Source organism: Heterodontus francisci, chromosome 40, assembly GCF_036365525.1.
Source record: "Heterodontus francisci isolate sHetFra1 chromosome 40, sHetFra1.hap1, whole genome shotgun sequence".
Taxonomy (NCBI): Eukaryota; Metazoa; Chordata; class Chondrichthyes; order Heterodontiformes; family Heterodontidae; genus Heterodontus; species Heterodontus francisci.
In genome coordinates, this window is record NC_090410.1 from 4,551,008 (window position 1) to 4,695,186 (window position 144,179).

The window sequence follows — 144,179 nt, forward strand, 5'->3', positions numbered from 1 at the left end:
TGTCCTTGTTCTTCTCGGTGGTAGAGGTTGCAAGTTTGGAAGGTACTGTTGAAGAAGCCTTGGCGAGTTGCTGCACTGCATCTTGTAGATGGTACACACTGCTGCACTGTTGGTGGAGGGAATGAATGTTGAAGGTGGTGGATGGGGTGCCAATCAAGCAGGCTGCTTTGTCCTGGATGGTGTCGAGCTTCTTGAGTGTTGTTGGAGCTGCACCCATCCAGGCAAGTGGAAAGTATTCCATCACACTCCTGACTTGTGCCTTGTAGATGGTGGACAGGCTTTGAGGGGTCAGGAGGTGAGTTACTTGCCACAGAATTCCCAGCCTCTGACCTGCTCTTGTAACCATAATATTTATATGGCTGGTCCAGTTAAGTATCTGGTCAATGGTGACCCCCAGGATGTTGATAATGGGGGATTCAGCGATGGTAATGCCATTGAACGTCAAGGGGAGATGGTTAGAATCTCTCTTGTTGAAGATGGTCATTGCCTGGCACTTGTGTGAAGTGACTGTTACTTGCCACTTAGCAGCCAAGCCTGAATGTTGTCCAGGTCATGCTACATGTGGGCACGGACTGCTTCAGTGTCTGAGGAACTGCAAATTATACTGAACACTGAGCAATCATCAGCTAACATCCCCACTTCTGACCTTATGAAGAGAAGATGGTTGGGCCTAGGACACTACCCTGAGGAACTCCTGCAGTGATGTCCTGGGGCTGCTTGATGCCTTACCCAGTCAAATGCTGCCTTGATGTCAAGGGCAGTCACTCTCACCTCACCTCAGGAATTCAGCTCTTTTGTCCAAGCTTGGACAAAGGTTGTAATGAGGTCTAGAGCTGAATGACCCTGGCGGAACCCAAACTAGGCATTGGTGAGCAGGTTATTGCTGAGTAAGTGCTGCTTGATAGCACTGTTGACGTCACCTTCCATCACTTTGCTGATGGAGAGGTGGCTGATGGGTTGGTATTTGATCAGATTGAATTTGTCCTGCTTTTTGTGGACAGGACATAACTCGGCAATTTTCCATATTGTCAGGTTGACAGTTCTAGCTGTACGGACCAGTTTGGCCAGAGGTGAAGCTAGTTCTGCAGCACAAGTCTTCAGTACTACAGCCGAGATGTTGTCAAGCCCATAGCCTTAACTGTATCCAGTGTGTTCAGCCAATTCTTGATATCATGTGGAGTGAATGGAATTGGCTGAGACTGGCATTTGTCTCCATAAGGACTGTGTGGCCATCACTCCTACCAAGACAGATGTACCTGCGACTGGTAGATTGGTGAGGATTTTTCCCTCATGTTGGTTTGTTCACCACATCCCGTAGACCAAGTCTGACACATATGCCCTTCAAGACTCGGCCAGCTCGGTCAGTAATGGTGCTGCCAAGCCACTCTTGGTGATGGGCATTGACGTCCCCCACCAGAGCACATTCTGTGCATTTGCTACCCTCAGTGCTTCTTCCAAGTGGTGTTCAGTATGGAGGAGCACTGATTCATCAGCTGAGGGAGAGCAGTAGGTTGTAATCAGCAGGAGGTTTCCCTGCCCAGGCTTGACCTGATGCCATGAGACTGCATGGGATCCGGAGTCAATGTTTTGAGGACTCCCAGGGCAACTCCCTCCTGACTGTGCCACCACCTGCTGGTGGGACAGGACATACTCAGGGATGATGATGGAAGACTCTGGGACATTGGGTGTAAGGTATGATTATTTCAGGCTGTTGCTTGACTAGTCTGTGGGACAGCTCTCCCAATTTTGACACAAGCCCCCTGATGTTAGTGAGGAGGACTTTGCTGGATCGAATGCACAAGGTGTGGCTTTGTCATTTCCAGTGCCTAGGTCGATGCTGGGTGGTCTGTCCGGCTTTGTTATTATTTGACTTTTCTGGAGTAGTTTGATACATCTGAGTGGCTTGCCAGGCCATTTCAGAGGGTCATTAAGAGTCCACACCAATGCTGTGCGTCTGGAATTACTTGTAGGCCAGACCAGGTAAGGATGGCAGATTTCCTTCCCTAAAGGACATTAATACACCAGATGAGTTTTTATGACAATCCGGTAGTTTCATGGTCACCATTACTGAGGCTAGCTTTTTCATTCCTGATCTATTAATTAATTGAATTTAAATTCCCCCAGCGGCTGTGGGGGGAGGGGGTGGGGGGGTGGGATTTTGACTTGGGTTTCTGGAGCATTAGTCCAGGCCTCTGGATTACTAGTCCAGTATCATTACCACTACGCTACTGTCCACATTGAAGCAGGGAATGTTGAGCGGGAAAGGCTCAGCTTCCGTCCTCGGATTAAGGCGAGTTTGCTGATCTCAGTCAAGCTGGTGTTCAGGGTCTAAGTGCCCAAGTGCGAATCCTCAGCCAGGGCTTCTCCTCACTATCGAAGTGTGGGTGTGTGTGAGGATATTGGGTGTGGACAGCAATGGGTTTATTAGGGTGGAGAAGTAAAATGTACAGAAAGGTTTTTCCAAGAGTGAATCTCAATATGGCGAGAGAAAGAGAGACTCAGCGATTGAACTGTTTAAATTCATGTAGGATTTAGATAGAAACTGTTTCCAATGACTGAAGGGTCAGTAACCAAACACAGAATTAAGGTGATTGGCAAAAGAACCAGAGGTGATATGGTGGAATCCATTTTTACTCACCGAGTGGTTAGGACTTTGAATGCACTGTCTGATAGGGTGGTGGATACAGATTCAATGCTTCAACATCTTTGTGATTCTGAATGTGATCTACATTTATCTGATCTGGGTTTCTCCTTCTTCAATACAGCCCCTTCAGTTACTGTAGATAACAAATCATCAGCAAGGTTGATGGGAATTTGCTCAGGTTATTCTCCATGTGGCAGCTGTGGAACAAGGTGAGCAATCAATGCAGTAAAACAATGAAGAGCATGTTTTTATATTCATGCCCCTTGCTCCCCTCCCTCAGGGGCCTAGCCTGCTCTCTGTAGCTCCTTCAATTGTGTGATGAAACATGGTGCACTTGGGCTGGATTTAATAGACCCTGCGGAGACAGGATAGGAGGTGGAGGGGGCCCATAGAATAGCTTTGGGAGGCAGGGGGGTGGAGGGTAAGTCGCCTTCACGTCACACAATGACAAAGTCGAGGGCAGGAAAGGCCAAAAACAGCCATCCAGCCCAGAGGCCAATTGAGGCCCTTAAGTGGCCAATCAGTAGCCAGCTGTGGGAGTGGTTGCGGGGGGGGAACCCCCCCTCCACCCCCGGCATGGGGAGTTTGCCCAAAGAAACAAGGCGACCTCCCTACGGGCTTGTGGCGGGGACGGGGGAGGTGGAGGGGCACCTCCTCCATGGGCAATTTGTGGCCGACAGAGGGCCCCCACTGGCTAACACCCACCTCCTGTAACAACCACACCCCACACTCATTGCGCTCTCTCCCTTGCCCCCACCATTGGCGGAGTCTCCCTGACTGGCACTGCCAACCCTGCCTCACTTACCTCTTGTCCCAGGCTCCAGCGCTCGGCCTGCTCCCAGGCCTCTTTTAGTTCCGGCAGTGCACACCATTGAGCTGCTGGTCCTCTGATTGGCTGGCAGCTTTTGGAGGCAGGATCCCCATCTTTAAAGGGACAAGGTTCCCAGCACTGGGTATTGTGTGATTGCATTTAAGAGTGATGTCCCTTTAAGATCTTAGTATGCTAATGAGCTAAGTACCAGATGCAGTCATGTGACTCAAAGCCAGTCACTCTGAAACTGTAACACCTAGAGGAAGGTTCTGTAAATAGTTAGCTCTGTACTGTACATAATAGTTAGCTGTTAATAAACCTGTTTGAGATCTTCAATAAGCTGGACTCCACGCCTCTCATTTCTGTTGCATCAGACAACATAAAGAGAATTCATTTACACCAGGCACTTAAATGCCTGATCATCATTGAATTGCATAGGGGCAGTTCCGAAAGGCCGAAGTGGGGTTCCCCTTGCCTTTTCGGCCCGCCAGCGCAACTAAATCTAGCGCCTTGTCTGCAACAACACTCGAGAAGCTCGGCATCATCCAGGACAAAGCAGCCAACCTGATCGGCACCCCATCCATCACCTTACACTTTCGCTCCCTCCACCACTGGCGCACAGTGGCAGCGGTGTGTACCACCTACAAGCTGCACTGCAGCCAAGGTTCCACTGACAGCACCTTCAAAACCTGTAATGTCGACTGTTATGACCTCAGTGAGACTGTTAACATTAAAAATATGCGATATAAACCCCCAGAACAATGTAAAGAATTACACAAGATTTCGCGTTTTAAGACTTTTATTATAACAACTAAACTAAAAGAAATACCCATTGACTAAATAATACTTTGTAAGAAGCTGATACCGCAAATTGCAACAAAAAAGGTGTTTTGCTACTTATTAAAAATACTTGAAAACCTCACACCACACTTTTCATGACACAGTCCTTTTTGATGGTGGAATCTTTGTGGTTAAAAGTCCCCAAACTCCTCCCAGTTACAATGGGTTGGATCTCCCAGATCTTTTCAAAATTAATGTCCTCTTCACTCACTTCTCTGAGCACCTCCAACCTGGACATCTGCAAATAAGGTGATTGCTCATGATCCTGTTGTCTTTTCCTTCTTCGCAAGCTCCAACTTCCAAAACAAGTACAAGTCTGCGCAGCCTTTTGCTGTATCAGACTTCCGAGAGCAACTGTTCCCTCTCTCCTTCTCGAGACTGCCACGGCTGGTTGTCCTCCTTTCCCACAACCTGTTTTGAGGCTGACCCCACTGGTTTTCTGTACAGCATGTCTGCCTTCAGAAAATCTGTTAAATTTATCTGGAATCAAACATCACTAGCTTATTGTCCTTTTCCAATATGCAACGTCCAGAAATCTAGTTTCATAGAGCATCCTGGGCTCTCCTTTGTTTCCAGGTGTTAACAGCTGTCTGGTACATTTGCATCCTCAGAATCACTGACTCCTTGTTTATGATCTGAAAGTCTGGGAGGGTGAAACCATTGTTCTTCAGGTGTTTCCCATGCAGTCTCTGTTTTTCCAAAAAGATTCTTTGATCTGTGTTCTCTGTTGTCCTGGTAACCAAAATTTCTGTCTTGTCCTTAAGCAGAGTAGATGTGAGGTACCTGACTTCTTGGACTCCATCTTAAACTTGTTAAAAATCACAGTTTTTAAAACATAATCATATTACAAAGTCCAGCGTTCATAACACTACCACCTAGAAGGACAAGAGCAGCAGGTGCATGGTCTAGACTTGAGCATTAGGTTTAGACTCATGTACTAGGTCTGGACTTGAGCTTTGTGTCCAGACTTGTGTTTGTGTCTAGACTTGCACATTAGTGTTCGTCTCACAGGTGAAGTCATCCAAAGTTAGGGAGCCCAGCATGAGTTAACTCCTTCAGGAGAGGAGGGAATGAAATGAGTAGCCTAATTCTGACTGTCAGTACTTTCTAATCACAGCAGCATCAGGGCAGTCTGAGGTCAGCTCAAACCTTTAAACAATGGAAGAGCCTTAACAGTAATTAAAATTGGTCTTTTGTTAATCATTTTCACAGCTTGGGATTCGAGCTCATCCACTTCTTGTGGAGAAATAAAATTGGTCCAGTGAGGTTTTGATTTTGCGAAAGTGTTGGGCACAATGAATCCTCCGGAAAAACCAATTGTTGATGTCTCGCACCAACAACAAGCTTCATTTTGATTCGTTCCTGCTCCAAGTTAACAGCAATGGGGAATGGCTCCCCAACTAGAATGCAAGCCAATGGTCAGCGAGAAGAAGACTTCAGCCACTGGGACATTGAGAATGATTCAAGACCCATGCCAAACTGACGTGTTCAATGTTTTCCATCGTGGGTCAGAGAAATCTTATCTGGGATCAGCTGAAATCTTCCTGTCAATCCTGCAGGAACAGCACTTCCTGAGCGGAAAGTGTTTCAGTCATTGCTGCATCAGTTTAGTGAGATTCCTAGTTTAATTGCTTCCAAGTTGCACCGTTAGATTTAAAAAAGAATTAAATTAAGCGGTAAAGGTATGCATGTTTAAAATCGTGAAGAGTTTTGATTGAGTAAATCAGAAACTGTTTTTACTGGCAGCAGGGTTGGTAACAGGAGAATTGCCAAAAGAATGGGAATTAGGAATGCAGTGCCTGAAAGGCCAGTGGGAACAGATTCAACAACGTTCCAAAGGGAATTGGATAAATTCTTGAGGGTGGGAAATTTTCAGAGCTATGGGGAAAGAACAAGAGAGTGGGACTAATTGGATATCAGAGGCTGAATGTCATCACCCAGAATCATAGGCTGTTCCATCACAGGAACATATCTTTCAGTTAATCAACTCTGTACTGGTGCTTTCCTGTCCATATGAAACCTGTGCTTTTTCCTGCTTGCTGCCTAAACTCTTTAATATTCCCTTAATTCAAGCCATTACCGAATTCCCTTTTCAAAATAATTTTGCTCTCACCTATTGATGACTACTCCTGGCAGAGGAGAAAATGGCACATCATGTGATAATCAGGAATTGGGAGATGTATCAGCACAAAAGGAGCCTCGCAGTTTCTCTATTATCATCTAGATTCGTTCACGTCATTTGATAATTCAAGATGGTCACACTGGGCGAGAAATTTTGTCTGGTAATTTCTTCAAAAAAGAGGGGGGAAAATATGATGTCTACTGCAGATCTAATTCCTTTTCTTAAAACAATCAACAGGAGGAATTTCAGACAGTGGTGGAATGGGGAGGCACTAAACATTCACATCTGAGATTCTGATTCTAATGCATGACAAGCCAGGTCATTTAGATATGCGAGCACTAAATGGTTTTCTCTTGTGTGTTCATTCAAGGTTGAGGATTTGTAAGTTGTGATGCTTAATTGGTTTGAGTTTTATAATGTGACCCAGGACAATTGGCTGATTCTGTGTCTGAAGTCGATTGACTGCTGGGCCAGTTGGGTCAGCACGTGTGAACTTTAACAATTGCTGTGAAAAGCACCTGTGCCAAAGCACTGCTTTCAAAAATCATTGCATGAGCACTACACGGGGGAATCCTGTTGCACAGACTGGAATTGGGTAGACTAGCTCTCCAGACCTGTGCATAACAAGAAAAACTATTATGGTGCTGACTGTGTCAGGAATAAACCAGGACTGTGAAGGTTACCAAAGGAAGATAAGAAATATGAGCTGGGGGAGGCCATTCAGCCCTTGAGCCTGCTCTGCAGTTCAATGAGATCATGGCTGATCCTCTACCTCAACTCCACTTTTCTGCCCAATTCCCATAGCCACCGATTCCTTTAACATCCAAAAATCTATCGATCTCAGTCTTAAATATACTCTACAACTGAGCTTGCACAGGCTTCTAGGGTAGAGAATCCCAAAGTGAAGAAATTTCTCCTCATCTCAGTCCTAAATGGCCAACCTCACTCTCAGGATAAGTGAGGTTCAGTTGTGTTAACAATTTACCTGCATCTGATATTTAAGTATTGTTCTAATAAAGATTCCTAATAAAAACATTTTAAAGTCAAAAATATGCTTTTATTTTTGCCTCCACAGGCCGACAGCAGTAGCTCATTGTGTTAGTATAATTTGGGGTGTTTTGAGTGACATGGTCATGCTGGATGTAAACATACAGAGCTGTCATTTCCAAGACAGGAGAGCAAAGGAGTAACACTGAGCAATGTAGCAGTTGTGGGCTCCGACTGGGGATATGAATCCTCACTTTCAGATTTCAGCTGCAGGAATGGGTGGAGAAGGATCTGTATGCCAAACAAAGCACTTGAGAATGAAGAAGAAACAGTTATCCGTGCACAATATGACCTTGCACTACTCTGTAACAGGCCAGAATAGTCCCGTGATTGAGTTAGTTCATCTCATTTGGGGGAACTAATGGCTCATTAATATGGAACTCAGAGTCCCTGGACTAGAGCATTGGAGGAAAGTTGGCCAGGATTCACGTTGCTGATCCACTGAGCCCCTCGCTTGTTCACAGCATGTGTGGATTTTAAGTAATGAGAGGGTGAAACACCCTGCAAGGTCGAATATCCTGCCAGCGCTGACTCCTCCTCCAGCTCATAAAATGAAGAACATGTGTGGAAGGGAAATAAATTTGGAAGCAAATGCTGGAAGAGGCTTCTTCAGGCAAAGGGCCACAGCTGTCTGGGATATTCTGCTCGGTGAACGAGTGACGATATGGGGTGTATTTCTGTGTGGTTTCTCTTGATTGCCTGACAACGTTAGAGAGTGGGAGCAGCTTTGAGGAAATTCCCGGCACAAGATGTAACCTTCGGGTCTTCCTCGGGCACGCCATTTTGCTTTAACCATCCGAAATGGTTGTTTGGTCCTTATTAGGGAAAGTCCACAACAACAACTTGAATTTATATAGCACCTTACATGTGGTACATAAGAACATAAGCAATAGGAGCAGGACTTGGCCATTTGGTCCTTTCAGCCTGTTCCGCCATTAATTAAGAGAATGGATGATCTGATTGCGGCCTTAATTCCACTTTCCTGCCTGCCCCCCATAACCTCCTATTCCCTTGTAGATCAAAAATGTGTCCAGCTCAGCCTTGAATCTATCCAAGGACGCAAGGCGTTTCACAGAAGCATTAACAGACTAAAACTAACACCGAGCCACATCAGGAGATATTAAGACAGGTGATCAAAAGCTTGTCAAAGAGATAGGTTTTAAGGAGTGTCTTAAAGGAGGAGAGGTAGAGAGGTGAAGTGGTTGAGGGAGGGAATTCTAGAGCTGAGGGCCCAGGCAGCTGAAGGTACTGCCGCCATTGGTGGAACAATTAAAATCAGGGATTCGCAAGAGGCCAGAATTGAAGAAACGCAGAGATCATCACCACCTTCTCAAGGACAATTAGTGATGGGCAACAAATGCTGGCCTTGCCAGCAATGCTCACATCCCATAAAAGAGAAAACAACCTCGGGTTTTAGGGGTGGAGGAGGCTACAGAGACAGTGAGGGGCAGGCCATGGAGATACTTGGGGGGAAAAAATGAAAGTTTTAAAATTGAGGTACTGCTTAACTGTGAGCACAGGGGTGATGGGTGAGTGAAACTTGGTGCGACTTAGGACACAGGCAGCAGAGTTTTGTATGGCCTCAAGTTTATGACGGGTTGAATATGGGAGGCCAGCTAGGAAAGCATTGGAATATTTATTTATTTATTTATTTAGAGATACAGCACTGAAACAGGCCCTTCGGCCCACCGAGTCAGTGCTGACCCCATCAACCACCCATTTATACTAATCCCATATTCCTACCACATCCCCACCTGTCCCTATATTTCCCTACCACCTACCTATACTAGGGGCAATTTATAATGGCCAATTTACCTGCCAACCTGCAAGTCTTTTGGCTGTGGGAGGAAACCAGAGCACCCGGAGAAAACCCACGCAGACACAGGGAGAACTTACAAACTCCACACAGGCAGTACCCGGAATCGAACCCGGGTCGCTGGAGTTGTGAGGCTGCGGTGCTAACCACTGTGTCGACTGTCAAAACTGGAGGTAACAAAGGCATGAATGAATGTTTCAACAGCAGATGGGCTGAGGCAGAAGTGGAGACGGGTAGTGCTACACAGGTGGGATTAGGCAGTCTTACTGATGATGCAAATATGTGGTCAGAAATTCAACTTCAGCTGTGGGTCAGATTTGACAAGAAGGTTGCAACCAGTCAGATTCAGCCTCAGGCAGTTGTCAGGGAGATGGATGGTGTTGGTGGCTAGGGAATGGAGTTTGTTATGGGGAGTGAAGACAGTGTTGGTCTTCCTGATATTTAATTGGAGGAAATCTCTGTTGATGGCAGAATTTTCTTTAAGACAGTAGATTAGGGGTGGGTGGGGAATGATGCCTCATTCAATGATGTCACATTGCCTCAGTGTAACACAGATAATTTGATGAACTAGTTGGGTTTACCTGTCTGTCTTTTTTCTGTGTGTGTGTCCATGTGTCATGTGTGTATTTACAAGATCCCAAGACAATGTGTTGAAGATGAACCGGTTTCCCCATTTGATTTGTTCTTTCCACTCTTATGACCTTCCCATTATAGCATCCAGCTATTTCTTAAATGTCCAGCTTTACCTGTGATATAATCACAACAATTCTGTCAGAATTTCTGGGAAAGGATTTACGAAGGGTTAAATCTGCCCACATCAATGATGGTAATAAGTAAATTGTTCTAAGAAAGAACTTAGTTGAAATGTCAGGAAATGTGAAAATCCCTCTCCTAACAACTGCCCCAGTGTGTTTCGTGCTGGATTAATGGACCTTGAGCTCATGAAAGCACTCAGCAGTTTCCTGATTTAATCAGCCCCCTGTTTCCTCATACCAGCATTTCACAAGCCAAAGCTTGTAGCCCTATTAGTTGATAGGTTAAAGTAACCAATCAATCTGATTATTGAGTAGGGTGAAAACTATTTACTACTGGGAACTTGAATTCTTAGAACCAATTTAGTCAATCAGAAGCAGATAGTCTTATTACTGAGGACCGACAGTGCTCGGCGTTCTGCTCTCCATTTTGTAAAATATTCTTTGTTTGAAGTATTTTATAAGAACATAAGAAATAGGAGCAGGAGTAGGCCATTCGGCCCCTCAAGCCTGCCCTGCCATTCAATAAGATCATGGCTGGTCTGCCCCGGACCTCAACTCCTCTTTCGTGCCAGCTCCTCAAAGCCCTCAACTTCCTGATCTTTCAAAAATCTATCTACCTCCTCTTTAAATACTTTCAGTGATCTAGCCTCTGCAACTCTCTGGGGTAGAGAATTCCAGACACTCACTACCCTCTGAGAGAAGAAATTCCTTTGCATCTCAGTTTTAAATGTGTGCCCCCTTATTCTGTAACTATGTCCCCTAGTTTGAGATTCCCCCACTAGTGGAAACATATTCTCCACATCTACCCTGTCAAGCCCCCTCAGAATCTTGTACATTTCAATAAGATCACCCCTCAATCTTCTAAACTCTAATGAATAAAGGCCTAACCTGTTTAGCCATTCTTGATAAGTCAACCCCTTCATCTCAGGAATCAGCCTAGTGAATCTCTTTTGAACTGTCTCCAATGCCAGTATATCCTTTCTTAAATACAGGGACCAAAACTATGCAGTACTCCAGGTGTGGCCTCACCAACACCCTGTACAGTTGTAACAAGACTTCCCTATTTTTAAACTCCAACCCCCTAGCAATAAAGGCCAAAGTTCCATTTGCCTTCTTAATTACTTGCTGCACCTGCATGCTAACTTTTTGTGTTTCATGCACAGGAACACCCAGAGCTCTCTGTGCTGCACCTTTTTGGAGTCTCTCTCCGTTTAAATAACAGTCTGCCTTTTGATTCTTCCTACCAAAGTGCATGACCTCACACTTTCCTATATTAAACTCCATCTGCCAAGTTTTTTCCCACTCACTCAACCTATCTATATCCCCTTGCAGATTCCTTCTGTCCTCATCACAACATGCCCTCCCACCTATTTTTGTATCGTCAGCAAATTTGGATATATTACACTCTGCCCCCTCCTCCAAGTCATTAATATAGATAGTAAATAATTGAGGCCCCAGGACTGATCCTTGTGACACTACACTAGTTACGTCTTTCCAACCTGAAAAACACCCATTAATCCCAATTCTCTGTCTTCTGTGTGTTAACCAATCCTCAATCCATGCTAATACATTACCCCCAATACAGTGAGATCCTATCTTGTGCAATAATCTTTTATGTGGCACTTTATCCAATGCCTTCTGGAAAACCCAATACGCTACATCCACCTGTTCCCCTTTATCAACTCTGCTTGTTATATCCTCAAAGAACTCTAGCAAATTTGTCAGACATGATTTCCCTTTCACAAAACCATGTTGACTCTGTTTGATTGCGTTAAGCTTTTCTAAATGTCCTGCTATTTCTTACTTAATAATGGACTCTAGCCAATGACAGATGTTAAGCTAACTGGCCTATAGTTTCCTGCTTTTTGTCTCCCTCCCTTCTTGAACAGGGGTGTCACATTAGCGGTTTTCCAATCCGCTGGGACCCTCTCGGAATCCAATGAGTTCTGGAATATTTTGACCAATGCCTCCACTATCTCTGCAACCACTTCCTTTAAATCCCTTGGATGTAGGCCATCAGATCTTGGTGACTTGTCTGCCTTTAGTCCCATTAGTTTGTCAAATACTTTGTCCCTCGTGATAGAGATTGTTACAAGATCTTTCCTCCCATTAGCTCCTTGCTTATCTGATATCTGTGGGGATGTTTAAAGTATGCTCCACCGTGAAGACTGATGCAAAATATTGGTTTAAATTACGTGCCATTTCCCTGTTCCCCGTTATCAATTCTCTTGTCGCATCCTCCAAGGGTCCCACACTCACTTTAGCTACTCTCTTTCTTTATACATACCTGTAGAAGCTCTTGCTCTTTGACTTACATTTATATAGCGCCTTTCACGACCTCAGGATGTTCCAAAGCACTTTGCAGGCAATAAAGGACTTTTGAAGTCTAGTCACTGTTGTAATGTAGAAAAAGCCGCAGCCAATTTGGGCACAGCAAGATCCCACAAACCACAATATTGAAATACTGGATTATCAGATTTTTTTTTTGTGATGTTGGTTGAGGGGACAAATATTGGTCAGGACACTGGGGAGAACTCCCCTGTTCTTCAGATTAGGGTCATGGGATTTTTACATGCGCCTGAGAGGGCAGACGGGGCCTTGGTTTAACGTCTCATCTGAAAGACGGATTACTTACATCATCACAGCTCTAAATAAAGCTCTATGTTGCAATATTGTAGGATTTGACCCATATTGTAGTCTTTCACTCTAATATCTACAGCTTCTCATTTCAAACCCAAAGTGAAAAGCAGTAGCAACTATAAATCAAGGGATTGGCAAAATCAGCAATGTTCCATTGCTTCTACCAATTATTGGATAAACAGCTAACCCAATCAGAGAGTCTGTATAACTCCCAAGAAGCAGGGTCACTGAAGCGTTTGTCTGACAACATCTTTCTTCTCACTGCCTGCAGACTTTTCTTTGTGCTCTGGCTGTTGGCAAAACCAAACTTCTCAGTAACTTTCCAACCCTCTCTCTCTCTGATGCAAATCTATTCTCACAGTCTCTCAAGGTTAAACTGGGCAGCTGTCATCTTAGACATTCCACAATCAATCATTGCCTGAAAGTTGCCACCCAGGTTAATAGGGCTGTTAAGAAGGCATATGGTGTGTTAGCTTTTATTAGTAGGGGGATCGAGTTTCGGAGCCACGAGGTCATGCTGCAGCTGTACAAAACTCTGGTGCAGCCGCACCTGGAGTATTGCGTGCAGTTCTGGTCACTGCATTATAGGAAGGATGTGGAAGCTTTGGAAATGGTGCAGAGGAGATTTACTAGGATGTTGCCTGGTATGGAGGGAAGGTCTTACGAGGAAAGGCTGAGGGACTTGAGGTTGTTTTCGTTGGAGAGAAGGAGGAGGAGAGGTGACTTAATAGAGACATATAAGATAATCAGAGGGTTAGATAGGGTGGATAGTGAGAGTCTTTTTCCTCGGATGGTGATAGCAAACACGAGGGGACATAGCTTTAAGTTGAGGGGTGATAGATATAGGACAGATGTCAGAGGTAGTTTCTTTACTCAGAGAGTAGTAGGGGCGTGGAACGCCCTGCCTGCAACAGTAGTAGACTCGCCAACTTTAAGGGCATTTAAGTGGTCATTGGATAGACATATGGATGAAAATGGAGTAGTGTAGGTCAGATGGTTTCACAGGTTGGCGCAACATCGAGGGCCGAAGGGCCTGTACTGTGCTGTAATGTTCTATGTTCTATGTTCTATATTGCTTTAAGAGGTTTGAACTGGGATTTTCCACCAGCTCCTTCGGCATCAATCCAACACGTCAAAGAGTGACTCAATTGGCCTCTGGGCAACACCTTCACCGCAACTGGCAGCAGGAAAATGCAGGCACTAACAAATGAAAATGTTCAAAGAAAATGAAAAACACACAATTTTGTTTAAAACACCTGTGATTTTTCACCCCAGGTTTTACTCACAGCTGTGTCCGGCAGGTTAATCTTCAATTCCTGAAGATGCCACACTCAGCAGGTCAGGCAGAATCTGTGGAGCGAGAAACAGAGTTAATGTTTCAGCTCAATGACCTTTCATCGGAACTGGACAAAGTTAGAGATGTAACAGGTTTTAAGCAAGTACAGAGGCAGGGGAGAGGGGAGGAAAGAATAAAAGGGAAGGTCTGTGATAGGGTGGAAGGCAGTAGAGATTAAATAACAAAAGGGATGATGGCACAAGGGAAAAGGGAGTGGTGATGAGAGAAGTAAAACAAAACATGGGACTAGAGGAGGTGAGAATGGGAAGCGGAGATTCATCACCAATAGCTTCTATCTGAAAAATGGGAGCAGTGGTTACGATCTGAAATTGTTGAACTTCGTTTTGAGTCCAGAAGGTTGTAAAGTGCCCAATCTGAAGATGAAATGCTGTTCCTCGTGCTTACATTTCGCTTCATTGGAACGGGATAGGATGCTGAGGATGGAGTGGGAGTGAGGCAGCGAATTAATAGACAGACGACTGGAAACTCAGGGTCACACTTACGGGCGGCATGGAGGTGTTCTGCAAAATGGTCACCCAATTAGCATTTGGTCTCCCTAATGTAGAGCAGACGACACGCAGTATACTAAATTGAAAGAAGTACAAGCAAATCAACGTATGTCATCGTATGACAACGTATGTCAGCCAAGAGCGACGTCTCAACTCATTCCATCTTCGCTGCCTCACGAGAGTCCTTGGCATCAGGTGGCAGGACCGTATCTCCAACGCAGAAGTCCTCAAGGCAGCCAACATTGCCAGCATATACACCCTACCGAGCCAGCGGCGCTTGAGATGGCTTGGCCATGTGAGCCGCATGGAAGATGGCAGGATCCCCAAGGACACATGGTACAGCGAGCTTGTCTCTGGTATCAGACCCACCGGCCGTCCACGTCTCCGCTTTAAGGACGTCTGCAAATGCAACATCAAGTCCTGTGACATTGACCACAAGTCGTGGGCGTCAGTTGCCAGTGATCGCCAGAGCTGGCGGACAACCATAAAGGCGGGGCTAAAGAGTGGCGAGTCGAAGAGACTTAGCTGTTGGCAGGAAAAAAGACAGAAGCGCAAGGAGAGAACCAACTGTGTAACAGCCCCGACAACCAATTTTATCCGCAGTGCCTGTGGAAGAGTCTGTCACTCTGGAATTGGCCTTTATAGCCACTTCAGGCACTGCTCCACAAACCACAGACCACCTCCAGGCGCTTACCCATTGTCTCTCGAGACAAGGAGGCCAAAGAGATAAGCAAACTGCTGTTTCACCTGGAAGAACTATTTTGGGCCCTGGATGGTGAGAAGCGATGAGGTGAAAGGGCAGGTGTTGCATCTCCTGTGCTTGAATAGGAAGTTGTTGTGGGAAAGGAAGGGGGTATTGGGGTGATTGAGGAGGGTACCAGGGTATCGCAGAGGGAATGGTCCCTTCAGAATGCTGAGAGGGGAGGGAAGTGGGTGAGAGCAGGAAATGCAGAAACTGGAACGGTCACAATCGAGAGCTCTGTCAACCATGGGTGAGGGAATCCTCAGTTGAGGGAAAATGAAGACATATTGGAAGCACTGCTATGGCAGGTTGCATCATCAGAACAGATGTGATGGAGAAACTGGAAGGATGGAATACAATCCTGACAGGAAGGGGAGTGTGAGGAAGTGTAATCAAGGTAGCTGTTGGACTTTGGGTTTGTTGCAGAAATTATAGTCGAGTTAATCTTCCTGTTACTTATGGTGGTGTGTGTGGCCCTCTACTGGAGCACAGATGAATATTATCACTCGCATTTACTTTCCACCTGCATTGATCAGAAGAAGCACGAAGAAATAGGAGGCCATTCAGCCCCTTGAGGCTGTTCTGCCATTCAATGAGATCGTGGCTCATTGTTAGGATGTGTATCCTAACTCCATCCATCTGCCTTGGCTCCATATTCCTTAAAACCCTTGGCTAACAAAAGGCTATCGGTTCGAGATTTAAAATGATTAATTGACCTTCAGCATCTACTGCTTTTTGTGGGAGAGAGTTCCACACTTCTACTACCCTTCATGTGAAGAAATGTTTCCTAACTTCTCCCCTGAATTGGCCAGATTTTAAGGTTCTGTCCCCTTGTCCTAGACTCCACAATGGTTAAAGTTTTACTCCATCTCCTCTTGCCAGTTGTGGCTCATTGGGTAGCACTCTTATCGCTAAGTCATAAGGTTCTGCGTTCAAGTTCCACTTCAGGGTTTGAGCACAAAAATTTAGGCTGATACTCCCAGTGCAATCCTGAGGGAGTGCTGCACTGTTACAGGTGCTGCCTTTTGGCTGAGATGTTAAACCGAGGCCCCATCTTCTTGCTCGGGTGGATGTAAAAGATCCCATGGTGCTATTTTGAAGAAGAACAGGGGAGTTTCCCAAGTTTGGATGAAAGGTGACAGACCTGAAACATTAACTCTGCTTCTTATTGGTGAGGCCACACCTGGAGTACTGTGTACAGTTTTGGTTCCCGTATTTAAAGAAGGATATACTAGCATTGGAGGCAGTTCAGAAAAGGTTCACTAGGCTGATTCCTGGGATGAAGGGGTTGTCTTATCAAGAACGGCTAAACAGGTTAGGCCTTTATTTATTGGAGTTTAGAAGAATGAGAGGTGATCTTATAGAATCATATAAGATTCTAAGGGGGCTTTGACAGGGTAGATGTTGAGAATATGTTTCCACTGGTGGGGAATCTCGAATTAGGGGACATAGTTACAGAATAAGGGAGCACACATTTAAAACTGAGATGCGAAGGAATTTCTTCTCTCAGAAGGTGCTGAATCTCTGGAATTCTCTACCTCAGAGAGTTGTGGAGACTAGGTCACTAAATGTATTTAAGGAGGAGGTAGATAGATTTTTGAAATCTCGGAGAGTTGAGGGTTATGCGGAGCAGGCCCGGAAGAGGAGTTGAGGCCTGGAACAGATCAGCCGAATGGCCTACTCCTGCTCCTATTTCTTATGTTCTTATGTTCTCTCTCCACAGATGCTGACAGAACTGCTGAGTATTTCCAGCACTTTCTGTTTTTATTTCAAGTTTCCCAAGTGTCCTGGCCAATCCATCAATCAACATCACAAAAACAGATTATCTGGCCGTTATCACATTACTTTTTATGGGAGCTTGCTGTGTGCAAACTGGCTATCTTTTTAAGGTCTAGAATGGATGACTTCACATTTAACTGTGTTGAAATCTATCTGGATCATCCAGTTAATGGCCCTTTTACAATACTGCTTGCTGCTGACATCCTTTCTTCATCGAAACCCAAGTGTTGACATTCAGTGCAGGTGTGGAACATTGAACAATCTGCCCAGGTTTACTTATGGCATAAAATCAAAATATAACTCTAGTTAAGTTGGCTCCTGAATGTACATTTAAAATATTTTAATTCACAAGGGAAAAATTATGCAAGCAAATGACAGTTTACTGCTGATTATCACTGTACAAATGCAAGTGTCAGCCGTGGCTCTGGTGCAGCACTTCAGCCTCTCAGTCAGAAGGTTATGGGTTTCAGCTCCATTCTGGAGATTGAGCACATCATCCAGGCTGCAACTTCAATGCAGTTCTCAGGGAATGCTGCACTGTCAGAGGTACCTCTTAAAGAAGGAGAGGTGGGGAGGCAGAAAGGTTTCGGGAGAGAATTCCAGAGCTTAGGGCCTGAAGACAACAATGGATATCTAGGATGCACGAGAGGTCAGGACTGGAGGAATGTGGAGATCTTGGAGGGTTACAGGGCTGGAGGAGCTTACAGAGGGAGGGGTGAGAGCCATAGAGAAATTTAATCACAAGGATGAGAATTTTAAATCTGAGGTGTTGCTGGACAGGGAGGATACATAGGTCAGTGAAAAAAAAGGGAAACTTTCAGATTGTAGGGCGTCTTTCACTGAATTTTTTGGTCTTCAAGCAGCAGTTGAGTTTTGTCCTGATGTGGGCTCCTGTGGACAGACCATAAGCCTCAGAGCCCCCTGTGATGGAAGTGTTCAGGGCAAACCACAATTTAAAAAACCTATGTCTCAGGGCTTTCTTTGCAACTGCACATTTTTGACAAGGGGAAAATATTTAATATGTCATTTGATCAAGCCTCTGGGAATACATCCAACTAGAGTGATACAGCACAGGAGGCCATTCGGCCCGTCGTGCCAGTGCCAGCTCTTTGGAAAGTTGTCGGGTTGCCACGATTGGGAATAATATGGATGAAAGGAGAAAGTTTGGGATTATCCAACACTCACTCTGCCACTCATTCCCCAAAATCCTGGAAATGACCCTTTTCAGGTATTTATCCAATTTGCTTTTGGAAACTCCTATTGAATCTGCTTCCAGCTCCCTCTCAGGGAGTTGGTTACCCTATTTGATCAACATTTAAAATGAGTTCAATGTTTTTCTTCTGTTAAACTGAGGTATGCTGAGAAAGCTACGTCATCAGGGCCTGGCTGGCCTCCAACGTCACGTGGCCTAAGGAAGCACATGACCGGTCCCCGCCCCTGGCGTGACGTCATCACGTCGTGAGCGCAGGTTCTGCCGACGTCACCGGCGGAGTGCGCGGATTCAAACCAGGGAGGAGCGGGCGGCCGGCGTCATGGTGGAGAAGGAAGAAGCGGTGATCAGTGAGGAGGAGGCGGCCCAGTATGATCGGCAGATCCGGCTGTGGGGGCTGGAGGCTCAGAAACGGTAACTTCAGACCGGGGGGGGGCTGGTTCGTGTAACTCAGGCAATACCGGACAGGCCGCGTACTCTGCTGATGGCCTGAGGCAATTAAAGGGGCAGGCACAGGGAGCGTTTGTTAGTTTGCCGATTTATTTATTGAAATTAAAGGGGTGGGCAGGGGAGCTGTTTGTTAGTTTGACGATTCATATATTACATTAAAGGGTGGGCACAAGGATTTTTTATTAAGTTGCCAGTTTGTTTTGAAATTAAAGGGGCAGGCTCAGGGACCTTTTTGGCCAATTTATATATTGAAATTAAAGGGAGGGGCACAGGGATGTTTTATTTTGCCTGCACCCCCTTTCCATAATCGAATAATATTGTTTCTCAGCAGTTTTTTTGAACAAAATAACATTATCCCTTCCTAAGCACATGTTTGTGGGATCTTGCTGTGTGCAAGATGGCTTTCTCCTTTCCCTATATGTCAAAAGTACTACATTGGCTATAAAATGCTTAAGGACATCCTGAGGATGTGACTGGCACAGTAAAAATGCAAGTCTTTCTTGTTAAAGATCATGTATGTGTGCACACGCATGCACACACCCCCACCAACTTTTTTCCATTATAAATCCCCCAGGCCTTTGTTTATAATTTATAAACTCTCCTCCCCTTCTTTGAAATAGTGGTGTGGGATCTTTTATGCACACCTGAGAGGGAAGATAGGGCCCGGGTTAAATGTCTCATCTGCAAAATGGTACCTCTGATAATGCAGTAGTATTGTACAGTTGGGATATCAGCCTCGATCTCGTGTTCAAGTCTCTTGAATGGGGCTTGACCTGCAACCTGTTGACTTGAAGGTGAATCTGCTACCATTGGGTTAAAAACGAGCAAAAGCATTTTTTACGCAGTGAGTTGTTGTGATCTGGAATGTACAGCCTGAACGGGCAGTGGAAGCAGATTCAATAGTAACTTTCTCAAGGGAATTGGATAAATACTTGAAGGGGTAAAATTTGCACGGCTATGGGGAAAGAGGAGTGGGATTAAATGGTTAGCTCTTTCACAGAGCTGGCACAGGCACAATGAGCGAATGGCCTGCTGTGCTGTATCTTTCTATAATTTAATGATAATGCAATTTGCAACTAGGGTAATATTTTAGAGCAGATTACATGAATCTGGTGAAGTTTATCCTGTGATTTGCTCCGTTTTAATCTGCTACGTATCTCGCACTTAGTGTTTTTATTTCTGATTTCAGTATATTTGACTGCTTATTGTTTAGAGTTAAGAAGTTAGGAGTAAAAAGTAAAGTAAAGAGGGTTCCGAAGAAGGGTCACTGACCCGAAACGTTAACTCTGCTTTTTTCACAGATGCTGCCAGACCTGCTGAGTGGTTCCAGCATTTCTTGTTTTTATTTCAGATTTCCAGCATCCGCAGTATTTTGCTTTTATTAAAGTAAAGAGGGTGTTGTTTCATCCAGAGTTAGAAAAGCTTGCCAGGATGAGCTATGAGTTTCCTTGCATCCCTCTTCATCTCCCCTTATATGAACTTTCTATTCCTTTCACACTCATGGTTTTCTAGCTTCCCCTTAACTGCATCGATGCTGTTTGCCTCAACTACTCCTTGTGGTAGTGAGTTCCACATTCTCGCCACTCTCTGGGTAGTTTCTCCTGAATTCCCTATTGGGTATGTTAGTGACTATCTTGTATTTATGACCCCTAGTTCTGATCGCACCTGCAAGTGGAAACATCTTCTGTACATATACCCTATCAAACACTCTCATAATTTTAAAGACCTCTCTTGGGTCATTCCTTTGCTTTTCGAGTGAAAAGGAGAGCTCAATCTGTTCAATCTTTCCTGAAGGGAGGTGGTGGTTTAGTGGTAATGTCACTGGACTAGTAACTTGGAGACTCAGGCTACTGCTCTGGGGATATGGGTTCAGATCCCACCAATGCAGATGGTGAAATTTGAATTCAGCTAACTGGGAATTTAAAAAAAAAAAAGCTGGTCTAATGGTGACTGTGCAACCAATGCCCATTGTTGTAAAAACCCATCTGGTTCACTAATGTCCTTTATTTCCTTAACATAGTGAAAATCTGCCGTCCTTACATGTGACTGCAGACCCCCAGCAATGTGGTTGACTTTTTTTTTTAATGCTCTGAAATGGCTGAGCAAGCCTCTCAGTTCAAGGGCAATTAGGGATGGGCAATAAATGCTCGCCTAGCCAGCGACGCCCACATCCCACAAATTAATTTCAAAAAAAGTTAGCTGTAAATTCTCAGTTCTGGTATCATTCTAGCACCTTCTCCAGTGCCTCAATATCTTCTACCAGAGACCAGAACAGTACACAGTATGGTATGGTGTGGTGTAAGCATTTTGATGGATCTGATGAACAAGCACAGAAATGAGGTGATGTATGAAAAGGATCTTCACTGTTGATATGAGAGATACTTTGTTCTTGTGCTGTTGCAGCTGGTGCTCCTATAAGTAGTGAATGAACTGTTGATGTTTTGCAGGTTGCGTGGCTCCCGTGTGCTGCTGGTAGGGATGAAGGGTCTAGGAGCTGAAGTGGCCAAAAATCTTACTCTGGCAGGTGTCAAAGCACTAACTCTACTGGATCACCAGCAGGTATTACAGTGACCTTCTGAGGGGTTAATGTTTGGTGCTCTTTTGGTTTTTTAGTTTCTTGTCTAGTAGAAGACACTGATTTTAAAACATTTTATTTTTTGACTGCACTCTTAATTCCCAAATTAATTCTTTGAGCAGGGTTTAATAACTTGATTCCAGCTTCCCTGGACTCTTACTGCTGCGGAAGTTTGCAGTAACATTGAGTATTTCTCAACAATTCGGTTACGTACTTATAATGTGTAGCTTTAGTTCTGATTTGTTTTTGTTCGTAATAATTCCAACAACAATTTGCATTTATATAGCACCTTTAACATAGTGGGTCACTCTTGCAAGTTTTACTATTAGAAACAGATTTTAACAGCCAGAAAACAACATCTTTGTGCACAAAAGTTATAACAGTGTTAGCCTTTGTAACTAGAGGGCTCGAATATAATGGGTAGGAGGGTTTCCTGCAGCTCTAACAGCAATTGGTGCTGAATCAATGAAAGTTCTGATGAAAGGTTACAGACCTGAAACATTAAATCTGTTTCTCTCGCCACAGATGCTGCCAGATGTACTGAGCATTTGCAGCATTTTGTGCTTTTATTTCACATTTTCCAGCATCTGCAGTATTTTGCTATTGTACTCCTGTTCTTGTGTTAAGTGTAGATTTCCGAGTAGTTTGGCTCAGACTCTGAAACATGGTGATAGGTTCAAGTGCATTTCAGCAGCCCCGCTCACCAAACATTAAGCCCAGAATAAAAACGTACAATCGTCCAATACAGTTTACTTGAGTTTAATGAATTCTTGCAATTCTGACTCTTTAAAAAAAAATTTTTTTTTCATTAAACCTGGACGCGACGTAAGGCTACGCCAGAGGATGCAAGATCTCAGTTCCTCATTCCCAACGGCTCTTTGGGAAGAAATCGAGCTGAAGCGTCTCTGGAGCGCGCACAGAACCTAAACCCAATGGTAGAAGTGAAGGTCGTCACTGAGAATATCAAAGACAAGTCGCAGGAGTTTTTCGCCCAGTATGATGCAGTGAGTATCCTTTTAATCTCTTGTGTGTGTGAGGGCCATTTTTCCTCCATCTGTCCTCTTGTTGAATTCTTTAATTCTACCTTGTAAAGCAGTTTGCGTATATGGTTGGAACATTAGCTGCAAAGCCAACAGGCATCCCAGATTTAGTACCATCTTGGCATTGTATACCTTTAAAAGAGGTAATTTCAACTTCCCTTCTCTGCTTCAGAACTTATCCTTTAACCCTTCTTTCCTGAACCCATTAAGATTTTGTTAGAATAGAGCTGCCTGATGCAGGCCCCACTCTCTTGACTTACCCAACTAACTTTACTCCATGTACAAACCTCCTGGCGAGTGGTGGCATGAAATTTATCTGCAGGAACATTGTGCCTGGTCCTCACTGGATGGTCACATGTATTCATCCTGCAGGTATGACTGTTACGGTCAAGTGAGGAGGGGTTGAAGGGCTTCCCTCTTTTCCCTCTCCTTGTTTGACCATAACAGGTTTAATTCTTAAAGTGGATGTACTGGCCAATTCAGTAGGTGTTTGATTACTTACTTGCTATGATCATAACAAGAACCAATCGGACAGGTTTTTTGAGTTAACATAGTAAGGGTTTAACTTTATTGTACCTAAACTGAACTATTAAAATAATCAACATGCCAACTTTCACTCACACACATACACTAGAGGTTTACACACACACAAATAGGTTACAGAGAAGGGAAAAGTAGATTGGTTGAGTTAGAGGCCATAAAAAAATAAATGTATACAGTCTGTAGTGTTTGGTGATTCAGCTGGCTTCTAGCTGAATTCAGTGGTCTTGAGGCTTTTAGTTTGAAGAGATAGATGACTGGTTCGGTGGACCTCATGTAGATAGCGATGCGGATGATTTCCTCCAACAGGGTTTCTGATTGTAGGTGGTCAGTCAACAAGCAGGATTTGAAAGCTTTCAAACTGAAATAGAGAGAGGGACCCCACTTAGGGTCTGCACATGTCAGAGTCCAGTTGCTTCTCCTCTGCTGCAGAGAAAACACCAGTTTAAAACCACAGATGGGGAGGGGCTTGTCACAGTCAGTCAGTCATTCATACAGCAGCTAGCAGTATTTCTTTGCTTGCTGAAAGAACAGGTAGTTCCTTTAAACCTCCTGGCTCTTGGTTCTTGCAGAAATTTAATCTTCCTCCTCACAGTCCTTTGCACTGGAGGACACAGTGTTGCAACTTGGTAATCATCTTAAGCGGCCAACAGTCATCCTTTTTTAAATGTTATTAAATTGGTTCAAAAAAAAATTAATTCAGATCTCCAGTCAGTGGACCAAAGAAAATTGTCATTCAACAAAACACATTGGCGTAACACTGTGTGACAGTTAGGACTGGTGGTGGCAGCGGGGGTGCTGGTGGGAGGAAACTAGCTGACTTCCTCCTACCTAGAGCAGAGGAAATGGGACTAACTGAATAGCTCTTTCCAAGAGAGTCGACTGCTGTGCTGTACCATTCTAGGCCAGGAGCTCTGAGGCCAGTTGTAGAGCTTGACTACAGCTCTCAACGACATCAACAAATTCAGCATGGACTAGGGAGTAAAGATTGGAACCGTTCTGATCCGTATGACTCCATTAACCAGCTGAGCAATCATGTGTGCATAGAAGAAAATAATTGGATTTAATCATGTGAAGACCAGTATATGTACTCTGTGTTTTGTCGCTCTTTAGTTGCTCCTGTGTGTTTTTCTTCCGTATAGCATGCAAAACTGTAATAGTGTTGCAAATGAAAAGTGCTGAATGATTATTCCCAATGTTCGTATCTTGTGTACTGCCTGTGAGGTTTAGCACACCAGCATGAGGAACCCAGGTGATTTTGAGTATCTGGTGTGCTTGAAGTACTTGTCTGTCAGATGGTTTCTTTATTTGGAGCAATATGTCTCTGAAATAACACTGCTCTTTCCTATGCTCTCATGCAAGACTCTGCAAAGTCAAATTTTTTTTAACCTGCTGGCTGTGGCTGGAATAGTGTAATGGAAACCCCACATGCCAACACTGGACATTATTACAAATAACTTTTAAAAGGCAGAACGGAGCAGCTAAAGATGGCCACGCATGAATTTGCACATGAAAAGCCAAAGGTCAACTGGAGACCGAGGTGATTACCCAGTCTAGCTACAACAATAGGGTACTCTCTCTGACTAAATTACCTAGAATGGTTTTGTCAATGTTGATCATCAAAAGCCATGGACACCCATTGGCTTTGGAAAAAAAGCCAACCCCCCCCCCCCCCCCCCCCAACAAGTAAGTCTGAGCAGTCTTGTGTGTCATTCTAGAAGGTGCTGTTTCAAACAGAGGTAGTCACATGACATGACTGCCTCTAAAACTCTGAGTTTGTGAATTGTGCCTCAAAGACAGTAACTGAACTCAAAGGAAGGAACATCTCTCTCCCTCCCTCTCCAGCAAAGTCCCAGGGATGCCTCGGCTGCAGCTAAACCTCAATTCTGCATATCCTCACAGCCAGCAACAAAGAGGACGGATAAAGTCTCTCTTCGGTCTTCCGGAACCAGAGAAGCAAGCCTGAATTGTACATGTGGCCCAGTGAGGACTTCAAGACTTTAACGTCAACTAAAGACACTGAGCCTCAGTATTTAAATTACATTTTTATTAAGGACTCTACTTCAACCTCCCAACCCCATTTTTCCTCTGTAATCTATTTGTTTGTGTTTTTGTGTGTGTGCCTCTTGTGTGAACGCGAGCATGGATGCATTGCGTATTTTAGTAATTTTAACCGGTTTAGAGTGATCAGGTTAATAAACTTGCATCTTTTTTGTTTAAACTCAAGTAAATTTGTCTGCTTCATTTGCAAGTATATATTAGAGTAACAGGAGCAAGTGCTTACTGAGTTGATAAGTTAAATCACTGTGTTAAAAGAATAAACCCTGTTTAAAACCAGAGGTCAAACCAGAGAAGGGACGAAAGGGGAGCCTGAGACCCCTTCCTCACCTGGTTGTAACAATAGGATGAGGGGTATGCAGGAACAAGAGGAGGCTATTCAGCCCCTCAAACCTGTTCAGGCACTTATTGAGATCATGGATTGTATTCCCTGGAAGTTAGAAGGTTAAGGGATAATTTGATCAAAATTTTCAAGATGTTAATGGGAACTTGTAAGGTAGATATAGAGAAACTATTTCCTCTGATTGGGGAGTCTAAGAGTGGAAACATAGCCTAAAAATTAGGAAACACTTCACACAAAAGGTGATAGAAGTTTGAAACTCTTTCACAAATGGCAGTCGATGCTAGATCAATTGTAAATTTTAAATGAGATTTTTGATAGCCAGAGATATTAGGAGATGTGGAGCAAAAGCAGATGGGTGCTCAAAATGCATTAATCTCAGTCTTGCATAAACTAAGCTCTGGAATTCCCTCCCTCCCTCCCTTATATCTGTCGTGCCTGCTTGCTCTGTCGCACCCTCGCCCTCCCTTTCTATCTTCCTCTTCCTCCTTTTAAGACTCCTTAAAACCTACCTCTGGCCAAGCTTTTGGCTGCCTGCTCTGATCTCTCCTTAGGAGGGAGGTGGTAGCATGGTGATAATGTCACTGAACTAGCAATCCATAGGCCCAGGCTAATGTCCCAGGGACAAGGACTCACATCCCACCATGGGGCAGCTGGTGGAATTTAAATTCAATTAATTAACAAAACAAATTTGGAATTGAAAACTAGTCTCAGTAATGGTGCCATGAAACCATCATCAATTTGTTTTTTTTTAAAAAAAAACCTATCTTGTTCACTAATGTTCTTTTAGGAAAAGAAATTTGCCATCCTTATCTGATCTGGCCAATGTGACTCCAGACCCACAGCAATATGATTGACTTTTAACTTCCCTCTGAAATGGCCCAGAAAGCCACTCAGTTGTTGAGGGTAATTAGGAATGGGCAACAAATGCTGGCCTTGCCAGTGATGTCCACATCCCAAGAAAAGAATAAGAAAAAAAAATTATGACTGGATATCAAATTTTCTTTCTTCACTCCTGTGCAGAGCCTATGTTGAAGGCATTGTATAAATGCAAGTTATGTGAAAGGCAAGCTGAAAATCTAATGGTTGGATGTATCTGTAAAGAATAAAGACAGGTCGGTGACACTTGGGATTTATAGCCCTTTGTCAGAACTAGCTGAATCACATTTCAGGTGTCCAATTCGTAACTGTTTCATCTGTACAGGTTCTGGCTGACTTGCTTTTATATTATTTGCAGTTTGTTTTTATTTCATTCACTGTTGTGTAAAGTGATTTTTGATGTGATGAGAGGGATTTTAAATTCAAGCCTTGCCTTTCAGTGTGAAATTTTCATGCATTCTGAAAATTACATGTCAGTATACTAGTTTTACCCCTCTCAACTTGGGTCTTGAGCAGTTTGAACTGGATTAGACCAGGTTGATTGATCTGCGTGAGGAATTCATCGCACAAAATGCATATCTCTCAATCATGAAGCATGTTTGTTAAGTGTATAGTAGCAAAACATTAAGTCTGCTTGGTGCCGGCATTGTTTACATGGTGTCGTACCCTGAATGGATTTTTACTGCTGTCGAGCTGTTAATGGAGGGCTCGAGTCCTGCCACTAGATGGTGAAATTGCATCATGACGATCTAGTGACATTAAATGGTAGAAATTGTGTACTACAGGTGACTTGCACACAACACTGGACCTTTAGATTGCTGTTGTTATCTAGTACAAATCATTAGTGTAGATTGTAAACGCTCATGCTGGGATGTAACGTGTGTGTTTCTGTCTGATTTATTTCATAGAAATAAATTTTAAATTAATCACAGAATCACAATTGTTACAGCGCAGAAAGAGGCCATTCGGCTTATTGTATCTGCACCAGCTCTCCGAATGAGCAGTTCACCTAATGCCACTCCCCCGCCTTCTCCCCGTAACCCTGCACATTCTTCCTTTTCATATAAATGTCTAATTCCCTTTTGAATGCCTCGATTGAACCTGCCTGCACCAGGCTCTCTGGCAGTGTATTCCAGACCGTAACCACTCGCTGTGTGAAAACATTTTTCCTCGTGTTCCTTTAGCTTCTTTTACCAATTCCTTTAAATCTGTGCCCTCTCGTTCTTGATCCTTTCATGAGTGGGAACAGTTTATCCTTATCTACTCTGTCCAGACCCCTCATGATTTTGAATACCTCTATCAAATCTCCTCTCAGCCTTCTCTTCTCCAAGGAAAACAGTCCCAACTTCTCCAATCTGTCTTCATAACTGAAGTTCCTCATCCCTGGAATCATTCTCGTGAATCTTTTCTGCACCCTCTCTAATTCCATTCTTGAATCATATTTGAGTCTGTGGATAGGTTTGTGAAAGTCTACGTAAAGCACAGAGGTATTGGCCATTAGCAGGTCACACTTTTCTGGTCACATTGAGGCATTCAGTTGAAGGATAAATCCAACTTATAGTAATATTCCATTAAAGGCGTATATAGCACACTTTTCATTGCATCTAAGTTTCAGTAATTGGGTTACAGATTCTAAATGGGGCACAATCACATAATTTTTTTAATAACCTGTGATACTGAGCAGTCTGCTATAAACATGCATGCTAGTTGGATTAGCAGTGATCGATGGAACTCAGACACTTTCACTCTGTGCCCTGGGTCTTGTTTTCGGTGGTCTGCTCTGCAACACATGTTTCTTTTGTCTAACGCTCTTGTCGGATTTTATGACCCAAATAGTTGATGCAACTTTCATCCTACCGCACATTGCAGAATGCAAAATCTGACTGCACTCCTGAAAATTCCAGTTATGGGATGTTTGAGTGCAGTGCGATTCTCTGCTATTGCAAACCTGTGCTCACGTCAGAGTTTTGGGCATGGTGTTTATAGAGATGTCAACATATTGGTTGTGAAATTGATAATGTGCAGATTAAAGAAGTCTTTTAGTTGCTGAAATCTGAAAGAATGGTAAAAAATAAAGTGCTCTCTATTTAGACTCATTCAAGCTTGCCATAATGTCACATGTACATTGTTGAAGGTGAGTGACGTTTCTAATTGTTAAACAGCTGGTATTAAGAAACAGTGATTCAGAAAGCATTACCGCTGATCTAAGTAGACAGACTTAATTAACGCATGACCTTTATGATGCTCAATTGAATGTGTCTTGTTTTCGTCTGAATCAGAAATTAGTTGTAGATCTCCTTGGCCTTCCTGCTAAATTCTAATCGTACTTGTGCCTCAACCAGTTTCTGCTGCTTTTGAAGGAAAGCATCAAATAATGTAACACAATAATTATTCATTTTGGCATTTTGTCACCAAGACAGGAGAGTTCACTGGGAATGGCGCATTTCTGTGAATCAGTGGCAGCGTTAACTACTGCCATTTCAGATATGCTATTAAACCCCGCAGAACCTCATTACTTTATCATTGTTATTTTAACTAAAGTACCTCAGTTCATTGTAATGGTGAATTCTAAGGGCCTGGCTTTGCTGCTGAAGATCTGCAAACACTTGCACTGTGGGTTGTTTTGCATTTCACAGTGCTGCAGGTTCCAGAATGTTGGCAGCCTTCCCGTTGTGTGTTCTTTTGAGATTTCCGGCCATTGTGTAAACAGTGCAGTAAGAGAAACAAGCCATCTGGTCCCAGAAGTGATCGGAGACTGTCAAATTTTCATTAGCAAGATTTTTTTTTAAAGTTAACTCTTTAAACGTTGCTTTTTTTATATATATGTTCTGTAGCTTTCAAAGAGCACTAATCTTTTGTTGTCTCAAGTCACCTTGATATCTACTCATGGGTATCAATTCAAGTGGAAGGCAGAAACCAATTTGTTCCAGCCCTCTTTAGTGTGCAGCAGAGGTCATTGCACCTTTGTGAGGGAAGAATAGATAAACATTTGAAAGAGGAAAGTACATAGCTATGTGGGGAGAGTAGGGCAGTGGGAATAGTTTTGGATTGCTTCAGCAAGCAGATGACATGTTCGCAATAGATTGAATGGTCTCCTTCTGTGCTGTAAATGATTAGGGTTCTGATTGAATTTAGGAGATTGGCTTGCGGGGCCGATATGGGGCACAGTGCATTAATGGCAGCCGTACAGAGTTTGCAAAATGGTATTAGATCCAGAATCCTGCACGTTTTGCAAGACCGCAGCACACCTCAAAGTGATATCATTGCAACCCATAAACATTACTCTTCTGTCATTGGAATGTTTTGGATAATGAGAAATATTGTCAAATTGCGCCGTTAAGAGTCGAACTTTTCATTTTACAAATGAAACTAAATCTGCTCTTGATTAAATATATGTAATTACGTCTTTATATGCATTAATCTCTTCAGCCATATGTTTTATTAATGGATCATGGGTCTAAACCCAGAGTGTCAAAACCGCTGGCCTGTCCTGTGAACCTTGGCTATATGGCCAGTGCCAAAGTCACTCTAAGCTTGTAAAAACTGCACATCCAGTAACGCGACTGTTTACTGTTTTATTATTGTTTGGCAGTCAGTGTGTTATCATCAGCAATGTGTGACTGATTCCTTTGATCAAATTACATGACGAGGTTTTTTCTTTTTAAAAAAAACCTCAAGCAATTTCAAGGCGACAATCTTGTGTTTCAGTTAACTACTTAAAGCATGGTTTCACTCTTGGGGCTTGACATTATCTAATCACCTTGATGAGAATGCTGCTTTGTAATTGCTCACAGTCCTGAAACACATTCTGTCTGAAACAGCGGCTTTGTGATCTTTTTCTCTTTTATAAGACAACTTTTTGGTCCTGAGTCAGCTATAAGGAGTGCTTCAGTATCCCCTGGGTTAGGGGCGGGAAAATTAGCCAGCGTTCCTGCTCATTCATTGGGCTAAGGCATTGGTGATGCCCTCTGAGGTGAGATGCATTGCTAACACTTATTCCAGACTTGCACACAAACGACGACTGGTTCCGTAAGGTGTCTGTAAGAGTGCCTGCCTCTGGAACTATGTCCCAACAGGTTCTTGTCTTCACTGGCCCTTCCCATCACGTAGGATGTTCTAGCTGATCTTACCACAGTTACTATTGTATCCTGATGTGGGAGGTTAAAGTCACTTTTCTCCAAAGAAAAGTGAAAAATAATGCAAGGGACTAACTGCTCTATTTTTATAGGTAGCCTTTCAATTGCAGTGTGGAGTCTGTGGTAACCCAGCTTTCTATTTAATATTTCCTCACTGCCCATTAATGGAGAGCGAGGGGAGGGTAGGGGAAAAGGCTTAACCTCAAGCCAAAAGACTTGCAGGTTGATAGGTAAATTGGCCATTATAAATTGTCACTAGTATAGGTAGGTGGTAGGGAAATATAGGGACAGGTGGGGATGTTTGGTAGGAATATGGGATTAGTGTAGGATTAGTATAAATGGGTGGTTGATGTTCGGCACAGACTCGGTGGGCCGAAGGGCCTGTTTCAGTGCTGTATCTCTAATCTAATCTAATCTAAACATTGTAGCCAGGCAAGCCTGAAATAGGGGGCCTAAGGTACATGGAGCAGCTACAAGTCTGAGAAAGACATGCGAGCGAGAAGCTCTGACAGGAGTGCTGTCTGTATCCTTAGACCTGTGTTGCTTTTTGTAACATTGCAGTTATGTAATTAGTCTATTCACATCTGCCTTTGAGAGGTGCAATTGTGTAATGTGGTGATCGCTTTGCATTGTTAGTCTGCTGAGAGTCATTCAGGTAGTTATTTGACAGTAAAAGCTGCATTTTAATGATACTTCAGTAGTTAAGGCAAGTGGAGCAGTGTAAATTTGGGTTTCTATTAGCCTTGCAGTAAAGTAGGGTTGTTCTGTGCATATTCTGCCTGTCTCTCCCAAGGCTCAATAAGTGATTTACAAGTGTGCTTTAAAACTGCAAGTTGTTTAACTCCGGTTGCAGGAAGCTATGGTCCATGTGCTGTCTCTTGATCTTTATGCTGCTAAGCACAGCTCTGATATTGCAGTAGGAGAATTATAGACCCATCAAAACCTGGGTCTGCAATTCTGCCCTGGGGACAAGAGTCGGATGGGTTAGTCACGATACAAGTCAAGGCATTCAGACTATCAGTCTCCTAGAAGCCAACCTAAAGGAGCATTAGTAGCAATGCAGCTTCTGAGAGATTTTGGGGAGGAGGGAGGGGGAATGTCTCCTCCGAAAGAAATCTGATTCCTGCGTCCTTTCAGAGCTAACCTGCTCCACATTTTGAAGGATCGGTGAATGTTGAGTGTGTTTTGCACGTTTAAAGGATGGGGCCACAAAGGTCAGCGACAGCTATCTGTAGTTTGGAGACACTGTGAAAAGGGACAGCTTGCAGTTTCCTGTTTATTTAGACTTTATAAAGTTAACAATACTGGGAAAAAGTGGCGTGAAGTTGCACCAGCTCAGGAACTAGATTGGTCGGGAGTGGGGAGGAGATGATATGTGGTTTGTAAGTAGGCTTGGGAACTGGGCTGAGGGGTAAGTTGGGGTATCATCCTTGGCACGCCCTAGTAAGGGGAGGTCCTTGAAATTGAAGACTACAAGTCTATAAATTCTGTGATTCTTTCTAACTTTGTTTAGTGTAACCAGTTTTTACCACTGGACACGCTTGATATTTTGCTTATGTATTTTGTATGCAAGATCCTCCAATGAATTGAAATTTCCTGATTTTAATCTTGAGGGTTGATCATCTTGATGATTTATTAAAAACCAGAATAAGTTCCAAGCCATTTATTTTTCTCCTAGATGAACATTTTTTCTTCAGATGGGGTTAGAATTGGGAGGCATCGAACCAGCTGTATCAAACTGATCGGCAGACTATGGTGGAAGTTCTACGTTCTAATAGTTTCTTTGGCTTCTCTTTTCCCTCCTTCCACAGCCTAATGGTTGGGTACAGTCCCACCTCGGATCCTAGCATGATGCAACCCATCGTGCCTGTGCCAATTCTTTGGTAGAGCTTTCCAACTAGTCTCACTCCTCCCAACTCTTTCCCATAGCCCTACAAATATTTCCTCTTTAAGTATTTAATTCCGTTTTGAAAGTTACTACTGAATCTGCTTCCAGCGCCCTTTCAGGCAGCGAATTGTAGATCACAATAACTCGCTGTGTGTATAAAAAAAAAAAAAACCCCCAAAAAAACCTGGTTCTTTTGCCAATAAACTTAAATCTTTGTCCTTTGTTTACTACCCCTTCTGCTCTGAGGAGCACAAACCCAGCTTCTCCAGTCTCTCCACATAACTGAAGTCCCTCATCCCTGGTACTATTCTAGTAAATCTCTTCTGCACTCGAAGGCCTTGACATCCTGTACCAGAACTGACTAACTGTCCAGACTAGGAAAAAAAATGTTGATGATGTTAACTGTAAGGGTGTCACAGCTGAGCACGATTCTGTTCTCTCCCAACATCCATTCGTTATTGCAATTGCCATTAGCAGAACCATGCTTTTTTTGCCCTTCCTTGGCATGGCAGCCATTTTGCGTAAGACCTCGCAACAGCAGAGAGAAAAATAGCCAGTTAATCTGTGTTTGGTGTTGGTGAGGGACTAATGTTGGTTAGAATGCCTGAAATACTCCTGACTTGTCTCAGACTCCTGTAATGGGGCTTCCTTCAGACTCAGAGGTACCATTAATACGAAATGTATTGGACAGCAAGGGAAAGTTCCTGTGCTAATCAGCACTCCAGAGAGGGGGGAAAACTCTCTCTCCCTCTCTCTGCCCCCTCCCCCACTCTCCCTCCTCTCTTTTCCCCCCCTACCTCTGTGGAAAGCTTTTACTTGATCAAGCTTGAAGTCAGCAAGTCCCAGGTCTTGTGAAGAATGGATGCAGGTCATAGAATTGTTTTCCCAAGGATATATCAAATAATTTACTGTTTTCAGTCCTTGTATTGTGGCATTCCACTGCCTGAAATGACTGTGTCTGCTTCCACATGTTTCTGTCTGGCAGGAAATTTTTTGTACCCATAACAGGAACTTTGAAATCCATTTACTAACGATCCACTGGGCTTTTGCTTGAGGAAAGGAGAAAGAACTGCAAGACGGAGGCATCTCTCCTTGAAGAACAATACAGCTGAGGTGCTGGGCATAAATACTCGACTAAGTGACAGGATTATTAACTGTCTGGGTGCATTGTCTTAGTGTGAATGGAGGGTCACAGTCCCATAACCTCACAAGTTGTGGAGCATGCAGATAAGATTTCAGTGGATCAAAGAAGAAAAATAACAGGTTTACGCTGCTGAGCCAGTGCATTCATTCAGATCAAAAATAACACAGCAGCTCACAAATTGCTGAGCTAGCTCAATTGAGCTGATTTAGGCTCAGTGCCTAGATTCGAGAAGGGAGAAAACGGGTAGTGGTTCCACTCCTGGTTGCTGGCCAGTGATCTCTCTCTTTAATTTGTGCTTGGGGTTTGGGCATTGCTGACATTTATTGCCCATCCCAAATTACCCTGTGATGGTGCGTCTTCGTAAACTGCAGTTCTTATGGTAGTGGTGTTGGGTAGAGGATTTTAACCCAGGGACCAGGAAAAAGTAGTGATATAAGTCGCAGTCAGAATGGTGCGAGACCTGAAGATGATGACATTTCCACAATTTTGCTGTTGTCCTCCTCCATGGTAGAGGTCAGGGGCCTGGGCTGTGCTGTTGGCTTAAGCTTGGCGAGTTGTTCCAGTGCATGCTGTAGATAGTTCATGCTCCAGCCACTGTGCGCTAGTGGTTAAGGGGATATTTATTGAATTCAGTAGTGGGTTGGTATCTCGTCACACTCCTGACTTGAACTTTATAAATGTTGGAGAGCTATCCAGAGGGAAGCTACCTTTTACACGGTACCCAGCTTCTGCCCTGCTGCTGTAGCCACTGTGTTGATCTGGCGAGTCTAGTTAAGCTTCTGCTGATTGGTGACCCCCAGGATGTTGATGGTGGAGGTGATGGTGATGCCATTGAAGTTCAGGGCAGGGTGTTTGAGTTTCTCTTGTTGGACATTGTCCATTTCTGGCAGTTGGGTGGCATGAATGTGACTTGTCCAAGTCTGGGGCCTGTTGTAGGTGGAAGACTCTTTAAAAAGGGGGTCTTGCTTCCCTCTAAGGTCCTGACCCCGTACTGAGTGTCAATTGCATGAAACAGACTTTGGATACAATTTCCACTTTATGTGGAACACCTTTATTAACTCACCTTGCAATATTATATACTTAGACCACCAGGTGCTTAGTAGAGCTGCGTACAGGAGCTCGTTCCCGGATGGTCAGGTCCGCTGAACAACTTCCTGTGACTGACCAAGTCATGTTTCCTGGCTCCAGCAACAATGTCCTTGTGAGCTGTGGCTTTATACCCCTTTCTGACCATGGCCCCTTGATGTATAAGGTAATGTTTTGAATTCAGTCATCCGATTGGGTTTCAGTGCCTTAACAATCCCACCCTGGCTATGCAAGACCACCTGCATGTGGTCAGATCCTGCTCTCAGCAAGGGGTGTTCTTGGATGCATACCACCCATGGATGTGATATCTTCATCTTGATAAGGCAAGAAGGAAACCTTTCACATCTATTTCACAAAGGCCATTATCCATGAATGTGGTCGTAGACAGGCTGTTTGATGTTGTAACAGCCCAGGCTACCACATCAGTAGCATGTCCTGACTTACCTGTGTTTTTATGTGGGGGGGTCCTTGTTCAGTTACATAGACTTTTTTAAAAAAAAAATAAAAGACAAATATGAACCCCCGCAATGATGTCTTCAGTCAGAATTCTACTCCCTCTTTCCCGATGTCCTTCGCTTCCACGTTTTTACCACAGGGTGAGCTCCACATGCTGGTCCACACCACAGTAGGCTACATTTTACTTATGAACAGAAATGCAGGAGATATTAGCAAATGCCTCACAGCATAACAAAAATACAATAGTTATCCGAATGTCTTACATAGGTTAGTGCGGGTTGCTTCATTATCGGTGGAGTTGTACCCTGTAAAATAGTTAGTCAATAGCTGTACCTTTGGTAGAAGTTATTTATGAAGCAGCTGAAGATGGTTGAGATGTAGGCAGTGTTCTGAAGAACTCCAAAAGCAGCGTCCTGGAGCCGAAGTGATTGTCCTCCGACAACTATGACAATCTTCCTGTGTGTCTGTTATGACTCTGCCCCCTGGGGTGTTTCCCTTTGACCCTCCGATTAACCTTACCAGAACTTGCTTAGCTCTTGCTCCTCCTGGTCACACCCTGCTCTGCTGCACGCCTTTTATCCCCCTCTGACCTCGCTCCTTTCGGAGTGGAACAAACTTGATTGCTCTTTGAAAGAGTCAATGTGTGCTGTACACTTTTATTCTGTGTTTTGGCAAAAGTCGTTGTATTAATGGGATTGTTCACCTGTTCTGTCCAGGTGTTTGTTGGAATCCACCAGATTCCAGTATTTATAATAAATCTTGTTCCAGGCTTCATTGCTACTGTGTTTTCACAAGGACCTTGTGCAGTCCTCTGTGAATGTAGTCTGAATATGACGGGTCTGATCCTTATCTGCAGTGTCATGAAATTTGAACTCGAGCCACAGATTAATCAATTGACTGTTGAATTCATAAGGAGTTGGATGGTTTCCGATGTACTATTCTGTTGGTGTGCACCATCTGTTTCCTCAATGGTCTCCCATGTGCTCATTTCTCGCAGTAAGTTGCAGACCTCTGCTGATATTGTTTTTCCCTCTCCGTTAAACACAGTTGAACTAAAAATAAAATGTGTCCCCAGAATTTGGTCAACAGCAAACTGGCATGCAGATCACACTACCCCCCCCACCCCCGTCCCCAACCTGCCAAGAATGAGGCATATTGATTTGGTCATATGAACACTGATTTTAAACTGTTGCTGGAGCGAGGAAATGACTTGTTAAACAGCCATGACTGGAAAGAACATTTGCATACTAACAGACAGTACTTGGAGGGACAAAGGGGCTGTACCCTGCTCCGATTTAACCCACAATGGACTTTGAGCACCAGGTATTGTGTGCAAGAAGAGACATTCCAGGGTTAGCTAAGACAAGAGAATCCACAAACCGACGTGGTCAGACCAGTTAGTCACATGACTAACCTGCTTGGCAACCTGGGTTTTTTCTGAATTGTACAAAGAGTTTGAACTCTCAAAGACTGTTTGCTCCTGGAGTGAGAAGACCTCACCTGTCTGCTTCCATCTCTCTCTCTCAAAGCTCTGGACCCACTGCGGACACATGAACTTCAAGAGAGAAAAGTGTCTTATATCGAACAAGGTTTAAGATGAATACTGGGCCCCAACGAAAAGCAAGACCTAGCTACAATCAAGGACTTTACAGTGAGCTCAAAGAACAGTAACCAAAACCATCTTCAGATATTGCCTCAAACTTTTCAACTTTCTTTATTTTTTTTTGTCTCTATATATCTGCATGTGTGTATCGCGTATACATACTAGCGTGGGTGGGTTGTGTATCCATAGGCATTAACCGAATTAGAGTTTAAGTTTAATAAATTTCAACCGTTTTTCTTTAAACCTAAGAAAACCTGTTTGGCTAGTTTCTTTACCTTATAATTGGAAGTTAGTGAACAAAGATTCACCAAGGGGGAGCTAAAAAAAAAACGGTGTTTTTAAAAAATTAAACCCTGTTTAGGTAAGACCAGGTGAAAGCTGAGAGGGAACCGTAGACCTCTTTCTCACCTGGTCGTAACACCATCACACACCAGTTTTGTGAATTCCAAAATTAAGGATGTACACAAATGTAAAACAAAAATGTAATTTACTTTATTTCCAACAGGGTCTCAAAGTTCCTTTTGTTGAGATTTTTAATTTTGGCATAACAGTTAGAGAAAGAAACTCTGGGCAAATGAATGAAATATGGAAAGGAAGAAAAAGTGATTGTAGTTTTTGTACAGTTAGGAAAGCAGGACAAAATCAACCAACTGAAAAGGGGTCAAAATGTCAAGATAAGAATGTTAAAGATGCTTTGGAAAGTCCCTGAATTCTTCTCTTATTTTCACAGCATGCATTCATGTACGTAATGAGTTTCATGCTGTGTGTGTATATCAGGGAGGAAAGAATGATAAATAATATACATTTCAATCAAGGCCACTAGGTTGTGAATAGAATTGGAAAATATATTCACAAACACTGGTTGAAAATCCCAGAATTTCATGCAGTAAAAACCAAGTTTGACTTGGTTACAATGAACCAATGACAATTTCTGTTCTCTGTTGCCCTTCTCCTTCCCTCCGCACTGCCCTGCAAGGAATGGCTTTCTGGTTGACTGATTCTTAGATCTCAAGCAATATTTAGCACTGTGAAGCTTCCTTTGTTTCTGAAGGTCCTGCATAGCTCAGCTTGGAAATCCCCTTTTGAAATAGATGGAGCCCATACTAGAACAGATGTTGGACAAATAAACTTGTTAAATTTAAGACAGTTAGTCTTCCAGGTGTTAATGTCATGCAGGTGTTGATATGACTGGGATATGTGCTGTATTCTGTAAACCTTGACCGGCAAGAGTGGACTGTCTGGGACAAGAAGAACACTGGTCCTTCACATACTGAAATACATTTTTCAATTGCTCAGTTATACTACTTCAAAATCCACTGCTCTCCACGTCAGTGACCAAGCTAGACATGCATTGTGTAAGAAGATGTACCTTCCAAAGCCATCTGTCTTCCTCTCCCCTTTCCCCTCCCCCCACTTAGTAAATTTTGTAATATTTATTTTGGAAGGATCCCTCTAAACCAGATTGCTTGTGATTGCAAGCATTACTACTTTTTCAACTACATTAAGCTTGTGACAATATGAAGCATCCTTTCCTGATGTGTATTTTTCTGGTCTAGAAATGTGTTCACTTGGTACTGAATATGTTGCTGAATGTTGAAATGAATGTTGTTGGGTTTTTTCTATTACCTTTCTTTTGGGATGGGTTCCTAACTGTTGCTGGTGATATTTCTACATTCTCCACCATTTTATCTAAAGTGAGCTCAGTACATCTTGTAAAGTAGGAATTTTGAGTCTGGCCTTATTTGTGCAGTTGCCTCAGTTGTAAATGTGTGAGGACGTGTGATGTGATGTAAGAGCCAGGAAGGAAACCATGCTAAGCATCCAGTTCATTGTAAGGAAGAAGTAGAGGAGAGAGAAGATGATTATCAATAATTAATCCTGTTGAAGGGCAGAGGGCTGAGGTTTTTTCTCTTTACAGACAGGCTGACCTCTGCATTTCCAGTATTCTGCTTTTAATAAATCTTTAATTTCCTCTTTAACTCGGAAACTAAAATATTCACATTTTGTGATCCTAAATTAGTGCAGTGAGGGCTGAAAAATCTTTCGAAGAAGCTTGGATTTCTTTATAATGGAAAGCTCAGCTCAGGAACTGTTTTTTTGACTCCTACATCATGACTTGGGGTCATGGGCTGCCATTTGTAGAGGATGATCTTTACTTGCTGTAATTTGCTTTAAAAAAAATATTTTGCATTGTTTGCCCTTTCACTCCCATCCGCATAAATTCCCAATTTTATTCTGTAGGCACTAAACTAGGTCCAATGACTTATCAGTAAGGATTAATATATTTTAAGGGTTCTTCAATGCTAATTAGTGATTGTAATTTATTCACTCTTACAGGTCTGCCTGACTTGCTGCCCGCTTGATGTGATGGTCCGAATTGATCAGTTCTGTCGAACACGCAACATAAAATTTTTTGCTGGTGATGTCTTCGGTTACCACGGTTATATGTTTTCCAATTTAGGAGAGCATGAATTTGTTGAGTAAGTTTAAATGATTCAGTTGCTTTTTCCACAAACATACCTCGATATAGTCTCCACTGGTTTTCTTGGGTGCAATGGTAAAGTATTTGTTCCCCTCACCCCATTCCCCACTGAAAACATTATTTGTAGCTAAAATCACAATGACGCCCTGCATGACTGTTGTGCATTATCGTCAACCGCCTCCTCGTCCTCTCTGCCGCTTTTGACGTGGTGGACCATATCATCCTCCAGAGCCCCTCCTCCATCATCCAGCTCACTGAGATTGTCCTCACTTTGTTCCACTCTTATCTTGATCGTAGCCAGAGTGTGTCCAACAGTGGCTTCTCTTCATACCACACCACCACAACCCCCGCTGGACCAGAGCGCCCCCCCCCCCCCAGGATGAGTTTCAGTTGAGCTTTGCTCTTGAAATGTCTTTCATCAAAGACTACTCACCAAGGGAACTGCTGGCAAATCTGAGACATAACCCCTATTTCCTGGGCAATATCCAATTGGTTTTGTACAATGAAGCAATGAGTGTCTTGTGAGAGATGTAAATATGTTAGTGCATTAAAGCATTGAAAATGTAACCAGCAGCTGATTTTCATCTCCATTTAAATATTCTTCAGAGAGAAGCAAAAGGTGGTAAAGGTTGGACCGGGTGAAGAAGATGGGCCAAAAGCTAAAAAAGTGAAGATTGATCCAAATGAAACGACTTTGATCAAAAAGGTATGTAAATCAGTAGTATCTTGTTACTAAAACAATGGTGCAATTTAGACCCTTTAGAAATAAGGGTAAGATGGATATTTAGCCAGATTTGGAAGGAATAGAGTCAAGATGCTTCTGATTATTTTGTTTGCTGTATTGATTTGTGTTGAAGTCTGGAGACATATCCATCACTTCAGGTATCACGCACACAAAAATTCTGTTCTGCACTCTTTTTTTAAAGTATATTTAAGAAAGAAGTTCCTGCTTACGGGGGAAAGTTTTTCTGGAGTTGGATTTCTTTTTTTTTAAAAAAACAGAAAATCAGTCATTTCCATTGGTTTCTACTGGCCTCTAGATCTCAGGATCAACTGAAGAATAATTAACTTTGAATTGACCTCAAGGCACAGCAGTTTGACGATTGCAGTTTATGGACTCACAGGTTGCACACAGCTGTACTTTGCTGGCAGAATAGTTTGTTGTGCTCTTGTCCTGAAATACAGTATCCTCTCTCATGCCGTGAGCAAAGCCACTGAGAGATCAGCTCGAGTACATAAATTGGTTAAAAAATTTTCTTGTAACATGGGTGAAATACAAACCAATTTCTCCATTGTCTATTTTGCCCTAACATACGCATGACAGTTTGACACAGGCAGTAGTTGGCTCAAATTTTGTAATATAAAAGCAGTGTAAATCTTTGAAAGCAGCTTGAGATGATTAATAAGCATCTCTCATCGCTCTTTAATCTGTTACAACCTTGTTACGACATGCCACATGCAGCAATACTTGGCTGATTCTGGCCTTCCCCAATTTGCTGATCTCTGGATCAGTATCCAGGACAGGAAAGGCTGCTGATACGCATTATTTCCTTTGAAGGGACTTACTGTGACGAGAACTGTTGCTGGTCTAATCTGATAGAGGCTCCCTGCTAAGTATTGTGGACTGAAATGTTAAGTGTCCGTGGGAGAGAATTACAATATCTCCTGCAAGGTGTTTGTGATCTATCTTCCTAATTACCAGAAATATTGTACATTTTATAGTGATGTTCACCTCCCACTCCCAGACTCTCAAATATACGCATGTCGTTACCGTCAACTTTAATATCATAAAGTGTTCAGAAAAGTTTACTAAAACTCAGTTGGACACATCAGACCCTTATACTGAACATTCAGATTTAAGAGCAGTGCAGATAGATTTGTCTGTCCTGAAAATCATTGATTTTCATTTAAAATGACAATGTAAATGCAAATCCTTTTCTTACCGTTGGAGCACCAAATCTGTACAATTGTGTTCCTTTTTTTTGTCTGTTTTTCAAATTTCTTTTAAACCAAGGTGCTATTTTGCTATCCACAGAATAATTTACTTGCATATCTTTTTAATAGACCACACTGTTGTTGTATTTTGGCATTGTTGAATCAGAATCACCCAGAGTATGCAGTTTACTGTAGTTGCTCCAGTTAATTTTCACTAATTTAACTTTAAAAAGTTGCTCTTGTATATAGTTTCATACAGAGAAGTAAGGTAATGGCCCCTTTTTGCCTCACTGTCAACATTATTAAGATGGATGAAAGAATGTAATCGCTTTCTATGAATGATCACTGAAATTTGTGCACACAGTACTGCCATTCCAGCTGGGATTTAGCGACTGATGTAGCATTTACTGATTACAAATGTTAAAATGCTAAACAATATTTTAAAAAAGGAAAGAATTTTGGGCACATTTTCCTCTGGTAGCTCTTAAATTTATTCTGTCACGTATACAGAGTATGTTGTTCTCATTATACAGCCTTGACATTTTTTTGTGAAATGTTTATCAACAGTTATGGCAAATTATCAGATCCACTCTTTGCATAAGAGGACTGTGTAGCTTCACTACTGATCACGATCATCAGTACACTCCAGTTCTCAAATTTATGAACCCTTCTTTGATTATAGCAGTGGTGCCATATCTTTATAGGTGTAAAGATGGTCAGAATCACTGCTGTTTGTATGCATTTAGGTTTTCAGAAAAGTACTCGTCTAACACAATTGTTTCAGAAGCACTTTCTGGTGAAGAGAGAATTGAGGGTTGGAGTTGAACCAGGCCAACAGAGGGCAGCTTTGTTTTAAAATCCTGTCTGTTAGCCTGCGGAAGCTGGATTTTTACAATGCAATTATTATAGATAGTATTCTGAACATGACCCTTAAAAGTTGAAAATTTTAATGCCTATTTAATAAGTGCTTCCTGTAATCTATCAATGCACGGTGCTTAGATTTGCATTTGACTGGCAAAGTTGAGAGCAGGAACAGCAGTGATAAAGAGTGATTGTGTTCAACTTAATTAGTTGTCTGAAGATGTTGCTTCTGATCTCTGTGCAAAAGTTGTGTTTGTGACTTTGTTTCTGGCTGTTGGCTGCCCTCTCCTTAGAAACAAAATTAAAACAGAGCTTGACTAAATTGTTGGCTGGAGGCTACCATTTACATTTGGCAATCTAAGGCACTTCAGCAGTATAAAGAGCTTGATGGGGGTACTCCCTCTGTGATGGCTGTATGGCGATTTCTGATTCTTTGTCTCTTTAGCTTGGTGTTTTTAGAAATTTCAGGTAAAAGGGCAGTGTTGTCTCTTAAAGTAATTGCTGGCTGTTAATTAGGGCTGATAAGATAAGTACTAGACAGCAGTATTATAGGCATTGTAAAGGACTGGTGTGCAATGGCCTTCCACAGTAACAAGCACTTGGGGAAAATCCCATCTCTTGTGTGTTCTGAGATTAATGGGATCTAGGAGACCTGGCATCTTTTGTCAGGGAATGCTGAATGCACTCTGGAATTCCCCTACTATTCCAGTGCTGACCACCCCCATTCGCTTATAATTAACACCAGCTGAATGCAGATTTGTTACAGTTGCTGTGCAAGTTACAGATGCCTAAGTCTTTCAAGCAGTTAGAATTCTCAAATTTTGGCAAACAATTGTCAGGAGTCTTAAAATTTCAAATCTTTTGCCATCCATAATTGTGCCCAAAATCTTTTCAGCCTTGTGCAGATTCACTGGAGTTCCTCCCCAAGTCTACAACAAATGTTAATTGATTTTGTTTGCTTTTTATGCTCCCTCAACTGTGAACATCACATCACGCAATTGCGTCATGGCATGTTGATTGCCAAACCTCTCTCAGCCTCCTTTTCTGAATTCAGTATTTCAATATTTAATCATAATGCCCGAAGGAAATTGACCTTTTTAAAAAGTATCTGCGTGAGATATACTGCACTTGTATAATATTGCTTCACATCAAGATGGTGCTGCAAAACTGCTGCAGTGCGTAAGCAGTTGAATGCCAACCTATAGATCATACATTTGACTGATGGAGCTAGCTCATTGTACTCACTTTGACTCATCATAGTCAATTAACTAATGCTCGGTGAGCTCCGTATGAAAGCGAAGCAAGGATCCCTTTCTCTCAGAAGCTGGTGAATAGGAGGCAGATGTTGGTGATTTAATTGTCTCTGCATTATGCATCCTTAGCTCTCTGGTGTCTAGTTCCTCTGTAGACAAGGTTTCTCTTATCAAAGCTTGGCTTTAAGAATTACTGAATTTTATGACAAAGCGGAAGGCCATTCAGCCCATCATGTCTGCCAGGTCTCTGAAAAGGCTGCCCACTTGAACCTGATAGACTTTTGTTTTATGTAATATTTACTGCCTTCCTTTTTGAAAGTTATTATGGATTCTGCTTCCATCACGCTTTCTGATGGGGTATTCCCTGGCCTACCCTTCTGCATAAGAAAAATGTGTCTAATCTTTTTATTTCTCTTTCCCCGCCAGGAGATGCACTGTGACATCAGCTTCCCATATCAATAAAACCAACCACACACTTTTTTTTTTTTCCCCCCCTCCCCCCAAATAGGGTTTGAGTTTTGCTGTTCTTGCAATAAATTAGATCCATCCTGGCTAATGGCCCCAGGGCTTGGACAATTGGATATGTACTTGAAGAGAATTTGCAGGGCTGCTGAGTGGAACTAATTGGATAACTCTTTCAAAGAGCTTCTGCAGGCTTTCCCTCTGTGCTGTTTGAGTCGAAGACTAGAAAACTGACCCTCATTTGAATTAGTTTGGAATAGAGTGAGTTGTGAAATACCACGAGTTGGTTCAGACTGCTTCTCTACACGTTTTCCAATTCCTGCAGCTTGAGACTTTTCTTTTAAAACCAGTGTGAATTCACTTTGTTTTACAAAAGCACAACTCTCTCTCAAAAATCCTTTCAATGTTTGACCTGCCGGTCCTGACCTGCAGCTCCACTTAACCTCAAAGGCTTGATGATGCCATGCTTTGTCTGAACAAATGTCTTCAGTTCAACACCCTGGAATGAGTCCTCAACAAATCTATTTTACTCTTTTTTTTAAAAAAAAAACGCTCTAGCTTTCCTGAAGGTATTGACTCCTTGCAGGTCACAAGCCCAAGGTCAATAAGGCCACTGGTGACTGAATCAAGACAAATTCTGCTTTTATTGTGCGAGATTTCCAAATTTGTACTGGTGTTTTGAGGATCGCTTTCTGCAGTTTTTTTTGCCTTCTAGAATGGAATGTCAGTGCTTCTGTAATGTACAAAGTGAGCTAACTGGTTAACGGTGATTGAATAAAACAAATGTCATATTGCATTGGCTTCCTGAACTTTCCTGCCACGTTTTGGGAATTGCATTCTATGCTTCCATCAATGCAAAATCAGTCAATGCCTCCTTGAGTAATTAAAATAAAAGTGGGTATTTGACCACAGTGCACATCACAGTCGAACCTGATCCTATGCTCATCTGCAGAACTTGAAGCTAGAAATCTGGCTGTTTCTTCCCTGTCTCCTCAAAGAAAGCGGCATTAAAATCAGTTGTGCTGTCCTCGTACTGGCCTGGCTGAAAGAGCTAAAACAGCACATCAGATTGTAAATCCACCATGAGGCATTCCTAGTCTGTGTGCCTAATCTACTCACTGGACGAACCAGGAGCTGAATTTCACTATTTTAACATTGTCTGCACCATCGTGTAGTGTGAACATGAGTATGTCAATGAAGTGTAATAGTGACGGAATCACATGCTATGTCCACTTGAACTAGTGGTTATGTTACTGAATTAGTAATCCAGAGGTCTGTAAAATAATTCCAAGAGTGTGAGGTTGAAAATTTTAATTCAGTTTTAAAATCTGGATAGTAAAAGATGGTATCTGTCAAACTGTGACCATGAAGCTATTATATTTAATGTCTCATCCAAAAGGAGGCAGTGTGGCACTTCCTCAGTACTACACTGGAGCATTGGTCTAGGTTGCAAGAGTATTTTGCACTCAACACTAGATGAAGTACTGGTGTTACAGGTCTGTTGCTGAATGTGGTAATTTAGGATGTGTGTTTAGAGTGCACAAGAAGTCGATGTTCTCATTGATTTTTCCAATGGTGTATTACTCCCAATATTTTCAGCAAGCTGTGGCAATATTATAGAGTTTACAGCACAGAAACAGGCCCAGTGCGCCTGCGTGACCATCAAGCACCCGTCCAAAACTAATCCCACTTCCCCAAACTTGGCCCGTAGCCTTGTATGTTATGGCGTTTCAAGTGTTCATCTAAATACTACTTAAATGTTGTGAGGGTTCCTGCCTCTACCACCCCTCAGGCAGTGTGTTTCAGGTTCCAACCACCCTCTGGGTGAAAAAGTTATTCCTCAACTCCCCTCTAAACCTCCTGCCACTTACCTTAAATTTATGCCCCCTGGTTATTGACACCTCCACTAAGGGAAAAAGTTTCTTCCTATCTATCCTATCAGTGCCCCTCATAATTTTGTATACCTCAATCAGATCCTCCCTCAGCCTTCTCTACTCCAAGAAAAGTACCCCCAGCCTATCCTCTTCATAGCTGAAATGCTCCAGCCCAGGCAACATGCTGGTGAATCTCCTCTGCACCCTCTCCATTGCAGTCACATCCTTCCTATAGTGTGGTGACCAGAACTGTACACAGTACTCCAGCAGTGGCCTAACTAGCGTTTTATACAGTTCCATCATAACCTCCCTGCTCTTCTATACTGTGCCTCGCTAATAAAGGCAAGTATCCCATATGCCTTCCTAACCACCTTATCTAGCTATGCTGCTGCCTTCAGTGATCTATGGACAAGTACACCAAGTTCCCTCTGTACTCCCTTGGGTTCTACCGTCCATTGTATATTCCCTTGCCTTGTTAGTCCTCCCAAAATGCATCGCCTCACACTTCTCAAGATTAAATTCTGTTTGCCACTGCTTCTCCTATCTTACCAGCCCATCTATATTGTGCTGTAATCTAAGGCTTTCCTCCTCACTATTTACGACACCACCATGTTTATGTTTAGAGATACAGCACTGAAACAGGCCCTTCGGCCCACCGAGTCTGTGCCGACCATCAACCACCCATTTATACTAATCCTACACTAATCCCATATTCCTACCACATCCCCACCTGTCCCTATATATTCCCCTACCACCTACCTATACTAGGGGCAATTTATAATGGCCAATTAACCTATCAACCTGCAAGTCTTTGGCATGTGGGAGGAAACCGGAGCACCCGGAGGAAACCCACGCAGACACAGGGAGAACTTGCAAACTCCGCACAGGCAGTACCCAGAATCGAACCTGGGTCTCTGGAGCTGTGAGGCTGCGGTGCTAACCACTGCGCCACTGTGCCGCCCTTTTTTATCCAATTTTATCATTCTCCGTTTATTCTGCTGTAACTTGAGGTAGTATTGGGTTTTGTTCTGCATCTGTTTGCTTCCTGACTGGGGAGTATATTAATCTACTGGCTGAAAGCAATCAGACCTAGTTGGTGCTGCTTGGTGTAAGGAACTGGGTACTTTTCAGATAAATTCATAGTCCTCAGTGAAAGAATGTCTGGAAATAAACAAAGGGGCAAGACAAAAGGATCATAAAGTTCATGCACTTCCACCCCGCCCCCTTCCCCCACAGAACCCCTGCTAGCTCGGTTGTAGTTTCAATATAATAGTGCAGCAAAATCATCTGCTTAGAAGAGCCCACACAGAAAATTACTTCAGTTAACTTAAACTAAGGTACTGTTGATGCTGCGGGTCTCTGACCTGCTGAACACAGCAAATAAAGCTGACCTTTCACTTACATCAGGGTCTGACCGAAGTATTTTAGAACGCATAAGCTACTGAAAAGGCTTCCACGATCTATCTTTCCATGAAGAAGATGATTGTGAATGATCATGAATTTTACCTGTTAATCTACCCTCCACACTCCAAACAAGTCAGTCCAGTAAGACTTGAGGGTGGTTAGCTTTACCCCAGCCGCTGACCAATGTAGTACTAAACCAGACAGACCATAATGTACTGGATCCCAGCCCTAATTTGTGCTTCATCAGGTCTCCAGAAGGTGAAACAGCTAAATCTACTGTTGCTGGGAAATGTTGTATGTAAAATTTTGTTGTGCAGCCAAATTTTCAATGCGTAGTACCTTTAAAGAAAATCTTTATGTAGTTGCTGTTCTGTGCAGCTTAGCGGAAATATTGCTGCTGGTATTAGGTGGAAAGTAAGTTAGCTTCCAGTACTTTGTCCTGATTGCCCAGTGATGCGTACTGGAAAATGTGTATATAACCAGGCTCAGCTGTGATGCTCTTCACAGTGGAATAGTCTGCTATTAAGCTAATAGTGAATGGTCACTTGGTCAAGAGAAATGAAGAGGAAAAAATGGTGGAGTGGGAGGAACTTGAAAATAACTAATCTTGCATCTTAAATGGCACAGCCAGACTGGTTGCCTTCCTTCACAAATCTTTTCACTGAATCACAGAATAATACAGTGCAGAAGAGGCCCTTCGGCCCATCGAGTCTGCACCGATGCATTAAAGACACCTGACCTGTCTACCTAATCCCATTTGCCAGCACTTGGCCCATAGCCTTGAAAGTTATGATATGCCAAGTGCTCATCCAAGTACTTTTTAAAGGATGTGAGGCAACCCGCCTCTACCACCCTCCCAGGCAGGGCATTCCAGACCGTCACCACCCTCTGGGTAAAAAAAGTTCTTCCTCAAATCCCCCTTAAACCTCCTGCCCCTCACCTTAAACTTGTGTCCCCTCGTAACTGACCCTTCAACTAAGGGGAACAGTTGCTCCCTATCCACCCTGTCCATGCCCCTCATAATCTTGTACACCTCAATCAGGTCACCCCTCAGTCTTCTCTGCTCCAGTGAAAACAAACCAAGCCTATCCAACCTCTCTTCATAGCTTAAATGTTCCATCCCAGGCAACATCCTGGTGAATTGCCTCTGCACCCCCTCCAGTGCAATCACATCCTTCCTATAATGTGGCGACCAGAATTGCACGCAGTTCTCCAGCTGTGGCCTTACCAAAGTTCTGTACAACTCCAACATGACCTCCCTGCTTTTGTAATCTATGCTTCGATTGATAGAGGCAAGTGTCCCATATGCCTTTTTCACCACCCTATTAACCTGCCCTTCTGCCTTCAGAGATCTATGGACAAACACGCCAAGGTCCCTTTGTTCCTTGGAACTTCCCAGTATCAGGCCATTCATTGAATACTTCTGTGTCACATTACTCCTTCCAAAATGTATCACCTCACCAAATTCAGGGTTAAATTCCATCTGCCACTTTTCTGCCCATTTGACCATCCCGTCTATATCTTCCTGTAACCCAAGACACTCAACCTCACTGTTAACCACTTGGCCAATCTTTGTGTCATCCACGAACTTACTGATCCTACCCCCCACATAGTCATCTATGTCGTTTATATAAATGACAATCAATAGGGGACCCAGCACAGATCCCTGTGGTACGCCACTGGACACTGGCTTCCAGTCACTAAAACAGCCGTCTGTCGTCACTCTGTCTCCTACAGCTAAGCCAATTTTGAATCCACCTCATCAAATTGAATATTAAAACCTGCAGTAGGAAAATTTATTGAAGAAATGAAGTGGGGATCAGCAGAAATATTTGGTTAATATGTATTAAGAATGTCATGGCCCCTTTATGCAAATTGCGTGCAGGGACATAACAATCAAATGAAAAAATGCCATTCCACCTATTGATGCCCATACTCGTCGTTTTTTCTGCAAGTTAATCAGTCTACTGCCTTTTCCCATTTTAGTGTTGTTTCATAATTTGGTGTGTTTCCAATAAATTTCACAAGCCAGTTGATTTGTGTAAGGGAGGATAATGAAGATGTTAAAAAAGACTCTGCAAAAAAAAAAAAGTGGCTAGCACCGCAGCCTCACAGCTCCAGGGACCCGTGTTCGATTCTGGGTACTGCCTGTGTGGAGTTTGCAAGTTCTCCCTGTGACCGCGTGGGTTTTCGCCAGGTGCCCTGGTTTCCTCCCACAGCCAAAGACTTGCAGGTGATAGGTAAATTGGCCATTGTAAATTGCCCCTAGTGTAGGTAGGTGGTAGGGAATATGGGGTTACTGTAGGGTTAGTATAAATGGGTGGTTGTTGGTTGGCACAGACTCAGTGGGCCGAAGGGCCTGTTTCAGTGCTGTATCTCTGAATAAATAAATAAATAAAAGCTGCTGATTGTTGATTTTTTTAAAATTTGTTCACAGTTCTCTGAACTCTAGTTTTTGCAGTGTTATTGTCTGATCTGATCTGATTTGCCTTTTAGAGTAAGGTCATGAGGATCAGCAAGCTAACAAGTCTTGTGTGGTTTAGATTATTTTTATAATTCTATAATCTAGCATTTACAGACTAGTCAAAGCAGTGCTGCAACATAGAGTGGAATATCTTGTGGTATTGGTGTAAAGACCATTATTAAGTGTGTCCACAAGTGGCTTCATTTTCCAGGAAATGTGGTTTTTGTGGATCCTTCTCCTTTCAGAGAAGGCTGTGCTGCTTATCTAAAGATCTAGAGAACTATATCCTCTGTCCCCAGCAATCTTCGTTTCATGTCACTTCATGTGTTCTTGAGTAAGCCTCGTCAACTTTGTTTACTTGATATATTTCTAAATTAGTCTGTTAACTGTGTTGAAGTAATGGTGTCTATAAATAGAACTCCCCAGTAGGACTGTGGGTAACTTCAGTACTGAGCGTGGTACTGAATAGTATGGATTGGGGGGGAGGGGGCCAGTTCAAGTGCTGCCATTGGCTGTAACCTTCCTGTGATAAGGAGCAAGGGAATCTGCTCTGGCTGTTGCCTCAGTTCACTATATTGGTGATCTCTGCTGGATGAAGTGGACATTTCAAAAGGATCAGGCTTGACTGCCAGCGTCATTCCACAGTTGAGGAAAGACTTGCATTTGGGTGGTTATGGTTTTGGAAGAAAGCCCACTTAGCTGATTTGCTGGGGGAATTCTGGTTCATTCAGAACCATGCCACATCAGCACTCCAACACTTTTGTAAAAAGGGAGTAAAAAGAGTGTGGATTGGAGAAGAAATTTTAAATAACATCTATATAAATGTACATTAATTGTAGAATCCTGGTGCTTTATCTGGAGATTGTGGGGTGGGGTGCGGTGTTAAATCTGTGGCTGTGGAATTCATTTTGCTTAAATGCCACCTCGCCTGCAGGGATCTGAGACAGACTGGTAACACATTGCTGCTGATGTTACAAACTGACCTGGTGGAAGGGAACGTGACATGAGATGTTTATAAGCTGCTGTCTCTGATGTTGTGGTGCATTACAGCCATTTGGACCACTTAATTGAATTAAATAGCCTTGTGAATACTATTATTAGCCCCTTCGTTTTATCATATTTTTCTTTCAGGAAAAGAACAGCAAGCAATTTGTTATTAAATAGATTGAGATAAAACAAAAGCTGATTCTACTGCTTCAAGTACTGGACACTGACAGTTTAATAAGTAGGAACTTAAGACAAAACATCCAAATACTTTGAAACTAAACTGTGGATATCTGACCCCTTGTGAAATCTTGAATTTGCAAAATGGAAATGAGCACTTGGGATACAGATGCAAATCTTATCCCTGTTTAGCACGGTTGCTGCCAGTTTGATAAGAGTGTCTATACAGAATAGATACATTCCCATGAGAAGGAAAAATTCCAAGGGGGGGACCCGCCATCTGTGGTTAACCAGAACAGTTAAAGATAGTATCAAACTTAAAGAAAAAGCATATAATTGCGCAAAGATGGGAGGCAGGTCAGAAGATTGGACAGAATATAAAAAAAAAAGCAAAGAATGATTAAAAGATTGATAAGGAAGGTAAAGTTAGAGTACGAGAGAAAGCTAGCTAGAAATATAAAGACAGATAGTAAGCGTTTCTATAGATATTTAAAGAGTTAACAAAGTGAGCATTGGTCCTATAGAAAGTGAGTCTGGGGAATTAATAATGGATAATAAGGAGACGGCAGATGAATTGAACAGGTATTTTGCATCGGTCTTCACTATTGAGGATACAAGTAACATCCCAGAATTAGCTGTAAGTCAGGAAATGGAAGGGAGGGAGGAACTCAAGAAAATTGCAATCACCAGGGAAATGGTACTGAACAAATTGTTGGAGCTGCGAGCTGACAAGTCCCCGGGCCCTGATGGACTTCATCCTAGGGTCTGAAAAGAAGTGGCTAGTGAGATAGTTGATGTGTTAGTTTTAATTTTCCAAAATTCCCCAGATTTAGGGAAGGTTCCGCTAGACTGGAAAATAGCAAATGTCCCTTTTTTATTCAAAAAGGGAAGGAGATAGAAAGCAGGAAACTACAGGCCATTTAGCTTAACGTCTGTCTTAGGGAAAATGTTGGAAGCTGTTATTAAAGACGTTATAGCAGGGCACCTAGAAAAATTCAAGGTAATCAGGCAGAGTCAACATGGTTTTGTGAAATGGAAAATCATGTTTCACCAATTTATTGGAGTTCTTTGAGGGAGTTACATGTGCTGTGGATGAAGGGGAACTGGTGGATATATCGTACTTAGATTTCCAGAAGGCTTTTGATAAGATGCCACATCAAAGGTTATTGCAAAAAATAAAAGCTCCTGGTGTAGGGGGTAACATATTGGCATGGATAGAAGATTGGCTAGCTAACAAGAAACAGAGTAGGCATAAATGTGTCACTTTCTAGTTGGCAAAATGTAACGAGTGGTGTGCCACAGGGATCTGTGCTGGGGCCTCAACTTTTTACAATTTATATAAATGACTTCGATGAATGGAACGAAGGTATGGTTGCTAAATTTGCTGATGACACAAAGATAGGTAGGAAAGTAAGTAGTGAAGAGGACATGAGGCTATAAAGCGATATAGATAGGTTAAATGAGTGGGCAAAAATCTGGCAAATGGAGTATAATGTGGGAAAATGCAAAGTTGTCAATTTTGGCAGGAAGAATAACAAAGAAGCATATTATCTAAATGGTGAGAGATTGCGGAGCTCTGAGATGCAGAAGTATCTGGGTGTCCTAGTGCAGGAATCGCAAAACACTAGTATGCAGGTACAGCGCGTAATTAGGAAAGCTAATAGAACATTATCGTTTATTGCGAAGGGAATTGAATACAGAAGTAGGGAGCTTATGCTTCAGCTATATAGGGCATTCATGAGACCACATCTTCAGTACTGTGTACAGTCTTGGTCTCTTTATTTAAGGAAGGATGTAAATGCATTGCAAGCAGTTCAGAGAAGGTTTAGCAGACTGATACCTGGAATGGACGGGCTATCTTATGAGGAAAGATTGGACAGGCTTGGCATGTAACTGCTGGAATTTAGAAAAGTAAGAGGTGACTTGATTGAAACATATAAGCTGCTGAGGGGTCTTGACAGGGTGGATGTGGAAAGGATGTTTCCCCTTGTGGGAGAATCTAGAACTAGGGGTCATTGTTTAAAAATAAGGGGTTGGTCATTTAAGACCGAGATGAGGATACATTTTTTCTGAGGGTCCTGAGACTTTGGAACACTCTTCCTCAAAAGGCGTTGGAGCACAGTCTTTGAATATGTTTAAGGCAGAGGTAGATAGATTCTTGATAAGCAAGGGGGTGGAAGGTTATCGGGGGTAGGTGGTAATGTGGAGAAATCAGTTCAGCCATGAACTTATTGAATGGCGGAGGAGGCTGAGTGGCCTACTCCTGCTTTGAATTCATATGTTCGTACCAGTGTCTGTTGAAAGGCTTGAAATAGATTAATTTTACTGCAGTGTAAGTAAATTCACACATTAAATATTGCAGATGTGAATTGGCTCCAAATGACTACCACAGGTTGGCTACTAAGCACTATTCTAGCTTTTTCCAACTCCAGTTGAGCTTTTCACATGTGCACAAGCTGGAAATGGGCAAGTGAACTCTGATCAGTCCGGTCTGCACATCTTCTGTGGTGGAGGAAGGTGAGGACTACTGTGGAAAATAATAGGTTCAAATGTAGATGGTATGGTTTTGCAGTGACCAGTTTGAATGCCACTAGACTGGGTCTCGATTAAAGTGGTGTCTTGTTTGATGTGGCCATTTCAAATTGCCGACTGCCTACAAGGACTTTCTTGAAATCGGCAGCAAAGAGAGTTATGCAGGGCATTTGGCATGTGGAACATCAGCAGTAATGTTGCCCTAGTGAAAATATGCTGGTTAATCCTAGATGTCGTCTTTTTTTCTACTTCACTTAATACAATGATACAGCGCAGAAGGAGGCCATTTGATCCATCATACCTGTGCCAGCTCTTTGGTAGAGCTATCCAATTAGTTCCACTCTCCTCTTTCTCCATAGCCCTGCAGCAGCTTCCCTTTCAAATATTTATCCGTTTCCCTTTTGAAAGCTACTATTGAATCTGTTCCCTTCACCGTTTCAGATCACAAGAACACCAGAAATAGCAGAAGTAGACCATATGGCCCATCGAGCCTGCTCTGCCATTCAGTACAATCATGGCTGATCTTGGGCTTCAGTTCCACTTTCCTGCCCGCTCCCCATATCGCTTGATTCCCTGCAAGACCAAAACAAGAGATCACAACTCGCTGAAAAGAATTATGCTCTTCTCCCCTTTGGTGTTGCCAAATATCTTAAGTCTGTTCATGACCCACCTGACAGAGTAAATAAGGGGAAACTGTTTTCACTATCAAAATCCCTTCTGATTTTGAACACCACTTCTATTAAATCTGCCTGACCACCTCTGCTCTAAGGAAGACAATCTTAGCTTCTCCACAACAGCAAAACTTGCAATTATATAGCATCATTAATGTAGCAAAATTTCCCAAGGCTCTTCATGAGTGTAATCAAACAAAATTTGACATGGAACTACTTGAGTTATTATGGTAGATGACCAAACCCTTGGTCAAAGAGATTGGTTTTAAGGACCATTTTAAAGGAGAAGGGTGGAGAGATTTAGGGAGGGAATTCCAGATTAGTGCCCAGGCAGTTGAAGACGCAGTCATTTAATGATGCAGTGATTACAATCAGGAATGTTTGAGGCCAGAATTGGAGGAGCGCAGATATCTCGGCGAGTTCTGCAGTCTCTCCACATAACTGACGTTCCTCCTCCCTGGTATCATTCTGTTACATCTCCTTTCCAAGCCTCTCCTCTTCCACAAACTGTTGATTTTTGCTGGGATACAGCAAAAGCTGGCAGCCCTCTGTTAGCTTGACCAAACAACTGCCCTCGCGTTCCCTCCCTCCTCCCTTGTTCCTTTTGCATTATCCCCTTCATAGTTGAGCATCAGCAGTGAGACTTGTTTCAGCACCAGACTAGTTAGAGTACTTTCATTTTTTTTAAGTTAAAATGTGCAGTCTCACTGGGAAAAGAATTCTGTTTGAATTGATTCAGTACTGTCCACTTTTGCTGATTCTGCCACTAGTCGGTGCTGTTGTTTTGGAGCCTGATTTGCTGTTTTTCTGTGTATTAATCAAATCAAGATCTCGCCTGAATCAAATGCTTCACCATTTTTGCAAATGACACAATAGATGTCTTGAATACTTGTAGATTTATTTTTTATTTTGTGGTAATTCATTTGTTTGATTTGAGGCAGATCTAATAAATTCCACTTCATAGAGCACAAGAACTAGGAGTAAGCCATACAGCTCCTCCAGCCTGCACCGTCATTCAAACAGATTATGCCTGATGTTTGACTTCAACTCCACTTTTCTGCCCAATCCCCATATCTCTTGATTCCCCTAAAGTCCAAAGATCTATCGATCTCTGTCTTGAATAGAATCTACAACTAAGCATCCACAGCTCTCTGGGGTAAAGAATTCCAAAGATTTGCAACCTCTGAGTGAAGAAATTGCTCCTCATCTCCGTCTCAAGGGTTTCACCCATTATCCTAAGATTTTGCCCTGATGTCTACCCTGTCGAGCCTCCTCAGAATCTTGTATTGTTTCAACTTCATTGCATAGTGCACGTAAAAGGGAAGGATTTGTGTTTGTATAGTGCTTTTCACAACCTCAGAACATTGCAAAGTGCTTCACAGCCAATGAAATACTTTTGAAGTGTAGTCACTATTGTAGGAAACGTTACATACCTAGATACTGTTCCACAATACATCTAATTACTGCAGAAAAACCGAAAGTTCTGGAAATACTCAGCGGGTCAGGCAGCATTTGTGGAGAGCGAAACAGTTAACGTTTTAGGTAAATAACCTATGTTTCTTTCTCCACAGATGCTGCCAGACCTGCTGAGTATTTCCAGCACTTTTGGTTTTTTACTTCTGGTTTCCAGCATCTGCAGTATTTTCCTTTTGTAATTACTGCAGGACTAAGTGAAATGCAGTGTCTGTGATACCCTTGAGGCAACCTTCTGTCTTGAAAGACAAAAGTGTAAGATCCAAAACAAGTCTGTTACTTAAACTGCATGCAATATAGCGAGTGACTAAAGAGTCCAATTCTCGACTGACAGTGCTAGCCACGGGTGGTACAAGTGTAAATCTCAGGGCCACATGATGAAGTCAACACAGAATTAATTGTTTTTCCTTTTTCCTGTTTTCTCTTTCCTCTCTCTCTCTCTCTCTCTCTCTCTGTCAACTACTTCTCTTCAGCCTCTTTGGTTCCCTAATGCAGTGAAGCCCTCCAGTGTGACCTGTTAGCCGCATCATCTTTAGTTTGTGGTATTGATATTAAAAATTTAAGTCTCTCTCTCTTGCAATCATCTTTGAACATGAGCGAGCTCGGCCCAGTGACCTTGAAGCATCTGCAAATTCTTGTGCAAAAGATCCTTTGGGTTACGCCCATGTTCCTGTTCACCCATCATCCGTGTGCCCGCTGACCTATATTGGTTTCCAGTCTGGCAACGCCTCGACTTTAAAATGCTCATCCTTGTTTTCAATTCTGTGCATGGCCTCACCTTTCCAGCCCTACACCCTCCAAGATACCTGCACTGCTCCAATTCTGCCCTCTTGTGTATCCCTGATTTAAATAGTTCTGCCATTGGTGCTGTTCCTTTAGTTGCCTGGGCCCCAAGGTCTGGAATTTCCTCCCTAAACCCCTCCAACTCTTTTAAAACGCTACCTCTGTCCCAGTTTCTCCTTATGTGGCTTGATGTGAAATTTTGTTTGATTGCTCTTGTTAATTACCTTGGGATGTTTTACTATGCTAAAGGTGCTATATAAATGCAAATTGTTGTTGACCTAGATAGCCAAGTTACTGGAGGCATCTGTGTTTGAGAAATGTTATTGAACTTAGCAACTTAGTTTCCTCAAGTACTTTGGGGCCAGGAATGTTGTTCCCACTTGATATTTAGAATATGGTGGAGGCAGTAAGTGTGGGAATAATTGACTCTTCCTTCAGGCATGCTGTGGATGGTTCAGGTCTCAGTCATTCAGCAGTGTGCTCAGAGCACATGTTTGGCATGCCTGTACCTTGCTGCTCGATGCTAATTGCCTGTTGTTCCACACACGTGCTTAGTCAATTAATTGAATGTGTTTGCTACCTTTCTGGTACAAGAGCTCATCAACTCGAGAATATTAGGTCTTTAATATTAGATTTATTCAATATCCTTTGTTGGAACATTGTGTCAGTGGTGATGATTGAGTTCTGAGATGTAAATAAGTATCAGGTCTGTCACCTTCTGAGACCAAAAGCAGGTTAATATTCTCAGGTAGGAGGCTGCAGTAGAATTCAATAACATTGTGATTTTGTACACCTGTCAGTGTTTTATTGGTTTAAAAATTGTGCATACTTAATGTGGCTCTGCTGTAGTGTGTACCCGAAGACCTTTTCTGAATGTGCTTTCTACTAGTGTTGCACAGATACAATAGATTTCCATATTTTAAGTTCCATATAAACTTGTGCATAATTACATTTTAGAGTCAGAGATACAGCACTGAAACAGGCCCTGAGAAATGAGATTCATTGGAGCATCAGTGTGCATCGACTATAGTTTGTCTCGAGTGAGTTTCCTTGACAGTGATTCACCTATGATATGTATGATATTTGAGGTAACTTTCACATGGCAATTGGTATTAAATAATTTTTAAAGCCGTGTTCAGGAGAAAATAACTCTAATTCAAACAGAGTGCTAAAGGCATACAGAGTTAAATAATAGATATGCAGCAATGGTTACAACATATCATCTGATTGAGGGATTAAGACGTTGACCTAAATAGCAAACAGCAAAGCTCATAACAGCCATATGAGCTCAGATTAGGTTACAGGCTTGTAGACACTCCCTGGTGTTCTGTTTAACACAGATCCTGACTTTAAATTTGGGAGAGGGAATTCTGTCCCGAGTCTGTTCTACTAGTAGTGACTGTTACTACAGGTGTTACTTACCTGTGTACTCCATATCTTTAGTAGGCTACCATTTTCACAGATTAACAATCATTAACATAAATTTCAACTGTAGGTGATCCACTGAATGTACTTTTCCCAACTTCTAAGTTGTACAGAAAATAAAGAATCTCATTGAGGGGTTCAGGTAATCTAAAAATGAGAGAAGCTAGGATTCAGATAAGATTAGAGCCCTGAAATTAATCATATGCATTTCATTTTACTTGGTATTTTTTCTTTTGCTAGTAGTATTGTGGGAGATGCCGATAGCTAGTGATCTAGAATTAATTACCTAATTGAATAGAGGTCAGATAACTAATCTATTCAGTGTGTGCGGATTGGTGGAGAAGTTGAGTTTAGGAGGTCAGACTGCAGTCTTTCTGGGGATGTCCGGTGAGGTGTTTTTTTTTTTTGCTGTCTCCCCCTCTTGACCCTTGCGGAGGTCTGGTTCCATGGGTACTGACCATCCTTTTATTTCATCTTTCATGAGATGTGAACATCGTTGACGAGGCCAGCATTTATTGCCTATCCCTAATTGCCCTCGAGAAGGTGGTGGTGAGCCGCAGTCTTGAACCGTTGCAGTCCATGTGATGTAGATGCATCCGCAGTGCTGTTAGGAAGGGAGTGACAGGAATTTGACCCAGCGACAGTGAAGGAACGGCGATATAGTTCCAGGTCAGGATAGTGTGTGACTTGATGACCTTGCAGGTGATAGTGTTCCTATGCGCCTGCTGCCCTTGTCCTTCTGGGTGGCAGAGGTCACAGGTTTGGAAGGTGCTGTTGATCCAGTCATGTGTAGACCTAGATGCTATTGGCAACCAGAAATAGGAACTCGGATACTCCCTCCTCCATCTCTATCTCTACCTCCCTCCAGCACCACCAATTAAAGCCTGAGTCGGGTATAAAATTAAAACCCGACCCGATCACAGCCAACCCGAACCCAAGTCCTTTAATTTCTTTCCACACCTGACCCAATCCGAATATCCTTCATCCGTTCCGGCAGCAGGCTATTCCTGCAGATAAGTTGTGGGGAATCGTGGGTAAGCCTGATCCCGTGACTTCCTGGAAGCAGCACTGTCCTGTCCAGCCCGACCCAACCCGAGCCCAAATGCTGGACTCGGAATATAGACCCGACCCAACATGTGTTCGGGTCGGGTAGCCAGGCTTTACCACCAATTGCAACAGCCTTATTGTCACTCATCTATTGAGATTTGCTAACTGAACAGAAACCTAGGATGTTCCTGCTCTGTGGTTCAGTAACCCACTGTCTCCTGCAACTGAACTTTCGAACCTTTTTTCCTTTTGTGATATTCACACATTGAGATTACCGGATGATGTCGTGGCTGGCTGAGATATTACATTGTGACTTCTGGGATGATGGGAGGTATAGATTTAACCCTGGATGAGAATGTTGCCTCTTGGATTGTGGGGTGTTGGTTTCAGTGCACCTCTCACTGATGAGATGCAAGTGTCTCCTGAAGTGTAAGAGTTTGCATTGCATCTTGTCAGTTCTTGGTGGGTACAAGTGCACATTACAAAAACTGCTCATAATTCATTACAATTTAGTAACATATAAATAGATTAGATTAAAAGATTGCAAAATTTTAGTACAGTAAAGGTCTAAATTTCTTCTGCTTAACTGCTTCTAGAGAATGAAGAGCTGAACTATCTAAATGATCATGACAGTAAGAATTTCAAAACTAGTTGCATTTAGATAGCGCCTTCATTAATGAAACATCTCAAGGTGCTTCACAGGAACATTATCAAACAATAATAAAAGCATAATACTGCAGATGGAAATCTGAAATAAAAACAAAATGCTGGAAATACTTAAGAGAAGCAGAGTTAACGTTTCAGATCTGTGTAAAGGTCAGAGACCTGAAACGTTAACTCTGTTTCTGCCTCCACAAATGCTGCCAGACCTGCTATGTTCAGCGCTTTGTTTTTTTATTTAATTATTAAACAATGTTTGACACCAAGTCGCATGAAGGTAAAATGCTTGGTTAAGGACAGTCTTAAAGGAAACGAGAGGCAGTGAGGCTTAGGGCCTATGGAGCTGATGGCGCAGCCGCCAGTGGTGGCGCGATTAAATCGGGGATGTGCAAGAGGCCAGAATTCGAGGAATGCAGAGATCTTGGAGGGTTCTGGGGCTGAAGGCAGTTACAGAGGTGGGGGTGAGAGGCCATGAAGGGATTTGAAAACAAGGATGCGAAATTTAAAACTGGCTCCTAGTCCGGCAACGCCTCAATGTAGGTCCCTTTTTCCAGGTACAGAAGGGAGTCGATGAAATTTTCTCTCCCTGTACTGGCAGTGCAAGTGTTTCCTCTTTGCCTCATCATTGTTATCGTCATACTGATTCTCTATTTTCATTTCTAATGTTTGAGTCTAAAATTTGACAGTAATGCTGTGTAAGGCATGTTAGGCTTTTCATCACCAAGCAGGTGATCTGAATAGTCATTTGGTAGTACAGAACTTGAGTATTGCTGAAAACAGAGACATTTTGTTGAAGCTTTTTGTCTTTCATTCATCAGGACAATTCGCAAGAATACCAATGTTGAGAAGAGAGTGCTGATTGGTTGGCAAGTGGACTCTGGTAGAGGTGTTGCCATGGAGAATGCACCAGTTTATGGTGACTGACAGTTAGCCGCCAAGCTTTGTTTGGAATTTAAACCAGGCAGCTTGACTCTGGTCAAGGCATTGCCCTGAGGAATGAATCAGCCAACGGGTGTCACTTATTTTGTTTAGCTGAAACAGGCACAATGTGTGTGCATGTTTTTTCTATCTGCAAAGAACAGGGCTGTGTATTATGTGTAGCTTCCAGTATGTGCAAATGTGCCACACTGCGAGCCCAACTGACAATCTTAAATTGGTTATCAGCGTAATTCTTAGCACACTGAGGATTATTTAGCAAATGTTGACCAATCACGGGAACACATTTAATGTTGGACACTGTTTTGAGTTTTGCAAGCACGGGCTGGTTGGTCATTTTCGGCCCTGAAAAGTGCCCACTCTACCTCCTATTACCCTGAAAAGGGTAATTATCCCAAAAATATGAGTAACAGGTGAAGCTCGCTGTTTCACGCTGCTACTATGCAGTAGCAACATGTGTGGTGGTCGCCACAAACAGGATGCTGCTGTTAAGCCAAAAAGACGTTCTGTCTATCACACGAATGAGTAATGTGATATATGAATTTCAATGCCAGTGTGAAGTTAGATATATAGGCCGTATGTCCCAAAGACTGGCGGATCATATCAAACAACATGTCCCTTCTGGCAACAAAAAAATGTACAGGCTGTACCCAACCAGCCTATGCTTGCAAAACTCAAAACACAGTGTCCAACACCGATGTGATTCTACGATTGGACAATATTTGCTAACTAATCCTCCGTGTGCTAAGAATTACGCTGACAATTTAAAATTGTCAGCTGGGCTCGCAGTGTGGTGCATTTGCGCCTACTGGAAGCTACATATATTATTACACAGGGCCCTGTTCTTTGCAGACAGAAAGAACATGTACACACATTGTGCCTGTTCCAGCTAAAGAAAATATGTGACAGCCATTCGCTGGTTCATTCCTCAGGGCAATGTCTTGACCAATCGGAGACAAGCTGCCTGGTTTAAATTTCAAGCAAAGCTTGTTAGTTAACTGGTGCATCCTCTGTGGCAATGCCTCTACCAATCAGAGCCCCCTTGCCAACCAATCAGCACACTCTTCTCATAGTATAAATTTTGTTGCTTTCCCTTACTCTTGCGAATTGTCCTGATGAGTGCAAAATGAAAAGCTTCGACAAATGTCTCTGCTTTCGGCAATACTCAAATCTTGATCTAATTGGCATTCTCATGGACTGTTAAAACCTTGTCTGAAAAGTCAAAAGAAAGCTGCTCCAGAATTTTATCTTTACGACCTAATCATGCTCATCATTGCAACTAAGAACAAACACCAGCAAAACAATAAAGATTTGAGCTTTGCCATCAAATAATCATTCAAATGGAAGAGCACAAATTATAAACTTTTATACTAAAGAAGCCTGTCTTCCAACCCTTTTCCCATGGAAAACTCTGCTGCTTGTAACCTTTTCCACACTAACTCCTACTCTTCTCTTCTGTCACCCCTTCCACCCCTGCTTTGGATCCCGGTAATCAAAAATTAAAAAATTCTCGTTCCTGTCTTTAAAACCCTTTTCCCCCTCTCCATTTCCATGACCTCCCTAAGCCATGTAAGCTCAAGCTCTCTGTCCCTCTGACTTTGGCCTCTCATGGGTCTCCCCTCCCTTCACTCTACCACTGGAAGTCATGCCTTAAGCCACCAAGTCTGGAATATTCTTCCATCTTCCCTTCACCATCTCCTTAAAAGACCTCTGTAAAACCCATCTCTGCTCACCGTTCCAAATCTTTGCTCAGCACCCATGATTCACTGGAGGTGTCTTGGGACATTTTTATGTAAATACAAGTTGATTTGTTTTAGTGGCTGTGTGAATGTGGATAAGGGAAGGAAAATGTTGTGTTTACCATTTTGAGTTGTACTGAAGTTAGAGCATTAAACCTATCTTCAAGAAGCCGAGTGATGTAGCATGTCCAGCTTTTATGTTTTTTAAAAATCTTTTAAGAGCGTTAAGATTTTCACTGCAAGAACACTGCTATTATCTTCCAATTAATTCCCCTTCCTGAATTGTTAAATCTCCTGAATAACCTAAACAGATCAGATAATCGTGTTTATGATAACTTGAGATGTTGGATAGGCTTTCCCTTTTCAGCTTCTCATTACTGAAGGCCCCAGCCAGAAATAATGTAACATACCCAATCCGATGACACAAATGTGGCAATTATTGTAAATGTTGACACAAGCTCTGGTAATTAGGCTGGAATAAGAATACTCTAGTACTTTCAAAGGGGCTTAACCAACGGTCTATCAAGTGGCTCATATTAAAGGTGGAATGTAGCCATATGGACTACTTCTGATGCACTGATTTTTTTTTTCTTGGTGTGATAGCTAATCTCCTTCTGCATTTGGTTTCAATATCCCTGAGCTAGAAAGGGCAAATGAATGAGTGTTCTCACTTGTGTTTGGATATCGAATGAAGATTTGATCAGACGAGACTCAAAACAACACAAATAAAGCAACTCACCATGGTCAAATTAAATACTGCATTGATTTCATGATATTACATTAAAGGTGCTGTATAAATATAAGTTGTTAATTTATCCACACAAGTTAAGGCATGAGGATATGGCAGATGAGCTAAATAGATACTTTGCATCAATTTTCACTTCTGGAGGTGCTTGACACGAGCATTATGGTACCAGCTTTGAGCTCATGCTGCATTCAGCTTCACTGTTCTGCCCCACCCTTCCCAAGCCCTTGACTTCCAGGATGACTTTCTTGAAAGAGAATCGAAATGTTTGGGGCGCCCCAATTGTGTGTATCTCGCCCTGCCGACCATGTACCGTCTTATTCTGCAAGCAGAGAAATAGTGCAAAGAGATATTGAAGCATGTTGAGAAATGACTGTCCTACAGCAACATAGGTAAATTGCATGCTTGCTTGAACTTTAGGATTGGATATTTCTACTGTGAATCCCCTTTTAAGAATTGTTGCTGTGAATGCAGGTTTGATAGTTGTAAGTAGACTGTATATCCTAAGTATTTTCATTGGTACATATTATTCTTTTGGCTTCTTCCTTGCATTATCTCACTTTTCCAAGCACAGTTTGTAAATCCTCACCTCACTTTCCTCTCCCTGGATGGCTGTGCAGTTCAACAGTAAACAGCCCCAATGTGTTTCACCAGTACTGTTAATGAATACAGCACGGGCGTTAATGACTTAGCATTCTACTGAAATCTGAGAGATCAGAAATTAAGGAACTTTCACTCTCTGCCTGAGAAATCTCAATGTTCAGTTACTTCTTAGCTAGTGCACCGACTGTTCGATGCCAGTGTGTGTTGGGTATACAGCAGTAGTGAAAGGCTACTAGGTATGAAGGGGAACTGATAGATTGAGAGAAACTATTTCTGCTGGTTGGGGAGTCTAGGACTAGGGACATAACCTGAAAATTAGAGCCAAACCTTTCAGGAGTGAAGTTAGGAAAGCATTTCTACAAGCAAAAAGTAGTAGTTTGGAACTCCCGCAAACAGCAATTGATGCTGGATCAATTGTTAATTTTAAATCTGAGATTGATATCTTTGGTTAACAAAAATCCAAGTGATACAGAGCAAAGGTGTATATATAGAATGAGGTCCCAGATTAACCATAATCTCATTGAATGGTGGAACAGGCTCAAGGGGCGAAATGGCCTTCTCTTGTTCCTGTTACTTTTCTGACGTTTTGCAACCTGCTCAGCAAGAGCCCTCCTAGTGTTTTATTGCAGTTACTGCAGGTAAGGAATTGTTTGAGAAAATTCTATTTGCCAGTGTTCAATTGAGTGATTTTTTTTTACATTCCTGTTTTTTCTTGAACCAGACAGTGAGTTTTTGCCCCCTTAAGGAAGCACTGGAAGTGGATTGGAGCAACGAAAAGGCAAAGATGTGTCTGAAACGCACCCCAAGTGATTATTTTCTTCTGCAAGGTAAAGGAACAACCTGTGTGCCTTGTACATGGGCAAAGCACAGTTATGCTGGGGTTTTGTACCACAAGTGCTTTGAGTTGAAACTGAATACTGTAGTTTGGAATGCCGTACCTAACTTTCTTCTCTCCCTGTGCCTTTTATATTGTGGCCCCAGATCCATCGTGCTCCAGCTGTAGTTTATCTTTATTGTTCGTTTCTGGGATGCGGACGACCCTGACAAAGCTGCTGTTGTTGCCCTAGTCATTTTTTTTAAACGACAGAGTGGTTTGCTAGGCTGCTTCAGAAGTCATTGAGTCAACCACTAAACATTGGGTTGAATTCACTGTAGGATGCATTGATATCCAGTGACTCCCTTGCTTGGAGTGTCTACGTGAGACACTAGGAGGGCAACATTTCGACATTGTTTATCTTGACTCACGTGAATAAAACTTGGGAAAATATTGATGGTATCCACCACTTGTTTAATCATGTCCCAGAAAGAGTCAGTGACTTCAAGCCAGGATGGGGAGAAAACTTATTGTAGATTTTCAATGCTGATTTTAAAAGGTTAATACCTCTACCTCACTTAAAACGTAGAAGATTATCCAGTTCCATTAACTGCTGGATAATTCAATCCAGAGTAAGCAGGAAAAGGAGCTGCAGATAGTTACATAGTTGGTAATTCTGCAATTGGTCGCATTACTGCCTATTGATAACATGGGGTTTTTTTTGGCCTCGTCTCAAGACAATAGATGCTACGTGACTGATGTCGTGTGATTGTAATATAGTTAACTAGTTAAATGACTAATGTAATTCAAATTATATTGTGTTCTATCTACCACATTGTCTCTCTGTCTGTCTCTCTGTCTGTCTCTCTGTCTGTCTCTCTGTCTGTCTCTCTGTCTGTCTCTCTGTCTGTCTCTCTGTCTGTCTCTCTGTCTGTCTCTCTGTCTGTCTCTCTGTGTCTCACTCTCCTTATTCTTTCTGATTTTCTGTCTTTCTATCTAATATTCCGGTTTGTGGAGTCCGGAACGAACAAAGACACAACCACTGTTAATGGCCTGAAATTCTGCATTAATTTTAAAATGAAATTGTCACCTTATTTCTTGAAGAATGAGCTTTGCATTGGTTAAATGTAGGACTTGGGACAGAGATCAAGAGAACCTTATTTTCTTTTTGCATAAAGGGTTGGTAGGCCATGGAATGTATTGTTGTCGTTGATGATTGAATCAGAAACCATTTAAGCAGAGCTTTAGAGAATGTTTAATAGGTTAGATAGGTGGTTGGGTGGGGGAGGGAGGGAATTAAAGGATATGGGAACATTGGATTAGGACTATTCATATGGAAGGAACTTCAACATGGACTTGGGCCAGGTAACTTACTTTCTTGTAGCTCGATGTTAAGGCTGTAGGTATACTGCTGTGCTGATGGAAGGCTGGCAGTCAGCAGCTTACAGCTGGTAGCACTCCATTTATACTACAAGTTGTGAATTTGCATTAATTCCACTGAGTGCAGGTGCGCAGAACTCTTTGCTGCGATATCTAATGGACCTTCCTGAACCTACAACAGAAGTTGTACTTCATGTGAAATGGAACCCAGGTGGCATGAGCGTGACTTCCTGCGGAGACCCTCATCAATGAGTCAAATTAGGATCAGTCTGGGGTGGCACAGTCACTTTTGCATTGTATGGACATCATGTGAACAGCTAGAAAGAAAGGTGAGAAAATACCATCAAATCCACTCCATCCAACCAGAGGTGCCACCTGGCACAGACGTGATATGCTGTCTTTTAGTAGAGGTTTTAAAAAATAAAAACTGGCAAGATTCCTCTGACTCAATGAAACAAAGCTGATGGAGTCTATGGTTACCCGTAACTCAGCTCAACCACAGCTAACTATTAACTTTCCCCTTATAACCCAAAGTATCCTCTTAAGAACTTGTCACATTACCTGTTAAAGCTCTGTGGTAACTTCATACTGTGTGTCTCTGAAGCTTATCCACAGGGTGTTGGTTTTCAGAAGAAATATTTCCTGACATGTAAATGAATTGACTAAAAGTTTAGCTGTGTGGGGAGGTGTTAAATAGAACATAGAACAGTACAGGCCCTTTGGCCCACGATGTTGTGCCGAACCTTTAACCTACTCTAAGATCAAACTAACTACCTACCCTTCATTCTACTATCATCCATGTACTTATCCAAGAGTCGCTTAAATACCCCTAATGTATCTGCTTCTACTACCACCGCTGGCAGCGCATTCCACGCACCCACCACTCTCTGTGTAAAGAACCTACCTCTGACATCTCCCCGAAACCTTCCTCCAATCACCTTAAAATTATGCCCCCTAGTGATAGCCCTTTCCACCCTGGGAAAAAGTCTCTGGCTATCCACTCTATCTATGCCTCTCATCATCTTGTACCCCTCTATCAAGTCACCTCTCATCCTTCTTCGCTCCAATGAGAAAAACCCTAGCTCCCTCAACCTTTCTTCGTAGGACATGCCCTCCAGTCCAGGCAGCATCCTGGTAAATCTCCTCTGCACCCTCTCTAAAGCTTCCACATCCTTTGTATAATGAGGCGATCAGAACTTTGATGATGCGCTCCCCCCGCCCCCTGCGCAGAGACTTACCTGCTCCCCTCTCCCCACCAGTGTCCGTCTCGGATCTGCAGATGGAGATCCGAAGGGGCGGAAGTGCCAGCCACCGGCACCAATATCGAAGCGGAACGGACGGCAGAAGCGGGTAAGTAAGTAATTCCTTCATTTGCATTTTAAGTATGTAAATTTGGCTCTCGTCGCTGAGCAGCTGGGGAACCGCTGCGAGGCCTTGCTGCTGCTGGCAATTTCAGGCCAGGCCTTCCCTGCTTCAAGGTCTGTGCTGGGCCTCTGCCAGAGGCATTTTCCAGTTCACCCTGCTACGACCCCTGACATCGGGCTGTAAAATCCAGCCCAAAGGGTTTACTGACAACATAGATCTTGCAGCACCCTTTTGGCCCATATTCCTGGAACCATAAAGACCTTGGATTTATACATCTCACTGCTCTGGGGCATTCCAAAGCAAGTCACAGCCCTGGAAGTACTTTTGTAATGTTGGGAATCTCCCCTGAAGAGCTGCGCATACTGGCAGGCAACATTTTATAATCAAATGACTGCAGAATGTGTGTACTGGTCTCCTGCAGTTATGTTTCTGTATGATATTGGTGACATTAAACTGAATATGCAAGTGACAGCACTGGTGAAATAAATCTGTTGGACAAAAAAACTGTCAAGCGGGCATAATTTAGCAGGGTCTGAGATGTTGCCTGTGCAATCGTATAAAACTAGATTGTTCGTTTAGAATGTGGAGAGAAGTTAAAAGAATTTTTTTGCAAAAGGTTGGAACATGAAATGCTTTGTCACAGGAAGTGGTTCAGGTTGAGACAAACCAATGAGTCTTTAATGGAAAATTATCTAAATATTTGAAGCAGAAGAAGACACAGGGTTATGGGGAGAGAGTGGTATTGCTTCTGGATTACTTTAGCAAAAAGCCAGCACAGACATAATGGGATGAATGGCTACATTCTATGCTGTAAACTTACTGGTTCTGTAGTGAGGTGCCTTCCTTCATCTCTCTTCCCCTAATTTCTTATCAAATATTCGTATCAAAAGTATTTTTTTGCAACAACATTTTGTTCAAAATGTGTTATTTTATTTTCAGTTCTAACTCTAAGAATCAGTCATAAATAACTGAAGCCCAGTTTCCTGCTGCAGCGTTTAGTATTTCCATTGTCCATGCTGCTTGGTTACTCAGCTGCACAGAGGCTGCAGACAGCATTCCTGCTATCCCACCTGCTTCAGCACAACATCATTGCTTCCTCTCATACAAATACTTCTAAATGCCTTCCAAATCAATTCACCAAAACACCACCTGTGCTGAAACTAAAAGGCCACTGAAGTTTTACCAAAACAGCATTTAACAAACCTTCAGGTGTTTTTTTTTTGTTGAGTTTACACAGCTGCTTTCCTTGTTGTGATATTTGGTGCAATGGTCAATGCACATTGCATTTTGGGTGTGTATCCTTAATAACTTCCACTGATTCGACGAGCCAAATTGTTCCGCCATATACACAGTAATCCATGTAGTTATCTGAAAATTTCTTTCTCGTCTTTTGAGAAATATAGTAAGTTGGAGAAAAGTAAAACGACTAGAACAAGTTAAATAGTGTCTTGTGGGACATAGGGTGATAAGTAGCATGGGAGCAGTGTGTTAGGTTAATGCAATGTGGCACAGAAATATTAGAAAGTCTCCGATTTATATAGCACGTTGTAACATCTCTCTGAAATTTGTCAATGCTTCAGAAAACATTGTTTAGAAAAATAGTGGCTGTTACTTAGGCAAACAAAGCAGCTATTTGCGCGCACAGTAATATTGCACAACCAAATAGATGAATGAACAGTAACTTTGTTTCTGGTGGTATTGAGGGAGGAATGTTGGCCACAGTTCCAGGTGATGGTCATTGTTCTTTGCTGCAGTGCCGTGGGATTTTATATTGTGTGTCTGAATCAGCAGAGCAGGGAGATGGAGCCTCTGGTTTAATGTTTCAGCTGGAGACCAGCACACTGCACAGTGCAGCACTCCCTCAGTACTGCATCGAACTGTTAGGCTAGATTATGTAGTCAAATCCAGCAGTGGGTCTTGAACTTAGATCTTTCTGAACCAAAGGTAAAAGTAATGTGAGCCAAACTGAGCAACATTGCGTGGAAAATCAAGTATAATTCCCTCTGTTTGAGCCAGTGTCAAGTAAGATGAATCCAATTTAAGTTGCAAGTGATTTAAACATATCAAGTATATTGATCTGGAGCATTGTGTGTGCCACCATTGCACAAAGAGTGTTCAGTCATCCATCAGGACGCTAGTATTTTCTAAGTAGTCTTATTGCCAGCATCCTGACTGAATAAAGAGACTTAACAATGGTTCAGGCACATCAGGCTGTCACAAGAGTACTTGCCCAGACATGTGAGGCAGTGAACCAGCCAGGACAGAGGAGATGGGTAAGAGTACAAAAGACCAGATGGACTGACTATTGAAAGAGACTGTGTGTCATGATGTGGACAGAAGCAAAAATAATGGCTTTGGGCCAAGCCACATAGGCAAGACTTGTATTGAAAGCCTCCTCTCTTGTGTTCTGTACGAATATACAGACTACTACAAGTACTTCTTTACAAGCGGTGCAGAAAGTGTAAGCACGAGGGCATGCTACAAGGACAACTTCTAAATAGTTTCTTTTAAGAGGAAGGATAAACAATGTAGGTTATGTTTCTGTGATTGTAGTTTGAGAAATTGATTATTGTAATTCTTCTTAAAGTTGTAACACCAGTGTAGTACTGAGCCATGAAGACTACAAGGCTGCACGTTTGACTCCTGCTGAGTTTGCTGATCTTTAGTCAAATCAGCAAATTGGTCTTCATGGTCCTGGTCTAATTGTTATCCAGTGATCTTTACCAGAAAGTGCATGGTGGATGATGACAGAAACAGGGTTCATTGTGACGCCCTTTCTAATCGATTAGCCTACTGCCCCTGGCAGTCTAGGGTTGCATGCAGAATGCACAAGTTACTGAACACTAGTAGAAGTCACTGCCTTCAAGAGAAGAGGATTTTTAAAAATTCCTATATGATCCCATGGTATTATCTGAAGAGCAGGGGAGTTCTCCCCTGTATTTTGGTCCATATTTATCCCTCAACTAACATCACTAAAAATCAGATTTTATGGTCTCTTATTTCATTGCTATATGTGGGTTCTTGCCGTACCGAAATTGGCGGCTATGCTTCCTGCATTACAACAATGACTACGCTTCAAAAAGTGCTTCGGGTTGTAAGGAGCTTTGGGACATCCTGAGATTGTGAAAAGTGCTAGATATTCAAGATAGAGGTCAATAGAGTTTTGAATGCTAAGAGATTTGAGGGATATGGGGATAGTGCAGGAAGGTGGAGTTGAGGTAGATCAGCCATGATCTTGTTGACTGGTGGAGCAGGCTAGAAAGGCCAAATGGCCTCCTGTAGCCCTATTTCTTATGTCCTTATAAATGCAGGTTTTTTATTGATACTGTTGAGGCGCATGCAGAGCTTAATGGCCAATTAATTGAGTTATCTGCGGACAGATGATGGTCATGGAGTTGTACCCTAGAAAGGAATTGTCTTTTGGGGAGTCAAAAGATGGAGAGTAAATTGGTGCGGTGGAGAGGTTACGTTTGTTTTCCAGCCTAAAATCTCCAGTCCAATGCCAGATACTTGGAAGAGCTTTACTATGAGAGTCTAATATAATATAAACTTAAACAATGAGATACAGTTGCTTTGCTAACTTTGGTTAACTGAGAGCATTTGAAGCACTTGGTGACAGCTATGCTGATAACATCAGCACTATTATTAACAGTATCTGGTGAATAATAATGAAGTACTCTGCTGTGTGGAAGCTGCCCTGTGGAAAAAGCCGTGGGTGTTGCAGCTAACAGCTTCAAGGTTGATGTGCACAGCCAGCAAGCAGCCTGCAGGAAACCAGGCTAGGTTAGGTGATGTAATTAGGAAGCTGATGGGGCAGAGAAATCATGATTGGAATCTAAAGACAACTCTCTGGCACATACCATTGTTCCATGATGTTACCATTTAACACTGTGAGTGCTGAATACCTGTATACCTTGTAGCAAAAAAGTGCAGAATTGAGTGAAGAGATTCTAGAGCATATGCTCAATACTGCTTTCTAATTTCACCTATAGGTCAGGGAGTTGGGTTAAATGCAAAGGGTCAAATTATTTTGCTTCCAGCATTGGATTCTCCAGCTGCAGCACCAGAAGAAATACAGCAGGAATTTTTTTGCCCTCCCCTGCTCCCATTGGGACCTTTTGCTTAAAGCATTACATAGGCATCAGATAACAGCTTGCATTTGAACAGCACTTTTAACTCCAAGATGTTTCACAAATATATGGAAAATAGGAAGCATTGGGTTGCAGTTGTACCATTGCAAGGGGGGGGCAGGAATCTATGCCAAAGACTGCGACTTCAGTCCTGATTCATCCCAAGATGTAATGTTGACAGCAGTCTGATACGACAGAGGCGTGCTTAAAAGTTCTAAACTAATTGCATTGCAGCTTTGAACCATGTAATTTAATTTGTGCCAAAGGGCTTTATATGAACATTAAATTTGGCATATGCTTGCAACCAAACAATGCAAAATAAGCTGGGACTGGAAAGCGGTTCTGTCATTTCACGAGTGGATGGAATGATCATTTTCTTCATCTTGTATTGGGGGAATGTAAATAACCTGTCACTAGTTCACTGTTTTTGAGTAATCTTAACATTACTTACTATTTCTGTGCAGTAATTAGCTCATGGGTTTAAATTAGCCTAGTGTTTATAATGACTATACTGATATGTTCTTTAAATAATGAATCCTTAATCTCCAATATATACAGCATATGTTGTGGCCTGTAACATGCAGGATAGTGAAAACTAATGCCTTTAGTTCCAATATCCAATGCATTCATTGAAACATATCAGATTGAGAGGGCTTGACGATGTAGATGCTGAAAGACTCTCTTCCCTGGCTGAAGAGTATACAGGTCAACTTCTTATCCTGAGACTATTTAGGACTGATATGAGGAGAAATTTCTTCACTCAAACGGTTATGAAACTTTGGAATTCTCTACCCTAGAGACTGGGATCGATAGATTTTTGGGCTCTCCGGAATCAGGGGATATGGGGATCAGGCAAAGTGGAGTTGAGGTAGATCATCAGCTATGATCTAGTTGAATGTTGGAGTAGGCTCAAGTTGCTGTATGGGCTGCTCCTATTTCTAAGTTCATCAGCAATCCTGCTCTTGCTGTGGTTTGTGGAAAGTAGTTTGCATTGCTCAGCATCGCCCAAAAATTGGCATTTTCAATACCCTGGAACTTCATATGCAAAATTGGAAACTCTAGCAATAAATCATATTGCCCATGATAAGTGTAGTAATTTGTTGGATTTGTTTGTCACACCATGCCAGTTATCCTTACCGTGACTTGGTGAATTTGGCTGTTGCCACACAGACGAAGAAAGTTCCATGTTCAGTCTCTGTACTAAATTAATGTGACTCAGCTGGAGCAATGGTATGTGTGCTTCATTTGGTTTTTGTACCCCTAGGTAAGTGAAAGATAATTAGTCAGTATACAGTGATCTGTTCTGGAAATCTGTTTGTGTGTATTTGGAGGATGCAGGTTTGAGGTGTGAGGTCATCTACTTTGGATCCAAAAAAGACATTGGATCAGCCATGGTCTAATTGAATGGTGGAGCAGGCTCGAGGGGCTGAATGGCTTACTCCTATTCCTATGAATTGCTGAGAAAGGTGGAGGGATGAAGCTTTCAAAACAGTAAATAAAAACTTGGAACTATTTAGCACCGTGTACAGAGAGCTAAAAATTTTATTCTGACTTGAATGAAGTGCTTTTCCCCCCCTGCATCTCTCATTCTGGGGGTAGTTAAATCTCCCTATGATTTAATGAGATCTTAAAGTAATCTGCTTTGATGAATGAAAGTATAAAAGTAATCTCTTGTCCATCACGTGCAGTGCTGTGTACAAACAACATGTGATGCATTTAGGTACTGACCCTTTTAGGGAGCACAGATTGCGAATAAAACAACATTGAAAACTGCAGCACTGGTAGGATATTGTGCATTGTTGTCAAATTGCAGATTTAAATCCCAGTCTCAAATGACACGTGAATGCACGGGGCTGAGGGACCTTTTGAAAGCAGCTGGGTTAGTCCCATGAAAGCACACTTTATGTCAACAATCCTGAAATGTATTACTGTCATTGCAGAGAATACACAAACCCCTAATCTTGTAGCTGTGCTGACAGAGAGAGAGAAAATGGTGGGAAGTTGTCTGTGGCAGCAAAGAGGTGTATGCAGTTCATCATCCATTTCCTAAAATAAAGTGAGCATTCGATTAACCCCGCATAACAGCAAGTACTGAATAAACTTGCAGAATGCCGAGTAAACTCCAATATCAATAAGTTGTGAGGTAGTACATTTTAATAGGAACATAAGGAGGTCGCACAGTCCTTGGAAAATAAGTATCCACATGGGGTAGAGAAACAGAAGGATCTGGGGGTACAGATACACAGATCACTAAAAGTAACAACACAGGTGCTAAAGACCATTTAAAAAAAGAAAGCAAACAAAACACCCAGGTTCATTTCTAGATGGGTAGATTTGAAGAGCAGAAAAGTTGTTAAACCTGTATAAAACCTTGGTTAGACCACATCTGGCACAGTGTGCACAGTTCTATTTGCCATATTATTAAAAAGAACACAGAGGCACTGGAGAGGGTGCAGAACAGATTTACTAGGATGATACCAGAATTGAGAGGTTGCACCTATCAGGAAAGATTAAACAGGCTGGGATTCTTTTCTCTAGAAAAGAGAAGCCTAAGGGGTGACCCGATCGTGTTTGATTGGATAGACCTGGAGAAGATGCTTTCACTTGGAGACCGGAATATAAATATAAGATAACCACTAATAAATCACATGGGGATTCAGGAAAAACTTCTTTATCCAGGTTAGAATGTGGAACTCGCGGACACAACAGCTTGCCTTCATATCGCGCCTTTAACATAGTAAAACGTCCCAAGGCACTTAACAAGAGCAATATCAATTGATATTTTTACACTGAGCCACAGAAGGAGATGCATGGCCAGATGACCAAAAGCTTACTGTTACGACCACGTGAGAAAGGGGTCCAGGGGTTCCCTCTCAGCCTTTGCCTGGTTTAACCGTAACGGTGTTTAATTTTTAAAAACACTGTTTTTAACTCCCCCCTCAGTGAATCCTTGTTCACTGCTTTCCAATCGCAAGGCAAATCAATGAAATCAGACGGGTTTTCTTAGATTTAAACAAGAAAGGTGGAAGTTTATTAATCTTAGACTCTAATTCGGTCAATGACTACGAATACGTGACGCGACCACGCTAGCATGCGTATGTGATAAACACACATGCAAGTTGAGACAGAAAAAGTAGAAAGATTAAAGGGGAAAAGTTTGAGACAACAGCTGGGTTTCTAGTTATGATGCTTTGAGTTCGATGTTGAGTTTTTGGTTGCCGGTAAGTCTTGCCTTTTCGTTGGGGCCCAGTGCACGCTTTAAAACTTGTTTCGATGCAGGAGTCTTTTCTCTCTTGAGGTTTGAGTGACTTCAGTGAATCCAGAGATTAGTGAAAGAGAGCCGGACAGGAGAGAGGCTCTTGTTCCAAGTTCAGTTGCAATCTGCAGTCTGTCTTCAAACTGTCCTGTGTGTAGTTCAAAAAAAGTCTGGACCAGCAGGTTAGTCATGTGACCAACTGGTTTAACCACTCGTGCGTTTGTGGATTCTCCATCTTAGCAGACACTGGAATACGAGCTTTCTTACAACTTCATTGGTGATCAAAATCCATTTGGGTTAATTGGACCTGGAAGTAGTTGCTTTGTCTCTCCAAGCACTGTCCCTTGGCATGCAAATGTCCTCCGACCAAATGTCTGGTGATCTCTTTTTAAACAAGTCATTTCTTCACTCCAACAACAGTTTAATATTAATGTTCATACGACAAAATTAATATGCCTCATTCTTGGCAGGTGGGGGTCTTCATGACATTAGTTAAAGAGGTTTTAAGGAGCATCTTAAAGGAAGAGAGATGGGTAGAGGGGGGTAGAGGGGTGGAGAGGGTTAGGAAGGGTTTGGGGCCAAGGTGGCTGAAAGCACGGTTGCCAATGGTGGAGTGATTAAAATTGGAGATGCCTGAGCGGCCTGAATTGACGCAGCACAGAGATTGCGAAGGTTTGAAGGGTAGGATGAGGTTACAGAGATGAGGGGCAAAGAGTATTTGAAGTGAGTAGCATAGAAGCAATTTAGGGGAAGCTAGATAAGCAAATGAGGGAGAAAGGAATAGAAGGGTATTTTGGGATTAGATGGAGAGGTGAGAGGAGGCTCGGGTGGAGCATAAACACCAGCAAGGACCTGTTGGGATGAGCAGCCTGTTTCTGTGCTGTTAATATTTTGTAAAGTTGTAATAAGCACATATACCTGTACATTATAACTTGCTTGGGGCTATCTGTTGCTATCAGATTGCACAATCAGAGTCTGGTCTTGTAAGCCAGGAGCTGGTTCCAATTCAAAATGTGCAGTATTGGTTGTGATGGTTCCATGTTTCAACGCTAAGAGTTCAGGGAATATGAGGATAGGACGGGAAAGTGGAGTTGAGGGAAAAGATCAGACATGTTGAATAACAAAGCAGGCTCGAGGGCCATGCATCTCATTCTTATGAATGGAAGCTCATCAATTAGTGCTTCAATCAATTTTATTGCACCATGGAACTATCAGTCACTAGATGCAGCTATTAGTTCCACAGTTTTTTAGTGCAGCTTCAAAGTTAGCTGTATCTTTTAATTGTTCAGTTGATTCTTCATGGGGAAGGGGGCCATTTTCCCCTTCTCACCCTTTACTAACCATGCAATAAACTTGCTAAAGCTATATATTAGGTTTGTGCTGCAGGCTGCCAATTGTGGGCCTGCATAGCCAGTGGAAACATCAAAGGAAACATCTAATCACCGGAGACCGTTTTTTTCATTTGCTCTTTTCAGTGGGTAATCTTGGCAAATCCAGTAAGTTTAACTTTAAGGTTACCACTTGCTGTGTGAGACTTGAATGGTGAGAGGACAAGTCTGACACAGTATACAAGCAGCTTAAGTGAAAAAATCTTAATCTAGGGAAAAACAAAATCTAATTGATTCCAAGCTGAACTCATAGATTCTCTCACTGCTTACTGATGTCATTGGCAACCCTGGGGATGGGTTTTCTTGCTATTGATCGAGGAGTGGTGCGTAGTGTGATACAGCCTCAAAGTACAAGTAAAGTCGCTTGGGGGGAAAAGGCTTAAAAATCTGACGGGCATTAACAAGGTCTTGGAAAGTGCTCCACATATATGGGGGATGGAGGTTTTATGTGAATAATGAAAAAGTTTTGCACGTTTCACAACCTCGGGATCCCAAAACACCTTAGAGCCAACTTTTTTGGACTGTAGTCACTTTTAGTGAACATAGCAGCCAATTTGCAGACAGCAAGGTCCCACAAACAATAATCGAATTTTTTTTTCGTGATATTGGCTGAGGGGTTAATATTGGCCCCAGGACACTGGGGAGGATTCCCTGCTCTTCAGATTAGTGTCATAGGATCTTTTACAACCACGTGGGAGGGCAGACGGAGCCTTGGTTTAATATCTTGTCAGCAAAAGTCACCGCTGACAGTGCAGCACTCCTTTAGTACTGGACTCGGTGTGTCGGCTTAAATTTTGAGCTCAAGCCTCTGGAGTGGGTCTTGAACCCATGACATTCTGACTCAGAAGTGAGAGTGTAACCCACTGAGCCACAGCTGACGACACCTCATCAGCTTGTACTTAGAAAGTCAGGGAAATTAATTCTTCAGAGAGTCATTCCGATGTATTGGGACTGAAAGCGGCGATGTTTGGATAGTGAACAATACTATTTGGCGTCAGATTGCTAAAGTAATTAATTAGCTGTTGATTTGTGATTTTTTTTTGGATATAAGTGGGTGTTACTGGAGAAGAAAATATTTTGTAAATGAGCTGAGCAGATATATCGACGTCTTGAATTTTAAAGTGACTAAATCCTGACCGCAGCTTTTTAAAAATACTTTTTTGAAAAGTGCACGACACCTAAAGCCACATATCTTACGATCTGTGGCTGAGCTTGATTGGCTGATTTGCGCGCTCATCTTGTCTTGGTGAAACCGCAGACGTTTAGAAAGGAAGAACTTGCATCCGAGCAGAGAGGAAAAAACAGGGATGACAAAGCAAGCTTTGGTCACATAAAAACACACTTGTTCTCCTCCCTTCATGTTACTAACGTTTAAGGGCTTTATTTTTTCCTGCAGAATGACACCTAACTTGCCTTTTCAACCCAGGCTTGTACAGGATTTTTTTTTTAAATTTGATACAAAACTATTCTTAAAATGTTTAGCCATGACAGCTGATATGCTGAAAGCTGAACTTCAGATTATGATTGCAAACTCTTGCTTAATATTATTGTTTCTCTCTGAATAGCTAGCTACCTGATGGTGTAGACACTTTCTGAATGACCAGTGTCTGCTAAATAGACTTGATTTTCTTTAAAGAAGTAACTATTCAAATGAACTCTAATGAATTTCCCCATTTCCATTTCATGCTCTGTCAAAGTTTTGGTTATCAGTCGTAGAACCATTCAGTAGTTTGAAGAACTTCATTTTTGTATTTCCAAAAAATACACTTCTTATGGGTACAACATGAGTTATGGTAACCGTTTCCATTTTTACTACGTGGAAACGCAGCATTTTTGCAGGTGTTCTGAAGTTTTTGAAAACATAAAATCTGTGGCTTTGGCTACAATATACAGTGACTATTGCTTCATGTAATTGGGACAACTGGTTTATGGTGACTAAATTAGTCAAACTCGTTATTGCTTGAGATTCTGTTTTGAAAATTGTTCTCCCATTCTATTAGTTTTTTTTCTGTGGAAACCAGCATTCAGTTCACTTGGACTGCATTTCCCGTGAATAGTGAACTCAACAGGGTCACTTATTTCTCCAAGACACTGGACATTTCTCCCTTGTTTTGTTACCACTTGTATTGAGTGAAGTAGTTAATCCAATACTTATCTCTGCAGACGTTTAGGAGTTTGTCTCCTTTTGCAGTTGTCACATACTCTGCCTGTCCCCAGTTCATTATTTCCAAATAACTTGATGCTACAGCTTCTTACCTTACTCTGTGCTTCCTTCTACAATTCTCCTTCAATTTTTAGCTTTTTAAAACCCAAGTTTGATGTCAACGACTTCCTGATTAATCTTGCGTTTTGTCTTGTAATTTTTAAGCCATGTATTTTGCTCCCTGCAGATAGTGACACACCAGTGCCCAATGTGCATTCCTGCCCAGTTTTTGGTTGGCATCTTGAGGAATGGAAAGTTCCAAAAAGTCAACCGGACAGCAAAATTCTGGGTTTTTAATAAATATATAAATTGATCTTGTCTTGAATGCAGTTGGACTTGACAAAAAAAAAAAGCAATGGACACAAAAAAAATTAACAGCTTTTGTTCGTACAGCTTCTGCACTATAAGGTAAGTAATCTGGTAGCTATGACTTGAAACCTTCGTGATCCAGTGAGGGTGAGGTGTTGGAGTTAAGATGCTTTGATGGCTAGTGATTTAACAATGGTTTCGGAGATTCTAGTGATGGGTTACTGAGTTTATTTGAAATGGGCATTGGAATTCCGTTGCTTTGTAAAGGTGATTAGCTTCTGAGATGTCACAAAGATTATCCAAACACTCCCTATAGCAAAAGTTTAGTTTAGTTTAGAGATACAGCACTGAAACAGGCCCTTCAGCCCACCGAGTCTGTGCCGACCATCAACCACCCACTTATACTAATCCTACACTAATCCCATATTCCTACCACATCCCCACCTGTCCCTATATTTCCCTACCACCTACCTATACTAGGGGCAATTTATAATGGCCAATTTACCTATCAACCTGCAAGTCTTTGGCATGTGGGAGGAAACCGGAGCACCCGGAGGAAACCCACGCAGACACAGGGAGAACTTGCAAACTCCACACAGGCAGTACCCGGAATTGAACCCGGGTCCCTGGAGCTGTGAGGCTGTGGTGCTAGCCACTGCACCACTGTGCCACCGTTGCCACAGAATTCCCAGTCTCTGACCTGCTCTTGTAGTCACAGCATTTATGTGGCTGGTCCAGTTCAGTTTCTGGTCAATGGTAACCCCCTGGATGTTGATAGTGGGCGATTCAGCAATGGTAATGCCATTGAACGTCAAGGGAAGATGGTTAGATTCTCTCCTGTTTGAGATAGTCATTGCCTGGCACTTGTGTGGCGTGAGTGTTTCTTGCCACTTATCAGCCCAAGCCCGAATGTTGTCCAGGTTTTGCTGCATACGTACATGCGCTGCTTTGAGTCGTCACGAATGGTGCTGAACATTGTGCAATCATCAGCGAACATCCCCACTTCTGAACTTATGATGGAGGGAAGGTCATTGATGAAGCAGCTGAAGATGGTTGAACTCAATAACCCTCCCACCTTCATGCTGAAAGGCCAATAGTCTTTTAAGTTTTTTTAAAATTATAGTTTGACAAATATCCCCAAGTGTTCTGGGAGCTTTTCTATCATAAAACATACCTTGCTACTTCAGAATGGAATGTACCAAGGTTGCACTTACCACACTCGAGTTGCAACCTACATTTTAATAGCAAAGGATTAGACAAATTAATTTGAATGTCCTGTTTATTACAGTGATAACAGACTATCATCACATCCAGTACTTTATAGGTTGTGTTTTGCTCTGGTTATAGATGAAGCATTGTATTGAACAACTTGATGGTTCATTATCTAATCTTGCTGAATGTTTGCAGCAGTTAAATTGGTAACAGATTTTGTAACCATTCGCTATTAGGAATCGCTCACAAATACAAATCTATCCTCTCCCATGCTTTCTTCTTTTTATATAGTATTGTGCCATTTGGGAAATGGGTCATGACCAATATTGAGTTGATATCTCGGCAGTGAAGGTGACTCATTTCAAAAATGAAATAAAAATAAAAGTGCTGGAAATGCTCAGATCTGGCAGCATCTGCGGTGAGAGAAATAGTTACTGCTTCAGGTCGATGACTGACCTTTCTTCAGAACTGGTGACTACCTTGACTGCACTTCTTTCCACCCTGCTTCATGTAAGTCTCCCAGTTTCAGTGACTATCGCATCTGTTCTGACGATGCCACATTCCATACCATTGCTTCCAATATGTCTTCCTTTTTCCTCAACCAAGGATTGTCCTCCACCATGGTTGACGGCGCCTTCGACTGTGTCCATTCCATTTCCTGCACTTCCTGCTCTCATCCCTTTTCCTCCCTCCCAGGTAGTGTTTCTCTTGTCCTCCTCATCCACCCCACCAGCCTCTGCATTCAGTAAATTATCTGCCAGCTCCAGCATGATGCCATCAGCAAACAACCACTCCCCTGCACTTTTTAACATTCTGAAAGGACTGTTCCCTCTGCGACCGCCTAGTCTTCTTTTCAATCACCCTCAACACCCTCTTTCCTTTCCACACAAGAGCACGAAATGCAATGCCTAACTTTTTACATCTTCTCTTCTGACAGTCTCAGGCCCCAAACACTCCTTCCAGATGAAACCGTGATTTACTTGTGCAAATTTAGTATACTGTGTTTGCTGCTCACAATGCAGTCGCCTCTATGTTGGGGAGACCAAACCCAGATTAGGGTGACCACTTTGCAAAACACCTCCATTTGGTCCATGAGTTTCCAGTCGCCTGTCATTTTAATTCTCCACCCCACTCTCAGTCTGACCCTATTCTATCCTCTGATACTGTACCAATGAAACTCAACATAATATCCTTTAGTAATCAGCTAATGTGATCCATGTTTTTATTTGCTTGCTGAGTTAACCAATCTCAGCTGATACCATAGTTGGTCTCAGCATCCCTGAGGTCAAGGCAAGGCTGAAACAAGCTAAGTCTATCACCGATTGTCATCTCATGCCCCGCCTCTGCAAAAAAAAACATGCTGGATGCAGGGTGAGGGCAGTATCATCCCCAGCTGTAAAGGCCCCTATCAGCAAATGGTCCACTGACTCCAGATTTGCATGTAAAGATATTCACTGCTGTGATAAAATGATGGGATGTCACTCCAGCTTGGGATACTGTCACGAATGTGTTGTCACCTTCTAAATCCTTGCCCATCTTTCTTGCAGCTCTATTTCAGCACAGTATTTTTCTACTTTGACCCATCATCCCTAGCATTTTCTCCGTTCTCTTGCCCTTCTCTCCACCGCTGTCCCTTCTTCCCCGCCATTCCAGATGGCTACCATTCTTGCTCTGCTCTTCCCTTGTGCCAGGTCTACATCATGGCTTCCCGTGTCCACCCTACTTTCTTGCTCTCTTCAAAATCCAGAAAGTGTCTATTTTAAATACAAACAGTTGTGCTTTAAAATACTGCAAATTTACATTTTCTTGTGCTTGATTCTGAAAGAAATTGAGAGTAACAGCATTGCCCATCTCTCTGCATAGATCAAAACCTTCAATCCCTTCTCTCTCTCCTTTCCTTCTCTTTAGTGGATTAGCTGATCTCGGTCAGAGCTGCAGCAAGGGCTTTACTTGGCGTTAGCTTCCATCAGCCAAGATTCCCACTGAAATGCACTGTTCAGTGACACCTGCTGAAAAGTACATTTGTGTAGATATCAGGTGAGAAAACGTAGGTCTTGGCTGTGACGCCACTTATGGTCAAATAGCCCACTGATGCTCACTTTTCTGGGTTCAATCATCAGTTGGGTGGAATGCTAGATGGCGCCCAGAACCCTAGGAACATTAGGGTGTGTCAAGATGCGTTTCATGCCTTGAGAAGTTGAGAGATTTGGCAAGAAGTAGGCCATTAAAATGCTTTGGGACAAGAGTTAAGTTTGCATTAATGGAGTTGTGTATATGTATGTAAACTACTGATTCAGCATGTTATCCAGTTCATCATTCAAGTGTGTATAACAAACCTGGCATAAATATTAAGTACATGCATTCAGTGCCAGCTCGAAGCCATAATTACTGACTTGTGCTTTCAAACTAAAACTCCTAAACTACCTTCCATTTTTCTGGCAAAGTTGTGGAACAGTAACGGTCGTCTTAGGCAGTGTGATGAAAATTAACTGTATTATGAAGGTAAAAGTTAGTGAAAATGCATCAGTCAGTTTTAAAATTGTTTCACTTTCATAAGAACGGAAGGAGGCCGTTCATCCTCTCAAGCCTGTTCCACCATTATGATAATTCATGACTGATCTGTACCTGAACTCCATTTACCTGCCTTGGCTCCATATGCCTTGATACCCTTAACTAACAAATATCTATCTCAATCTCGAAAGTTCCAATTGACCCCAGCATCCACAGCCTTTTGGTGGAGAGGATACCAGATTTTTGTGTGGAAAAGGTGCTTCCTGATTTTGCTGCTGAATGGCTTATCCTCTTGTTGATTCCCGCCAGAGGTTTCTCTGTATCTACCTCTTGAATCTGTTAACATTTTCAAATACCTCGATCAGTTCACCCCTCAAACTTCTGTACTCCAGGGAATACATGTAACCTAATTTATCCTTTTTGATCTTGGTCTCATTCTGGTGAGACTGTGCTGCACCTTCACCGAGGCGAATAAATAAATATCCTTTCTGAGGTGCAGTGCCCGAAAGCAAGCCAGGTACTCCAGATAGGGTCTAACTAAGGTTGTATACTACTGAAGCCTAACTTCCTCCCCCTTTATAATCTAATCCCTTGAGATAAAGCACAATATTCCATTAGCAATGATTTATGCACTGAGGCTCCCAAATCACTTTGCTCTGCTACAGTTCCTAGTTTCTCATTATTTAGAAACTATTCCATGTTGTCTGTCTTGGTTCCAAAAGTGAATACCTTGAACTTGCCCATATTAAACTCCATCTGCCATAGTTTTGCCCACTCACTTAATCTATGTCAGTTAGCTTCAAATTTTTATTTAAAAAGCTGCAGAGATATCCCTGTTTTAAATTCCAATTCCTTTTTAGTTACTTAGTGAGTGAAGCGAAATACAGATATCCATTGTGGAAATTTGGATCATAGCACCTGAAGATGCTGAAACAGTATGTTATATATGATGATGATGATGATGCAACAGCAGTAAGTAAACCTCAGGTTATCTAAGACTCTGCTGCCTGTATCCTAACTGGCAATCTGTGCTCATCTATTTCTGGTCTCTTGAGCATCCCTGATTTTAATTGCTCCACCATTGCAGGCAGTGCCTTCAGCTGCCAGACCTGAAGCTCTGAAATTCCTTCCCTTAACTTCTCTGCCTCTCTACCTCCTTTTCCTCCTTTTAAGATGCTCCTTAAAACCCACCCCTTTGACCAATCTTTCGGTCACCTAATATAGACTTAAGTGGCTTGGTATTTTGAAATGCCTTGGGACTATTTTCTGACGTTTAAAAGTTCTATATAAATACTAGTTGTTGGAGTGTACCTTGAAAGAGTGAGCAGAGAGCTCTCAATGACTGGACTCTGCTGTTTGAAGGTTAAAGAACTCTTACTGCAATTAGTCTTTGCATCCATGGTATAGGGAAACAAGTGTTGAGCCACAGTTCTCACCTAGGTTAGTATCCAATAACCTGTCCTGGGAGGCCCATAGTTAAATAGCCTTCCTATATCAGCACTGAATAGGTCAGCACTGAATAGGGTCACACAGGAAGAGTAGCTGCTTGAACTACCATGGGCACTGCTGAAATCCATGGAAGTGTATCCCAACATGAATGAAGAACTGGGTGAAGAACATTACATGGGCGAAGGTCACAAAGCTAAGTGGGATCATTCCCTAGCAAGAGGTTAATGCCTTCAGGAGGAAGGGAAGGAAAACTTTGATTTCTTGCTGCGTGGATGGGAAAGCTAAAACACTGAGACTAACTGATGGACAGTGTGATGATGTTGTAAGATACAAATATCAAACAGTATTGTAATTGTTTTGCGATGGTTGATAGATAGTGTAGCAACAAAATGATGAACAATGCAATAATATTTTCCCCAAAGCAGATTTTTCAATTCTTATTTACATTGCAAATAAGCAATTAAGATGCAAATGAGATTGTAGATCTCATTTACACGTGATGATGTTCCACATACAGCACTGTAAAAAGAAACTAACAATTGACAATTTGTCCACCCTTCCTCCCACAAACAGTAAATCTTTCCATTTACATTTGGTGTATTTACAAAGACCACAGTTTTTACGAATCCTGCCACTGTTCTTCATCACAATCTACTTATTGGGCCTCTGCAGCATGCAGGATCTCCTGTTTCCATTCCTTTAAACTGCAGTTTGATCAAATTCCCACACCAACTATATTTTACTGCCTTATTAGGTAGAATTATACAGTACAGAAGGTGGCCATTCAGCCCATGTGCCTGTGCTGGTAGCATTGTCATTGCCCCATTAATTTTTGCCTAGTAATGTTGCCATCAGGTTGCAACCCTGTAAAGGACCACATCAGTGATTGAGATGCAAAAACATCCTTGGGGGAAGGTTTTAATGTATTTGTGTAGCTGGCTGTTGCCAGCTCCTACCTCCAAAATGAGCCATATGCAGCAGGATGGGATCTGGATTACATTATGAAACTACTTCAATTGGAAGCTGACCGACAGTAGGTCACTACCCAAAATGTGAGCTTGTGTTTCACTGATACTGACAGACCTGTGTATTTTCAGCATTTTCTGATTTTGTTTCACTGGTGTCCTGCACTCTACAGATCATTTGATATAAGAACAGTTGCTTTTAAGTTCCATCAATTGTACCTCCTGACTAGACTTGCAAAACTTAAAGAAAAAGTTAGTTTGTGATTATATAAGTTCAAAAATGATATGTCTCCATTTTAACTCAGTAAAGTTGTACCATTGAAATGTTAAGTGTGTCTCTGGAACAGCCAAGCTAACAGACAGGACCTGCAGCCTGCGTCACTCTCGCTAGGGCCTTCATCTTAGACAACCTGTGACGGCACAGTTATGCTGTAAAATAAATATGCTAGTACGTTTAATACGTTTAACTATTGAAATTAAAGTCAGTTTTTTGCTCCGAACCTTTATTCAAATTATCCATTTATATGAAAAATACACAGCAGACCTTTTTGTGCGATTTTAATTTGAATTGACAGATCCTTTGCATTAGCCAACTTTGAATTTTAAAGTAGTAGTCTACAGTTGGTGTGAATATATAATTTGATTGTAGTGTACTGTGCTGCTGCTTTCCTCCCTCTCCGTCCCTGGAGAGACAGTGGGAAGAAAGGGCTTCTTTTCCATGCCTCAGTTCTCTCCATTCCAGGGACACAAAGTTTAGCTGCCCTTATTTTATAGGATAGCTGTGAATGCACCATGCTCCTCCTGTCAGTATGGGTGTAAGGGAATCTGAAGTCTACATTACACCATAGAAATGGAAGTTGAGAGACTGAAAGGAGGTGTGCAGTTCTGTAAGAGAGACTTTCCTCTTTAGTAAGGTTGTAGAAATGTGCAATTTCTGGAAAAGAGACGTTTGTTAACTGATCAGTAATTATTTTCTCCCTCATATGTTTATCTAGCTTCCCTTTACATGCATCATGCTATCAGTCACAACTGCCCTTTGTGGTAACAAGTTCCACATTCTCACCACTCTCGGTAAAGAAGTTACTTCTGAATTCCCTGTTGGATTTCTTGGGGCCTATCTTTTATTGACCCTGTAGTTTTGCTGTTTGTCACAAGTGGAAACATTGGGCAGAGTTTTACTGGCCTCCGGGTGGCAGGTTGTGGGGTGGGGAGTGTGGCGCTGGGGGGCAGCAGGACGGTGGGTGGGGGTTGGGTAGGACGTGACGAGAGTGGGTTTGGGAGATGCGGGGGGTGGGGGGGACCAGTAAAATAGTGGGGAGCCGTGTTGGGACAGTTCCCAGCAGCAGTCCTGCTACCAGCGCATTTTCCCAGCAGTGGGACTGGATGCAGAGCAGCTGCCCGCTTTGGAGGCAGGCAGTCGATTAACATAATTAAGGGCCATTTTACAGAGCCACCAGCATTTTGCCAATGACAGAGTGGGCGGGGTAAGCTGCTAGCTTAATGGAGGTGGCGGTCTGGGGAAGGGGGCAGGGGGTGGGGTAGCATCGGAGCCAGAGGCTCCAAGGCACAAAGGGGGCCACAGACAGGGAAGACAGCCCCTGTGGACCCAACAGTCTCCCCAGAGGGCTTGCCTGCGATCCCGTGAATTTTTCTTTTTTTTTAAATTTGCCTGTTGGAGGCCCGAGGTCTCCTGTCTGCCTAAGCATTGACTGCCTCTTGCCAGATACACTACATCTACCAGTTCCCCTTTATCAACTCTGCTTGTTAGTTCCTCAAAGAACTCTAGCAAATTTGTCAAACATGACTTCACAAAACCATGTTGACTCTGTTTGATTGCGTTAAGCTTTTCTAAATGTCCTGCTATTCCTTCCTTAATAATGGACTCTAACATTTTCCCAACGACCGATGTTAGGCTGACTGGCCTATAGTTTCCTGCTTTTTGTCTCCCTCCCTTCTTGAACAGGGGTGTCACATTAGCGGTTTTCTAATCCGCTGGGATCCTCCCCGGAATCCAGTGAGTTCTGGAATATGTCGACCAATGCCTCCACTATCTCTGCAGCCACTTCCTTTAAATCCCTTGGATGTAAGCCATCAGGTCCTGGCGACTTGTCTGCCTTTAGTCCCATTAGTTTGTCAAAACATCTAACAATTGAAAACACCTCTAAGCCTTCCTCAGCCTTCTCTTTTCAAGAGAAAGGAGACCCAACCTGTTCATCCTCTGCTGATGGGTGTAGCCTCTCCGTTCTGGTACCATCCTTGTAAAATTTTGTTTGCACCCTCTCTACTTTGGGGCTTCCTGAGGTTTTGAAAGGCGCAAATATATGCAAGTCTCTTTTTTTTTTTAATCTTGAGAGACTGGAGCTCCCCAAGATGTTGGAGGAAGTCCTGCAACCAGAAACAAACGTTTGCTATTTATAGTTTTCTTATTAATGCCCATTCTGTCAGTGTTTCAGCATCATAGCCAAGGCAGATCCCCCACCACCAGCAGAAAGGACAATCAGGGCAACTTTACCACTGGATGATTGAAGGACAGTGATCACAATGCATCTTTTTACTTTGTCCATTTGCTTAGCTGTGAAATAGACTCTGCTGGTAAATTGTATGTCATGCAATGGAAGTGGTATAAGAAGAACTACATATATTTTTAATGATTAGAGAACAGTGATTACAATTAAAGAATATATAAAAACGAGTGCCTTCTCAAGCCTCTTAAACATGTCAAAGTGCTTTGCATGGTGAATAGCCTAGCCTAGCCACTGACGCGATCCCTCTCTCTGGCAACTGTCTGCGGTTGAATCGAATTGTTCGCAACCTTATTGTCATATTGGACCCTGAGATGAGCTTTCACAACATCACTAAGACCATCAATTTCCACCTCTGTAACATCATCCGACTCCACCCTGCCTCAGCTCATCTGCTGAAACCCTGGTCTGTGCCTTCATTCCCATCAAACCTGACTATTTCAACACACTAGGGGCTGGACTCCCACATTCTGCCCTCTATAAACTTGACTCCATCCAAAACTCTGTTGCATATGTCCTAACTTGCACCAAGTCCCATTTGCCCATTATCCCTGACCTGCATTGGCTCCTGATTAAGTAGCGCTTCAATTTTGAAATTCTCATCCTTTCATAGCCTCACCCCTCCCTATCTCTGAGTTTTCCTCCAGCCCCACATCCCTACAATATATCTGCGCTCATCTAATTCTGGCCTCTTCAGCATCCCTGATTTTAATCACTCCATCATTGGTGGCCTGTGCCTACAGCTACCTGGGCCCGAAGCTCTGGAACTCCCTTCCGAAACCTCTCCGCCTCTGAAACTTGCTTTTCTGTTTTAACGTTCTCCTTAAAACCTTCCTCTTTGACCAAACTTTTGGTAATCTGCCCTTATATCTCCTTATGTGGCTCAGTGTCATGTTTTGTTTGATAATTCTCTTCTGAAGCGCCTTGGGATGTTTACAACATTAAAGGTGCTTATAAATGCAAGTTATGTTGATAAATATGCCAGCTGTTTTGCACATGGCAAGATCCCACAAACAGCAATGAGATGGATGATTCTTTCTTTCTTTCTTTTTTTTTTCTTTTCTTTTTGGGCCTCCTTATCTCGAGAGACAATGGATACGCGCCTGGAGGTGGTCAGTGGTTTGTGAAGCAGCGCCTGGAGTGGCTATAAAGGCCAATTCTGGAGTGACAGGCTCTTCCACAGGTGCTGCAGAGAAATTTGTTTGTTGGGGCTGTTGCACAGTTGGCTCTCCCCTTGCGCCTCTGTCTTTTTTCCTGCCAACTACTAAGTCTCTTCGACTCGCCACAATTTAGCCCTGTCTTTATGGCTGCCCGCCAGCTCTGGCGAATGCTGGCAACTGACTCCCACGACTTGTGATCAATGTCACACGATTTCATGTCGCGTTTGCAGACGTCTTTATAACGGAGACATGGACGGCCGGTGGGTCTGATACCAGTGGCGAGCTCGCTGTACAATGTGTCTTTGGGGATCCTGCCATCTTCCATGCGGCTCACATGGCCAAGCCATCTCAAGCGCCGCTGACTCAGTAGTGTGTATAAGCTGGGGGTGTTGGCCGCTTCAAGGACTTCTGTGTTGGAGATATAGTCCTGCCACCTGATGCCAAGTATTCTCCGAAGGCAGCGAAGATGGAATGAATTGAGACGTCGCTCTTGGCTGGCATACGTTGTCCAGGCCTCGCTGCCGTAGAGCAAGGTACTGAGGACACAGGCCTGATACACTCGGACTTTTGTGTTCCGTGTCAGTGCGCCATTTTCCCACACTCTCTTGGCCAGTCTGGACATAGCAGTGGAAGCCTTACCCATGCGCTTGTTGATTTCTGCATCTAGAGACAGGTTACTGGTGATAGTTGAGCCTAGGTAGGTGAACTCTTGAACCACTTCCAGAGCGTGGTCGCCAATATTGATGGATGGAGCATTTCTGACATCCTGCCCCATGATGTTCGTTTTCTTGAGGCTGATGGTTAGGCCAAATTCATTGCAGGCAGACGCAAACCTGTCGATGAGACTCTGCAGGCATTCTTCAGTGTGAGATGTTAAAGCAGCATCGTCAGCAAAGAGGAGTTCTCTGATGAGGACTTTCCGTACTTTGGACTTCGCTCTTAGACGGGCAAGGTTGAACAACCTGCCCCCTGATCTTGTGTGGAGGAAAATTCCTTCTTCAGAGGATTTGAACGCATGTGAAAGCAGCAGGGAGAAGAAAATCCCAAAAAGTGTGGGTGCGAGAACACAGCCCTGTTTCACACCACTCAGGATAGGAAAGGGCTCTGATGAGGAGCCACCATGTTGAATTGTGCCTTTCATATTGTCATGGAATGAGGTGATGATACTTAGTAGCTTTGGTGGACATCCGATCTTTTCTAGTAGTCTGAAGAGACCACGTCTGCTGACGAGGTCAAAGGCTTTGGTGAGATCAATGAAAGCAATGTAGAGGGGCATCTGTTGTTCACGGCATTTCTCCTGTATCTGACGAAGGGAGAACAGCATGTCAATAGTCGATCTCTCTGCACGAAAGCCACACTGTGCCTCAGGGTAGACGCGCTCGGCCAGCTTCTGGAGCCTGTTCAGAGCGACTCGAGCAAAGACTTTCCCCACTATGCTGAGCAGGGAGATTCCACGGTAGTTGTTGCAGTCACCGTGGTCACCTTTGATGGATGATTAGTTACTTAAATGTAGTGCTGATTGAGGAAGGGATGCCCAGAGCACCAGAAGCAAGGATATAGCAGAGACACCCATACCGTTTGCAAAATATATCCACAATATCATTGACTATACATTACCAAAATGGTGCTTTAAACACGTAAGTGAGCTATTGCATCTGTGAATCATGCAGCTATTCAGTTTTTTGCATTATGGAATCAAGTTGCAGGTATTAATTAAAACCAACCACCTATGATCCTGAACGATCCTTGGGAAAAATATTATAATTGCACATATTCTGTGGTGTGCTTAGTGTTCCAAAGCTAAATGATTTTAATTTATATGCAGGCTTTTCATTTTCTCAGGACATAATAAAACACTTTACAGCCTATTAATTATTTGTGTAACAACAGTGACTGTACTTCATAAGGAAGTTGTGCTCTGTAAAGTCCGGAATGAGATGAATGTTCAATAATCTGTTACTTGGAAGTGTTGTCTTAAGGAGGTATGTTGTCCAGAACACTGGGAGAACCTCCTGCAGTTCTTCTGTTATGCCCACCTGAATTACCAAGAGAAAAATTAGGTCTTAAAGGAGGAGAGGGAGATGGTGAGGCAAAGGAGTTCAGGGAGGAAATTCCATTGTGGGAATAATAGGCCAATTGAGAGTGCACGGGGGTGAATGGAGAGTTTACGAGTCTATATAGGTGGGAAAGGCTTGGCAAAGACATGAGGGCAGTGAATTTAGTGGAGAAGGGGCATAAGGAGCTGAGATGAAGATTGAGGATGAGGAGTCCCTCATTGCCAAGCCTAAGGAAGGATATCTTGGGTAGGGGGTCACCTATAATACCACCTCTTCAGGCAGTGTGATCCAGATTCTAACCACCCTCCGAGTGCTACCACTCAGCCACATTGACAGTTTAGATTCATTGCATGCTGCCACTGCCAGAATATTGTATCAAATCCAGTAATTGTCAAACAGATGCCATATAGAGCACAAACATGGGGGTTATACCTCTCAACCCAGCATCACGTTCATATACTCATGTTCTCGGTTTACAGTGCTGTGTGTTCTCTATACATAAGGGCATTTACATTTTGGGGTGCCGCTGACTGATTAGGATTAGTGTCTCTGCCAACAGCTGCACTGCTGCAGCACCACCAATGAGTCCAGCAAACTAACTGTGCTGCTACCGAGGACCACGACTGAACCATGTGTTGCGAGCAACAGAGAAGCAATTTTAGAATGTTTTAAGTAAAACCAGTTCTGCAATAATCTGCAGTTGGAATATCGACTATCTGTGTGTGCGCCCCACAACCCTTCGAGATCTCTGTGGTCCTCCAGTTCTGGTCTCTTGCGCTTCTCCAATTTCCTTTATTTCACCGTTGGTGGCCCTGCTTCACCTGCCTAGGCCCTAGGTTCTGGAATTCCTTCCCTAAACTTCTCTGCTTCTCTCCCTTTCTCAAAGCACTACTTAAACCTGTCCTAACCAAGTTTTTGGTCTCTTATCCTAATATCTAATATTCCAGAAGTGAAGCGAGAGTGACTGCCCTAGACATCAAGGTAGCATTTGACCAAATGTGGCATCAAGGAGCCCTAGCCAAATTGAAGTCAATGAGAATCGGGGGGGGGAAAACTCTACACCGGATGGAGTCATACCTAGCGCAAAGAAAAATAGTTGTAGTTGTTAGATGCCAGTCAACTCTGTCCCAGGACATCATTGTAGGAGATCTTCAGGGTGCTAGACACAGTCATCTTTAGCTGCTTCATCAATTGCTTTCTGCCCAACGTAAGGTCAGAAGTGGGGATGTTCGCTGATGATTTCAGTATTCAGTACCACTTGTGACTCCTCAGATACTGAAGCAGTCAATGCCCACAGGCAGCAAGACTTGGGCAACGTTCAGGCTTGGGCTGATAAGTGGCAAGTAACATTCACGTCACACAAGTGCCAGGCAATGACCATCTCCAACAAGAGAGAATCTAATCTTCCCTTGACATTCAATGGCATTGTCATCGCTGAATTTCCCCACCAATAACATCCTGGGGGTTACTATTGACCAGAAACTTAACTGGATCAGCCACATAAATATTGTGGCTACAAGAGCAGGTCAGAGGCTGGAAATTCTGCAGTGAGTAACTCACCTTGTGACTCCCCAAAGCCTGTCCGCCATCTATAAAGGACAAGTCGGGTGTGTGATGGAATACTCTCCACTTGCCTGGATGAGTGCAGAGCCAAAATCACTCAAGAAACTTGACACTATCCAGGATAAAGCAACCTGCTTGAGCAGCATCCCATTCACCACCTTAAACATTCACTTCCTCCGCTGCAAGTGCATGCCCACAATGGCAGCAGTGTAGCGTCTACAAGATGCAGCAACTCCCAAGGCTCCTTAGATACCACATTACAAACCCGCGACCCATACCACCGAGAAGAACAAAGTCACCTGACAAATGGAAACACCATCACCTCCAAATTCCTCTCCCAAGTCGCATATATCCTCATTTGGAAATGTATTGCCACTTCTTCGCTGCTGCTGGGTCGAAATCCACAAACTCTCTCCCTAATAGCCCTATTGGTGTACCTACACCACATGGACTGCAGCAGTTCAAGATGGCAGCTCATCACCACCACCTCGAGGGCAATTAAGGATGGAAATAAATGCTGGCCATGCCAGTGACATGCTAATTCCAAGAACAGATTTTTTTTTTTTTTAAAGTGTCAACCTTTGTCTGACAATGCTCCCGTGAAGTGCGTGGGACATTTTGCAACATTAAAGGTATCAAATGCAAGTTATAGTTTTTTATTCTTTCATGCGATGTGAGCATCGCTGGCAAGGCCGGTGTTTGTTGCACATCCCTAATTGCCCTTGACAACCGAGTGGCTTGCTAGGCCATTTCAGAGGGCAGTTGAGAGTCAACTACGTTGCTGTGACTCCAGACCCACAATGTAGGCCAGACCAGGTAAGGACGGCAGATTTCCTTCCCTAAAGCGCATTAGTGAACCAGATGGGTTTTTATGACAGTCAGTGGTAGTTTCATGGTGCCATTACTGAGACAAGCTTTTTAATTCCAGATTCTTTTTATTAAAAGAATTTAAATTCCACCAGCTGCCGTGGTGGGATTTGAACCTATGTCACTAAGGCATTAGTCTGGGCCTCTGGTTTACTAGGTCAAGGATATTACCACTACCCCACTGTCGTCCCAATGATGACGCCTGTTGCTTAAATTTGGCAGCGAAATAGAGATAGGTGTCTGAGGCTCAGAGATCGCCCAAAAAAAAGAAAACCCACCTTTTGAGATTGAGGCATTGCTACAAAAATTACTTCATGAACTATCCAGAGACTTGGTTCATAATACAAAACAGAAGCTTACAGAAAATGGTCTTGAGTCATGATTCAGTTCAAAGGGAACAGTTGATGTTGCTAAATATTTACTCAACCTCGGCCAGAATAATTGTTTGCTTTAGTGTGATTCACTACTGTATATTACTTGGATTTCTCAACTTGTTTTTTTAAACTTCATATATTTTTAAATGGATGAGACACTGAGCTACAAAAAGCAGGAGGGTTTAAGGTTCACCTGTGTGGCTCAAGCAAAACTGGTGGTGGGGCTCCACAATTGTTGGAAATGGGAAATCAGTCGGGATTCCCTTTCCTGATTGGCCTCAGTATTCACCATTGGAGAAAGCACATGAGAGTCTTGGACAAAGGCTGGATCAAGTTTGGAATCATCGCTCCAACCAATGAGTCTGCTGATTCTTACCCGCTATCTGAGTTCAAAATCGAGTAATACAGCACAGAAGAAGGCTGTTTGACCCATTTTTCTTGTGCCAGCTCTTTGAAAAAGCTAACCAATTAATTCCACTTGCCCTCTTTTTTTTTTTTCTCCCCCCAATGGCCTTGCAGTTTTTCCCTCTTCAAGTATTTATCCAATTTTCTTTTGAAAATTATTAAATCTGCTTCCACCCGCACCCCACTTTTTTCAGGGAGTGCATTCCAGATCATCATAACTAGCTGAGTAAATTTTATTCTCCCTCACGTGACCTCTGCTTACTGACCCTTCTGGTACGGGAACCAGCAGTTTCTTCTCATTTACTCCATCAAAATCCTTCATGATTTTGAACTGCTCTATCAAATCTCCCCTTAATATTCTCTGCTGTAGGGAGAACAATTCCAACTGTTCTACATAACTGAAGTCCCTCATCCCTGGTGTTCTATTAAATGTCCTCTGCAGCCTCTCCAAGGCCTTGACAGAATTGGATACACTACTCAAGCTGGGATCTAACCAGTGTCTTATAACTGTTTGGAACCTCTGTTTTCAGATTTAGGATCGTTTACTTCCATGTATCAATCCCAAAATTATCTTTTATTTTAAAGCCAAAACCAGAGCTTTCTAACATCTCAGTTGTAACTGCACCTGTACTGACTAGGAAGCTCCCAGGTTCCATTACCAGCTAGACAAAAAGGGCACCACAGTTAATCTCAGGTTCCTGTCCAGTGACCCATATGAACATACATACGAACATATGAATTAGGAGCAGGAGTAGGCCACTCAGCCCCTTGAGCCTGCTCCACCATCCAACAAGATTATGGCTCATCTGATTGTAACCTCAACTCCACATTCCCACCTACCCCCAATAACCTTTTATCCCCTTGCTTATCAAGAATCTATCTACCTCTACTTTAAAACTATTCAAAGACTCTGCTTCCACTGCCTTTTGAGGAAGACAGCTCCAAAGACTCATGACCCTCAGAGAAAAAATTTCTCCTTATCTCTGTCTTAAATGGGTGACCCCTTATTTTTGAACAGTGACCCCCAGTTCTAGATGTTCCCGTAAGGGGAAACATCCTTTCCACGTCCACCCTGTCAAGTCCCCTCGGGATCTTGTATGTTTCAATCAAGTTGCCTCTTACTCTTCTAAACTCCAGCGGATACAAGCCTAGCCTGTCCAACCTTTTCTCATAAGGCAACCCGCCCATTTCAGATATTAGTCTAGTAAACCGCTCTGAACTGCTTCCGACGCATTTACATCCGTTCTTAAATAAGGAGACCAATACTGTACACCGTACTCCAGATGTGGTCTCACCAATGCCCTGCATAACTGTACCATAACCTCCCTACTTTTGTATTCAATTCCCCTCACAATAAATGATAACATTCTATTGGCTTTCCTAATTACTTGCTGTACCTGCATACTAACCTTTTGCGATTCATGCAATAGAACACCCAGATCCCTCTGCATCTTAGAGCTCTGCATTCTCTCACCACTTAGATAATATGCTTTTTTATTCTTCCTGCCAAAATGGACAATTTGACATTTTCCCACATTATACTCCATTTGCCAGATTTTTGTCCGCTCACTTAACATTCCTTTGTAGCCTCCTTATGTCGTCTTCACAACTTACTTTCCTACTTATCTTTTGTGTCATCAAATTTAGTAACCATACCTTTGGTCCCTTCATTCAAGTCATTTATATAAGTTGTAAAAAGTTGAGGTCCCAGCACTGATTCCTGTGGCACACCACTCGTTACATCTTGCCAACCAGAAAATGACCCACTTATGCCCACTCTGTTTCCTGTTATCTAACCAATCTTCTATCCATGCCCATATGTTACCCCCTCCACCATGAGCTTTTATTTTCCGCAATAATCTTTGATGTGGCACCTTATCAAATGCCTTCTGGAAATTTAAGTCCAATATATCCACCAGTTCCCCTTTATTCACAGCACATGTTACTTCATGATTTCCCTTTCACAAAACCATGTTGACTCTGCCTGATTACCTTGAATTTTTCTAAGTGCCCTGCCAATAACATCTTTAATAATGGCTTTTAACATTTTTCCTGTGACTGATGTTAAGCTAACTGCCCTGTAGTTTCCTGCTTTCTGTCTCCCTCCCTTTTTGAATAAAGGAGTTATATTTGCTATTTTTCAATCTAACGGAAGCTTTCCCAAATCCTAGGGAATTGTGGAAAATTAAAGCCAATGCATCAACTATTTCATTTAAGACCCTCGGATGAAGTCCATCAAGACCTGGGGACTTGTCAGCTCGCAGCTCCAACAATTTGCTCAGTACCACTTCCCCAATTTTCTTGAGTTCCTCCCTTCCATTTCCTGATTTACAGCTATTTCTGGGATATTACTTGTATCCTCTACGGTGAAGACCGATGCAGAATGCCTGCCATCTCCTTATTTTCCCATATTAATTCCCTAGACTCACTTTCTATAGGACCAACGTTCTCTTTGTTAACTCTTTTCTATAGATATTTAAAAAAAGAAACTCTTACTCTGTTTTTATATTTCTAGCTAGCTTTCTCTCATTCTCTAATTTTTCCATCTTTATTAATCTTCTAGTCATTCTTTGCTGTTTTTTATATTCTGTCCAATCTTCTGACTTGCCACCCATCTTTGCGCAATTATATGCTTTTTCTTAAGTTTGATACTATCTTTAAATTTTTTAGTTAACCGCAGATGGTAGATTCTCCCCTTGGAATTTTTCTTTCTATCTATTCTGTGTATTTTGAATTATCCCTTTAAATGTCTGCCACTGCATTTCTATTGACCGATCCCTTAACCTAATTTGCCAGTTCACTTTAGCTAGCTCTGCTTTCATGCCCTCATAATTGCCCTTATTTAAGTTTAAAATACTAGTCTTAGACCCACTCATCTCTCCCTCAAACGGAATGTAAAATTCAGTCATATCGCTGCTGCATAGGGGTACCTTCACTATGAGATCATTAATTAATCCTATCTCTTTGCACAATACCAGGTCTAGTACAGCCTACTCTCTGGCTGCAGAAGGTGCTGTTCTAAGAAACTATCCCAAAAACATTCTATGAACTCATAGAGGCTACCGTTGCCCATCTGATTTTTCCAATATATATATGTAGATTAAAGTCCCCCATTAAAGCCGTACCTTTCCGACAAGCTCCCATTATTTTTTCCTTTTATACCCTATCCTGTGTGGTTACTGTTAGGGGGCCTGTACACTACTGCCACAAGTGACTTTTTGCCTTTATCATTATTCATCTCTACCCAATACGCTTCTACATCTTGGTTTCCTGAACTTAAGTCATCCCTCTCAATGTGCTAATGCCATCCTCCACCTTTTCCTAGCTTCCTATCCTTTCTAAATATATACCCTTCAATATTTAGGTCCCAATCTATCACCCCTGCTAGAAAGTGCATGTGTGCACAAATGTCAATTACTTAAGAGACATCAAGAGGAACAGCAATATAGTGGATTCTGCAAGGCATTCTAAAACTGGTTCCAGATTTAAAATCTATTTCATTACCTATCATCAGTGAATACAAGCAGCCCAGGATCAATTATTAGGTGGTAACCTGATTGAGAATTTTGAGATGATACTCGACATGAGTGTGGCCTATAAATATTTCTTAGCACAATTTCTTCAGTAGTATCTATTCATAAAATAAATATTTTGTGAAGATAAATTATTTTGGGGAGAGAGTATTTGAGTGCACCTGATGGTATTAATGAGTTTCAGTGCATGTGATGTAGATTTTCTAGACTTTGTATTGTACAGTTTTTGTTTACAAGGATTAAAATTATACTTTAAAAATCACTGATCTTTTTAGCTCTGCAAAAGTCTCCCTGTCACATGACCTTTAACAGTCAGTAAAGGTCAACATTTGCAGAAATAGCTTAGCTCAGAGAGCTTAGAACTGCTTAATCTGCAGAATGAACTGGCACAATAAAGACTGAACTAATTCAGCTGGAAACATTGCAAAATAATTTTCCATTCTGTGTAATGCTAGTCAGTTGGTGGATCAGCAATCACAGACTAAATCACTGCATCTCACAAATTATCAAATGCATCACAACAAATATTGTAGCTCTTTTGGAAAAGGACATTTGAAAATCCTAAGAATAAAAGTGTTTTTCATGTGTTAATTTAGTTCCTGTTGCTTGATGCAAGGAGGACCAAGAACAAATAGGATGACACGCCATTTCCTATTCTGTCTTGCACATCTATCCCTCCCCTCTGTATCCTCAGCATAATGAGTCTGTTGGTCTCCATGGTGTCGCTCCTCCCTATCTGTATAACCTCCTACAACCTGCCAAGATCTCTGCACCCCTACTATGGCTTCTTGCATCCCAACCCCCGACCCCCCCCCCCCCACCCGGCTAATTTTAATCACTCCGCTATTGGCAGCTGTGCTTAAGGCCTAAGCTCTAGAATTCCCTCCCTAAACCCCTCTCCTCTCTGGGACTCTCTCCTCCTTCAAGAAGTTCCTTTAAAACCTGCCTTTTGTCCTTTTTTTTTAATTTTACCTCCTTATGTAGTTCGGTCAAATTTAGTTTGTGTTCCTGTGAAGTGCCTTGGCAAGTTTTACTACATTAACGATGCTATGTAAATACAAGTTATTGTTGAATTTCAACCCATTCTCTCCTAAGATCTGATAACTACTGCATTCTTTACATTATTTAATCTTCCCTTCTTCCTACAACCTCTTAAAATCCAGTCTGGAATTGAACAATAATTCCTTGATTTACTTTGTCATGTTTCTTGTTGTTTTCAGCTGTTGGTGTGTCTTACACTATGCCTCTTCTAAAAATGCCAGTTACTCCATTTATCAACTAGCCACTCAGTTTGTGGATGTGGGATAATGCCTGTGCTGAAATCCAATCTTCAATGAGAAAAATCTCTTCCCCTCAGTATAAGTCGGAGAATGATTCACTTAGGTGCAACTTTATACTTGTACAAGGCAGTTTTTTCAGATGTTTGGAACAGCATTACCTGCTGTCTGCTGTTTTAAGTCAGGTACTTGATGTGGAAGGGCTGGAGTAAGAATATCTTTAGAGTAAACCCATGCAACTTGGCCTTGAGGTTCATTTTTGTTGCACAACAATGGGTTACGTCGACCACCTTGATCCCAATGTTGATATTTTATATTAAAATAACTGTTCCTTTTCAAGACTGCAAGAGATGACCATTTGAAATAAATTCTTAATTTTCCTGCCTTGTTGCTTTCCTCTCTTTCTTGTGTCTTCAAACCGCACATGATCTTCAGCCAAGAGGACTGATGGAGAGAATGGTTGCCATCCCTCGCCTCGTGCAGAACCAGACAGGAGCATCATAAGGCCAGGATTATGGCTTGGATTCAGTTTTCTACACATTTTGTAGAATTTGAAAATTTTAATACACAAGGTGGCATTGTACATTGGGAATCCAAGTCACGTTAGGCTTGAGGGTGAGGGAGTAATTGGAGCCAGGTGGAGTGGAGGAAAATGAGGAAGGTAATGCAAGGAGGAAGGGGACAACAGTGGGGGTCGTCATCTAACATTATTTGATCCTACTTTCTATAATGGGTCACATGGTCCACTGCTACAACCAGCTCAATACCCTTAACCACTTACTGTTTTTAATGATATCATTGATAAGATATTGAAATAACTACAAACCAGACTTTATTTTCTAACACCATAAGATTTTAGGCAAAAATTGGCACAGTTCAGACATATTTATCTGGATCGGGGTAAAATGCATATACAGCAAAGAACAGAAGAACTGAAAATTGTGTAAACAGCTGATTGACAATGAGAGCCAAAGCCAGTATACAGGATGAGATGAGGGAGAATCCATAAGCCTCCATGTAAGATGTCTCCAAGCTGGAGGTAATAACCTCAAACTGCACTGTTCTCAAAGCTATGTCTGGTTGAATAACCTGGAACAGTAGCATAGGCCACAGAAGGCAAATAGGTGTCCTGATTTCCTGTTTGTTCCCACCTAGAGGCATTTGTCCAAAGTCCAAGTCCAATCACCAATTGGTTGAAGATGAACACCTCCATCATTAGTACAATTGGGAAAGGCATCATTCGCAGACCAAAGAGTACGACAGAAGCTTTAAGACTGATGTAAGATTGGAAGTTATATAGAATCAATCCTGAAGGATCACTTTGCCTTCCTAAAGTTAGTAGTCATATGGCCTAAAGTTCCATGTTCTGTTCTCTCTCAACTACCAATAGACTCTCTTAAGTAGTCGCATAGTTGGCATTAGTGATTGGACTTTGTAAGCAATACCATCTCCAGGATGTCTGCTGTGAAGCTTGGTTACTGTGCTTAGCATTAAAGTCCTAATGTCAGTTTTATTCCCTGCAACTGCAAAAGGCATAATACTTGATATAGCGGAAAATATTTGTTATTTACCACACTGTTATTAAAATCTTTTGAAGTTATCTCTGCAGACTTTGCCAAAAAGGTCAGAGGAAATCGAATAAAATGCACATTTGGTGTTATTAGGAACTTGAATCAGTGGAGTGAGAAAAAACTGCACAGGCCACAGGATACTGTAAATAAGAGTGAAACAACAACTTGACATTTGTATGTACCTGTAACGTATGGACTGTCCCATGGCACTTTACAGAATAGAAGCAAAAGGAATGCATACACCAGGTGAGATGAAAGAGTTTACAGGGTTAATGAAGGTTTGGGAGAAGAGTTGGGATTTGAGAAGGTTTTTAAAGAAGTTGAGAGACAATGAGGCGAGGACCTTGGGTTGGAGATCCAGAAAGCAGAATCTAGGCAGCTGAAATTTCTGCTACCAGTGGCAAGATGGAGGGAAGCTGGGAAACAAGGGTAGAGTCAGAACAGTGGTTGGTGCAGGAAGATAATTCAGTCTGGGGAAGATGGTAGCAGTGAGTTGGAGCAAGGCTGTGGATCATAAAATTCCTAAATAAACAGCGAGCCGGTATAAGTCCAACAAGAAGAGAGAGAAGTATGAGGGTCTTAGTCCAAGGTCGAACATGAGCTGTTGCATTTTGATTATGTTGGAGCTTATGGAGCCGAGGTGAAGCAAGAGCAACATGCAAAATATTGAAATAATAGAGTCTGATGCGACAAAAGCAAGGATAAGGGCTTTGGTCTGTAGTGGAGGCAGATCTGGGCAATAGTTGTGGAGGTGGAAAGAAGTGCTCCAAATGATGAAGAGAAGTTGTGGTTTTGAGGTATTGGAATATAGGAGCAGGAGTAGGCCTTTCAGCCCACCAAGCCTGCTCCGCCATTCGGTCCATTCAGTAGGATCATGGCTGATCATCCGCTACAATGCCTTTTTCCCACACTATCCCCATATCAGGGCGGCACAGTGGCGCAGTGGTTAGCACCGCAGCCTCACAGCTCCAGGGACCCGGGTTCGATTCCAGGTACTGCCTGTGTGGAGTTTGCAAGTTCTCCCTGTGTCTGCGTGGGTTTTCTCCGGGTGCTCCGGTTTCCTCCCACAAGCCAAAAGACTTGCAGGTTGATAGGTAAATTGGCCATTATAAATTGTCACTAGTGTAGGTAGGTGCTAGGGAAATATAGGGACAGGTGGGGATGTTTGGTAGGAATATGGGATTAGTGTAGGATTAGTATAAATGGGTGGTTGATGTTCGGCACAGACTCGGTGGGCCGAAGGGCCTGTTTCAGTGCTGTATCTCTAATCTAATCTAATATCCCTTTGTCATTGGTATTTGGAAATCTGTCAATCTGTACTTTAAATATGCTCAATGACTGAGCTTCCACAGCCCTTTGGGGTAGAGAATTCCAAAGGTTCACAACCCTCTGAGTAAAGAAATTTCTCCTCATCGCTGTCCTAAGTGGCTTCCTCCTTATTTTGACATTTTGTCCCCTGGTTCTAGACTCCCCCAACCAGGGGAAACATCTTAGCTGCATCTATCCTGTCAATTCTTTTAAATATTTTGTAGGTTTCAATGAGATCACCTCTCGTTCTTCGAAACTCTAGACAATACAGGCCCAGTTTCCCCACTCTCTCTTAGGGCAGTCCCGCCATCCTGGGAACAAGTCTGGTGAACTTTTGTTGCACTTCCTCTAAGGCAATAATATCCTTCCTAAGGTAAGGGGACCAAAACTGCACACACTACTCCAGGTGCAGTCTAACCAAGGTTCTGTACAATTGAAGCAAGACTTCACTACTCCTGTACTCAAATCCTCTTGCGATAAAGGCTAACATACCATTAGCCTTCCTGATTACTTACTGCACCTGCATGTTAGCTTTCAGAGACTTATTGACTAGGACACCCAGGTCCCTTTGTACATCTACACTTTCTAATCTCTTACCATTTAAGAAATACTCTGTACATCTGTTCCTCCTACCGAAATGGATACCCTCACATTTTTCCACATTATATTCCATCTGCCACGTTCTTGTCCACTCACTAAGTCTGTCCAAATCCCCTTGAAGCCGCTTTGCATCTTCCTCACAATACACATTCCCACCTAATTTTGTGTCATCTGCGAACTTGGAAATATTACATTTGGTCCCCATATCCAAATCCTAGATTATATATTGTGAACAGCTGGGGCCCAAGCACTGATCCCTGCGGTACCCCACTAGTCTCAGCCTGCCAATGTGAGAATGACCAGTTTATTCCTACTCTCTGTTTTCTGCTTGTTAACTAATCCTTAATCCATGCCAGTATATTGCCTCCTATCCCATGTACTTTAACTTTGGTAACCAACCTCCTGTGGGGGACTTTATCAAAAGACATCTGAAAATGCAAGTATACTATGTCCACTGACTCCCCTTAATCAATTCTGTTAGTAAGATCTTCAAAAAACTCCAACAGGTTTATAAAACATGATTTCCCATTCATAAATCCATGTTAACTATGCCTAATCGGATCATTATTATCCAAGTGTCCATTTATCACATCCTCTAGAATAGATTCTAACATTTTCCCGACTAAGGCTAACGGGTCTGTCGGGGTTGAGAAGGAAGCTAGGGTTTCACACAAGTTTGAACCTACCTGAGAGTCTCGGGGGTGGGGGGAGGGTAGTGGAGTCAATACCTTAGGGGCTGAGGTTGTGGAGGTACCAAGTGCCATCATTACACTCTTCCCAGTGTTTAGCTGAGCGGAGATGTAAATCAGCTAGTCCAACATTAACATAGTGATTGTGGGATTGAGAAGCGTAACTGGGTATCATCAGTATACATGTGGAAGCTGACCCCTTATGCAATCTCAGCAAGGGTAGATACTTAGGGAGATTACTGAAGCGATGACACAGGGAAGAGCAGTTAAAGATGAACTGGCGACATCCAGAATAATAGGAAAGGAAACGTGCAAGGACAGTCAGCACAGAGCTGGAAAACTAAGGATAAGGAGGTTGCTATGATCAATTATGTGAAACCCTGCAGAAAGATTATTGGGGTTAATCTGGTCGATGACTGTGGGTATGGACAAAGAATCCATTGCAGGGGATGAGCTGCAACCATGTGAGAGCAGTGTCACCACAGAGAGAAGGTGGGAAGGGCTAGTGGACAGTGGTGTGGTTGACATGCATTGATGATCCCATATTTGGTTATCACTGCATGGATCAAGACAAGGTGAGTGTATCTAAATGTCTTTATATGGATGTTTGGATTGAGCAAGAAAGGTGAGTCAGTCAGCTAATTGGTAACAGGGTGTGGCTAAGTTTTGGTAGACATTTAGTCATTGCACTGGAACTTAAAGAAAGCACTACAACGCACATGACATTGTGAATAAGTCAGTAGGAGCTTGTGCATCGTATTGATACGAAAGCACAGTACGTCAAATGCTACAGAGTTTTATTTAGCTGCGTGCATACGCTGGAAGCTCAATGACTTGCCCACGACACTTTGACTGGATAAATAACCACAAATCTGGACACTTTTTGAGGCAGCTGAACAATAGTCTGTGGTTAGTAATCCACTTATGTAACCAGATGAAAGTCTGTTCTGGGTATTTTTGAGTTCCTGTTTTAAATATCATTTCACACCTTTTTGTATAATTGGGGACTCGATCATCTTTCTTTCCCTTCCATAATTTAGTGTTTTGTTAGCTGGGTTTTCCCCTAGTTGTCAAGTTGCACCTTTCTTGTATTTAAATTGTTTGGAGCCTAAGTTTATTTTAGTGTATTTTTATCAACTGCAGTTGAGTCACTTTTCAATAATTTCTGAATTGGACTTGGTTGCAGTTTGTTGTTGACATCGCAAGAGGTTACAGTTGCCTCAGCAGCATTGAGTTTAAGATGTAAATCATCAACCGCCATGTGCTTTTGTTCAATGTACTGAATTTTTAGCTATATATAGAGTCATAGAATGGTTACAGCAAAGGAGGCCATTAGGCCAGTCGAGTCTGTGCCGACTTTCTGCAAAAGCAACTCATCTAGTCCCACTCCCCCACCTTTACCCGTAGCCCTGCAAATTTTTTCTCAAGGTAATTGTCCGATTTTCTTTTGAAAGCCACAATTTAATCTGCCTCCACCACACTCTCAGGTAGTACATTCTAAATTCTAACCACGTGCTACAGCCTGTCGCTGTTGCTTCTTTTGCCAGTCACCTTAAATCGGTGCCCTCTGGTTCTTCTGTCAACGGGAACAGTTTCTCCCTATCGACTCTGTCCAGATCCCTCGTGATTTTGAGCACCTCTACCAGATTTCCTCTCAACCTTCTGTTCAAGGAGAACAGCCCCAGATTCTCCAATCTATCCACATAATTTCATCCCTGGAATCATTCTCGTAAATCTTTACTGCACCTTCTCTAATGCCTTCACATCCTTCCAACAGTGCAGTGCCCAAACTGGACACAATACTCCAGTTGAGGCCGAACCAGTGTTTTATATAGGTTTATCATAACTTCCTTGCTTTTGTACTCTGGGCCCCTACTTATAAAACCCAGGATCTTGAATGTTTTATTAACTGCTTTCTCAACCTTCCCTGCCACATCCCAGGCCCCTCTGCTCCTGCACCCCATTCAGAATGCTATCCTTTATTTTATATTGCCTCTCCTAGTTCTTCCTACCAAAGTGAATCATTTCACATTTCTCTGCATTAAATTTCATCTGCTGCTTGTCTGCACATTCCACCAGTCTGTCTCTTGAAATCATCACCATCCTCCTCACAGTTCACAATCCTTCCAGGTTTTGTGTTGTCTGCAATTTTGAAATTGTGCCCTGTATACCCAAGACCAGGACACTAAAACTTATCAGAAAAAGCAGGGGGTCCTAGAACTGACCCCAGGGAATCCCACTACATACTTTCCTCCAGTACGAGAAAAAACTGTTCACCGCTACCCTGTCACTCAGCCAATTTTGTTTCCATGCTACTACTGTCCCTTTAATCACATGGGCTCTAACTTTGCCAACAAGCCTATTATGTGGCACTTAATCAAGTGCCTTTTAGAAGTCCATGTACACTATAGCAGCCGTGATACCCTCATCAACCCTCTGTATTACCTCATCAAAAAACTCAGCAAGTTCGTTAAACACAATTTGCCCTTAACAAATCCATCCTGGCTTTCCTGAATGAATCCACATTTGTCCAAGTGACTGTTAAGTTTGTCCCAAATTACTGTTTCTAAAAGTTTTCCCACCACCAAGGTTAAACTGATTGGCCTGGCCACAAGTATATGCACATTAAATATTTTCAATACAAAGAGCAAGTTAAGTAAACTCCTGCTGACCTGTTGCTACCTCTTAGACTGCTTTTATTTCATAAGCTGCATCTATTCTAGTGCAGTTTTAATTCCAATTCCAGGAGACCACTCCCACTATTTACACCATTAAATCCAGCTCCAGCATCAGGTTGGTAGGCCCACAGTAAACTGGATCCACTTGTCTGCCCCTGAATAAAGTTGCTGAATTTTGTAGTGTTAATGTGGAGAGCTGGCTTATTGAGTCACCTGAATCCAAATTGCAACAGTGCTGATATGAAATTCTAAGCAATGGCCTAACCCGCCATCCTTTACGTGTGACTTCCCATCCCATCAGTGGAGCTGTATTTCATGCTAGGCAGAGAGTATATTAACTGAGCTATTGGCAAATCATGGTTGTAGTTTTGCCAGAGAGAGCACGGAGACAAAACCTGTTAAGTGTCAGTGATTTGAGTTTTCAATTTGCAATGTTCCTCCAAGGCAACCCTATTCAATTAATTACCATATATGGAAATGATATTGCTGGTAATGGAAAAATCATGAACAAAAGGCAGACATTAGTATTAAATAGAACAGATCCTTCTGATTGGTGGCAGAACAAGGCATTAAATAATCTGTACAGGAAATTAATTAAGACAGCACTGCTTTGTGAAACTTTCCTAAACCTTGCTGCTGATTCGACTGATAAATTTTTTTTTCCATAAGTGAAAAGTGTGAGAAAAGATTAACCAACAAAATCACAGGAAATGGTTGCAGAAGACAAATTTGTTGAGATTGTACTGGGACTGCTTTCATGCTGACCAGCAGGGCTGGCTGGTTCTAAGAGCTACCAGGACTGAATGGCTGACCATGTCATGTAATATGATTATTGCTGGGGAGATTTTTGGCAGGAGCGTTCTGCTCTGCGTTGACATGAAAAATTATACACGGCTGAGCTGTATAGACAAATAGGTCCAAGTGTGATTCCTGCTTGATCTTGAGTGAGCTGATCCAGCTTATAGCAGAATTTCCCTGTGAGCCTTAGCCAGGGAGAGGTAGCCAGAGGTCTTGCATTGATCATTATCCAATGATTTCTGCTACAAAGTCTGCCTGGAATTGATGTCGCATGAGATTCGAATTTGACTGACTTGTGGCATCACTCAGGTTGGCTGACTTGACACTTGGTCTAGGTTCACACATAAAGTCTTGCAAGTTGGGGAAGGAGTAGGAAGGCTTATATGGAACTGTCCCCCAGCAGGGGACATAGTGTGGCATTGGAGGGAAATTGTAGAAGCCCAAACTTCCAGTTTTTAAAATAAGTTCCAACTTTTCATGCAACATTTAGGGTCCTAAGCAAGAAAACACTCTCTAGATTAAGATATCACCTTTTGGCTAATGCAAAGCCACGGGCAGTGAACAAACATGTGATACAGGCCTGTGCCCACATGTACAATGGAGTGACTGAACTGTGCAGTTCAAAACTAGGCTGGTGGTTATCCAGGTCTAGTTTTACTTATGATGCGACCCTGATGTGAACAGTCTGACCTTATGCCACTTACTATTGATATAGGGCTGCTCTGGGGGGACAATAAAATTAGATTGAAACTCAGTTCATATTATTTCTTTTCTTTGGCAAAATCTGAGGCTTTTGAAGCCCCAGGTGACGTTGGCATCAGTGAAGTTTCTATTCATAGGGAAGAAATAGTGTTGGCTATAAAAAAGAGAAGCTTTAAAACACACTTCTCAGTCATTCTTGTGTGACAAGACAGAAGTCCTTGCTTTTCCCACCTTCGAAACCCAACAAGCTGCAAGATGAGATATGTCAAGATTCTTGGCACAAGTCAGCTTTTCCTCTGGACAAGAGCCAGGACTGCTGCAGTAATTCTGTTGCACTAAATGCGCAGGACTGTTTGGACATGATGGCTTGAAGAAGGTGCCGTTGACGTGACCTAATGCACAAAAGTCAGGAGGATGCAGACATCAACCCTGGAATATTAGAAGCACAGCACTAGGTGCCAGCAACACTGTCACTGGTTTTGTATAACTCCAGTATGGCTGGCTCCAACATGAATCTCGTGTTGTCAACAGCAGTAAAGTAAATTTACCAGGTTTATTGAGGTTGCCCATGATAGCGAATCTAGCAAACTAACTCTGCTGTTGCCACTGGTTGCAACAGACCCATGTATTGGAAGCTGCTGACACTAAGTGGTGTTCGGAGGGATTTGGGTGACATTTTACAAGAAACACAGTTAATATGCAGGTACAACAAGGAATTTGGTCTTTATTGCAAGGGGTTTGAGTACAAGAGAAGGAATTCTTGCTACAGGGCTTTGTTGAAACCTGGAGTACTGTGTACAGTTTTGGTCTCCATACCTAAGAAAGGATATAACTTGCCTTACAGTGGTTGCGACGAAGCTGCACTAGATTGGGCAACCCTCTTATCCCAGCGATCAGTGAGGAGAGATTGAGTAAAATGAGCCTCTGAGCTTTAGAAGAATGAGAAATAATCTCATTGAAACATATAAAATTGTGAGGGCTTGACAGGGTAAATGCTGAGAGTCTAGAATTGGGGAACATAGTCTCAGGATAAGACTATGGATGGGCATTTTGGACTGAGATGAGAGATTTCTTCACTCAAAAGACTGTGTATCTTGGGGTTTCTCACCTCCAGAGTGCCGTAGATGCTCAGTCAATGAGTATATCGCTGGTATATTTTTGGACTCTGAGAATCAAAGGATATGGGGATCAAGTGGAAAAGTGGAGTTGAGGTCGAGGATCAGCCATGATCTTATTGAAAGACAGAGCAGGCTCGAGGCACAGTCTCACCCGCTCCTGTTCCTTATGTTCTTTCAATGGTATAAATGCTGCTGATGAAACTTCATATTTTGCCATCAACAAATTTACCTTGAATTTATATTTCTTTCCCCTTTCTATTTAAAGGATTTAAATGTTGGTTTTGCTATTTGCTACTTTTATTACCTAGTCTTCCATCTTATAACTCTAGGTGCTTTTGCAATACATAAATGCAATTAACTGCTTGGGGTTATGCCATATTGCTGTGCTGCTTTGCATTAATAAACCCAGTATCACTAGCCAATGTATCCTGTATACTTGATGTGTGGTAATGCCTACATTAAAAGGCTAACCATTCTAATTAAATACTGTTATTGAGCATTAATCCATTGTTAACCGCTGTGGGGATGGGTGTACATATTCTATAATGAATATGTTGACGCAGCAGCAATCTCATGGAAGTATTCAACACACAAACATCCAATCTATTTAATTGTCATCTGAACGCAAAAATGAGATATCTGTCTGCAAATCACTCCTTTCTTTCTATTGCTGTTTGCAAGATACTGTGCAGTGGATCGGAGCTGTTTAGCTTTTGTTTTGTTTTCATTCAGCAGCACATGTCTGCCATCTCATGCAGTTGGTGCGTAATGAAAAACCTGTTGAAGGATTAACTATTGTGCAGTGATGAGTATTTGACATGTATTGTCTGTGTAATCCGAACATAGAGAAACATCAATAGAGATTAATCTTTTGTTATGTTATGACAAAGGTGACCTTGGGTGGTTTCATCATCCCTTCTCCTGATACTGGTGTTAAATGGTATAATGGCCAACGTTATCTCAGCTAGCATGCCAATAGATGCTCTGCAATGGGTCTCTGTACCCTTAGTCTAGTGAGTAGGGGCATTGGTCAGGGTTTACAGTCCTGATCAAAATCTAGAAATCCTGCTCCAATGTTATCAAGTGAGAATGATGTCAAACTTCCTCTTCTCTGCTCTTCATTCTCTATTTTCCCCAGGTTCTTGAGTCCAATAGGATGCTAGCATTCTGCAAATTTGTGAAGAGCATACATCAGAGGGCAGCTGATGCTCACGGAGCTGCATCCTAATCTGAATCAATATGTGAAGGAGAGGAAAGAAGGGAGAGAGAGATACTGAAGGATATATATATATATATTTATATACCTTGAGTAATAATGGGATGGGCAAATATAGGAAGCTTGTTACTGCTGATCTTGATTCATGCAGTAAATAATGATTCTGTGCCCTATTTTCTCTTTTTGGCTAATTATAAAGACTTGCATTTCTATATTGCCTTTCATGAGCTCAGGATGTCCCAATGTGTTTTCAAGCCAATGAAGTACTTTTGAAGTGTAGTTGCTGCTGTAATAGAAATGTGGCAGCCAATTTGCACGCAGCAAGCTCCCACAAACAGCAATGTTATCATGACCAGTAATCTGTTTTAGTGATAGTGATATTAGCCAGGCCATTGGGATAACTCCCCTGCTCTTTTCAAAATAGTGTCATGTTGTTTGTATGCCTACCTAAGAAGGCAGGCAGGACCTCGGTTTAACGTCACATTTGAAAGACAGCACAGCATTCCCTCAGTTCTGGCACTGGAGTAGATTTATGTGCTCAAAATGTCTGGAGTGGGACTTGAACCCACAAGCACTTGAAGGTGAGAGTGCTACCTATTGAGCTATGGCTGATATCCTATTTCTTGTATATCATTGCACAGGTACTGACAGCTCACTGGTACCTGACTAGAGTGGCTATCTTTCATTCCTTAATATCCACACACATGGCCTTTCCAACAGGGTCACCAGATAGGAATCATTTTTCGTGAAGTGGATATTTTCTTACTACAGCTGAGATAAGCGAATTCAGCATAGATTGGACGTCGAACCTAAGCCTGCTGATCTGTACGACTTGGTGCTAAACTAAGCTGTACATTTATTAAATGATTCCCCACACCAATACCACCATCCTGCAAGATCTTAATTACTTTGTCAACTTTATTTAAGACATAGGAAGTTAATGAATGTTGGGTTTGAGAAGACTATAATTGAATGTTTGAGTTTTTCACTATAATTGGTCAACAAAGCACTGCATTGTAGTTGCATTTGTATTCAGTATAGTTACGGTTACCTTTTAGACTTGCCTCTTAACTCTCAGATGAATGTGGTGCCAGTCACTTTGTGTTTGAAGTGAACTCTTGCTCCATTGTCTCCAGTTACTTGATTACTCCCACAGTGTAGAGAAGATGGAGTGCCCAGATAACCAGCAACAAGAGACACAGCTGTCTGGAGCAGTGCCAATGAGAGACTGTCACTTTTTCATACTGTTTACGCACCCTTATCAAATAGCTGTCCAAGTGTCAGCAACAGTGCAACCACCTCCTACACATATAGCGTGCACTTGGAGTGTTGGAGATTATTTTTAACATTAACAGTCAAACAAAAATATGAAGAGGAAGTAACTGTCCTGTGAGTGTTACAAAAGGCTGTTATGGATCACAGAAGCTGCAAATAATTTTAGTGTCTTAGTGAGAGCTTGTTAAAATGCCAGCCAAAGTGCTGAGAGTGCTGGGTTTGAGTGGTAAAACGGATAATGGGACTTCTTGTGAGACTTGCGGTAGGATCTAGCCCAGCCTGGTAAGTCATATCTCCTGGCTAATGGGTCTCAATGTAAATGAATCTGGATAGTCTCAACTGCATTCTAAATGGATGCAAATCCACCGGGAAGATCCTAACGTATGAAAATGAAGGTTGGAAAAAGACCAAGTAGACCATCAAGGCTGCCTCCACTGACCATTATGGTTAAGCACTTCATCCTCTTTTTTCCCCCCCCCCCACTTCTCCATCCCCCCAACCCTGGCACCCACCTCATGCCCACCCCATAGCCTTCTGAAGACAAAAAAGGGCAGCAAAGGGGGAAAAAAGCTCTAAAATTCCTCTCTGACCATCTTGGGCACTCAAAACCAGTCCAGGAGGTCACATGGACCAAGCATTATCTATAAAGACACTTATCTTCTATGTGATGCAATCTCTGCCTGGTCAGGAACTGAGAGTCAGCACCCACCACACCAGCTGGCAGTATATTCCAGCAAGTTTGGGGTTTGGTGGTGTAGCACTATACAGTGTCACTCCACTTCAGCCTTTATGCTGAGTTCCTGACAACAGAGCAACCGGTTGCTGGTTTAGGCAATGCTGTAAGCAGATTCCTGGGAGAAAGCTGTAGAGCTACCATTTGGGTTTGGGGGGCTTTGTTCCAAGAGTATGTTGCTGTTTTCCCCCATAAAAAGCTAACCAATTCCAAACCTTTGTCTTGAGTTTTTCCCTGAAAATGTCATCCAGAAAAGACGAGGATTCCAATTGCCACTCCAGTGACCAGTTATTTTTTCTGTCTACATCAATCTGAAGCAAGAGATAAACTATTTTCCTTTACAATTACCTTTTCATTACATCCTGTTAATATGCTATATGCAAAGCACGTGTACATGCTACATTGTGATGGTGAGTGAGCTTGCTAAATGTGTGAGGTTGTAGAATAATGTGAATACTAATTACAGGAGATAGTTGTGTTAACATGTAGTCTTCAATAAACATTTCTTTTTGGGGGGAATTGGGTAGTAGAAGGTGGCAGGTTTTTTCTGTTTAAGGTCCTTTTTCCTTCTCTCCACCTTGCTCAGAAAGAAAGTAGCTACAGAATAAAGTTATTTTGGAATTTTAATTCAAACATTTTATTTTCTTCCCCATGATGTCCCTATGTAGGGAATCTTGCCCCATGAGGCTGCTTCAGTGTCATCATGTATGGCACGAGGGCTCCTGTGTATCTGGGAGCACTTTGTAGTAAACAGTGTGGGATGGCACAGCTTCAACCAATCCTTTTATTTATTTTTTATTTAGAGATACAGCACCGAAACAGGCCCTTCGGCCCACCGAGTCTGTGCCGACCATCAACCACCCATTTATACTAATCCTACACTAATTCCATATTCCTACCACATCCCCACCTGTCCCTATATTTCCCTACCACCTACCTATACTAGGGGCAATTTATAATGGCCAATTTACCTATCAACCTGCAAGTCTTTTGGTATGTGGGAGGAAACCGGAGCACCCGGAGGAAACCCACGCAGACACAGGGAGAACTTGCAAACTCCACACAGGCAGTACCCAGAATTGAGCCCGGGTCGCTGGAGCTGTGAGGCTGCAATCCTGACTGCAGTAAATACTGTGAAGGTGGTGCAACCTCAAACTAGCCATTGTATTGCACTGGAGCTGCCTCGTGTAGGGAAGCCATACAACTGGCTGGGAAATTTGTATTCCCAGCTTATGAGATCATTTCTAAGGGTCATGCAGCACTCTTGCCTGTTTGAAGTTGACTCCACCACAGTTTGATGGATGTATGCAGCCATTCAGCAATCGTGCCTGTGCCAGCTCTTTGAAAGAGCTATTCAATTAGTCCCACTCACCGCTCCCCTTCACTCCTCCCCCATAACTTTGCAAATTTTTCCTTTTCAAGTAATTATCCAATTCCCTTTTGAAATTGATTCTGCTTCCACCACCCTTTCAGGCAGTGAATTCTGGATCATCTCTCTCTGCGTAAAATAAATTCTCCACATCCCCCCCACCCCCTGATTCTTTTGCTACTTAACTTAAATGGGCCAGTGATGAAATGCACCTTGAGGTACCCTTTTAAGAAATGATGGATCATGCTTTGTTGCCTTCAGTGTTCCTATTATTTTCCCTGACAGTTCTGTTGAAATTCCGAACTGTGAAGGCCCGAGATCCATTGTCTGACAGCTATGAGGACGATTCAGCACTACTGCTGCAGCTGAGGAATAATGTGTTGGATTCCTTAGGAGTGAAGAGAGACCTGCTTACAGATGAGTTTATCAGGTAAACTGGTTGTCACTTTGTTCATGCCAGTGAGGTAAAGTACACATGAATATCTTGCTTACGTAGATACTTCGTCCAGGGCAAAAGCCAACGTTTCAGCGTCCCACTCGTAACTGTTTCTTATGACTTTCCCCATCTCTCAGAAGACTCTGATTCTGGCTGCAAGACCGTTCTAAATGCACTGGCTGCTCTCTGGTACCTTGTCAAAATGCCCACTCTTCACATGCAGACCCAGACAATGATGTCCATACTATTGTAACCATGAGGGAGGCAGAGACCGGCCCTGATCCTGTGCTCGCATGAGGACCATCTGGTGTGGGAGTCACTGGATGGGTGAGCAGGAGCACTGTTTATCGCTCCCAGTCTTCTTTCCCCACTTATTTTCTTCCCCCCCCCCCCACTAAAAAAACCATTTGGAATAGCACATTAGAGACTGTGGTGTAAACAAATGGGTTTCCCTGCTGGAGAATGAGAAATTAACAAAGAATTACTTGGTGTGTATAGAGTATGTGGATGGTTTTGACAGATGGTAAGATAAAACCAAGGAGGAAACTATTTTTGCCATGAAGGGCATGTGTCTATTTAATATTGCTGGTGGTTAAGGGTGCCCTCTTCCCCTAACTTATTTAATAATTCAAATTAATTGTATGAAATATTCAAACTGTAAGATTTTCATCTTTTAATTATAGCGCAGTTTCTTTTTTTGTTAATTTATTTCTGCTCATAAAATTGAGAAATTAAATACTTTTTTTACACCAAATGTCATCCCCAGGGTCAAGTTTGACTCTGCGCCCCTAGGACAGAGAGGGAAGAACACCCAGTGTTTCTACTGCCGGTGGTTGTACATTTCTAGATAAAGGCAAATCCAGGTTCAACTGTGGTATTCACCCCATTCCCCTCCCCTCTGTAGGAGGCAGCTTGCCAGTACTCAATGTCCAGGCCCACACAGACATAACGATTATTAGTTGCGGTGCTGGTGCTCCTGAAACCAGACCCCACAATCTGGTGAGGGAGCAGAGAAGAAAATTTAAATAAGCTACTTTAAAAAAAAATAAACAAAATTGGTTGTGATTTCTGTATAATCAAGCCTAATGCCTTAACTGTAAGACTATAAATGATATCCTTTGCTTTCCTCAGCTCCTGTTTCTCAGAGTTAGCACCAGTGTGTGCTGTTGTGGGCGGAGTGCTCAGTCAGGAAATTGTAAAGGTAAGACCATTTGTAAACTACTCGTCAGTAAATATTTGATATGTTCTCGCGCCCAGGTTTTGTCAGGTGACAGAGATGACAGGTATGATTGAGAGTGGTCCACAGGCTTTGCTACTGTTAGTCCATATATTGTGCCTATGGAATATGTACTACTTCAATCCCCCTGAAAGCAGAACTAGTTAACACTAGATGAGATGGAATTATATTTCCAAAAGCAAGTTTGCGTTTCCACAGTAAGGTGGAAACATGCAGAGCAGCAGGTATGATCAGAGTATTTTAGTTCAGTTTGTACAACCTATATTTGTGTGATGATAAAATGGAGAGTGTAACACCGCACCTTAGATAATGGAACATTGTACAGAACTCAGCTCGACTTTACAGCTAGAACTGACATTAAGATTAAAAGTTAAGATTTTAAATGTTATTTTATTCCTGGTTGCAGCTGCTGTGAGAATGGCTTCTTGTCATCCTTATTGTCAGCCTCAATTCAGTATAGTAACTTCCTGCCTGAACCATGCTGTCCAGTTTGTGTTGATATGAAACCATGAGATGTGCAGTATAACTGGCTGCTTATTAGTGTAATTAAGACGCTTTATAGCAATTGTGAAGCCATTTTAGTGCTGCCAGTAATTGTTTGTAAAGCAATAATTCTACAAAGTATTGTCTCTATCAGGACCCTGTGCCTAATTATTACCTTTAACTCTGTAATTTGCATGATGAAGCCTTATTTTACTAACTTGTACATACATGTTTTGTCAGTATGCTATCAGAACATTTCATGCTGTTGTTGCCAACTGAACTCATGGCATCCTAGAATAGTACAGCACAGAAGGAGACCATTCAGCCAATCAAGTCTACACCGGCTCTTTTGAAGAGCAATCCAGTTAGTCCCACTCCCCCGTTCTTTCCCCATATCCCTGTAATTTTTTTCTCCAAGTATTTATCCAATTCTCTTTTGAAGGCTGCAATTGGATCTGCTTCCGCCACCCTATCAGGCAGTGCTTTGCAAATTCTGACCGCTTGTTGCTTGAAAATGTTTTTCCTCATATCATCTCTGGTTCTTTTGCCAGTCACCTTGCATCTGTGCCCTCTGGTTATTGACCCTTCAGCTGCTGAACAGTTTCTCTTTGTTTAATTTATCTAATCTCTTCATGGCCTCTTGGCCGCCTCTACTGTAAAGCGAACCTCCCCAACATCTCCAGTCTATCTACATGACTGTAATCCTCATCCCTGGAGCCATTCTATTAAATCGTTTCTGTATCCTCTCCGAAGCCTTCACGCCCTTTCTAAAGTGTGATGCCCAGAATTGGACACAATCCTCCAGCTGGGTCCAAACTAGTGTTATATATACGCTGCAATTGATCTCACAGTGCTGGACGAGAGAGAGAGAGAGAGAGAAGTAAAAACCAGGGATGGTTTCTGATCACCACTTGGCGAGCCAGTTTGAAAAGTGTAACTGCAGGGTGAGGACTGGAACAGGCATGACTCTGATGTTCTCCACAGTCAAATAGCCCGACACCACTCGCTATCAAAGCTTAAATGTGAAGAATGGATGCACAGGTGAGGTAATAGCATCTGTGGACCCACAATGCAGCAAGAATTAGCACTTTCAGAAGAGGATGCTGGCAGAAAGTGTAGGGAAAAGTTGTTGCTATCTGTGGCAGTTTTATAAATAACTTTCAGAATGGACTAGCAGCTCATACTGCCTGAGGAATGACTGACCGTGAATTTGTGTTCTTCACAGGCATTGTCTCAACGAGACCCTCCACACAACAACTTCTTCTTCTTTGATGGGTTGAAAAGTAACGGGATTGTCGACTGCATTGGACCCAAATGAAGAAAGTCTGCGGAAGATCGGAAATGGTTATCGTGTCTTGAACACACATCTACCCAACAATCTCCACAACCTCTGACAGAAGATCATCATCGAGTGCCAATACTTAAAATGAATCCGGCAATGTTACCAAGAAAAAGCAAAATTATTTTATAAGAAACTGGAGGAATTGGAATTGACAGCATAAACGGACAGTGATGGAGAAATCACTGTCTGAGATCTCAACGTTGCAAATAAATGCAGTTAAAGGCACTTGCATGCTAATTCTCAGTTTCAGTTTATCAATAATGCTGATGCTATTTTTATCTCTTGCAAATCTGTTTATTAGCAATCTATCCTGTCCTGCTGTATGCAGCCGGATTGACTGTATATTTCTGTGTTGGTGCAGATGTGTGTTCTTTCCCCCCCGCCCCAAAAACATTCATACATGTGCATGTACACCTACTCACATCATTGAGGTTTTTATAGGCAAGTTGAATTCTATAAGAAGCTAAGTGTTCAGTCCACCCACCACAACACTGAAACACTATTACAGTTATAATGCCAATCAAATTCCAGAGCAGCTTCATTACTGTAATATTAACACTGCACTAAACAATTAATAATACCTTTTAACATCTCACCCTGCCTTCCCCTTTCTCTAGCTCCCTCTCTCTCTCTATTCTTCACTGACTCTCTAGCTTCTGACTCCCACTGTGTTTGATTGAAAACCAACTCCAAAGGCTAGTATCGTCTGCCAATGAAATGCTTCAAAATGTGAAGATTGGCATGGATGCATCATAGGTGTAACCGTGTCACCCTTTGCATAAAGACCCATCACCCTCAGGAAGGGCCAAATTGGGAACTCATCTATCATTCATGGAGCACTGAAATTTCTGTGCTAAGAATGATCTATGCTGCTGAAAATTAGATTGTTGAAGACTCTTGGGTTCATTTGACCTTACCCTTCCAGATTACCAACCCCAGTGTCTTCCAGTTAGAGCTTCAACATTTGCACCTCATCCAAGGGACAGTACCTGCTGGCAGAGCAGCACTCGTATGGTAATGCACTGGGCTGCTGATAGATTATACACCTGGGTATGGATTCAAGATTTTGGGTCAAGAATTACAGGCTTGCAAGTCTTTATTTCTTGGCACTCGAGGAGTAAACAGTTATTGATCATAGACAGCTCATACATATAGTCTGTTTTAATATAATAAATCCAGCTATTCACAGTCTTGAGGATCTTCGAATAGATGGGGTAATTAAGCTTACCACCCCCATGTTGTACTAATTCATTCACATTAGAAGGTTACATTAGTTGAAATTTACAACATTACTGTAACAGGATGATGGGACCAACTGATTTAAGCTGTATTAATGCTCCACCCATGCCTCCTCCAATCCTTCTCCATCCCCACATTCTCACCAGAGTGGAATAGTTTCTCCTGAATTCCCCTATTGTATTTATTAGTGACTGTCCGTCTATCTGGGAGTATGAGGAAGCACTTTTTTACGCAGTGGGTGGCAATGACCTGGAACTCACTGCCCAAAAGGGTAGTAGAAGCAGAGACGATTAATGACTTCAGGAGGAAGTTGGATGGCCACCTGAGGGAAATTGACTTGCAGGGCTACGGGGATCGAGCCGGGAAGTGGGACAGAGTGCATAGCTCCCTGGAGAGCCAGCATGGACTCGATGGGCCGAATGACCACCTTCTGTACTGTAAATGATTCTGCGACTCATATTTATGGCCCCTAGTTTTGGATTTCCCCACAAGTAGAAACATCTCTATGTCTATCCTATCAAACACTTTCATAATTTTAAAGTCCTCTATCAGGTTATCCCTCAGCCTTCTCTTCGCGAAGTGTCCCAGCTTATTCAGTTTTTCCTGATTCTTCCATCTTTTCAGTTCTCGTATTGTTCTAGGAAATATTTTTTGCACAATTTCAGTCACTGATCCATTGTAGAGTTATGATTGACCCAACCATCCCTGTGCCACAGTTCAGTCCTGTTCCTGATTATTGTGCAGTGATTTTTTTTTTATTCCCCCCCCCCTCTTCACTGGCAAGGCACATATATGTGATGGTCTGCTGAGGGCAGGATTTGGCCGGGTTGATGCACTGTTCAATAACAACAACTTGCATTCATCTGGCACCGTTAATGTAGTAAAACATCCCAAGTTGCTTCACAGGAATGTTATCAAACAAAATGTTGACACCAAGTCACATAATGAAACAGGTGACCAAATGCTTGGTCCAAGAGCAAGGTTTTAAGGAGCATTTTAAAGGAGGACAGAGAGAGGGAGAGGTATGGGAGGGAATTCCAGATTTTAGGGCCCAGGCAGCTGAAGGCATGGCCCCCAATGGTGGAGCAATTAAAATCGTGGATGTGCAAGAGGCCAGAATTGGAGGAGTGCAGAGATCATGTAGGGCTGGAGGAAGTTACTGAGATGGGAAGGGGCAAGGCCATGGAGGGATTTGAAAACGAGGACTGTCGAAACTTGCTGGTTAAACTCTTGACTTGAGCTGGCATCCTTGTTGATATACTCCAGTTAGAGTGAGAGGGAAGTTATCTCTGTTGCAGTACACGGTCTATTGCCCTTTTATTGTTAGTAAACAGGCTAAATTTCCAGAAGGAAAATCTGGAATTTCCTGTGAGCCTGAACCTGTTGAGGATAGGATCTCTCAATGCCGTCAGAAGCGGAATTGTCGTAAGGAGCATAATCGTGGTTTTACGGACGTAAGGACAGTTTTCATATAAATAATAAGGCTAATGCACTGAATTTTCCAGGAAACTATTAATTAATTCAGGAAGCCAGACGCTCAAAGCTGCATCAGCAAGCAAGCTGGTTAGCCTTGGAAAATCCTACTGGGGATAGAGACTGCCTGGGACCTGGTCAGAAAAAATGACAATAGTTGTTTACTGCTAAACAATTCGAAATTCTAGTGAGAAGCTAAAGATGAAGTCATCTTAGTTTTTCCCCAATAATTAACAAGCCAGCGTGCAACTACTAATAGAAGTCTGTGCCACTGCACTCCCATTAACTCTGCCTTATAGTAGGAGGTGAGAGTATTATTGCATCAAAAGTTGCTTGAATTTGTTTCTATGGAAAGAGTTCTGCACCCATGTTATTCGCCCAGTAATGTAATTCTCGGACATTTTCAGGCTTGTATTTCTTTTCCTTCATGTATTTGATTGCGGGTTAAATGTGTTGCTCATTACTATTTTGTCTTGGCGCGCTATTAAAATACACAGTGTACTTTCTAATTATACATGTGCAGGTATGCATCGAAACCAAGGCGGGGGCAATGTTACATTACTGTGCCTGCTTTTCACGTTGTCAGGGATCAACTTGAGAAGGGTTTTTCTGAATGACTCTCAATTCTTAACCACCAGAGAGTTCTCTTCACAGGCAGGTTGTTCCTTCTGTTGAGTTTGCCTTCAATAATAATTTGGTAAAAACCTCTTTGTTTTACTTAGTTTCTTTAAGAGTTTTGTAATTTTGCAGGACAGCCTTTAGGCCTGTAAATAAAGTTGTCCTTTTTATTGAACACACCTTTTCTTCCCTCGAGCAATATTTATTTGAATGTAATTGAAGAGGTTGGGCTGTGTGGGTGTGAATCACTGTTGTTCAGTGGTAACCTCAGTTCCTATTTCCCTTCAAGCAATTTTAGTGATTTAATGAGCCTCTTTTCTCGTGCAGAGGAGAGGCAAGGCGCATGGCCCCATCCTCCTGCCCAAAAGGATAACTGTGAAGGAAAATCCAGATCCAATCAAACTTGCTTTTGGAGAAGATTGAAGTAAAATGGAGCTTTACTTCTGATAAATTGTGACTATTTTCTGAAATGTTCCCCAGTGATCATTGATATTGATTCATGGCGTGAAATAAAATGTCAGCTGTGGCTCAGTGGGTAGCATTCTCACCTCAGTTGGAAAATTGTAGGTTCTGGTCCCACTCCACAGACCAGAGTACAAATCTAGGCTGATGTTCCTGGTGTCTGTACTGAGGGAATGCTGCACTGTCAGAGGTGCCATCTTTCAGATGAAAGGTTAAACAGAGGACCCATCTGTTCTCAGGTAGACATAAATATCCTGGACACTATTGGAAGAAGATAAGGGAGTTCTCCCTGCCCAACAATTATAAGGGCATCGGGGATAGTGGTGTTACTATATCTAATAATATTTCATTGCTGATTGTGGGAGCTTGCTGAGGGCAAATTGGCATGTTTTCTGACGTGACAGCAGTGACTACAATTCAAAAGTATTTTGTTGGCTGTTGAGCGCCTTGGAATGTCCTGAGGTCATGAAAGGCACTGTATAAATACAAAGTTGTTTTTATGTTTTTATGGGATTCTGGTGTCTTGCCCTGGTGCCCTGTTTGTGTAGCAGCAGCAGATCTTTTATTTTTACCTCACACTGAACATCGTCAGAAGAATTTTTTAACTAGCTTTGTTTTTGCTGATGGTCCCCCCCCCCCCCCACCCCCATACCCTGTTGTGTCTCTCCAGAACCTCCTATTATAGCTGTTGCCGTGAGACTGCCCAAGCACCAGTGGCAGTGTGCCATATCAGTTCAGCTGGAGGCATGTTGCAGATGGGCTACATAAACAGTTTTCAGAAATAAAAAAAAAAGATAAAGTGGTACCTTCCCCGAAACCCGACTTGCGTCAGTCTGTTTACTCAGTGGCGGTAGGGTTTTGTGTATTCATAGCAGCCAGTCTCCAGTGCTTTAACCCTTTCCTGCCACAATGTGTCTGCCTCATAGCCACAGATCATCTGACTTCTGTTTGCCATATCTTTCTTAGAATGTACAGCATGGGAAACAGAAATGTGTATAGAGTTTTATCACAATCTTGCTTTTGTACTCAATGCCCCTCCTCTATAGAGCTAAAACTCCCCTTAGACCTTTTTGTGGCTTTTTCAATCTCCAATTCTGCTTTAAAAGGCTTCAGCCTCAAAAAAAAATCTCCTACATTGTTTACAAGAGCAAAATACTACAGATGCTGGAAATCTGAAATAAAAATAGAAAATGCTGGAAATACTCAGCTGGTCTAGCAGCATCTGTGGAGAGAGTTAGTTAACGTTTCAGGTCAATGACCTTTCACCATTGTGCCAGTGTTTATGCTCCTCAGTGCTGCCTCCCACCGCACATCATCTTACCCCATCAGCATATCTTTTTATTCCTTTCTCCTTCATGTGTTTATCTAGCTTCCCCTCTCCTTAAACTCGGTCATATCTACCCTTAACGGGGGCTATGGCCACAACCTCAGTTACCACCTTCCTTCTAGGTAAAACACTGATTCATGCAGGGCAATGGTTTAATGGGTGTCATTAGCCCTTCAAGTAACCATCCTTCATGAATGAGACTGGGCAGACATGGCAGGGTATATAACTGTGGGACACCACCCAATGTCCACGTGTCAGTACACTTTCTGAAGGGGAAACTTTTACAGGGATGTGGGGCAAGGGAAGGGAGTTGGGACTAATTGGATGCCTCAAAGAGCTGGCACAGGCACAGTAGGCCAAATGGTTGCCTCCTGTGCTTTAAGATTCTACGTCTGCTGTACTCTGGTAAGAGGTAGTAGCCTCAGGAGATGAGAGGCCAGTGTAAAGCAGGTTAAAGCATTTTTTGGAATGCGAATTAATCCTCTTAGATCACAACAATGTGATGGGTGGGGGAATATTACAAATGGTTCTGTATATACAAAACCTTTAGAAATCCTGATTTAGTCACACGGTTTCTTGGCAAGCATGTTTGTTTTCATGCCCAGGTTTTGGTTTCCAGCCATGTTGAATAGTTTTTTTTGGCACTGTTTTAATACCATATAAGTATTTATGACTGCAAGATTAAATAGACTAAATAATGGAATCATTCCAGCCCAATGCCGCTTCCTACCTATGCTTTTGGATTAAAATGCCCTCTCATACAGCAGCTGTGTCACTGGGGTATGGCAATTTTTTTACCTTTGTTCCCACATAAAAATATACCCCACACCTACCCCTGCCTACTGTTCAATACATGGCTTCCAGTTGAAAGAAAGAAAGACTTGTGTATTGTAGCACCGTTCGCAATCTCAGCGTGTCCCAAAGCGCTTTACAGCCAGTCAAGTACTTTTTGAAGTGCAGTCACTGTTGCAACATAGAAAATGCAGCAGCAACTTTGTCCACATCAAGCTCCCAAAAACAGCAATTAAATAAATGACCAGTTTTTAAGCTTTGGAGAGGTACACATTGGCCATGACACCAGGAGAAACTCCTCTGCTCTTTGAATAGTGCCATGGGATCCTTTACATTCACCTTTATTGAATGGCAGGGCAGGCTTGAGGGACCGAATGGCCTACTCCTGCTACTATTTCTTATGTTATTTACCTGAGAGAACAGACGATGTCTCCTTTCATTTGAAAGACAGCACCTCTGACAGTACAGCACTTCTTTCAGTACTGGCACCGAGAATGGATTATGAGGCTCAAGTCTCTGGAGTGGGACCTGAACCCCACGACCTTCTGACTCCAAGGTGAGAGAGCTAGCTGTTGAGCTATGGATGATGTGTATGAGGCTCTACTGTGCTATCTACAGAGTTGAACAGCTTGGCGACACGACACAACAACTGAAGAATGGGGAGGAGCAGGAGAAACTGGCTAGCTGCCTTTTCTCTGGAGCTGTGTGAGAGGGGAGGGGAATTGGTGGAACATCTCAAAACAACTGAAAGAAGCTCCCTCCAAATGGCAATAATCATAAATGTGGACCCAGTAGAACTGCTTTCAGAATGTGCGGTGTTAATTTGGGTAAATTTGTGTACTGTTGGACTCTGCCACATATCCACTTGGTGTTAAGGTCAGAGATCTTTTAGGTCAAATGAAAATTTCACAACTAAGATTGATAGATTTTGTTAGGTAAGGATATTAATGCAAAAATGCAGCAAAGGTGGGTAGATGGAGTTGAGATACAGATCACGATCTAATTGGTGGAACAGGCTGAATCGCCAACTCCTGTTCCTATGGAAAAGACAGGAGTGGGATTCGATAGTTCCACTTGAAGAGCTGGCAGTGACACAGACAAGGACACAATAGGTCAAATGCCCTCCTTCTGCGCTGTAATACCCCCCTGAAAGAACAAATCATTTTCCCAAAGTTAGCATTTTTCTTCATCCTTCAAATTTATAATTGAATAGATTCAAGAACCGGTTTAGATAAGCTCAGAAAACTTGTTGGCGCACATTGGATGATTGATCTTCATGCCCTTATCATTGTTTAATGAATGAATCATCTGTTCATTTCTTACCATACTGGGAAATATAATTTTGAGTTCTTTCATAACATTGGGAGCACACCTTTTTTGAACCTTTTTAATGTTCATGCCTTGTTTTGTGCTTTTTTCCACTTTGTGTCTCAAGATAATTGACTCCTGGCTGGGCACAGTTCCACAGACTTCAGATGCCCTCTGGTACTTTTCTGAGGTGGCCATTTTTCATATGTGAGCCTTCACTGCGATTGCCAATGTTCCCATTGTTTTGGGAGGGATTTTGTCTCACATGTCACTGTCCCAATTAATCCTTTGTATTCCTGTGCTATCTAATAATTTATTTGAAGATTCTGTTAGCTCTCTGATTCCAAAAGTAGCCTTGAATGGGCAATAGTTTCTTGAAATGAGGGTACCATATTCCACAACCTTGGACTCTATAATTTATTGGGGACATCAATCAAGTTCTCTTTAATTCTTCATTTAATTAATCTTATGTTCCTCTTGCAATCTTCACTTTGCTGATACCAATGTGTGGCTTCCTGAGATAACTGATTCTTTTTTATTTATCCTTGAACTCTATGATGCAACAAAAAATGAGGGTGTATGATGCATGTCAGGTGAATTCTTCAAGTGAGAACCAGACCAAATACATTAAGTAGAGAGGGGTAATGAAAAGGAAAATAAGACTGGCAAAGAGAATTTGAGAATTGAATGGTAGTTAAAATATAAAACATCAGTGGTGGGTAAGGTTTTAGAAACAATAAACAGGGAAATAATCGACAGGCACTTGGAGAGGTTTGAGTTAATTAAGGAGTGCCAGCACAGATTTGGAAAAGGAAGATTGTGCTTGACTAATCTAATTGAATTTTTTGATGAAGCAACAGAGAATGTTGTTGGAGGGAATGCAGTGGATGTTGTCTATGGATTTTAAGAAAGCATTTGGCAAAGTACCACATAAAAGGCTGGTTAATAAAATTGAGCCTCGAGGAATAGGAGAGTCAGTGTCAGCTTGGATAAAAAAAATTGGCTTAAGGACAGAAAACAGTGAGTCGTGGTAAATGGTTATTTTGCAGACTGGAGGATGGTAGACAGTGGTGTCTCCTAATGTTCAGTGCTGGGACCCACTGCTTTTTTTGATAAATGTAAGTGATTTGGATATTGGATTACAGAGTAAAACTACAAAATTTGCCGTTAATAACAAACTTGGAGGTGTGACAAACAATAAGGATGATACCAATCGACTGTAACATTGTTACGACCGAGGATGGAGGAGTACACTGTTTTTCTCTAGTTCCACTTCTCCACGGGTCACAACACATATTTAAATGTTTTACCCAGTTCCTGATAAGGCCAATTATATACCTTATCTATTTTAGTTTCAGAATAAAAATCCGCCAACCAGGTTCCTTTAATAAACAACAATTATTAATTTCTTATAAAACAAGACTCATTCAATAAAGGTGCAAAGCTTTAACACGGTTTTAAATATGAAAGTATAAATATTCTCCATTCTAAATAACCCAACACACACACACACACACACACACACACAAAACGGTTAAAGGAAAAATAAAGAAGCTTTCTCTGCAGAGATAAACTTTACAAAGAAACAAAAAAAACTTGTTAATTCTTGAAGAAAAAGGATGAGATATGGAATTTTCCAGATGGTTCTTTGGTCTGGTGTCCAGATACACTTAGACAGGTCAATAGACACATGCGGTGGTCACTGGGATCTTTTCAGAAGCAGTTCGTTCAGGAGATGTTGAGAGAAAGTCGCAGAAGCTTCTCAGGAGAAATGCTGCATCAGTTTCTCCAGTTCTCACATTGGATCCTCAGTGTTTCTCAAAGAGGTGGAACAGAATGAGCTGGTTGCCTCTTAGCAAGCGTACACCCCAACTGCCCATTCAAAACAGTTCAAAAACGAAACCAACTCCTGACCACCATAAATCTAGACATGTGACTTCTCTGTAAGCAACTCCAATAGCTAGCAAGGATCCTGCTGTTTACTTAGCTTAAAACATGTGACTTCCAGTAAGTGTTTGCTTTTAAACAAAGTCCCAAGTGTCCTTCCAGTGACCCTTTAAAAAAAAACACATCCAAACATCTCGTCAGGTATTTCCACAGTATTTTGAACACAAGTCCTCAAAAAGTATTAACAATGGAAACATGTTCATGACAACATAGGCTAGCAGAATGGGCAGACAAGTGGCAGATGGAATTTAATAGAGAGAAGCATTTTGGCAGAAGGGATAGGGAGAGGCAATATGGACTTAATGGCACTGTTCTAAAGACTGTGCAGGGACAGAGGGACCTGGGGGTTCATTTGCACAGATTTTTAAAGGTGGCAGAACATTTTGAGAGAGTAATTAGCAAAGCATAGGGGATCTTGAGCTTCATAAACAGAGGTATTGAATACAAAAGCAGGGAAGTTATGCTGAACTTTATAAAGCTCTGATTAGGACATAACGTCCAGTTCTGGTCACCACACTTTAGGGAGGATGTGAGGGTCCTTGAGAGGGTGCAGAGGAGATTTACCAGAATTATTCCAGGAATGAGGGATTTGAGCCACAAGGATAGGTTGAGAAGCTGGGGTTGTTCTCCTTGGAGATTGAGGGGAGATTTAATAGAGGTGTACAAGGTTATGACAGTTTTAGATAAGGTAGACAAAGTAAATCTGTTCCCATTAGCTGATGATGCAAGGACTTAGTGGACACAGATTTAAGGTTTTGGGCAAGAAGTACAGGTGGGATGTACAGAGGAACGTTTTTACGCAATGAGTGGTAATGACTTGGAACTCACTGCCTATGAGGGTGGTGGAACCTGCGACAATCAATGATTTAAAAATAAAATTGGATGGGCACTTGAGGGAAATAAACTTGCAGGGCTACAGGGATAGAGCAGGGGGATTGGGACTGTGAATTGCTGTACAGAGAGCTGGCATAGACTCAATGGGCCAAATGGCCTCCTTTTGTGCTGCAATGACTCTATGACTCAAATATCCCTATTTGGCTTGGTGTCAAGTTTTTGTTTGACAACACTCCTGCGAAGCACCTTGGAATATTTTACTAATATAAATGTTGGCTACATGAGAGAAATTATCTCTGTCTGTTGTGTATGAGTCTAACTGTTCTGTGTTGTAATAGGGGACAGAGATCTGAACAGATTAAAGAAATCAACTGCTATCTTGTATTTTGATGAGCTAGAGGACCCCTATCGCAGCCGATTTAGTCACGCTAACTATTAGTAGGTTTCTATTTGCTGTACATGCTTTTGCTATCCGATTATACTTTTGATAGTGTGTGGCAGGGTTAGATCTGGGTTGGAACATCAACAGGGGCAGAACAACTCTTGGCCAGGAAGGGAGAGAATGGAGTCGATCTCCTCATGATCACTATCTGTTGACCCCTGCTGGAATGTTGGTGGATGCTGGATAAAGTGAAACACAGCCATGATGAAGACGTGCATTTAAAGAGAATTTTTCACAACCTCAGAACATCCTTTACAACCAGTGAAACACTTTTGAAGTGTTGTCACTGTTGTGATGTAAGAAACGAAACAACCAATTTACACACAGCAAGCTCCAAAAAACTAATGCAATAATGACCACATCACCTGTTTCTTTGGGAATGTTGGATAAGAGTTTCAAAATAGTCCCACAGGACTTTTTATATCCTCCTGGTGGGGCAGATGTGGCCTCACTTTAACGCCTCAATCCAAAAGGCAGCACCTCTGACAGTACCACACTCCCTTAGTACTACACTAGAATGTCTCTGGGGTAGGGTATGAACCCACCACTTTTCTGTTTCAGGACAAGGATGTTACTTATTGAGCCATAGCTGATCCTATAAGCACAGCCACTCACATTGAACCACTGGGTTAGGGATTGCCATCTGGCTCAGCATTAAACTGTGTCCTAACAAGAGTCAATGACCTCAGGAGAGAAGAAGCAATCAAGACTATTTTTAAACCAGATCTTTCCTTATTGGACATTGATTGAGCTGAAATTGACTCTATTATCTGGTTAATGATGTGACATCTGGTAACGTTAAACCATGGCACCTTGATGACAATGGATGTCTGGCGCCTGTTGCCAATTTCAAGGTATTTAAACAGAGATATTTTTCCAGATGACAGCATTTGATAAGCACTGGCTGCACCTCACAGGGTTGAGTGATTAAAAAATCTCGTTTATATGTCAATAAACGAGGTCTCAGCCATTACTGTTGCTCGGAGGCTCCAATCTGTGTCTCCAATAAACACATTTAACAGTAAACACGTGGTTTAAAAGAGGGAGCATATGTGTGCAAAGCAAGACTTTTATTTGTAAAGTACACCTCGCTCTCAGAGAGTGAATAGGACCCATAAGTGAATGGAAACAGAAATGCAACAACAAAGGGCCTCGCACCTGCAGCGGGCACAGGACTGAAGAGTGTTTCAGGTGACATTGAGTTTCACAGCTTCCTCACAGGCCAGGGTCGGCCAGATGTTAGTGTATTGTTCCAATAATTAAACAGCATTCCATGCTCAACATGAAGTTTGTCATAAAGTGGTCTTCCCAGGAAACCCTTGATCTGCCCCGAGGCAGGTGTCCAAACTGTTTGTCTTCCTGTGCTGAGGGGTACATGGGGCCATATGCTGTTTAAATCCAGGTCCCACTAACACTGCAGGCTGCTGAGAACAACAGATCTGAGAGCAGTACGGTTGTACACACTTCATCTCTTTTTCCCTGTCTCTCCTTCTCTTTTACCACTGTCCCTCATTCTTCCCTCTGTATCCCCTCTTCCTGCTCTCTCCAACCTCTTTCTCCAACCTCTCTCTCCTTGCCCTTTTTCCCTCTCATCCTCTTTCTCTTTCTCTCTTTCTCTTCCACCCCTCTTTTACCCATCTCCCACTTTCTCTCTCTCCCCTCCCCATCCCCCTTCGCCCCATCTCCCCCTACTCCCACTCCGCCCTGTCCCCCCTCCCCTCTCCCCCCCCGCCCCTGTATCTGCCCTCCCACACAGAGTGGCTGCCTCTCTCCCCTGAAAGGAGTGGCTCGCTGTTGGGTAAGGCTCTACGCCTGGTAACTCCCCTCTGAATGGATCAGAACACTGAGCCTATTCTATCATGGGGAGGGGTGGCGTTGAGGGTGTTTAAGGTACGATCCAGATCTGCATCTTGCCCAGTGCCCACACGGCACACACGCAGTTTCCAGCAGGATTGGGAACTTCAGCTGAATTTTCCCATCCCTCACTCAGCGGTGCCAAGGCCAACGATAGCCCCCTTGCAACACCCAGGCAAAGATGTGCTAACCCAGGAGAGACCTATTGTCTGATAGACTCCTGTCTGGCAGGATCCCAGAAGGACGTTTCCCTCCGAGCCCCTGAGGAAAGCCACAAGCTGCACTTTTTAACTAATATTTCACAGCAAGTTCCTGTTTTTACCCAGATTACACTGTGTACCTTGTTTACAGGCCATATTACCCACACTCGGTGCTGTTCTGAGCGTTATGTGGTTACTGTGGTTAATTAGACTTTGTACAGGACAGGCCTGTGATGTTACTGATTAACTACCATTTATCTTTCCAATAACGTAAAATGTTCTTCTTTATTCTCCTGACGCCTTCTAGAATATTTCAGCACAGAAACAGGCCATTCAGCCCAACTGCTTCACATGAGCCTCCTCTCACTCTACTTCATCTCACCCTATCAGCAGCTCCTTCTATCTCTTTCTCCCTCATGTGTTATTCCAGCTTCCCCTTAAATGTATCGATACTATTCACCTCAACCACTCCCTGTGGTAGCGAGTCCCACATTCTCACCACTCTCTGGGTAAAGAAGTTTCTCCTGAATTCCCAATTAGGTTTATTAGTGACTGTCTTATATTGATGGCCCCCAGTCCTGGTCTCGCCCACAAGTAGAAACATCTTCTCTACACTGACCCAGTCAAACCCTTTCATAATTTTAAAGACCTCTATCAGGACAACTCTCAATCTTCTCAGAGACCCAGCCTTTCCTGATAGATTTAAAGCTTTCAGTTTGGTATGATTATCTGATCCACACACTGTTTCTGTATGAGGTCACTGGATATAATCATGTTACCTACTCATCTCCGACTGTAACACAAAATCACTGAGGCTGATTGTAGGGACTCACTGCTCCCTTGGCTAAGACTCAGTGATTGGAACTGGAGCATCTTGGTTTATTTGACTCAATAACACTCCGAGTGATACAGAAAATGCTGGAAATACTCTGGCAGTCAGGCAGCAGGTGTGGAGAGAGAAACAGAGATAATGGGTCCAATTTTTAACTCGGTGCAAGTGCATAGGTTTTGAATGAGTTAAAATCTCTCCCAGTGTTGCAGGCCGATGACCTTTCGTCAAAGCCCTCTCCCATTCCCCATCTAACTCCCCCTCTCTCTCCCCTCCACTTCCTGCCTACCCCTCCACTTCCTGCCTATCCCTCCCTCTCCCCCTCCGCTCCCCATCCTCTTCCCCTCTCATCCTCTTCCCCTCCCCATCCCCTTCCTCACCCCTTCCCCCTCCCCACCCCTTCCCCCTCCCATCCTCTTCCCCTCCCCATCCCCCTCCCCTCCCCACCCACTTCTCCTGCCCCTTCCCTCCTCTCCACCCCCTTCCTCCTATACTCCCCTCCCCTTCCTACAGCCCCTCTGCTCCCCTCCCTGCTTCACACCCCTCCTCTCTCCTCCCCCCTCCACACCCCTCCCCTTCCCTACCACCTTCCCCTTCCCTCTCTGCTTCCCCTCTCCCTCCCTACACCACCAGACCCACACAATCTCCTGAAGAGGCAAAGAGGGATCTTTCAGCCAATAGAACCGTTTGCTGTAGAAACTCAAATTAGCTTAATCCCAAATAAACGATTATATTTAAATTCCTGGCCCCTCCCTAGTTAAAGGTCCCAGAACTGATCGGGCGGCACACAAAAAAAATTAGAGAGGAACTTACTTCCAAACCCATTTAATTCAACTGGTAACGCCCCCCCCCAAAAGGCCACCTACTCAATATCGTGCCTTCTCGCAAGTCCAGTTACCACATCCAGCAGTGTAAAAAAACAATACTCCATTGTTTACAGGGCTGTTCCTAAGGAAGGTCTAATCCCAGCTCGATTTTTCATGCTAATCGCTGCTGTGTGTCTCTGTGAACCAGGTCAAGGTTGTTTAGAGAAGGAGAACACATTGACTGGTGATGTCACGTAACTTGGAAAATCTGTCTGCAGGTCACGCCTGTCCTGCCCATGCAGCATGAGGTCACTGTCATTGCATCTGCCTAATGGGTTATAACGGATTGGGAGGAGGCTTTTAATCTTGATGTTCTTTCTGCTTGACTATGTTTCAGCCTTTCCAACCCGGAAGGTTTCCTCAGAAAAAAAACCCTGCTATAACAGCAGTGTAGAATCACAGAATTGTAATAGCACAGAAAGAGGCCATTCATCCATCATGTCTGTGCTGGCCCTCCGAAAGAGCAGTTTACCGAGTGCCACTCAACCACCTTCTCCCCGCAGCCCTGCGCATTCCTCCTTTTCAGATAACAATCCAATTCCCTTTTGAATGCCTCCATTGAACCTGCCTCCACCAGACTCTCAGGCAGTACATTCCAGATCCTACCACTTGCTGGATGAGAAAGCTTTTCCTCGTGTTGGCCATTGCTTCTTTTGCTAATTACCTTAAATCTCTGCCTTCTCCTTCTCGATCCCTCCACAGTGGCAATCTCACTGGACTAGTAGGCCCAGGCTAATGCTCTGGGGACATGAATCTCACCTCAGTAGCAGGTGGCAATTAATAAATCTGGAATTAAAAGCTATGAAACCCCATTGTCGATTGTTGTAAAAACCCATCTGGTTCACTCATGTCCTTTAGGGAAGGAAATCTGCTGTCCTTACCTGGTCTGGCCTACATGTGACTCCAGACCCACAGCAATGTGGTTAACTCTTACATGCCCTCTGAAATGGCCCAGCAAGCCACTCAGTTGTATCTAACTGCTACAAAGTCAATAAAGAATGAAATCGGACGGACCACCCAGCATTGACCTAGGCACCGGAAATGATAACGGTAAGCCCAGCCCTGTTGACCCTGCAAGGTCCTCCTTGCTTATATCTGGGAGCTTGTGCCAAAGTTGGGAGAGCTGTCCCACAGACTAGTCAAGCAACAGCCTGACACAGTCATACTCACGGAATCATACCTTACAGACAGTGTCCCAGACATCACCATCCCCGGGTATATCCTGTCGCACCGGCAGGACAGACCCAGCAGAGGCGGCGGCACAGTGCATACAATCGGGAGGGAGTTGCCCTGGGAATCCTCAACATTGACTCCAGACCCCATGACGTTCATGGTATCAGGTCATACATGGGCAAGGAAACCTCCTGCTGATTACCACCTACTGCCCTCCCTCAGCTGATGAATCAGTACTCCTCCATGTTGAACAACACTTGGAGGAAGCACTGAGGGTGGCAACGGCATAGAATGTACTCTGGGTGGGGGATTTCATTGTCCATCACCAAGAGTGGCTCAATAGCACCACTACTGACTGAGCTGGCCGAGTCCTAAAGGACATAGCTGCTAGACTGGGTATGCGGCAGGTGGTGAGGGAACCAGCAAGAGGGAAAAACATACTTGACCTCGTCCTCATCAATCTGCCTGCCGCAGATGCATCTGTCCATGACAGTATTGGTAGTAGTGACCACCGCACAGTCCTTGTGGAGACGAAGTTCCACCTTCATCGTGTTGTGTGGCACTATCATCGTGCTAAATGGGATAGATTTCAAACAGATCTAGCAATGCAAAACTTGGCATCCATGAGACGCTGTGGGCCATCAGCAGCAGCAGAATTGTACTCAACCACAATCTGTAACCTCATGACCCGTCATATCCCCCACTCTACCATTACCATCAAGCCAGGAGACCAACCCTGGTTCAATGAAGAGTGCAGGAGGGCATGCCAGGAGCAGCACCAGACATACCTCAAAATGAGGTGTCAAACTGGTGAAGCTACAGCCCAGGACTACTTGCGTGCCAAACTGCGTAAGCAGCGTGCGTTAGACAGAGCTAAGCGATCCCATAAGCAATGGATCAGATCTAAGCTCTGCAGTCCTGCCACATCCAGTCATGAATGGTGGTGGACAATTAAACAACTAACTGGAGGAGGTGGCTCCACAAATATCCCCATCCTCAATGATGGGCAAGCCCAGCACATCAGTGCAAAAGATAAGGCTGAAGCATTTGCAACAATCTTCAGCCAGAAGTGCCAAGTTGATGATCCATCTCGGCCTCCTTCTGAAGTCCCCAGCATCACAGATGCCAGACTTCAGCCAATTTGATTCACTCCGCATGATATCAAGAAACGACTGAAGGCACTGGATACTACAAAAGCTATGGGCCCTGACAATATTCCGGCAATAGTACTGAAGACCTGTGCTCCAGAACTTGTCGCACCCCTAGCCAAGCTGTTCCAGTATAGCTACAACACTGGCATCTACCCGGCAATGTGGAAAATTGCCCAGGTATGTCCTGTATACAAAAAGCAGGACAAGTCAAACCCGGCCAATTACCGCCCCATCAGTCTACTCTCAGTCATCATTAAAGTGAGGGAAGGTGTCATCAACAGTGCCATCAAGCGGCACTTGCTTAGCAATAACCTGCTCAGTGACGCTCAGTTTGGGTTCCGCCAGGGCCACTCAGCTCCTGACCTCATTCCAGCCTTGGTTCAAACATGGACAAAAGAGCTGAATTCAAGAGGTGAGGTGAGAGTGACTGCCCTTGACATCAAGGCAGCATTTGACTGAGTATGGCATCAAGGAGCCTTAGCAAAACTGAGGTCAATGGGAATCAGGGGGAAAACCCTCTGCTGGTTGGAGTCATACCTAGCACAAAGGACGATGGTTGTGGTTGTTGGAGGTCAAACATCTGAGCTCCAGGACATCACTGCAGGAGTTCCTCAGGGTAGTGTCCTAGGCCCAACCATCTTCAGCTGCTTCATCAAAGACCTTCCTTCAATCATAAGGTCAGATGTGGGGATGTTCGCTGATGATTGCACAATGTTCAGCACCATTCGTGACTCCTCAGATACTGAAGCAGTCCGTGTAGAAGTGCAGCAAGACCTGGACAATATCCAGGCTTGGGCTGATAAGTGGCAAGTAACATCCAGGCAATGACCATCTCCAACAAGAGAGAATCTAACCATCTCCCCTTGACATTCAATGGCATTACCATTGCTGAATCCCCCACTATCAACATTCTGGGGGTTACCATTGACCAGAAACTAAACTGGAGTAGCCATATAAATACCGTGGCTACAAGAGCTGGTCAGAGACTAGAAATCCTGCAGCGAGTAACTCACCTCCTGACTCCCCAAAGCCTGTCCACCATCTACAAGGCACAAGTCAGGAGTGTGATGGAATACTCTCCACATGCCTGGATGGGTGCAGCTCCAACAACACTGAAGAAGCTCAACACGATTCAGGACAAAGCAGCCCTCTTGATTGGCACCCCATCTACAAACATTCACTCCCTCCACTACTGACGCACAGTGGCAGCAGTGTTTACAATCTACAAGATGCACTGCAGCGACGCACCAAGGCTCCTTAGACAGCACCTTCCAAACCCGCGACATCTACCACCTAGAAGGACAAGGGTAGCAAATACATGGGAACACCATCACCTGCAAGTTTCCCTCCAAGCCACACACCATCCTGACTTGGAACTATATCGCCGTTCCTTCACTGTCACTGGGTCAAAATCCTGGAATTCCCTTCCTAACAGCACTGTGGGTGTATCTACCCCACATGGACTGCAGCGGTTCAAGAAGGCAGCTCACCACCACCTTCTCAAGGGCAATTAGGGATGGGCAATAAATGCTGGCCTGGCCAGTGACGCCCACATCCCATGAATTAATTTAAAAAAATGTCCTTACCTGGTCTGGCCTGCATGTGACTCCAGATCCACAGCAAAGTGGTTGACTCTTAAATGCCCTCTGATATGGCCTAGCAAGTCACTCAGTTCAAGGGCAATTAGGGGTGGGCAATGGATGTTTGCCTAGCCATATCCCATGAACGAATAAAAAAAAATCTACCTTACCCAGAGCCCTCATGATTTTGAACACCTCTATCAAATCTCCTCTCAACCTTCCCTTCTCCAAAGAAAACCATCCCAACTTCTCCAATCTATTCATGTAACTGAAGTTCCTCAACCCTGGAACCATTCTCGTGAATCTTTTCTGCACTCTCTCCAATGGCTTCACATCTTTCCTAAAGTATGGCACCCAGAACTGTGCACAATGCTCCAGTTGAGGCCAAACCAGTGTTCTGTATAGGTTTAACATAACCCCCTTGCTTTTGTACTCTATGCCGTTATTAATAAAGCCTAGCGTGCTGTATTAATTGCTCTCTCAACCTCTCCTGCCACTTTCAATGATTTATGCACACATACACCAGGTCCCTCTGCTCCTGCACCCCCTTTAGAATTGCACACTTCATTTTATATTGTCTATCCGTGTTCTTCCTACCAAAATGAATTACTTCACACTTCTCTGCTTTAAATTACATCAGCCACTTGCCCACCCATTCCACCAACTTGTCTATGTCCTATTTAAGTTCTGCACTATCCTCCTCGCAGTTCACAATGTTGCCAAGTTTTGTATCATCTGCAAATTTTGAAATTGTGCCCTGTACACCAAAGTCTAGGTCATTAATGTATATCAGGAACAGCCAGGGTCCTAACACTGACGCTTGGAGAACTCCACTACAAAGCTTCCTCCAGTCCGAAAAACATCCATTAACCACTACTCTTTGTTTCCTGTCACTCAGCCAGTTTCGTATCCATGTTGTTATTGTCCCATTTATTCTATGAGCTATAACTTTGCTCACAAGTCTGTTGAGTGACACTCTATCAAAACCTTTTTGAAGTCCATGTACACCACATCAACAGCATTGCCCTGATCAACCTTCTCTGTTACCTCATCAAAAAACTCCAGCAAGTTAGTTAAACACAATTTGCCCTTCACAAATCTGTGCTGGCTTTCCCTAATTAACCCACATTTGTCCAGATGTAGAGATGGTTACATTTTGCCATGGAGCATTGGGCCATGGGTCAATCATATCGTGACTCAGGTCATTGGTTCAAGTCCCATGCCAGCACAAAAATGAAGGCTGATGCTCCGGTGCAGTACTGAGGGAGTGCTGCCTTGTCGGAGGTGAATCCAAGGCCCCGTCTGCCTTCTCAGGTCGACGTAAAAAGTCACATGGCCACTATTTTGAAGTAGAGCAGGAGATTTTTCCCAGGTGTCCTGGCCAATATTTATCCCTCAATCAACATCACAAAAACAGATTATTTGGTCATTATCAGAGTGCTGTTTGTGGGAGCTTGCTGTGCACAAATTGGCTGCCATCTTTCCTACGTTACGACAGTGACTACACTACAAAAGTACTTCACTGGCTGTAAATCCCTTTGAGACATCCCATGTTCCTGAAAGGCGTTAAAGAAATGTATGCTTTTTTAATTTAAATTATGTCCTTTTTGAAATGTGTAGATGGCGTGACAAATGCAGATCAGTTTAATCATAATGAATACATTATGATAAAGACATAGACAACATTATTGAAAGGTTTCCCAATAAACAACACTACATTAATCTTTCCTCTACAAACAATAAAACACAACTCTGAACAACACACGCTATCAAACCTGCTATCCCAGATCACAATGTTCCTTCAGCTGGGAACAAAACAAGTCTTATTGTTAAACTTTGTACTTTGAACTGGCCTGGTTCAGAAATAACTGACAATTCTTGAGAAAGTTTTGTGGCAGTTTCTAGAATGTGTTGAGTTTTTTTTTGGAAGCTGTAATTTGATGATGCAATGGCCTTGTAATCATTGGGAAGGACTCTCTCGTCACTACGTGTGGTGGCATGGTTAGTGAGCGTGGGAAAACGTGTTAGCTTGGCTCGCTTGCTGCCATTCCGATCAGAAGATCTCAGTTTCGAATCTGAGCTGACACTTCAGTGCCATCTTTCAAATGAGATGTTGAACCAAGCCCTCGTCTGCCGTTTTCAGGCAGTAAAAGATCCCACTGCACTGTTCAAATTAAGACCTTGCATTTATACAGCACCTTGGGGCATCCCAAAGAGTTTCACAGTACTTTTGAAGTGTTGCCAGTGTTCTAATGAAGGGAAAGCTTTGTAGATAACTTGCACAAAGCAAGGACCCATAAACAGACCAATAATCTGTTTTAATGACGTTAGGCCAGGTCTCCCCTGCTCTTCAAATACTTTATATGTAGCTGGGGACTCGGCAGATCTTCAATTTAACTCCTAATCCCAGAAACAACATCTCTGACAGTGCAGCATTCCCTCAATACTGTATTGTTAGCCTAGGTTACAGGTTCAAATCTCTGGAGTGGGATTTGAACCCACCACCAGCTGACTCAGTGGTGAGAGTGCTGTTTACTGAGCTACAGCAGACACTCCCCAGTGTCCCAGCCAACCCTCTCCCTTCAGCCAGTACTGACAGAAATTGTTTATTGAGTTATTTGTTCATTTATTGTTTGTGGGATCTTGCTGTGTGCAAATTACCTGCTGTGTTTGCAAGCTCTTGAAAAATAATTCATTGGTCGTGAAGAATATTAAGTCGTCCTGAGGATGTGATGAGATGCTCCATCAATGCAAACTCTTCCTCCAGCCACGTGCCAGGTCTCAAGCACACATGGAGTAAACATTATGATGTAATGTTCTCAGAGACAATCTTTGCAGATTGGGTTCACTTCAGGGAGTTGACCACAGGGAACACGATGCCTGATCCCTGCCCTACACAATGAACGTGCAATCCCATGAGTGACAAGGGGCAAATTAACTGTCAGTGTCCCAATCCTGAAAGACATTCCCATCTCAACAACAACAACTTGTGTTTATGATAGCACCTTTAACACAGTAAAACATCCCAAGGTGCTTCACAGGAGCGTTACCAAAACAAATGTGACACCGAGCCGCATAAGGATTTTTATTAGGACAGATGACCAAAAGCTTGGTCAAAGAGCTAGTTTTTAAGGAGTGTCTTAAAGGAGGAGAGGTAACAAAAGACTTGCATTTCTATAGCACCTTTCACAACCTCAGGTGTCGCAAAGGCTGTGATGAATTGAGCCAAACAGAAAAAGCTTAAGTGTCCCAAACTGAGCTAAATTTACTCAATCGGCCTTAAAACTCCCTGGATTAAGGGAGTGAAAAATAAGCCACCCTTGTTACCCTAGCTGGAGGGAAGAACAGCATTAATTGTGATTCCCTGCCCCCTGATAATTACCCCTTAAAACCCCTTGTAACCTCACAGATTAACGTGTTGTATCATATTTGATAAATCCGAGAGCATTATAATGGAAACATACGAATATGATGGGCAGGAAGAGGCCAGCTGGTTCACCAAGCCAAGCACACACTCATGATGTTTGCAGCATCCCGAATGGGAGTCAAAGTAGGTGTGCAAGACGGGGTGACAGGTGAGTGAGGTGGTGCGGGAGAAGATAAAGGCGCAACAGAGTTTTGGGTGAGCTGAAGTTTATGGATGGGGGAGGATGGGATGCTCTGGCCCAGACTCCGACCGATATCCGCGTGTTACAGTGGGAATCTGATGCCCCGCCCCCAGTCGAATAGCGGGCAACCAATCACTGCTAAAACCCACAGGTTGAGAACAAAATATCGAGGAGCTACACTCCGGCAAGAGTTAATACCTTCAGCAGGGAGAGAGGGGTAAACAATTTCTACTGCAATAGTGACAGAGATTAATGCTTGGGCCAAACAGTGTGAATGAGGATGAAAAAGAGCCCTCAATATATCTGGGAAACAATTTAGCAGATCGAGGCCTCATAGAATATGACAGAGTATGTGTGCAGTGGATTAAGGTTCAGCAAATCAGGCTAAGTCCAGTCTCAAGGCTCCAACCATTGCATTAATGATATACCCAATGTGATACAGGACAGGGACTGAGAGTTCATTTAAGGTGTTTGTGTGTGTTTAGAAGGAGAGGAATGAAAGAGATACTAATCAGACACAGTCAGGAAGGCGCCCATCGCACCTCCAAGATTACTCTCGATGTTTCAGTTGACAGAAGATGTACAAACTGAAGTGATTTCATCCTCTTTCCCACCCGGTCGGTTACCATGGAAAGTCTCACAGATCGGAACAGTGCGGAAAAGTCTAGAACCGTCACAAGGGTGGCTTTAAGTGTCAGGAAGGAGGTCACCGTGCTCTACTGCTGTGTAAATAATGACTTGTTGGTGTCTCTGCTCAGCGGTTTGAAGGCAGACTTGGCTCCATTGACTGTTCCTGCCGACCGCACCTGAGAGCTGAATACTCAGCCGTGGAACTCAGCTTCTTCCAGTTTGCACCCTCGCTCTTGTCAAATTTCAGACTCTGGCTGGGATTCAGGCTGGCCCCCTAGGGAGGGTCTCACCACTTGACCCATTCTCCAGGTGTGTGCGCTGACAGTGAGTGTCAGTGAGTGATCCAAGTGAGGGACACGGTGGGCAAACCCAAATCCCCACATCCAACACGTGCTTTTCAAAATAAGTCGCAGGGCACCGATCTGAAGCAGGAATGTAGCTAATTCTTTCTGCCTCCACCCCCCCCAACTCCCTGATCCAGGAGGCAGTGAGGCCCCAGTTATTGTCCAGGCTACAGACAGAGAATGCCACACAGGCCAGGGCTCAAACTTGGGAATTCCTTTATGGCTTTACACCATCTGGTGAACAATGAGACTCAACTCTTCCACACACGGCTGTCCGTAGCAGCCAAGTTTGTCCAGCATCCAGTGTTCCCTCCACCGTATTGTGTTGCCTCCCAGAGGCAGCAGTCACACATTGGTAACTCACCCAGCTTAGGCAGTGAGTGCTATTTGACTGTGGAAGCATCCACAGTTGAACCCAATCATTCTCACCCAACATGTATGTGCGTGTGCACAAACTCACAAACATACATATGCGCATACACACACAATCACTCCAGCAGAAATCATTGGGCTGAAGCTATTTACAGATCTCCTTTGGATACGAGTGATGAATTGAACAGAGATCATCCATGGAGCCTGGTCAGATTGCTCCGTACCCCAGTGCACCAGGCAATTTCTAACTAAGCCACTGGGAGCACTCTTTTTTGCAGATACAGCGTGGCCTGACAACAGACACTCATTAGCAGTGAAGTAATATGAATATTGAGACTCAATTGTAATCTGAACTAGTTCTGAACTAGGTCTGAATCCCATACAGTGCTGGATGCACAGTCAATCTGTTATATGTCAGCTGTGGTTGAGGAAGTAGCTCTCTTGCTTCTAAGTTGCAAGGTTGTGGTTTCAAGACCCATTCTAGAGACTAAGTGCAAAGCCCAGGCTGATATCCCAATAGAGTACTGAGGGGGTGCTGCCTTTTGGCTGAGACATTAAACGGAGGCCCCATCGGCTCTTTCAGGTAGATGCAAAAGCTGCCAAGGCGCTATTTTGAAGAATTGCAGGGGCGTTCTCCCCGGTGTCCTCGGCCAATATTTATCCCTCAACCAACATCATTAAAACTGATTATCTGGTCATTATCAGATTGCTGTTTGTGGGAGCTTGCTGTGCACAAATTGGCTTCCAAGTTTCACAGAATCACAGAATTTTGACAGCACAGAAGGAGGCCATTCGGCCCACCAGATCTCCGAAAGAGCAGTTTACCGAGTGCCAGTCCCCGACCTTCTCCCCATAACCCTGCACATTCTTCCTTTTCAGATAACAATCCAATTCCCATTTGAAAGCCTCGATTGAACCTGCCTCCACCACACTCTCAGGCAGTACATTACAGATCCTAACCACTCGCTGGGTGAAAAAGTTTTCCTCGTGTCTCTGTTGCAGCTTTTGCTAATTACCTTAAATCCGTGCCTTCTCTTTCTCAATCCCTCCACCAATGGGAACAGTTTATCCCTATTTACCCTGTACGTACCCCTCATGATTTTGAACACCTCTATCAAATTTCGTCTCCACCTCTCCTCCACAGAAAACAGCTTCTCCAATCTATCCACATAACTTAAGTTCCTCATCCCTGGAACTATTCTCGTGAATCTTTTCTGCACTTTCTCTATTACCTTCACATCTTTCCTAAAGTGTGGTGCCCAGAACTGGACACAATGCTCCAGTTGAGGCCAAACCAGTGTTCTATACAAGTTTAACATAACTTCCTTGCATTTGTACTCCATACCCCTATTAATGATGCCTAGGAATACTGTATGCTCTGTTAACCGCGCTCTCAACCTGTCCTTCCACCTTCATTGATTTATGCACATATACACCAGGTCCCTCTGCTCCTGCACCCACTTTAGAATTGCACCCTTCACTACAATGTTGAGTACATTTCAAAAGTACTTAATTGGCTAAAAAGCACTTGGGGCCACCCTGAGGTTGTGAAAGGCTCTATAGAAATGCAAGTTTTTCTCTTTTTTACTAGCAGATCTCCTGTGATATCAGCCCTGGTAGATGAGAAGTTATGCTGCTTTTACAATGACTGAAACATCACTGTATTATTCTGCTAATAAGGAGAGTCTGAATTTAGGTGGCCTGCCCCTTTAAGATTATAAAGTTTATTTTTAAAAAAGGTCATATTTTCGGTCAGTTACAGGTTCATTGAAGATTATGGGTTCAGGGAAGTTTTATGATTGGCAGACATGTCGCAAATTTCTCGGCTCCAGGTCAGAAAAAAAACCCAGCATGAAACAACTGGCTTTTCAGCCGTTCACAGCTAATGCTTCCAGCCCTTTAGAATGGAGCAATGCTGACATATCTGAGATGTAGCATTTATAATTTATATATGCTGTGGAAGATGAGAGACTATTGTAAAGAAAATCAAAATGATTAACTGATTGAAAACATCTTGATTTGAAAGCCAGTGCTTTTCTTTAAAGAGCAGTTGCAAACATTCTGATCAGCTGCGTGTCGGATGGGTCTGGGATCTCTCCTGCTTGTACTTTCCAAGGTCAGACTGTTGCCAGCAGTGAGATTTTATGAGGAAAACAGGGAGACAGATTGGAAATGCATTGGCACGCAGGGAGCCGCGTTTATACAATGGGCCATGTTTTTCCACCAAAATCACCGGGCCTCTCTAAAAATAAACAACTGGTCTGTCAGCATTTTCTGAATTGCATTCCTTGGAGCAGTGATTACTGCAGGTGTTGGGTGAATTTATATTCTCTTCCTCCAACCCCCACCCTGGCTCCCCACACTCCCGATCTGTTCAGTCTGGAAACCCCCTAAAGCTTCATCCTTCCATAGCTAAAGGCCTTTTGCAAATTAATTGTGCCTTTGATCTTCTAAAAAGAACAATGACGCTGTCTGCAGTGGCTCAGCTGGCTAGTATGGGCAGAGTGAGGGTTTGATCCCTGTGTGGTGCACAGTTGGCCCCAGTGTTAGGTGAGGGAGCTGAACCTCTCCCGAAAACTGATTCTCACTGAAACTATGCACAAAGTGAGTCCTCAACTGTATTACTCTGCGAGGTTGTGACACATGAACAGTGACTGGAGATCAGGAAAGTCATGTGACCCATCTTAGCATCCTTGCAGAAAGTCCCTACAGTTCATCCCAATCATCTTAAATGACTGAACAGCAACTTGTATTTACGTTGCACGTTTAACCTGATAAGGTGCTTCACGAAAGCATTATCAGACAAAACTTGACACAGAGTCACAAAACAGGTGACCAAAGAGGTCGGTTTTAAGGAGCATCTTAAAGTAGGAGTGAGAGGCAGAGAGGTTTAGGGAGGGAATTCCAGAGCTTAGGGCCCAGGCAGCTGAAGGCACGGCCGCCAATGGTGGAGCGATGGGAATCAGGGGATGCTCAAGAGGCCGGAATTGGAGGAGTGCAGAGATCTCGGAGGGTTGTAGGGACTGGAGGAGGTTACAGAGATAGGGAGGGGCCAGGCCATGGAGTGATTTGAATACAAGGGTTGATCACTGTTTATGTAAGCAACTGTTATCACCCCTAAATTTGCCTTTTACTGGTTTGATTCTGTGTCCTCTGGACTGAATCTCAAGTTTTATTGTAATTTTCTGGATTGCAACTTTCTGTACCTTTTACACATAGTATATTTCTCTCTAGTGTGGTACTATTTTGAGGGGGTGGGGGGGGGGGGGAAGATTCAGGAACAGAGTGACCTCGGGGTACATATGCCTGAAACGTTAACTCTGTTTCTCTCTCCATAGATGCTGCCTGGCCTGCTGAGCATTCCCAGCATTTTCTAAAGCCATACTAAACATTTAGAAATCACTGGAGTATTGTGTAGAGCCCTGAATACCACACTTTAGGAAGGATGTGTAAGCAATGGTGAGGTTTACCAGGTTGATACCAGGGATGAGGGGCTCCAGTTATGTGGAGAGATTGGAGAAACTGGGAGTGTTCTGCTTATAGCAGAGAAGGTTAAGGGGAGATTTAATCAAAATGTTCAAAATCATGACAGGTTTTGATGGAGCAAGTCGGGAGAAACTATTGCCTCTTTCAGGTTGGTCAGTAACTAGAGAACACAAATTAAAATAATTGGCAAAAGAATTAGTGGGGAAATGAGGAGAAATTCCTTCACATAGAGGGTTGTTAAGATCTGGAAAGAGCTACCTGAAAGTGCAGTGGAATCAAATTCCATAGAAATTTTCAAAAGGTAACACTTAGTCTAATTTACAGGAGTCTGGGGAAAGAGCTGGGGTGTGGGAGTAAATTGGATGGCTCTCTCAAAGAGCCATCACAGGCACAATGGACCAAATGGCCTCATTCTGTGCTGTAAGATTTTATGATTGCCTCCTAGTCTCTGCCTGTCAAGACTGAAACCCAAGTTTCTGCTGTCTTTCCTTCTAACACCGTAGCCTGACAGTCAGTTATCAGTCTTGTGGTTCTTTGAAATATCTCAAGAGTTTGAAAGTCTCGATGACCAGATGTAGATACGGTGCTTAGAGTCAACATCTTCAGACAGAGAGGAAATTGGCAGATAAAAGGAGGGGGAAGATATTTGCTTTGGGTTGGTTGAGGTGTGGTTTTTCCGTATTGGGGAAGGGCCTATTTTTCAGCCAGCATTGGCAGTGAGCACTCCCGGTTGAAAGTGTCAGATCGGATTAGTTGGTCTGAGTCGGAAAACAGTGCACTCAAAACCTAAGCTGTGGGACATTCAATTCAAGCTGAGAGTCAGTTTACCCCTTCAGGTGGACTTTATAGATCCCAACTCGAAGAAATATTCTTTCATGGATGTGACCCTAACTGGCAAGGCCAGCATGTGTTGCCCATCCCTAACTGCCCTCAAGAAGGTTGTGGAAACATTTTAACTGGTGCTGCATAATATTGCTGTTTGTAGGATCTTGTTGTGTGCACAATGGATGATATCAAGACCCAGCCTTTCTTTGCTTCACTCCCATGTTGCGTGTAAGAGCAACTTTTATTTATATAGCATATTAACCTTGTAAACTTCCCAAAGCTTTTCACAGCAGTGATTATCAGACAAAAATTTGACATTGATTCAGTTCAGGAGATATTAGGACAGGTGTCCAAAAGCTTGGTCAAAAAGGTAGGTTTGTAAGGAGCTTCCTAAAGGAGAGGTAGAGAGGCGGAGAGGTTTAGGGAGGGAATTCTAGAGCGTAGGGCCCAGGCAGCTGAAGGCACAGCCGCCCATGGTGGAGTGATAAATATCCAGGTTGCACAAGAGGCGAGATTTGGAGGAGCCCAGAGATCTGAGAGGGATGTAGGGCTGGAGGAAGTTAGAGATCGGGAGGGGCGAGTCCAAGGAGCGATTTGCAAACAATAAAGAGAATTCTAAAATCAGGGCATTGCCAACTGTTAATCCATTAATCTGTTGACACCTAACAAGTGTTGCATGAAAAATTTCAAAGAGGAGGAATGTTCTCCTCAACGTACTGGGGCCGATATTTATCCTTCAACATCACTTAACCAGATGATCTGGTCATCATCACATTGTGGGAACTTGCTGTGTGCAAATTGGCTGTCATATTTCTGACACTACAGTAGTGACTAAACTTCAAAAGTACATCATTGGATGTAAAGCACTTTGGAAAGTCCTGAGGTCGTGAAAGACGCTATAGAAATGCAAGTCTTTCTCTCGTCTTTCATAAATCTGGCTCCATCACTGCAGAAATGCTCTGAATCAATGCTGCACTTTGAAAGGCCGTAGACTCCCACAAGGACACAAAACAAATGATGCTAAATTTCTTTGCTTGAACTTTTATTGGAAAATTATTTTACAAAAATTAATCTTCCAAAAACAATAAAAAAGGAAATCTAAGCAGTCATCCTACAAAAGAAATAATCTATATACAAAACATCACTGTACAAGGCCCTGAAACCCCCCTCCTTTTCCCTCACCAGACAATCCTCACTCGTGAGGGGACAGTAGCCTTTAGAAGCCACAGGTCACCTTGAGGAGGTGGGAGTCTCAGCGTTGAGGGGCTGAAACGCGCTTCGACTGGAGCAGCAAAGTGGGCCAATCGGCAGCCCAATTGAAACTCCATGGAAAAGGGAACCAGCCAGGGTGTGAAGCAGGTGGCTGATTCACTATTGCCTGTTCTGCGCCGCCTCCAAGGACGAATTCCGCCCCCCGAGTATCTGTAGGAACAGTCTTGTACCCTTTCTCTACTTGGAAGGGCACGGCCTTCGTGAAAATAACAGCATTTGGCTCCCCTAGTGGCTCAGTCAGTAAATGCACCTCCTCGTGTTCAAGTTGTACAAATCAGAAAGATCCTCGGTTC

The 144,179-nt window shown here is 42.9% G+C and overlaps 1 protein-coding gene across 3 annotated transcripts; it reads left to right on the top strand.

Moving 5' to 3' along the window:
* Nucleotides 1-15,233: 15,233 nt before the first annotated feature.
* On the top strand, nt 15,234-118,763 carry sae1 (SUMO1 activating enzyme subunit 1). 3 transcript variants are annotated; one of them, XM_068018848.1, is made up of 9 exons: nt 15,234-15,310; nt 21,149-21,260; nt 22,107-22,280; nt 38,784-38,926; nt 39,535-39,634; nt 63,681-63,786; nt 112,042-112,186; nt 113,324-113,393; nt 115,138-118,763. In XM_068018848.1, the coding sequence occupies exons 1-9, from the start codon at nt 15,306-15,308 to the stop codon at nt 115,228-115,230; spliced, it is 948 nt and encodes a 315-aa protein (XP_067874949.1). In that variant the 5' UTR covers nt 15,234-15,305; the 3' UTR covers nt 115,231-118,763. The 3 variants fall into 3 exon arrangements, with proteins under 3 accessions (XP_067874949.1, XP_067874950.1, XP_067874947.1); XM_068018849.1 differs by lacking the exon at nt 15,234-15,310 and adding an exon at nt 15,419-15,659; XM_068018846.1 differs by lacking the exon at nt 15,234-15,310 and adding an exon at nt 18,479-18,665.
* The last annotated feature ends 25,416 nt before the right edge of the window (nt 118,764-144,179 follow it).

Bases quoted from the DNA above. Each gene is read 5' to 3' on its own strand.
- sae1 (XM_068018846.1), top strand. From the start codon at position 18,574: ATGGTGGAGAAGGAAGAAGCGGTGATCAGTGAGGAGGAGGCGGCCCAG. The intron at 39,635-63,680 runs GTATGTAAATCA...TTCTTGAACCAG, and splicing joins AAACGACTTTGATCAAAAAG to ACAGTGAGTTTTTGCCCCCT. The intron at 112,187-113,323 runs GTAAACTGGTTG...TGCTTTCCTCAG, and splicing joins CTTACAGATGAGTTTATCAG to CTCCTGTTTCTCAGAGTTAG.